Raw genomic sequence first — 144,179 nt, forward strand, 5'->3', positions numbered from 1 at the left:
GACAAAATGGAAACTAGGAACATTGGAATCAAATTAGGTCAAAGACTGAACAGACATCTAAAACATTCCACCCAGTCATCAAATAATATACCTTCTCACCAGCATATGGATCCATCTCTAAAATAGATAACATATTAGGACATCTCAAAAAAAATGTAGGAAAATTAATGTCCTGCATTCTGTCTGACCATAGGGGGTAAAGTTATAAAACAACAGCAAGAGAAACTAAAATATTACAAACTCATGGAGATTTAAACAACATACTATTAAATGGTGAATAGGTCATTGAAAGAATTAAATAAAAGCCCTAGAATTGAATGAAAAAGAGAACACAGTGTATGAAAATCTGTGGGATATAATGAAGGCAATACCAGGGGACGTTTATACCTTAAACTTTATACATTAAGAAAAAACAATCGCCAGGTAGTGGTGGTGCACACCTTTAATCCCAGCACTCGGGAGGCAGAGGCAGGCGGATCTCTGTGAGTTTGAGGCCAGCCTGGTCTACAGAGTGAGATCTAGGACAGGCACCAAAATTACACAGAGAAACCTTGTCTCAAAAAACAAAAAACAAAACAAACAAAAAAACAGAAAAGAAAAAGAATCTTGCCAGGTGATAGTAACATGCACCTTTAATCCCAGTACTTAGGAGGCAGAGGCAGGCATCTTTGTGTTCAAGGACAGCCTGGTCTAGAGCATGAGTTCCAGGACAGCCAGGGCTACACAGAGAGGTTGTCTCAAAAAATAAAAACAAACTCCCCTGATGATGCACCTTAAAGCCCTGGAAAAGCAAGAGCCTATTCCCAGAGCAGTAGAGGTGGAGAAAATGAAGATGAAAAATCAATGAAATAGGCATGAGAACACTGCAGTGACTCCACTGAGCAAATAATTGGTTCTCAGATAAACAAGATTGGCAAGTTAACCATAAAGAAGACACAATTAATAAAATCAGAGGTGAACAGAGAGACATTAAGGAATCTCAGAGACTTGTAGGGACATACCTTAAAGCTTTGTTTTTTTGGTTTTTGTTGTTGTTGTTGTTTTGTTTTTTGTTTTTGTTTTTGGTTTTTGGTTTTTTGAGACAGGGTTTCTCTGTGTAGCTTTGCGCCTTTCCTGGATCTCGCTCTGTAGACCAGGCTGGCCTCGAACTCACAAAGATCCACCTGTCTCTGCCTCCCGAGTGCTGGGATTAAAGGCATGCACCACCTGGCTTCCTTAAAGTTTTATATTCCACCAACCAAAATAGAAAATAAAAAACAAATTTCTAGATGACTATGATCTACCAAAGCTAATAGAGATAATGCACATCATTAAAACATCTGTAACAAGCAGTAAAGTAGAAAGAGTAAAATATCCCCCAAATAAAATGCCTAGTTCTTGACCTAATGGGTGCCATAAGAAAATGAAAAGACACACAGAAAAGCTGGGGTGGGGTGTATGCTGTGCTCACTCAGGGCACTGACTGCAGTGGCAATCCAGGAACACAGCACTTACTTTATCCATCTGAATCAAGGAGGTGGGTTATGGTAAACAGCTGAGGGAGGAGGAGGTGGGTTATGGTAAACAGCTGAGGGAGGAGGAGGTGGGTTATGGTAAACAGCTGAGGGAGGAGGAGCAGTCTTAGGCTGCAGTCATCCTGGTGGAGGAAGCTGTGACTGACAGTTTGTACACACACTTGTCAACATTTGCTCTTGGACCAGAGGAAGGCTTTGCTATGCCTGTGAGCCTCATCTGGGGAAGGCTTTGCCATTACCGTATGTCAGAGTCTTTGGTGTCCTTGATATGGTCATGCCTATGTCAATGATACACAATCGCTCAGGGCTTCCTCCCCCAGTCCACACAGGTCATCTGAGAGCTGAGTGCAAAATTCTACCAGACTTTTAAAAAGACTACACTGTTTCTCAGGTTTTTCTGTAAATAGAAAGGAAACACTTCCAAATTCTCCTTATGAAGCCTGTATTGCCTTGCTACCCAGGCAAATAAAGAGAATTATAGGCTGATCTCCCCATATGGATTCTCAATAAAATATTTGCAAATATAATTCAAGAACACATCAAAAAGATCGTGATGGTTTCATTCCAAACATACAGGGATGTTCACAGCGTAACTAAATCGGTAAATGTAATTCATCACATAAATGGTCTTGTGTGGTCAGCTTGACTGTATCGGAATCAACTAAAACCCAAGCTTCTGGACACACTTGTGGGGATTTTTCTTGATTAGATCATTTGTGGTGGGAAGAGCCATCCTAAGTCTGGGCCATACCTCCTGGTGGCAGGCTGCATAAAAGGGCATGAAAGACGGAAGCTTTTGCTTTTTGCCAGCTTCCCCTCATTCTTCCTACAAATTCATCTGTCCTGTTGCCTAGGAATTCCTTTGCTGATATTAGAGCCTACTTCTTTGGGATTTCAACATAGATCAAAAACCAGCTGAGACATCCAGACCCATGGATTGAACAGCTACCAGATACTTGGCCTTTCTGCCAGGAGACAGCCATCATTAGACTAGCCAGACCACAGCCTGTAAGCCACTCTAATAAATCTTTTTTTTTTTTTTTGAGCTGAGGATTGAACCCAGGGCCTTGCGCTTGCTAGGCAAGTGCTCTACCACTGAGCTAAATCCCCAACCCCCTAATAAATCTTATTTTGCAAACCTATCACTGAAGGACCACCTATAGGTGTGACCAACATTGGCAAATGACCTGTAAAGGATGGCCCACTGTTGAGACAAATGTATGTGACCCGACCTTACAAAGGACCACGCAAGACTGTAACCAGCATCTGAGAGCTGAAGAAGGAATACCAAGAGAGTCAAGATTGAAACCAGGAAGCAGGCCAGAACACAGGCATGTTCTATACCCCCAAGTAGCTCCTTCCCATCGTATTTATTCTTTGTTTATTTGCTACTTAGTGCCAACTTTGCAGGCCAGCTTTATCCTGCTCTGCTTGGAAGCTCGCATAGCCCCTTGTGGTACTATGAAAGCTAGTACCCAGGGAAGATGCTTTCAGGGCAGATCCAGCTGGTTTTCTCCAAACCCTGTGTGTGAATGCACGATCCTTCAGCAATAGGGACTCACCTTCAACTTCTGGGGGGCAACCAATAGCAATAGCAGTGGCCTCTGTTGTTTGGAGACTCCCTTGGTCAATAACTCAAATGGAGGTTTTTCATCGCATGGTATGGGATTATTGTTAGGTAGTTTATGGCTCTTGGAGGGAATATCATTACCCCAAATTGCATAACTTCATTTAAGATATATATATATATACACACTCAAACATTTATATGTATTATATATAATTTTAAGTAAATATAACATAATATGAATCCTATGGCTTTTTAAAAAAAATCTTTAGAATTCCTTAAACCATCTCTCTCCTTCTGTATTGATCTTCCCCCTCAATTACATCCACCCCTTTCTCATTTCTCCCTTCACAGGAGAGGGATTGTAGAGAGAAGAGGTAGATGGGAAAATGATGTAATTATATTTTAATTTAAAAATTGCAAATAAGACCGGGCAGTGGTGGCACATGCCTTTAATCCCAGCACTCGGGAGGCAGAGCCAGGCGGATCTCTGTGAGTTCAAGGCCAGCCTGGTCTACAAACTGAGTTCCAGGAAAGGTACAAAGCTACACAGAGAAACCCTGTCTTGAGAAAGAAAAAATTGCAAATAAAATGATAAATAAAATTACAATTAAATGAATTATGTAGAATTTCCCTGAATTGATTTTTAGGTTCAATGCCAACCCAGTGACAATTCTTTTTTTTCAGAGCTGAGGACCAAACCCAGGGCCTTGTGCTTGCTAGGCAAGTGCTCTACCACTGAGCTAAATCCCCAACCCCTGCAGTGACAGTTCTATAGATACATGTAGGCCATGTGTATATGGTAAGTTGAACAAGTCACAGAACAATTGACTTTTTTTTTGGTTTTTCAAGACAGGGTTTCTCTGTAGTTTTGGAGCCTGTCCTGGACTAGCTCTGTAGACCAGGCTGGCCTCGAACTCATGGAGATCCATGATAAGAGTTTCTGGGATGAACAAGATTAGCATTCTTGGCAGCAAGTGCATTTACCTACTGAGCTATCTAGCTGGCTATGATTGTATTTTATTTTGTTTTTTACTCTTATTTTTTTGAGACAGGTCTCATTGTATAGTCCTGGTTGCCCTGGAGCCTGCTATGTAGACCAGGCTGGCCTTGAATTCACAAAGATCCACCTGCTTCTGTCTCCAAAATTCTAGAATTAAATGTGTAGCATAATTCTCAGCGTTCCCGGTTTTATTTTTAATGAATGTTATTTTTACAAACCTCTTTGAACAGCTGTAATTAGAATTGTGTGCTGGTTACTTTTTGTGAACGTGAGTGACACAAACCTAGACATATCTGGGAAGAGGGAGGGAGGCTCAGCTGAGGAATTACCTCCACCAGATTGACCCACCATGGGCTGGGCCCTCCTCATCAATCACTAATTAAGAAACTGTCCTACAGGCTTGCCTACAGCCTGATCTTACAGAGATATTCTCTCAGATGACTTGAACTTGTGTCAATCTGACTGTATAGCACACATCCCTTTTCCTGTGGGATACACTTAAAGACCTCCAGTAGATGCCTGCAACCTTGGATGTTGCCAAACCCTAAGTATACTGTGTTTTCCCCTATGCACACATAACTACGTTAAAGATTCATTTAAAAATTAGGAACAATAGTAAATTAGCAACGGTAACTGGCCATAGACTTCAGCAATCCCAACACAGGGTTTTAGGGGTGTTTGTTGTTTTCAGTTTTTGAGACAGGGTTTCTCTTAATAGCCCCAATTGTTTCAGAACTAGTTCCGTAGAGCAGGCTGTCCTCGAACTCACAAAGATCTGCCTCCTGAGTGCTGGGATTAAGGGCGTGTGCCACCTCAGCCCCGCTGCGTCGTTGCTCTTATTGAACACTTGTTGCCTAAAGGAAGCCCTTTGTATTTCTCTTTGGAAGCTCTGAGTCTCCAGGCATCACCAGCCCTGTACTTTGGAGCCGTTATTAAGTGCAATGAGTCACCTGATGTAGACAGTGTGTGTGCTCAGCCAGCCTGATCACCAACATGGCTTACAAGACACTGTGGGGCTGGCTGTGTGTGCACAGTATAGATTTGCTAGACAAAGGTGTGAGTCATGGCCACCTTGATGGAGCCAAAAGTGGGGGCTCATCACACCACGGAGATTGCTACAAAATAACTCTTTATTTCTGGAATTTTCCATTTAATGTTTTTTTTTTTTTTTTGATAGCAGTTGATCACAAAACTGAGTGCAAATGGGGTTCATAACTGTCTCTGATTTCAGATATCCTCTGAGGATTTCAGAATGTAGCCCAAGGATGGGGAAGTGACTGCAATGGAGATTATGGATTCTATTCTATGGTGACACAGGAGAGATGCAAAGCCTAGACTAGATGCCATGAAGAGCTTCATTTAGTTTGGGTTCTTTACCAGACTCCTCTTTAGGTCCAGAAGCACAAAGAAACTGATGTTGCAAGCATCTAGGTAGAGTTTGTTTTGGCTCCATTTCCTGACTAATGGATACTCACTCAGCACCTGATTGTAAGCAGAAATATGGTGTTAATCTCCACCCGACACAATGCTTTCAGCCCTGTTCCTGGAGAAGCCAAACTTCCTGCTCCAGCTCCAGTGCTCACACGCCCCGTGGCTTCCAGCCCATCTATTATTTTCCATCCAGTCTTGTTTCTGGTCTCGGGATGTTTATCAGTTTTTTGAACTGACTTTATGTTAGGGGACTCCTCACTTATAATTCTACCTGTGGTTGTGATGTATCGGGAGCAGGACAGTGTGCTGAAGTATGCCTTCTTGTAGGGTGCCTTAGAGTGTCTTCCTTGCCAGCCACACACCTGGAGAATTTGCATCTACAAAGTCCATGGAACAGTGTACACGGGGTGTGTGTGTGACCAGAATGGATCTGAGCATTTTTGTTGCCAGAGCTGATGGAGAGTCTGCTCCATGTTTGGTTCCCAAGATGAATTCCTGGGTTTTCTATCCACTTTCTATCGACTTGTCACAGTCTAGAAAAGAATACTGATAGACAATTACATGTTTACACGGACTCTGGCCTTACGTGGTTGCGTAAAGCCATGTAATCTACGCCCATGCGTGGAGTACACACAGGAGTCCCTGTACGCATGCGCGGCCCAACCTTTAAAAAGCTGGCGCCACCTTGCACGACTCTCTCAGGCTCTCAGTCTCTCTCCTTCTCCTCCCCCCCCTTCTCTCCTCACCCACGTGTGTTTCACTCAGGCCTGTCACCTCTATCCACTTTAATAAAACTCTCCCGTGGTCTTGTCGTGTTTGGGACGTGTTCCTAGCGCTGCTTAAATACTAACATTGGTGCCGTGACTCCCTGATCTCGGAAGCTAAGCAGGGTCGGGTCTGGTTAGTACTTGGATGGGAGACCGCCTGGGAATACCGGGTGCTGTAGGCTTTTTAAAGGTTGGGGCCACGCATGCGTACAGGGACTCCTGAGGGCACTCCACGCATGAACGTAGATTACATGGCTGCGCGCGCACTTTACGAAACCACGTAAGGCCAGAGTCCGTGTAAACATGTAATTGTCTATCAAATACACATGGCATCTCTTGGCCCATCCATATCTTTCTTGGGGTAACTGGAAACTTGACTGACAGTTTTCTTTTTGTTTTGTTTTGTTTTTGCCCAGAGCTGAGGACCGAACCCAGGGCCTTACGCTTGCTAGGCAAGCACTCTACCACTGAACTAAATCCCCAACCCCGACAGTTTTCTTAAGACTATGTACAAGGACTGGTGGAAGGAAGGACCCACCCAAAGCTGGTTGTGGTTTCAAAGAAGAAAGGGAAGTGGGTGTGGTCAGAACAAACTATAGGTGGCCATCCTCTGTTGCCGGAGGCAGTAGCAAGGCAATGGCAATACCCAGTGCTTACCCAGTGCTTTCAAGTTCTTACTGTGTGTCCGCTTGGTTTGGGGCCCTTCTACCTTGCATGGCCTCTCAACCTCACCTTCTTAGGAGACACACCTTACTTGTATGCTTTCCTGTAGTCACACCCAAGGTCACCGCCGAGCATCATGGCCTCTGGGTGGGGGTACTCAAGGCTGTTATGAGAACAGAGAGAGAGGTGGACCAGAGAAACTCTCAGCCTGTGCTGCTCAGGGCCCAGTCATGTTGATCAGTGTGGGTCCAGCTGGGGCTCATTCGCTTGTCTCCTTATTCAGGGAGTGGAAGAATATAGTGAGCTGTTTCCTTTTGAACAAGCAACTTCCCAATGGGATCAGAGGAATTTCTCAGAATTTAGAGGTAGGAGCGGAACTATGTTACAAACGATCCACCTCCACAGGCCGTTTGCACCTCTGTCTAGCTAAAGTACAAAATGAAAATCCCCTGCAGTTTTTTCCTTCTCAGAATGTCAGACCCAGACAGAGAGGGCTGCAGAGGACAGAGGCAGGGCTTCAGTGCTGATCCTGAACAGAAGGTGTGTGGACAAACACAAGGAAGAGACAGCGGAACAGTCCTCCATCTCTACTGACCGCTTCACTCGTGATTTGAATCACACAGTCTAGGCTCCTTTAAAAAAAATGGGGGACAGGTGTGGTGGTGCAAGCCTTTAATCCCAGCACTCAAGAGGCAGAGGCAGGAGGATTTCTATGTGTTTGAGGCCAGTGTAAGGAGTTCTATGAGTTCATGGTCTGTGTAGGGAGCTCTAGGATAGCCAGGGCTACATAGTTTAAACAGACAGACAGACAGACAGACAGACAGATAGACAGATAAATCTGTGATGATAAGGATGGAACCCAAAGAGGGCTGTGTTGCACTGCCCCATTTTATAGGTCAGAAAACTGAGGTATAAGAGGCTGAATAGTTTTTCAGTCATATAGAGAGGTGGCATTCTGAATCTCTACCTGGAGCTGCACAGATTGGGTGAACAAAAATCAAGGTAGCAAGCTTCTCTTTTTTCTGGTTCACCATCCATCCCATCATAGTACATACATGCTTCTACATGAGCAACCACTGAAATGATTCCCAGACACACGTGTGCCCAAATTGTCTTGTGCCGTAAGGGATTTCAGGACTATGTGTAGCCTGTTGACATGTGTGTTTTGACAAGATGGTGGCCATCCATGCTGGGTGGGGTGAGGACTCATCTACGTTTTAGACACAATGTCCAGAGAACAGCAACAATCATTTTGACAAACTGAACTGCATATTGGGAAAGGGTAGTATTTTCCCAAACATGCCACAGTGACAAAGCGTTTTCTCAGGAAAAACTCTGCAGCGCACCTTTGTGCCTTTGCCCTAACATGCTCCAACACCTCCACATCAAATGGAGAGAGTCCAAGTGCTTTCAGTCACCCCACTTGTGGTCTCCCTCATTCATCAGCACCCTGCTCACCCAAGCCATCTTCTAATTCCATCTGGGTCACACAGATCTGAGTTGGAGGCTGACTCTGCCTCTACAGGCTTTGTGGGTGTGTGTGAGAAGTTTCATTCTCTGAAATACCTTTTGTAGCATAATTTAGCATATCCAGAAAACTGAATTCTGAATGTTGTCATCTCAAAGAAACAAGTACATGTCCTGAGTTGACCAATAAGCAATGTATAAATGTAGTGCAACATTTTTACAGTACCCCAGATAGCTGCATGATTGTTATCTATTAACCAACAGCATCTGGACAGCAAGGCTTGTTAGCATGCAAATCCTTGGGAGCTCCTGAGCACATGTGAAGAGCCTGGTATTGCTTCCTCACTCAAAGATTTGACAGGTTGAAGTCTCCTGAACTGTAGCCTATGTTTGCCTGGAATAGAGACCAGGGGGAGGTTGGCTGCCCAAGGAGTAAACAGTGAGTGTTTGCTTCTGAAGAAGGAGGTGGCAGAACCCGTGGAAAATAGAAGAATGAAGGAAGAGCTGGGCTGGCTGGATAAGACAGGCGAGAGCCTGGGGTGGGGTGGGATAGTTATCTTCCTAAACTTGAGGAAGCTATTTCTTACTGTTTTAAAACTTTATTCTGTGGGGTTGGGGATTTAGCTCAGTGGTAGAGCGCTTGCCTAGCAAGTGCAAGGCCCTGGGTTCGATCCTCAACTCAAAAACAGCAACAACAACTTTATTCCTAATTGGTATGTGATTATTGACCCTCTTGTGAGGCATATGCTGTTGTTTGTTTTTTCTACTCTTTTGTGGGGAAATGCCACCCAGCTCCCAAATCAATCACACTTGGCTTATTCTTACTTATAAATGTCTGGCCTTAGCTTGGCTTATTTCTTATAAGGTTATCTTAAATCAGCACATCTATCTTTTGCCTCTGGCCTTTTCCCTTTTCTTACTTCTGTGTATATTACTTTAACTCTCACTCCATGGCTTGCTGTGTAGCTGAGTGGCTGTCCCCTGGAGTCCTCCTCTTTTCTTCTTTCTCTCTCAAATTTCTCCTTTTTATTCTCTCTGCCTACCAGCTCCACCTGTATCTCTCTCCTGCCTCACTATTGGCTGTTCAATTCTTTATTAGACCATCAGGTGTTTTAGACAGGCAAAGTAACACAGTTTCAGAGAATTAAACAAATGCAACATAAACAAAAGTAACATACCTTAAAATAATATTCTACAACAGCATGGTATGATGTTTCAGTATATGTATACATTGTGTAACAATCAAGTCAGGCTAATTAGTAAAAGAATCTGATGCCCTCTTCTGGCATCTGTGGGCACTGCATGCACACAATATACATACATGTAGACAAAACATTGATGCACAGAATAAAAATAAATCTTTAAAACATTTGCTGTGGATATAGCATAGGAGCCCTGTCTTTTCTTCTTAGGGAATCAAAAATTCTGCTTGGTGCATAGGGGGTCTCTGGGAGGATGGGCAGATTGGAAGATGTCCCAAGTAGAAGAGCATCAATAGCTAGTTCCTACAGGAGTGTGAGTGATTCAAGTCCCAAGACTTGAGTGGAACATGCTAGGAGCTGTAGGAAGCTGCCTTGTTCCCGTGTGAGAGGCATCCTGGCCTTCCAGCTACTCAGCATCTTACTGTGTTATGTTTGGAGGTGGTTCTAGGGAAAATTATTTTGGTTCCAAGTGATAGGATCTAATTAATCAAGCTGGCCGAAGAAAATCTGTGTCTTGGGAGATGACCGGGCATGAGTCAGTAACAACAACAGGATGGCATGGAGATTAAGGGAAGGAGAGGTGGATTCTTAAAACAACAGGACTATTGCTTTGGAGAGGTCAAAGAGAAACAGCCAGTGTCCACCACTGTTGCTGGAGCATCTTGAGCGTCAAGCCTTCCTGACTCACAGTCAGCTCTGCCAGACACCGGGACCCAAGGGAAATAGTTTCCCCAAGGAGTCAACTGCTCCCTAAAAGGAGATGCCAAGTAGCTGTCAGAAACAATTTGTACTATGCACTTCTGGGACGTTTAGACATTCCCAAACATGCTTTATCCCATGAAGCAAGCATGCCGCACAGCACCTTGGGGTATGAATGGGACCTGCTCAGTCTTAGCAGGTTGCAGTGTATGGTTACTTTTGTACTAGTTACCTGTCATTGTGACTATTTGTTTCTGTTTTTGTCACAGTGACCAGATACCTGACAATGAGCAACTTAAGGGAAGATCCTTTTGGCTCTTGGCAAGGGCAACAGTGGAGACAGTGGATCATGGCAGCAAAGGCGTGAGCTTTAGAGTGTGAGTAGTTAGTTACATTGTGTCTACAGTCAGAAAGTCAAGGAAGATGAGTGCTGGTACTCAGCTCACAGTTTGCTTCCCCCTTCCCCCTTGTGATGGTGCTACCTACTTCCAGGGTGGATCTGCCCTCTCTGGTGAACCACCGCTGGAACCTCCCTCACAGTGATGCCCAGAGATGTGTCTTCTACATGACGATAAATCCAGTCAAGCTGACATTGAAAATAGACCATCATACTTTCTGCTGTTCTCCATACGACTGTGGAGATTTGATGAGGTGATACCTACGTGTTGGAGGCACAAAGATAGAAAAGATGACAAGGCTGCTGCTGTTATGTGCTCTTGACCCTGTCTAGAGACAGACACAGCTACAATGTGTCAGATATTTTCTCAGAGACTGTGGAGCATGCTAGCTGTGTGAGATAAGGGGAGCCGATATCTTTCCTCCAATATCCTTGAGTTACACACTCTAGAGTCAAGGTGTGGGGCAGAAAATGACCAAGCATGAGCTATTTGCTCATGTCGCCCAATATCCATGATAATGCAGGTCCCCTAAAATAATATTAGGACAGGAAGGGAATACAACCACAGGAAGGGAATGAGTGATTGTTTCTGTTTTTGTCACAGTGACCAGATACTTGACAATGAGCAACTTAAGGGAAGATCCTTTTGGCTCCTGGCAAGGGCAACAGTGGAGACAGTGGATCATGGCAGCAAAGGCGTGAGCTTTAGATTGTGAGTAGTTCCTGTAGAGGAACTCTTGGTAGTTGTGTGGAGAGTGGTTTGCAAGTGGGGATCCTGGGGACTGATTCATGAGACGGAATCCAGGTTAACAGCTCAGGAGGGGAATGTCCAATCACTTAAAGCAAAATGATAGTGCTGTTGAGTACCACAGCCTGGATCTTAGCTGTTCCCACAGAGCCCTGTGTTAAAGGTGTGGTAACCAGAACTGTGGGAAGGCGGATTCCAGTAGATGCTCTTCCTGTCACATGGGGGAGGCAGACCCTCACAGGCAAGAGGGGGCCTCTGACCCTTTTTCCTTTGCTTTGCTCTCCAGACACAGTGGGAGCAATTGCTCTGTGGCTGGCGTGGGTCTCTTCACTCCGGGACTGGAAACAACGGGGCAGATTGCCCAGGAGACAGGAAACTCCAGAGCTGTGGGCCCAAGCAAGCATGTTCTCTTTCTAAATTGATGATCTTAGCTGTTTGTTATGGTGCTGGGGAGATGGGTAGCACACTGTAGGAAAGGCAAATTGGTGATATTTCAGAAAAATGTATGGCAAGGGAGTAATCATGACAGTCCCCAACTTTCCAAAGTAAGCCACTGATAACTGGAGTCAACATGGGGATAGATGCAGTTTGGTCTAGTGATGAGGAGCAGGTGGGGTGCTGGCCGTGTGGCTGGGAATATGTAGTTGCAGATGTCCACGGTATGTTGAATAATGCTCTTCTTGGTTACTCTAGTCTTCCCTACTTGGGAAACAGTCACTGTTTTCCTTTTGGAAACTCACCCCTTTCCCCTACCAGGTCTGTTATTCTAATAGGATGAAATTTTCCACCTCTCTACCCTAGAAGTGTGTGTGATATGGCCAACCCAGGTCACAGATCAATCTGAAATGAGTATGCGACCCAATCAGGGGACATCAGAGTTAGGATACAGAACTTGACTGGAATTGATTGGGAAGGAAAAACTTCCTTTCCATTAGGGCTTCCCAGCCAGGGAATTACACCCAGCCTGGAGCTGCTGGTGGCCATCTTGTCACTGTTTTGGGAAAGTATAGCCAACCAGTGGCGGGAGAGGCCAGATGTCATCTCTGGGGCATTCATGACCAGCTATGATTGAAGCTAACTTTCTCTGCTACACAAACCAACATACATCTATTTCCTTAAGTCAGTTGTAGTTGACTTAAAACCACTTATCTCAGCCACTGGAATTTGGAATCTGGTCCTAGCAAGGGAAATAGGGCTTGAGGAAGACATTGGGGTGTCGGAGTGGAGATGGGACCTCAGAGTTGCAGGGGAGAAGATAGGTGTGGACAGAACCATGAGATGAGCCATGATTTGGGAGCTTGTGTAGAGATGTGCTCAGAAACACTTCTAATTCCAAAGCACTAACAATTCACTGTTCGTATAAGGCACTGATGTTTGTAACAGATTGAGAAAACACTTTAAGACTGTTAGAAATACATGAAGGGGCCTGGGGAGATGGCTCAGTTAGTAAAATGCTTGCCTTGTAAGCATGAGGACCTGAGTTCAGACCCCCAGCATCTGTGTAAAAGCAAGTATGGGAGAGTGCACGCACCTGTAATGCCAGCATTGGGGAGGCAGACAGTGGAGGATCCCCAGGGCTGTTGGCCAGCTAGTCTAGCTGAATTGGCAAGTTCCTAGGTCAGTGAGAAACATGGCTTGAAAAACTAGTAAGGTGATGAGCAATAGGAGAAGATAAATAATGGCTAATGTCAACCTCTGGCCTCCACATGCACCTTCACCTCCATATGTGCACACACACACACACACACACACACACACACACACACACACACACACTACAATCAGCCCACCATGTTTTGTTTTGTTTGTTTGTTTGTTTGTTTGTTTCTATAAGGAAGATACAACTGACATTTGGGAAGTATTTTTAGAAAGGGGAAAACAGAAGTTCCTCTGAAGACTGTCTAGAGTTCCTACCTTTCATATGTCATTGTACTTCTCTGGGGGTCTGCAGAAAGTGCATCAAATAACAAGCATGTTGGATATTTCTCTGCTAGGACTCGAGGTGCTCAATTCATTTTCCCAGTGCTGCCGAGTCACCAGGGCATAGTTAAATGACATACATTTAAGGACAAGGATCAGTCAGGTCCTGGCGCCTGAGCTGCTGCTCCAAATCCCCTGGATGCTATTTAGGCTCTTTGCCTAAGCTTTGGTGATATTGAAGTTTGTTGTATGAGGCTGGTTTATCTCACATGGGTGTTGAGGTGGATTGTGCTTGTCATTCTTTTGTCACTAAAGGGTCAATTGGGGGACAATTACAAAAATAGTTTGAGGCCAGTTTCAGTAACAGGAGAGAATAGAGTGGGATCAATTGAGCTTGGCGGTCTCACAGCACTTGGTTCTGCCTACAGGCTTGGCTGCCTCTTACCTGAGTAGCTCAGCCTGGTTGAGCCCCTTAACTCCGCTGAGACTCAGTTTCCCCATCTATTAAATAGAATATTGTACAGGGATCTGTGTGAGGATTCAGTGACACTGACCACATCAGGACACCAGATGAGCATGTACACATAGCCAGGGCTCAATACTCACTGATCCTCAGTAAAGGAGCTTAACTTTTATTATTATTTTAAAATAATATGTGTGTGTAGGGGGGTGTGCACACGTGCCTCTGGAGTTACAGGCAGTTGTGTGAGCTACCTAAAATGAGTGCTGAGAACCCATCTCAGGTCCTCTACAAGAGCAGTACACCCTCTTCACAGCTGAGCCATTTCTTCAGCTCCTAAGGAGCTCAGTTTTTGCCTTTTTACTATGTCTTAACTGTATACAGACAAATCTGCATGTGCTCATAGTGCGGTGTTCATCCAGGCAGTACAGACTGGCATAGAGTAAAAGGGGCGTGTCCTTTGGTTCTCTCTGTTCATCTTGCTCCTGGGGTCTCCAGGAAAGAATATTCTTTCAGATGTCCTTTTACCTGTGTGAACTGGTGCACCTACAACACACACACACCTACTTCCACATGTGCACACATCCTTTCATACATATCACACACACCAGGCCATTGTTCACATATTTATGACATTGGCATCTTTGCAAAGCTAATACATATAGATAAGTATAATAAGCAAGTTCATTTTTAAGTTGTTCAAATAGTTTAAAGAGTGGACATAACTGCTCTTTTTTTTTTTTTTTTGCTAACAGCTTTGTTAAGATATATATAATTCACAGATCATGCAATTCGCCCATTTTTAAGTGCACAATTCTATGGTATAAGCATCACCACAATTATGGGACTTTTTTTTTTTTTTTTTTTTTTTTAGGTTTTTTGAGACAAGGTTTCTCTGTGTAGCTTTGCGCCTTTTCTGGAGCTCACTTGGTAGTCCAGGCTGGCCTCGAACTCATGGAGATCCACCTGGCTCTGCCTCCCGAGTACTGGGATTAAAGGCGTGCGCCACCACCGCCCAGCTGGACATTTTTTATTATGTAAAACATAAGCCCCTTGCCAGGTATGGTGGCACACATTTTTAATGCCAGCACTCGGGAGACAAATGCGGGTGGATCTCTGTGTATTTGAGTGAGTTTAGGACAGCCAGAGTTACACAGAGAAACTCTGTCTTGAAAAGCCAAAACCAACCAACCAACCAACAAGTCCCTTAGCCAGCACCTTTTCACTCCCTGTGTCAGCCTCATACAACCACTAATCTACATTTTGTCCCTGTATATTCATTTGGTTTGACTTTTTTTTCCATATGTTTAAGAAAGATTTACTTGTATTTTATGCATATATTTGCCTGCCTGTCTGTATGTGTACCATGTGTGTACCTGCTGCTCTCAGCAATCCGAAGAGAGTGTTGATCTGCTGGAGCTGGAGCTATGGACAGTTGTGGGTGCTGGGATCCGGCCCAGTGGTTCTGCAAGTACAAGAACTCTTGACCACTGAGCCATCTCTCCAGCACCACTAACCATGTTTTAATGAGTTTCTTTGTTCCTATAAACATTGGTTTGTGGCTACTGTTAGGATAAATTCCTGAAAGGGACTAGGACTGAACTGAAGGATATATGCCCAAATTTTTTGACAAATAATGCCAAGTTGTTATGCAAACATCTCACCAACATGCTGTTTCTGTCCAGGAGTCAGTGCTTCTGCATCTGCCTCAAAGACAGTGCCCTCTCCTCTGATTTACTGTCCAGCTTTAATTCACAATGATCTTGTTATGAGTGAGGTTAAAGCATCTTTTCCTGTGTTGAAGGGCCATTTATATGTCCTTTTCTGTGGTGTTCTCTCCATTTCCTTTGCCTTTCTTCTGTGCTAGCTGTTAGGATTTTTTTTTTTTATTATTGATTTTTGGGAGTCTCGTATTGATTAAAAAATGAGTTGAAAAGGCCCTTTTCCACGTGTATTTTTACTTCTCATGTGATTTACTATTTTGTAAAAAAAACTGTGAAATTTTATTTCTCATGGGATTGAAGTTATCCATTTATTCTTTTGTGTTTGGGGGTATTAAGTCACACTTTTAAAGGCCTTCTTTATGGGGCCATTGAGGTGGTCCAGTGGTTAAAGGTGTTTGCTTTGCGAGCCCAATGACCTGAGTTCAATCCCCGGTGGAAGGAGAGAACTAGCTCGCTACCCCTCCCTCTGACTTCCACGTGTTTGCTGTGACATGCGTTGCCCCTCTCCACAGAAAGCAAATAAATATAAATTTTTAAAAAGGAAAAACTTTAAGAAGTCAGATTTGTGGTTTTGTTACATTTAAATCCCTAGCATTTATTCCAGTCTAGGTTTGAATCCGGCCTTCTTCCAGGCTGCTGTCAAACTTCTCTAGCAGTTTTAGAATCAACACGTCTCTCCAGTGGTTTGAAAAGGCACTTACTGTATGCTGCGTTCTTTGCTGGGTCAAATTTCAGTTCTGCTCCACACTGAGGGTCACTTTGCTTGATAATATTTCAATATAAACATTGTAATTAGTTTGTCTTGTTTTCAAACAGCCCAGCTGGCATTTTTATTGGTGTAACATCTGATTCATAGGAGAGCTGGTACCGTGTGATGAATCTGCCTCAAGTACTTGGCAGGGTGAACAGTGAGAGGGCCATGTGGAAATATCCCCGGGCCTGAAAAACACTTTGTTCATCACAGTTCATCACTGGCCCCAAACGATGACCAGTTTCCCTCTGGTTCACATGCAGGGGACATCCTGTGAGCACGTGGGATGTTGGTGACCAGATTCCAAGGAGCTTGGAAGAGCTTAGGGTATTCCTGTACAGTGAGAGTAGTTGCTCTCCTTACTGAGACCTCGGTTCATGGCTAGGCTGGAAAGATTCTGGAGGCTGGCACTCACTGAACATGACCAGTTATCCCCAGGCCTCTGGCCAGTGCTTGCTAACAGCGGCAGTAATGCTGGAGCCTCATGAGATGTGGGCAGGCCTGCAAGGTCTGTCTGCTCTTGGGGTGGAAATAAGGGCCAGTGTGTGGAGGGAACTATTTCCAACCAGAATAGGGGCAGCAGCTGTGCACAGAGCCCGCAGAGCCTGCTGGAGGTGAGTCAGGCAGTAAGCAGGTCTCTATGGGAGACCATTGGCTCAACACTCCTCAACACTCCTGTCCAGAGACAATCTGGCTTGGAGGCGTGGCCTTGTTCTTCTACCATGCAGGAGGACACTTCTGAGCAAACCCGCAACCCAGGAAGAACCCCCGAGGAACTGGGTGGTATGCTTGAAAATTGCTCACCTTTCTACAATATCTGTGCATTAAAAGTCACAGTTTTTCATTTAGAAGTCTTTTGCTTTGAATAAAAAGCAGTAGAGGCCTGCATTCCAGTGGGAGGTGGCTGGGGAGCTGTGATCTTAGAGGAGTGGGCCTGAGACCTTCTCCTAGATACATTCGTTTATAACTCTTTCATCTGGAGTCCCAGTGGAGACTAGTATTGTACCAAGTTAGGGAATGAGCAGCTTGTTGAGCCCCTAGTACTGATGTGACCATGTGATGAATGAAGAAAAGCTAAGTTGAGAACCAGTTTCAATTTTTGTGGTGTGTTTTTCTCTCTGTGGGCTTTGCATTAGACTTCCAAATTGCTCTAACTATTGCACTGCAAACTATGTCTTGAATGTATTATGGTTTTTCATGACATAGAAGTCCTACCACTGGCCTGCCTTTTATCCTATATACACACCATCTTAGTTACTTTTCTGTGGCCACAACAGAACAGCATGACCAAAGAAACTTATAAAAGAAAACATTTAATTTGGGAGATCATGGTTCCAGAGTGTCCATGACCATCATGGCAGGGAGTATGGAAGCAGGCAGGCAGGCAGGCATGGTGCTGGAGCAGTAGCTGAGAGCTCATATCTGATCCACAAGCACAAGGCAGAGAAAGAGAAAGGCAGAAAGGGAGTCACCTGGAATGGCATGGGCTTTTGAAAACCTCAAATCCCATTCCCAGTGGCACACCCCCTCCAACAAGGCCATACCTCCTAATCCTTCCCAAGTAGTCCCACTAACTGGGGACTAAGCATTCAAACATATGAGCCTATGGGGCCATTATCATTCAAACCACCACACATATTATCAGGATACCCATTTTCTTAGGTGAGCTTGGCACTGTCAACCTGCTGTTGTCCAGCCTCCATAGCTCCAGAATGTAAGCTTACCTGGAGAAGGTTCCTTATCTGCTTCCCGTGACTCAGAACACTAGCTCACAGCCAAGCTCAGAGCACTTGGCTGCACTACCATCTCGTGCTCTTTTCCCTTTAAATGTTCAAGGAAAACTATCTCTTTGCTGGCACTATCTTGTCTTTCACCTGGATCTGGCTAGCTAGTGTGTTTTTCTTGGAAACTTGGCACCCAGAGGGAGCATGCATTGTTATCACCTGACATGTGCTTTTCCTGTAACATTGAATCACCCACAAAGGCACCAGCTGGAAGTCAGCGTCTGCAGGAGAAAGATCTGGGTGTCATGTCCCAGGACTACTTTGTCTGGGAGATGTGTCCAAGAGAGTATCTAGCCCCAGAGGGTACAAGGGTCTTTTCCAGGTCTTCTCTCTGTCACACTACTGAAATGTCCCTTAGGAGCTGAGGTTCTCCTATATATGGCTAGGTCATACAATTGTTGGCCACAGATTTTAAGGGTAAAATGAACAAGAGAAAGCAGGTGTAGTCAGCAAGCCTTACAGCAGCAGCAGTCCTAGAAGTCCCCCACCCCCAAATCTATTCATTAAAAATTTTTTAAATGATGAAAAAGGCTTAGAGACTCCAAATTTCATTTCTTAAACTGTTGAGACAGAACCATGACTTTAATTTTACTCTAAAAAAGACACTTTATGTGTTCCACTAACAGTGGCATTGATTTGTCATTTTATAAATCTTGAAATGTGATTTAATTAAGTAGTGTTTTAGGAGCATTAGAAGGCACCCAGATGTCTAGCTTGTGGAGTCACAGAGCACTTTTGTCTTGACAGGGAACAAGCAGGTTCCTGGTTCTCTACAGGGAAGTGTCTTCAAGGAGATGGAAGACAGAGGAAGGCAGGGAAGGCAGAATGACAGGGACATGTCCTCAGACGTTTCCAAAGAGATGCCATGTGGATAGATGGCTCCTCTGCCAAAGTCTTAAGTGCATCTGTTTAGTTTTTTTTTTTTTTTTTTTTTTTTTTTTTGTGTGTGTGTGTGTGTGTGTCTGTGTGTAAGAGGACAGTTGAGAGAGTTGGTTCTCTCCTCTTACCGTGTGAGCTCTGGGGACTGAACTCAAATCCTTAGACTTGGTAACAAGCACCTTCATCCACCGAGCCACCTTGCTGCTCCTTAAGTTTATTTTCAATGTTTACTTGAAAGTACTTTTTCTAGGTTTGGAATAGGTTTTTCCTGTAAGGTTTATGTGCTGGAAGTTTGGTCTCCAGTACAATGGTGGGATCTCTGAGAGGTGGAACCTCACAGGTAGCAGATGAGTCATGAGTGCTTTTTTTTTTTGAGCTGAGGCTTGAACCCCGGGCCTTGTGTTTGCTAGGCAAGAGCTCTACCACTGAGCTAAATCCCCAACCCCAACATGAGTGCTTTTTGTGGAAGAGATTAGTGATGGCATCATGAATGGTGTCATGAACAGTATCATAATGGTATCATGAATGGCATCATGAATGGTATCATGAATCAGGTCTCACGGGTCTCAAGAGTAAGTTCTTATAAAAGATTAGGACCTCTCTTGTCTCTCTGGCTTCATCTCTCACATGGGATGGCATTCACTACGTACTGACATATCACCAGACACCAGCACCATGCTGCTCAGACTTTCTACCAAACAGAATTATGAGCCAAATAAACCTTTTTTCTTCGTGCATTACCTCAGGCCAGATGCTGAGTTACAGTAATGCAAAATGGACTTAAGGCAGCTCCTTACACACTTCCAAGGAGAAGAGCTTCCCTGACTCAGACACAATGCTCAGACAGTAAGTAAATGCTCAGCCACATGGGAACAACTCAATACAAAACACTCAGTTAAAAGAAGAAATTACAGTGTGATCTTGACCAGGCGGTCAAGTTCTGTGGATGTTCGTTTCTGTGAATATCTAGACCTAACTAGAAGAAATTCAAACATGAGCCGGGCGGTGGCGGTGCACACCTTTAATCCCAGCACTTGGGAGGCAGAGGCAGGCAGATCTCTGTGAGTTCAAGGTCAGCCTGGACTAGAGAGTGAGTTCCAGGAAAGGTGCAAAGCTACACAGAGAAACCCTGCCTCAACCCCGCCCCCCAAAAAAGAACTTCCAACATGAAATACATCAAAACTATGTTGAATTTCTACTCTATCATTACTTTGTATTCTCCATAGTTCTTTAGTGAAAATATATTCCTCTAAATTTTTATATTGAAATAAATATGGAATGCTACATCTATTGTAACTGAAGTTGGCCTCTAACAAAAGGGACTAAGGAACTTTGAAAACCAGTACCAGACACTGGGAGGGAACTATACTGGAGCCTGAGTTTCTTACTAAGGGGATGATTAAATATTTCTGAAGAGGTGTGAGCAATTTGTAATCTGGATCGACTCTGACAAATGAAGGCTGTAATTCAGCACATGGACTCTCTGTTGGCCTTTATAATTTGTGGATGTGGGGAAACCTGAGGCTTCCCAGGCTGGTGGGAAGGACAGCTTCCCAGATGGTGTAGGTCCCTGCAGGGTATGAAAGCACCTTTCTTTCTGCATAGACTCTTGACTTCTGTTGGGGTTTTCTAAAATATGAGAGGTCTGCTGCAAACAAGCTCATGTATAGCACCACACAGTAGTTTCTGTTTCCCTCCTGACTCTGTGCCTTTATAGTTAAGAATATACATATAAATTCACACACACATACACACACACACACACACACACACACACACACACACACACACACACACAGAGCATAGTACTTGGAAAGCAAACACACCATCATTTCAGCATAACTGATTCTTTGTTTTACAGTGCCTGTCACTAAAGTCCCTCTCTGTGAGGCTGTGTTCTCCACCAGAGAGCCTGAGAGTCAGTCTTATTGCCCTGGTCTGTTTCCTGCCTCCTTCAGAGCATCCGGTTAAACTGGCTCACACAAAAGAAGGCAGATGCTATTCTTGTTTGCAATAGGCACAAGTGAAGATTTGATCTCACCTAATTTTATACTAGCAATTAAAAATGTACTCCAGTAGGAGCAAGAAATAAATCTGTAGAGACAGCCAGGTTTCCGAATTCTTCATTGACACTGGCTTGGTGCAGGTTTTCAAAGGCCTCATTCCCACCCCCTGTCCAGGCAGCTTTAATTTTACCCATTCCTAGTTCTTGGCTTGCTTCGGAATAGAATGTCTAATGCTCCTGGCAATGGTGCTTTATTAGGGGATGGCACTCTGTTATTAGATTGCATTTTATTATTTCCTTTAGATCCACATGCATCTGATATTGGAGGGCTTTCCCTATGGGTTGAGACAGAGAGAAGCTGCCAGTGAGGTGGTTTTTATTATTTTTGTGAGTGTCTATGCAGCCAGAAGAGAAACCCAAAATGCACAGACTAGAGGACGGGTGCCATTGCCATGTTCTGACTGGTAGAGCCCAATAAGCCCCTTCTGCTGGTATTGTAGACTGGAGGGCAGAGTTGGCTTTTTTCTGTCTGCTCCATGAGATCAGAAGGCATTTAGCACAGCGATCCTGGCCTCTTCACACAGTGGGTCTAGTTTGCCATCACCCCCTAGGGAAATAGATAACACTCACCTTCAGCCAGCTTTATGTACAGTTTGATGTAGTATTAAATATACCTTGGGCTTCCACCGGAAGCATATTTTCCAAGGCTACAGGCATGCAAAACATTAAGTAGCCTCTAGCAGAGTCTTAGTGGATTTCTGAAGCTTGTACTCTTAGACACAGGGAGGTAAACATGGTGTCACCCCAGGGCCAGAAGCCCTCCAGAGCAAAAAAATGTGCAGAATATAGCTGATGATGCCATACACTGTGGGTATACTCTAATTGTCTCAGAAGTCTACATGAAATAGACAAATGGAACAAAAAATCACTTTGAAGAAAATAATAAAACACATTATTAAAGTTAAAAAAAAGAAACTAACCACAAAACCTATTTTCTTCTAGTTCCATCACATATGAAAGGTGGGCTCAGCTTTGGTTTCTTTCCTCTCCTGTATCCAGTATTGGGGAAGAAGCTGGGTACCACAGCACTTCCATGTGAGTGTATGTGTGTGGTGTGTATGTGTGTGTGTGTGTGTGTGTGTGTGTGTGTGTGTGTGTGTGGAGTGTGTATATGGGTATGAGTGTGTGTGTGAGTATGTGTGTGGAGTGTGTGTGTGTGCCATGTTATGTTCATGTCAGTGTGTGCCATGCTGTGTGTATGTATGTGTGTGTAAGTGTGGTGTATGTGTATTATGTGTGTGAGTGTAGTGTATGTGTGTAAGTGTGTGTGTATGTGTGTGAGTGTATATGTGTGGTGTGTGTATGCCATGCTATGTGTGTGTATATGTATGTGTGAGTATATTATGTAAGTGTGTGTATGTGTGTGAATGTAGTATATGTGTGTAAGTGTGTATGCATGGTATGTATATATATATGTATGTATATATATGTATATATATATATGGTATGTGTGCCATGGTGTGTGTGTGTGTGTGTGTGTGTGTGTGTGTGTGTGTGGTATGTGCTATGGTGTGTGTGTGAGAGAGTATTGTGTGTGTCTGAGTGTGTGTGTGTGTGTGTGTGTGTGTGTGTGTGTTATTTAGTCAGATTTTTCTTTGGTCTGCCAGCTCACAAATAATGACATGGAAACTTATTATTAATTATGAGAGCTTGGCCTTTCACTTAGGCTTGTCTCAACTGGCTCCTATAACTTAAATTAACCCATTTATATTAATCTACATTCTGCCCTGTGGTGTTACCTCATCTCTGTACCGCCCATCTTGCTTTCTCCGAGTCTGGCTGGTGACTCCACCTTTCTTCTTTCCAGAGTTCTCTCTCTGCCCAGAAGTCCCACCTACACCTCCTGAGTAGCTGTTGACCATTCAGCTTTTTATTACACAAATCACAGTAATACATCTTCACACAGTGTACAAATATCCCACAACATTTTCCCTTTTTTGTCTAAATAAAAAGGAAAGGTTTTAACTCTAATACAGTAAAGTTATATACAATAAGAACAAATTATTAAGTAAGAATTGCATTCACAATGTCAAGTCCATTTTTATTTGGCAAATTTGGAGAAATTATTATCTATCCTATCCTGATGAGTCCAAAGTTGTTTTTTTTTTTAAGATTTATTTATTTATTATGTATACAGCATGTATGACTGCAGGCCAGAAGAGGGCACCAGATCTCATTAAAGGTGGTTGTGAGCTACCATGTGGGTGCTGGGAATTGAACTCAGGACCTCTGGAAGAACAACAGCCAGTGTTCTTAACCTCTGAGCCATCTCTGCAGCCCAAGTCCAAAGTTTTATAGCTAAACCATTTTCTATCATAACTTGTATGATCATCCTAAAAATATCCTTTTAGACCTTAGAACATTTTTTTAGATAGATAAATTAAGCTTTTATGTCTCTCAACCTTAAACACTTTATACCTCTTTTGTAAGTTTTCTTCTGAATTTGATAACAAGGAAAACTCTAACTCTAACTATCTAGTCTTCAACCCCATCAAAGACCTGAGAAGGATATACTATTACCTACGTAAACAGTAAGCACAGAGCAAACAACTTCTAAAACTATAAAAATGACAAAGACATCTGGCTGCCTGTATAGTCACCCTAAGGTTCCTCTGCAACACTGGATCATCCATCTTTGACCTACAGAACTAGAATATCTTACAGATTTTTCTGTGAAGCAGGAATTTTGAAGGACTGTCCTACCTTGTCTTGGCAAAGTTTGGCAGTTGCTTTTTTGTGTGTCCTGTTTGTCCAATTAGGACAACATAATGTTAGCAGTTGAAGCAAGGACAGTTTCTTGCCTAGTGGCTAACTTTGCCACAATGAAAGCAAACTCCATATGGTGGTTCTTTGATGCCCATCATCCTTTTTTTTTTTTTTTTTTTTTAAAGTAAATTGGTACAGCCGGGAGCAGACATGCCTCACTGTCATGAAAACACTTATGTTGTTAAAGCATCTTAAATGCCATATTCTATAGGCCTCTGAAGTGTTTGAAGACCACCTATCTATCTAAAATATATCTCTGTTTAACCTTGAAAACATACCTACGTGAATGTAAATTTGATTGTTATAGATGACTAACTACCAACCTACATTTCTTAATTATCCTAAACAGTTTCTGATAGTAGCCTTTAAGGACTAAAACTTTAAACTACATTTTAAAATGACCTGCATAGGTACAATACCTTAAATAAGAGTAGAAACATATATACAGTATAACAAAAATAACCTTAAATTTGTATCAATATAAAAAAATCCATACCAATGTAAAATATTTAAGACTAGTAGTTGCTTTTTTTAGTTTAAAAGTAGATTCAATAATCTACTATCTTATTATTCCTATAGTGGTGTGTCTGTACCATGGTGTGTGTGTGTGTGTGTGTGTGTGTGTGTGTGTGTGTGTGTGTGTGTGTGTATGAATATGTGGTGTATGTGTGTGTGTCTGTGTGTGCTGTCTTTCATGTGCCTCAGGAAACAGGGCTCTTGATCTGAGTTTGAGGTGTAGGAAAAACCCCAATTTGGTTCTAGGCATGACTCCTGAGTTTTTCAACTAGAAACTGAGGGACTTCCCTCAGAGGAGGCTGAGTGCTGGGCAGAGGACTCCTATGGCCTTACCAAACTCCAGGTCTTGGATATCACACCGGAAAACTATTTCTTCATTTACCACGAGCTCCACTAGATTCCAGTCTTCTATCTGCTCCAGGATGACCTCGTGACCATCTTTGGTCAACACAGCTGGAAAACAGGGAGGGATGTGGGTGACATGGGGACAGACTCCAGGTTAGCCTATGTCTATGTTCTCATGGATGGCAGCAACTTGTCTTGTTCCTAGCTGCTCATGGTCATAAGCACCTGCTGGGCACCTAGATGGTCCTTGATCTCCATGTGTCCTTATGGTCTCAGGGAAGAAAAGATGAATACCCAAGTGGCAATCTCTTGTTTGTGAATTACCCCAGATTTAGAGGATCTGTTAGGAAGTGGCCCATCTTTGGAAGTGGCAATTGAGCTTTCCACAGCTTAGTCTCATAGAGACAGTGCTCAGGGGACCCAGGATCCAGCAACTTCTTTCCCTGCTGATGGAAATATAATTTGGTTGCCGTTCTAGAGGGCAATCCATGGCATAGGCCAACCTTCAAAAACATGTTTTGAGAACATCATACTTAAAAGAAATCCTGTAAGAAAAAAGTCAGAAATACAGGCAGATTTTTTTCTACAAGATATACTTTTTATAATATAATACCAAAATTCAGTGAACAATTTATAAATCTGATAATAAAAGGATGAGTAAATAGTGCTATGTGTTCATAATGAGATTTTAATTGGGAAATTTATAGTTACAGGATGGTGAGATGGTGTATTGGTGAAGGGTGCTTGTTGCCAAGACTTAGAACCTGAAGTGGAAGGAGAGGATCAACTCTTCAGTCATTCTTTGATGTCCACATGTGTGCCACAATGTGGTGGTGTGAATAGGGATGGCTCATAGACTCATGTGTTTGAATACTTGGCTAATATGGAGTGACACTGTTGGAAGGTGTGGCTTTGTTGGAGGAAGTGTGTCACTGTGGAGGCAGGCTTTGAGGTCTCTCATATGCTCAAGCCATGCCCAGTGTGACAGTTCACTTCCTGTTGCCTGTGGATCAAAATATAGAACTCTCAGCCCCTTTTTCAGCACCATGTCTGCCTGCATGTCGCCATGATTCTTGCTAGGACAATAACGGACTAAATCTCTAAAACTGTAAACCAGCCCCAATTAAATATTTTCCTTTATGAGAGTTGCCATGGTCATGATGTCTCTTCACAGCAATAGAAACCCTAATTAAAACACATGATGTACACAGAAACACACACACAATATATATAAATACACATAAAAAATTAAATAGGAGCTTAGCTGGGTGGTGGTGGCGGTCTCTCAGGATATTTGAGGAATGGTAGGCTGTTCAGGCTGGTAGAGGATGGTGTATAGCAAGAGAGTTGGGTCTGTTTTACCTCTGACATCAAGGAGTTGGCAAAGGTGCCTAGGTGAAGAACCATGAGTTAGTTGGGCAGTGGTATCGTACATCTTTAATCCCAGCACTTGGGAGGCAGAGGCAGGCAGACCTCTGAGTTTGAGGCCAGCCTGGTATACAGAGAGAGTTCTAGGACAGCCAGGGCAACACAGTTCCCTTGATGTGCCTGTTGTCCCATCCATCTTAGAGTTGGTGTGCTGTTTGCCTTCCGTGTTCTGTGTGCACTGCTGAGTATTTGGGTTAGAAGGAACAAGGCATCAGATGGGGTCATTTTGTTTTTTAAGCTTTAGCATCCCAATCAGTTTTAGGATGGGAAAAGGAGACATTTCTGTGAGTTAATTGCATTTAATTACAGAGACAATCGCTGTCTCAAAATGTTGTCCTGTCCACTTCTTCATCTTTCAATCAGTTCAAGAACATCCAGCCCCAGCTGTGAGCATTATAATTGCATAATTTTGATTTCACTTTTGGAAAGAAACTTGAGAAAGACTCAGTGAGGGTCTCCATTAACACAATCACGCTCCTCAGGTGCCCAGTGGTGGCCCTAATTGACCTGCCTCAGCTAATGCCTCTCTCCAAAGAACGCCCGCATCGTTTCGTTGGCATATTTATGCTATTGTATCCTGTTCAAGTGTCTTGATCTTAAACATCTTTGAAGAGGGCACTCAGCTTGAACCAGTGACTTGTTTAAATGGAAGTGGTCCAGCTGGTTTGGAAGGGCAGTTCATCGTGTAGGGAGACATGACGTCAGTCTGTGGTAGGGGTTTCTGGCCTCACCTTCCCCTGCCCATAGCACCCCTCTCCCCAGTAGGAAATAGCTATATACTGGAAAGTGCACTGTGGCCTCTAGGACCTTAGGCTTTGCATGGTCTGTAGACCTTCCTGGGGACTGGGCTAGAATGTGACAGGGACAACTCAGGAGCCTAGCTGTCTTTCACTCTGCTACAAACTCCTAAGGCCAGTTTTCCAAGGCCCAAGGGGCTCTGAGAGACTGAGACTAGAAGGACTAGGCAGGTGGTCCCACAAGAGACCTCAGGAGGTAAGCACCTCCCAGCTGCCCCTGACGTCCCCTGAAAGGCCCATCAGATTGAGCTCAGATCACACGTGGGTTTGGAGTATTGTATAGAGATGAAATTACTTGTACAAGACAAGGTGTGGCTGAGAAAAATGGATTTGATCTACAAAACAAGTCAAGAAAGGGTCCTCTCTCCTTTGAAGGGCTGCCAAGCACCTGAGCTCGGAAGGGCAGGTCTCTTGACCTTCTTCTGGGAACCTGGGGTCAACACTGGCTCCCCAAAGTAGCAAACGCAGAATGATGCTGAGTACCGCCAACTTCCCTTGTGGCTATTGGTTACCTGCCTGGTTTGTACTGGGCAGAGGCCTCCTCCAGCCTTACTGAACTCCCAGCAGTGACAACAGCTGCACAGTCTGTCACATGGTCAGCCTCAGGACATCGTCCCCTGCTTGTCAGAGGAGTGACATGTGACAGCGTGGCTGACTGTAACACGGCCGGTGCGGGCTTAAGGGATGAGAGAAGAAGACACGTTGGAATCCCTGCAGCTCACCCAAATGCCACCACTCGGCATGGAGGGGGCCACGGTTTCCTGAGTTGCTACTGAGTTGTCTATTCAAAGAAAGGTCAGATAAATATGTTCCCTGAAACAAAGTCTGCGCACAGGCAGTGGCTGAACTCCAGCATAAATCAGCCAGAAGTGGTAAGCCACCCACAGAACACCCACCTCTTTGAAGTGGCACCTCATTCCTCACAGGAGATCTGGATAAAGTGAAGGGACAGGGGAAGGGCTCTGTCCTCACTGAGTGGGCAGAGCTGTGTAGCATCTGCAGATGGTGTAAATGCTTCTGAGTAGGAAGTCGAGGTACACGGGCGGATCGCTTTCCTTCCTTTACTCTGAGCAGACATGATGCCAGTGGCCATTAATGAGTTCAGCTAATGCATCACTGGGGAGGCAGGGTAGCATTTGGGTGCCTCGACTAAATAAAGATTGATTCTATTTTTAATGGTCAGTTTCAGTGCCTTCCAATCCCTTTGAGGGGCTCGTTTGGCAGGCTCAACTATACAGTAGGCAAGGAGCAACTGTGGCCAGGGCAATTACTTAGCACTCTTTTAAGCAACTGGTTTAGTGAAGACATTTTTTTTTTTTTTTTTTTTTGCTATGCCATTATGATTCATGGATAATAAATAAAGAACAAAAGTGTTCAGATTGCTTAGGGCATGGTACGTTCAGAAAAGATCAGGCATCCTTCCAAAGACAGCGGGGCTTCGGGAAACGATAAAGGGCTATGATTTTTTAAAAGTCATATGCAGAATTCATATGCAGATTTTACAGAGGAGGGGCTGCAAGTAGACCTGCTTGCCTCAATGTTAACACCAGGTCTCAAGTGGGGATGTGGGGGGAGGGAGCAAATGTCCCCTGCTTTGTTGCTATTAACACCTTGGCCCTTGTCACCAGGTCCTCTGTAAATGTTGGCAGCTGTTATTAGATGTGTTATCAAGCATGGGTGTACACAAATTACTCTACAAATCAGCCACCTGCAGATACCTTACAAACCTTGTAAACCATCAAAAACTCTCCCTGTGATCTTCTCAAAATACCCTTCCCTCCCCAAAAGGGTGCAGTAGCCTGTGCCCATGGCCTCAGCTCAGAGCCCTGGCTCCACTGATTCCTTTCTCTCTGCACTGCCTGCTTCTCTGAGGTCAGAGAAACACACGCTCAGTAATTTACCAACCTCTGCATCCCTCTCCGATCCATGTCTGCTTTCTCTACTATGCTCCATTTCCCTCTCTTTCCTTCCGTTATCCTTTCTTTTCCCCACCCCTCTTTCTTACTTTATTTGGGGGTGGTGGTGGCAGGGTCTTGGTGCATAGTCCAGGCTGGCCTTGAACTCATGATCCTCCTGCCTCACCCCCTGAATGCTGGATTACAGGTGTGTTCTCCCCTGACTGGTTCTCCATCTTCCTCTTTTGTTCTCCCTTCTTCAGAGTCTCATGTAGCCCAGGCTGGCTTGAACTTCTAATCCTCCCTCTGTGCCATGCTTACAGATGTGCACTGGTCCTATGTTTCTTTCCCAGTGCCATGCTTACAGATGTGCACTGGTCCTATGTTTCTTTCCCAGTGCCATGCTTACAGATGTGCACTGGTCCTATGTTTCTTTCCCAGTGCCATGCTTACAGATGTGCACTGGTCCTATGTTTCTTTCCCAGTGCCATGCTTACAGATGTGCACTGGTCCTATGTTTCTTTCCCAGTGCCATGCTTACAGATGTGCACTGGTCCTATGTTTCTTTCCAAGTGCCATGCTTACAGGTGTGCACTGCTTTTGTGTTTCTTTCTTTCTTTAGTACATTTTTGCTGGAAAAAAAGTACATCTAAAATATTACCAGCTTATCAATGTAAAGCAGAATCTTGATTCTGTAAAAACCTTAGAAATTATAGAAAAGAACAAAATTTTCAAAACCATCCTGACTCTACCCTGTGTGCCTCTTCTGTTATCTGCCTGTTTGAACGAAGAGAAATCACAGCATGCAGGGGACTCAGGACAGGCTCTCTCCCTAGTACTGCACTTACCCAGCCCAGCCTTCCACCACCCCATGTCACATGATGGATGTGCTGCGATTTACCGAGCCATTGCAGTTTCTGGTTGTTTCTATTTTTTTCTTTTACCAAGAAGGTTGCAGAAAACATTGGTAGTATGTCACCTGGGTATGGGTGGTCTTTCTCAGTTAAGAAGGCACTGGAAATGAAGCAGTTGGTTTCTGTTGTGTGGGCTACATTTTATAGACACTTCCAAGTTGTCTTCCAAGGTCACTGTCCCATTTGTGAACAACCGGAAACATAGGAGAATATTCATTTTCTAATCCTTCCACAACTGACAACCATGACAACATCTCTCTCTCTGGAGATAATTTGAGCTCAACAGTTTAGGATCTGTTTCTTTTGGGATCCCACCTCACATGTCTTCTGGTACATCCACATCATCTCCCACTTGTGCACTGCCCATCCCTGGCCCCTAGCACTTTGTCCTTGGGCAACACCTCTGCCAGCTTCCAGGTTCCGTCTCTCCCTCCAGCATGTGGCTCTATCTTTTTCATGAGTAGTCATGTCCTTAAAACATTCCCTCCTGGAATATTTCGAAAGCACATTATCAGGAGACCCCACTTTGAAGGTCATATAAGCAGTGAAGCACAGCTGCGGAGAGCATACTCTTCAGCGGGGTCAGTTGAGCAGGGGCCTGCAGGGATGCAGCTTTTGTGACTCATCACCCTGCCAGAGTGGGCTTTCCTTTGAGTCACTCTCATACTTCTGCAAGCAGGCAATCCCAATAAGCTCAGTGGCTGCTACATTAGACTTGTGTGGAACTGTTTCTCTGGTCTTTGTTAGCACCCCATCTGGGGTGAATATTTGTTCACCCTCTGTGGGATGACTCATCTCTTACAGGCTTGAGGGCTAGCTGGCCCAACCGAGTAAAAAAACCTGGTCTGCCTAAGGGCCTTAGCAACAGCAGCTGAAACATGATCTGGAGATGATCTGGACCAATGAGAGGCAGCCATGTCACACCAGCACATGCATATTCATCAGACCTCCCCCAAGGGTGGGGTGGAGTGTATATAAGGCTAGCCTCTTCCTGAATAAATTGAACTTGTTGTTTCGACATTCTCCCAGAATCTGTGTCCTTGACTCTGTGCCTACTTGGCCCCCTCCCCCAAAGGGAACAACAGCACAGGACATGGATACAACTCCCCTCCAAGAAAAGTCATGGAACACTTTCCATACACCAGTACAGCCCTAGGAACTGGGACCCCATGTTCCATGTATCCATGGGGAGCAGGATAGATTGGAGTCTCTGAAGATTACATCCAAGTGTATGTGAAGTGAGGCAGTAGATCAGTGCTGTGGCAGATACCTATAAACACGAAGAAGGACAGAGGAGGAGGAAAGGACTAGCGAAGGAAGAGCTGCTGAGATGGCTCAGTGGGTGAAGGCATTTGCTATCAGGTCTGCCAACCTCAGTTTGATACCCAGTACCCACGTGGTGGAAGGAGAGAACAGACTCCTGCAACTTACACACACACACACACACACACACACACACACACACACACACACACTTCAGGATGTCTTGTCCATGAGGGTGACTTGAAGGCTGATGACTTGAAGGCTGAGGGAGAAAAGAGAAGATCACATGGAAAAAGGCATCACAGGTGCAGTGCCTGCTGTGCATGGGTGTCAGCTCCTGGGATCTGGAGAGTTCCTTGGTCAGTGAGCATGTGGCTATGACCGGAGGGGATATGTAAGGAGGTCAAGGAGGTTAGGAGAAGCCGGAAAGCCTTGGAAGGTCTTTGGCATCTATGAGCCACCAGAGTCATCCAGGAATGAAGCCATGTTCTGACCTGGCTCTGGTTATAAGAACAGACTACAAGGGGACTGCTGTGGTCACAGAGAGCTCTGGCCAAAAGCCATGACACAACTCAGCAGGGGATGATGGGGACTGGACAGAAATGGAGGAGGAGGGAGGTTGACAGGGCTAAGAAGGATTGACTTATGGACACGTGCTGAGGACAAGGACCATGGGATGGATTGACAGGCCTAGTAGGTACAGTGGAGGGAGGCCTGAGACATGAGTGACAGCAGAACTAGAGCAGGCAGGACCTGGGACAGGGATGCTGATGCCATCAGTATCTAGATCTCGTCTACAGTTAGAGGGGCTCCTGCCTTCTTCCTTCTAAATCCTAGAACATGATTTCTACCCACTGGTTTGGTGTCTCTTATTAATCCAACATCCTCCACTTCTCTTCTCCAATTTCCTCCTTTCAGAATCAAACATTAAAGTACAAATTAATGGTGGTTTTTTGTTGTTGTTGTTTGGTTTTTTGTTTTTTGTTTTGTTTGTTTCTGAGACAGCATTTCTCTGTGTAGCCTTGGCTGTCCTGGAACTCTCTCTGTAGACCAGGCTGGCCTCAACCTCAGAGATCACCTGTCTCTGCCTCCCAAGTGTTGGGATTAAAGGTGTGCACCACCACGCCTAGCTAACTCATGGTTCTTCACCTAGGCACCTTTGCCGACTGCTTGATGTCAAGGGCAAAACAGACCCAACTCTCTTGCTATACACCATCTTCTACCAGCCCAAACTGCTTACCAGTCCCCAAATGCTGTGAGAGACCACCCCCCCACTTTCCTAATGACTATCTCCAGAGTAAGTCCTTGCCACGTGTGCTTTTCCATGCTTTTCTTGTCAGACTCACACCAATGCGCGGGGCGGGGCGGGGGTGGGGTGGGGTTCACATTCTCCTTTACCAACGAGGAAAATGAGACTCATAAAGAGAAAACTACTTGATTTTGACATTGTCTATAAGTCTATGAGGAGTAGAGACCATGTCAAATCTAGGTTAGCTCAACTTCCAAGCCCCTTGTGCTTTGCCTCTGCTAATGCCATCTCCCTGGCAGTAGAAAAGGCCTATGAGCAGATTCTACACATATTAAATATCTAAACTAGGAAGATTCACAGGTGGTGTGGAGTATTTCGCTATGTAAAGATGTGTTACATTTGTTTATGCTGTAGAATATTACTTTAATTGTGTAAAGGTGTGCGACATTTGTTTATGATGCATTTGTTTAATGATGTAAGGATGTGTGTTTAACTAGGTAAAGATGTGATACATTTGTTTCACCTGGTCTGCCTAAGGCACCTGATTGATCTAATAAAAAGCTGAATGGCCAATAGTTAGGCAGAAAAAGGATAGGTGGGGCTGGTGGGCAGAGAGAACAAATAGGAGGAGAAATCTAGGCTTGGGAGAGAAGAGAGAAGGAGATGATGATGATGAGGAGGAGGAGGAGGAGGAGAGAACAAGGGAAATACCCAGGGTCAGAAGCCACGCAGTTACCACCAGCCAGACACAATAAGCAGTGAAAGTAAGAAATACAGATGGAAAGAAAAGTAAAAAGCCCTGAGGCAAAAGGTAGATAAACAGAAACAGGTTAATTTAAGTTGAAAGAGCTAGCCAGAGATGAGTCTAAGCTAGGCCGAGCATTCATAACTAATAAGTCTCCATGTCGTGATTTGGGAGCTGGTTGGTGGCCCAAAAGAGAGAGAAAGCCTGGTACATACAGGGATGTAGAGAGGATTAGAGAGTGTCAGGTCTAGTGTGGGAGGTGGAGTTGCTGCTTACTAAGTTATTGTTCAGGATAAAACTCTGGCAATAGACAATGATGGGTCTATGATATTGAGATCTGTAATGAATGTCACCACATGCTGCTGCTATGGATTGAATTGTTCTTTCCCTATTTTGTATGTTGAAAGTCCTAACTCCCTCTGACCATGCTTGGAGACAGGGCCTTTAGGACATAACTAAAGTGAAATGAAGTCACTGTGGGGGTGGAAGCTGGTTTGACAGAATTAGCATTTCTTATTCTTTGTACATTGACCTAGGTAGCTAAAAGCACATGAAGTTTAATGTGCCCACAATGGGATGTGATCATCCAGACTGTGGCCCCCTGGTTGGTACTTCCCAGTTTGGTAGACAGCATTGCCATCCATCAGCTCTGCTGCTAGGCAGACGTGGATAAATGCTGGTGGCAAACTCTCTCCCCTTGCCTACCCAGTCTACTGTCCTAGGGAGGTCACTGCTGTTACTGAAGTTACTGCATAACTTCCCTTTATGGCTGTCTTGACCCAAGATGCTCTCATTACAACCTCGGACCACCATCAAAGCCCTTCTCTCTCTCTCTTCCACTCCTGACCCTTCAGCTTGTGTTCAGAGCAGCCGAGGTTTCATGTCCCCGCTTGAAGCTCTCAGGTTGTGCAGAGAGAGGCTCTCTCTCTAACCTCCATCAGTTCAACATCTCAACACTTATTCCTACCTCCGGTTTCTGAAAGTGTCAGGTCTTCTGCCTGGAATGCCCTGGCCTCTCTTTACCTGGCCAATCTCTATTCATTCATTAAAACTCAAATGTACCCTCAATCCCCTCCAATTTACCAGTGCTCTAACAGGCACTTAGGAAAGAAATGCTTTTGCTAAAAAGAACCAGTTTATCTCTTGGTTGTACAAGATAACTCAGAGTGGGGTAAAAGTCTGCCATCTCTGCATTCACTTTGTGTCTGTCTCATCTATTCTGGGTCACTCGATTGCTTAACATGGCTGTTGCTCAAGGAGTCTTCCTGAACACTGGTGATGCTCAATCAATCAGGACGGCTGGAGTATATGAGCATCTCACCTCCTGCACCAATTCTACTTCAATTGTTTTTGTTGTTCGTTTTTTGAGACAGGGTTTCTCTGTGTAGCCCTGACTGTCCTGGAACTCACTCTATAGAGCAGGCTGGCTTGAAACTCAGATCTACCTGCCTCTGCCTCCTAAGTGCTGGGATTAAAGGTGTGCGCCATCACTGGGCCCTTTCTCTACTTAATCCTAAAATTTAGGCAGCACCCCAAGGATAAATTTGGGCTCATTGTGCCCTTTTCCCTTCCTCCTTCCAGTGTGCAACATTAATTACACTTCTCTGCTTCTCTAGGCCTATCTATCTAAGTATCGTATTGGTGTGATGGTTATTCTCGGTTGTCAACTGGAATGAAATGGAGGGCACATTTGTGATCCAGATCTTCTTGAGGCAGGAAGGGAACATGCCTTTGATCTGGATCTTGAGGCGGGATGACACACCTTTAATCTGGGCCACACCTTCTGCTGGAAGCCTATATAAGGACACTAGAAGAAGGAAGGGGTTGTTTATTCTTCGCCTGCTTGTCCTTGTCAGCACATCCATTGAGCTTTCTTTGGGATTCCAGCTGAGACACCCAGCCTCGGGGGACTGAGCAACTACTGGATTCTTGGACTTTCCATTCACAACTAGCTATTGTTGGGCTGCAGCCTGTAAGTCATTCCAACAAATACATATTTTATAAGTTCTGTGACTCGAGAGAACAACAAATATATATTCTATTAGTTCTGTGACTAATACAGGTGGTGGCTGAGTTTGGTCTCTTGGGACTTTTGCCCTAAGATTCTGGTCGCCTGCTGTCGGCAGGTTCCCATGCAGCCTCTAGTCTGTCAGGATTTAGGCATGACTCTCAGCAATCAGTGCTCTCCTGCATACATCCTGTTCAACAGTGAGCCCATCTGCCTGAGTCCATGCACACAGATGTTTAACACAGTCTTTGCCGCATATGAACAAGCAGGGGATAGAATCTCAGCCCTGTCACTTTGCAGCCATTTGACTTGCAAAGGACACTTAGTATGTCAGACCCTAATTTTCCCAGATTGTAATGTGGGATGAAGTGCTTTGTGTGTGTGTGTGTGTGTGTGTGTGTGTGTGTGTGTGTGTGTGTGTATTTTGCCTGGTAATACTCAAGGTGCCCACAGATCGTGTAGTGGGAACCAGAGGGAGGTGCTAAGTCATCCTATGAAGGCTTCCTGGGGAAGGCAGCACTTGCCTGGGGTCTGAAGAGGGAAGGCCTAAGTAGAGGACTCAGTGTGGAGACTGAGGCTCAAAATGAGGCACTCAGCGGTGTGTCCCACCTTGCAGACCCTCCAGTCGGTAGGTGCGGTGCTCCACGGACAGGCCCACGGCGCTGTAGGGCCCATAGCGCAAGGTCACTAAGGCGTTCCTGGGCATAGTGCTTCTTCCTGGCTGCTGGAGGCTGTCAAGGACTTCAAACAACACCCGCTGCTAGGCAACTGCCCTTCGGGCCCTCAGAGGGGTGGGCGTGGCCATGCGCTGGGCGGGGCTAAGGCTTCCTTGTCCCAAGTTCCCAAGCCTAGGACAGTTGCTATACAGCCTCATAAACTAACTCAGTTTCCACCTGCTGTGGTAAGTGCTGTGTGGTAAGTGTGTGGTACATGCTGTGCTAAGTGCTAGCGGTGAATGGGTGAATGACTAACGCTGACTAGCTATGGAAAGCACGTGTCTGGCTGCGTTTTCCAAAGTTTCCTCCTTTTACCAGTAACCATTGCTCAAGGTGAGGTGCAGCCTGCGGTTTTGTATTTACTCAGCTGAGGCTCAGGAGCCTTGCCAGGTGGCGCAGGAAAGAAGAGTGGATGGGAAACTGCGTTTTTTCTACTCTCTGTTCTGTGTTTGATTGATTGATTATACATACATACAAATAGACATATCTTTGTTTTGTTGAAACCTCCCAAATGCTGGGATTACAGGCATGTGCCACCACACGTGTTAATAAGTTTTCAATTAGTCCATTTCCTCTCTGTTTGGAAGTAGTTTCCATTCCTTGCTAGTTAATCTGTTTGGCTGAGACGGACCTAGATTCACCAAACTCTCATCCTGGGGTTGGGATAAGGACTCAAAGGGGTCTCTGTCTATCTGTCTGTCTGTCTCTGTCTCCCTCTCTCCCTCTTGCCCTCTTTGTAACACACACACACACACACACACACACACACACACACACACACACACACACACAACCCAGGGAGAACCTGGAGGTCCCATGATCGAGAGACCCCATTACAAGGAGGAAGCTGGATTCCTGGACATAGCCTCAGCGGCCTGCTTTATTCTGGGGGAGGAAAAAGGAAGCATTTCTTCTACAGTCCTGAGATTCAGGGGTGGATTGTTTTTTTTTTTTTCCTTCTTTTTTTTTTTTTTTTTTCTTTTTCACATCAGTTAGCCAGTCCTAACAATTACCTTCTTGTGAGTGCAACACCAATTTATAAAAATCAACATGGTTGATATTTTTATACTCATTATGAAAAGTGCAAGGATTAAAAACTTCCATTAATTCTTCTCCCAACATATGCTACTGTTGTGTATTAATATTAATTCTCTCCACGTGTACAGTCTGTTCTTCTGTGACACATACTGGTTGATCCATATTGCCAGTAGAATTATGACTTTTGGAGGGCACAAAGAATTTCCCCTAGTGCACTGCTTCACATTGTCTGTGCAAGACATAACTTTCACCTTCATAGGAAAAGTTGATTCTGAGCCAAACACCTGTAACCATGGCCCAGAGGCACGAATTCAGATTATCCCAAATATAACATGTTTTGACATAGAAGTCATTTTATGAGCTTTTTATAGTCACAAAACAAAACAAGGTCATAATTCAAAGCATTTACCAAATACATTGGTGGGCACAGTGGGTATACAAGTTGCAGCAACAGGCTGCAGACATTATCTCATGATATTTTAGCTGTGGGGTTGTGGAAGCTAATGGTCTGTTAATATACTCCAAAGGTTGTACAAAATAGCTGAAAAGATGTTAGGTCAGACAGGGAAGTTAGCAATGGATGACTATCAAGAGGACTAACAATAACCCAAGATAATTTGGGCTCTGGAGCTGAACATTACAAGCATGAAATTCAAATCAACCAATCAGCCATGCAGAATCTTTCATATGGGTGTGGCCTTTTCTGGGAACTTCAGTTTACAGCACCACTGAATAGCAGAAAGGGTCCCATCACAGAGGAGCACAGCCAACTGCAGAGAGAGAAAGGCAGCACCCTGCTTGACCTCAGTGCTCCTCATCCTAATCAGTATGGCCTCATGCCTTTCAGAAGGACCTAATTGTGCTGGCTAGTTTTATTTCAACTTGACACAAGCTGTAGTTATCCGAGAAAGGGTGGGGGGACCTCAATTGAGGAAATGCCTAGAGAAAATCTGGTTGTAAGCAGACAAGCCTGTAGGGCATTTCCTTAATTAGTGGTTGATGGGGAAGGGCCCAGCCCATTGTGTGTGATGTCATCCCTGGGCTGGTGGTCCTGAGTTCCTTCAATGATGACTAGGGATGTGGAAGCATAAGCCACATAAACCCTTTCCCCCCCAAGGTGTTTTTGGTCATGGTGTTTCATCACAGCAATAGTGACCCTAACTAAGACACTAATGTTTGGTTTTCTCTGAACTTTGTGCACTGAAGTACTACTGATTGGGTTATTATTAACTTCATTAAAAGCATTTGTAAGTACTTTCTTCTTGGTTTTGCTACTAATCTGTTTTTATATTTCACCTCCTTGTTGCTGTGCTTGCCTAATTGTATGTGTGTGTGTGTGTGTGTGTGTGTGTGTGTGTGTGTATGTGTGTGTGTGTGCGCGCGCGCGCGCGCGCGCTGTGGCATGCGTGTGGAGGTCAGAGGATAACTTGTCTCTCTCTATGTGGGTTCCAGGGCTTGAACTAAGGTTATCAGCCTTGGTGCCCAGAGCCTGGATTCACCAAGTCTGCTTATCAGCCCACTATAGTGAGTTTCTTGTTGTTTTTGTTTTTTTGAGATGAAGTCTTTCTATATAACCCTGGCTGTCCTGGAACTTGCTAGAGATTAGGCTGGCCTCAAACTCACCTCTACCATCTGAGTGCTGGCATTAGAAGTGTGTGCCATCATGCCTGGCACTACCTTGCATCTAGATACAGAGTCTCTCACTGAACCTAGAGTTTACTGATTTGGCTAGACTGGTGTCTTAGTTAGGGGTTTCTATTACTGTGAAGAGACACCATGACCACAGCAACTCTTATAAAGGAAAACATTTAACTGGGACTCGCTTACAGTTCAGAGATTTAGCCCATTATCATCATGGAGGGAAGCATGTTGACATGCAGGTAGACATGATGCTGGAGAAGGAGCTGAGAGTTCTACATCTGAATCTGCAGGCATCAGGAAGAGAGAGTGGCACTGGACCTGGCTTGAGCATTTGAAACCCCAAAGCCCACCCCCAGTGACACATTTCCCCCAACAAGGCCACACCTACTCCAACAAGGCCACACCTCCTAATGCTACTCTTTAAGTGGTCACATATATGAGCCTATGGGGGCCAATATTATTCAAACCACCACAACTGGCTTGTTGGACATGCTTCTAGAAACCTTTTGTCTCTGCACCCCACCCAACCCCCAAGTGCCCAGGGTTGAGGTTATAGATGTGAGCATCCACATTTAGCTTTCACACGGGCACTGGAGATATAACTCAGGTTCTCACGCTTGTGCAGCAAGCACTTTGCCCACTGAACCATGTTCCCAGCCCCTAACCCATGTGTTTTCAATGCTGATTTTATTCTGGAATATAAAATTTTACTTTTGTATATTGATCTTATGTAAGCTACCTTGATCTTATTTGCTGTTTTTGATAATGTATTTGTAGGTCCTTTTGGGTCATCTGTGTAAACAGTAACATAGCTTGCAAACAGTTACAGCTGTATTTCCTTCATTGAACCTTTCCTTTTTTCTTCTTTTTATCGTATGTCACTGGCTAGAAACTCTACCACAAAGATGAAAGAAAGTTATTATATATATTTTCTCTTTATTCTGAACTTGAGATGTTATCCTCTAATCTTAATTTTTCCTCTTTGATTCCATAGCTGTAGCCTTACATGGGACAGTTCTGTTTCCAGGGAGGACCGGCTTTTATATGTAAATTACTGTAACTCTTGTTTGTGGATAACAACTTGATTTGTCCTATTACCCAAGTATTATCCACATTCCAGTTTGTGGAAATAAATGGAAAGTCACACTTCTGAAGATAATAAGGCTATACTACTTAAAAAATTTTTTAACAAAGTTATATTTTCCACAGGTTCAAAATATTATCAGTAATAGAGATAGAAATAAAAGACCAAGTATGTGAGAAAACAGGACTCCATAGATTTTGTTTGCATGACCAAATCTCATTCTTTATTTTATATCAAAAAAAGAAATGCAACCCAACCCCTCTCAGCTTTCTGGAGGTGGAGTTAGGAGGATCAGATCAATTCCTCCTCAACCTAGATAACAGGTTCAAGGCTGGCCTGGGCTACTAGAGGCCCTGTGGTCACAAAAACAAACAAAAGAAAAAAAAGAGAGAGAGAAAAGGAAGAGGAAAGGGAACTGTGACTCCAATGGAGTTGTTTTGTATCATTGTTCATTTGCTTTTCATTGGAGAAATGCAATATTGTTTAGTATTTTTTTTTCTAATCCAAACTAATGCGTGATGGGGCACCTTGAAGACTCAGTCAGGAAGTATGGGTTCTTAAACTCTGGTCTCCTAGGTTACAAATTTTCTCTGTTCCGAAATAACAATTTTCATGTCCCATTTTTGAACATTAATTCTTTTTAAAGTGTATCTTTTAAAATTCATAGGCCAGTGCCTATACTCCCAGAGAAGTTTCTTGATTCTAGCATTTGGCCAATTTTTATTAAAAACAAACTGACAACAAAAACATCATCATGAATGTTTTGCCATTGGATACTGTTTGTACATAATTTAAATACAAAGTGTCAACCTAAATCTTGGGTAGCCCTGACAAGGGTCAAAGTTACTCTAAGTAGGCATAAGTTTAAGTTACACTATGGAGCTGTCTAGAGGCTTTAATCTGTTCTATCTTAATATTTTTAGTGTCAGTAGCAACATAGGAAACCAATAGGTCAGACCCAATTAATGTTCTTTCTTTTAGGGGCACTGGGGAAATATAGCTCTGTTGGGAAAGTACTTGGAATGTAAGTCTGAGGACCAGTGTGCACTTACAATTCCAGCACAGGGAAGATAGAGACAGGAGGGTCTGTCCAGAGTCTAGAGACTAAGAGGGTCGCCAGCCATCTTAGTCTAATGAGTGAGATTCAGGTCCCTCCAGTGAGAAACATGCATATATACACATACAAATATATATTAAGAGCTTCTTTTGTTCTTATCTGTAAGAACTTAGATCTCAAATAAAGATATGATCTACAGCCATCCCAGACTAAACCCACCCAATCTCATCTGAGAGAAAGGTACCCCAAAATATGAAGCTCTTTTTAGAAGATTTTCACTAGGCCTCTATGGGACTGGAACAATGTCTTAGCAGTTAAGAGTGAGTACTGCCCTTACAGAAGACCCAAGTTTAGTTCCCAGCATCCACATGGGACAGCGTGATCCCAGCCTTTGTGAGCACCTGAAACTCATATGCATATACACCTATACAAACATATCGCTCTGTGTAAATAAAGTTCTGATTGGCCAGTGGCCAGGCAGGAAGTATAGGCGGGACAAGAGAGAAGAAAGAGAATTCTGGGATGGAGAAGGCTGGGGAGAGACACCGCCAGCCGCCACCATGAGAAGCAACATGTAGAGACACTGGTAAGCCACACGCCATGTGGCAAAGTATAGATTAACAGAAATGGGTTAATTTAAGATAGTAGATAACAAGCAGCCTGCCACGGTCATACAGTTTATAAGCAATATAAGTTTCTGTGTGCTTACTTGGTTGGGTCTGAGCGACTGTGGGACTGGCGGGTAAGAGAGATTTGTCCTGACTGGGCCAGGCAGAAAAACTCTAACTACACATGTACACACATAATTAAAAACAAATCTAAAAACGAAAAGCGTCTGTCCAATTTTTTTTTTTTTTTTAATTTTTTTTTGATTTTTGAGACAGGGTTTCTCTGTGTAGTTTCGGTTTCTATCCTAGATCTCACTCTGTAGACCAGGCTGTCCTCGAACTCATAGAGATCCGCCTGGCTCTGCCTCCCAAGTGCTGGGATTAAAGGTGTGTGCCACTACCAGCTGGCTTCCTCTGTCCTATTTTTATGTCTAAAATTATATTTTCTCCAAATAAGATACTTATTTTATGAAGGGAGTGAAATTTTTAAATTTTTTTAAGACTAGAAACTTGATTCAAATAAAGTAGACAGTTTGGGTAAGCTAAGAGTCATAACAAATAATGTGATTAATGTGAGGATGTAATATCACCCTCATTTGTACTTTTATTAAAACCCAAATCGTCAGGAGGTGGTGGTGCACACCTTTAATCCCAGCACTCACGAGGCAGAGGCAGGTGGATCTCTGTGAGTTCGAGGCCAGCCTGGTCTACAGAGCTAGTCCAGGACAGGCTCCAAAGCTACAGAGAAACCCTGTCTCGAAAAACCAAAAAACCAAACAAAACCAAAACCAAAACAAACAAACAAACAAAAAAACCAAACCATCACTATCTCTCTCATTTAGAAAAAAATAGACTAAAGAATGATTTTTTCTTCAAATAGTTGAAATATGAGAGGATTTAGGAAACATGCTATAAGAGAGAAGTTAGTAGAGATGTGAGAGGAGCATTGGGTCCCATTGTGCCCAGCTGAGGTCCTCCGCTACAGATCCGAAGTAGTGGAGATAAGCCTCACTGAGGCTCCCTGAGGTTCACGTGGGTATGCCCACAGGACAAGCTGGCGCAAGTCTGAGAAACACAAGCCTAAGCTTTGTCTCTTGGAGTTTTGCAACACAAGAGGGGGTGGAAGTGGCTGTTGTGTCTCTTTTTACTGTGGCTGAACAGAATCTTCAATCTGGTATCTTTTTCAAAGTCCCTGTAACCAATTCTGGACTTTTAGCTATCATTTGAAAAATTCCTTACAATGCCTCATGCAGTCATTCCGTTTTGATAGGATGCCCAGCAATATTTTATAAGGAGATAAATTGATGTTTTCTGCATGACATAAATCTTCTTAGACTGAAGAGCCAAAGGCAGCCTCATTGGCTAAGGAAGCTGAGGCTGTGGTTGATTTTGACAATTTCTTTCCATGTCACTTGTTTAACAACTTATCCAGAGGACTGGTGATCGTAGGCACAATGAAAATTCTGCATAGTTGGTCAACTTTTAGATTGAAGTGTTTGTCCATAAATATAAGTTCCATGATTGTTTAACAAGAATGCTTCCAAAAGGAATAATTTTTTTCTAACATATTTTTCCTTCCTACTGACAAGGTGGTGGCTTTCTGAGAAGAAAAGACTTTATCCCAATAGGAAACTAAACTATTCCAAACTAGTTTTACCATACTTGTGTATTTTGTTAATCTTTTCAAATAGCCTAATTTTTCTTTCTCTTTCCTTCTCTGTTTTGTTTTCTGTTTCTTTGGTAACTGACTTTGTCTTTAATCTTTTCTCTTCTTCTTTGGGGTCACTGGTTGACTCCTTCTAACTGACTCTAAAACCCTTTACTTTTTATTGTTTTTTCTTTTTAAGACAGGGTCTCATGGTGGTGCTTTGCCTGAACTCACTGTGTAGCCTAGCCTGGCCTTCAACTCCTGATCCTCTTGTCTCAGATTCCTAAGTGCTGGGACTATAGGCACAGGCCACCAGGTCCAGCTTTCCCCTTTTTGTTTCAAAGTTATATTTAGCTCACCAATTCTTTTATCATATCCTTTTCTGGTGTATTTTGAAGTATTATTTGCCTGTGAACATTTTTTGCCATATCCTAAAGGTTTCGACATTAGGTACCTTTGGATGAATTTCGTTCACTTTTTTACAACTTCATACACATATTTCACATGCTTTGATCATATCCCGCACAGCCTCTTCTCCCCCTGAACCCTTTTCCTCCTTTCCAAGGAGTGTACCTCCATCGTTCTTGTTTTTTTGTTTGTTATTGTTTTTACCTCCTGTATTTAATTACAGTTGCCTTCATGAGCATGTATGGGAGATTATTTGCTTGATCAAGAGAAATCTACCAGTGGCTCTACCACGGGGGAATATGACTCCTTCAGCCCCATTAGTCATTAAATTCCTATAGCTCCATGGATCCCCCTCAATTTGTGAAGGAATGTTGATAGGCCCAGTCTTATGAAGGTCTTACGCAGGTAGCCACTGCTGCTGCTATGAATTCATGGGTGCAATAGTTGGCAGCATCTTCCCTGGTTGGCTAGCTTTCACAGTGCCATGTTTAGAAAACAGTATGGCTCTTACATTCTTCCCAAATCCTCTTCCACAATATTCCTTGGAGGAAGTGATACAGTTGTACCATTTACGGCCAAGCACTCAACAGTTACTTCTCTGCATCAACTCCAAACAGAAGCTTCTCTGACCATTTCAGGGAGTGGCACTAACCTATAGGTATAAACACTGGAAGGCAGCCTGGCACCATATCCATTCAGCAAAACAATAGTAGTAGGTTCCCATCTTAGGGTCTATGACCTTCCTAGACATGGTTTGTGACCAGGTTTCTGGTACCAGACATGAATTCCTCCTGTGGAGAGAGCCTCAAATCCAGTAGTAGAGTGATTGGACACTCCCACACCAGCCATGCCACTACTACGTCCATGAGCATGTTTGTCTGAGACAGTTACTGCCTTTTCTCCCCTGCATACTGTAAGTGCACTCCAGCAGTAGGAAAGCTAGGCAGCAGGGAGCACACTTCCCGCTCATTTTCAGCTTGATTTATTGGTCTCCTGAGACCAAATCAAGGGGTGTCTTCAACAACAGAGTCTTATCATCTAGTTTTGGTTGGTAACCAAGAACAATGGCAATGGCCTGTATTTTTTGGGGTGTGTGTGTCTCATAATAAGGTATCCTACACTTGGCCCCAGACATTCTGAAAACAGCATTGCTATGTGGTATCTTTAGCATTGTTTAAGTCTTTTAAAGTTTGTGTTACCTTCTTTTCCTTGACCCAGGAGTTTTAGAATTGTTTATTAGATTCTGGAATAGTCTCAGTCATTTCTCATTGACTAGTGCTTTCCCACATTCTGTCTAACATGTCCCTGTGCTGGTTCTGGTTTTGCCAACTCCACAGAAGCTAGAGTCATTGGGAAGAGGGAGCCTCAGCTGAGGAGTTGCCTCCATCAGATTGGCCTGTGGACAAACAAGTTCATGGGGACATTTTCTGGATTAATAATTCATATAGGAGGGTCTCACCCACTGTGGGTGGTATGACCCCTGGACAGATGGTCCTGAATTGTATAAAAATGCAAACTGAGTAAGCCATGAGAGCAATCCAGTAAGTAGCATCCCTCCCTGATCTGTGCTTCAGTTCCTGCCTCCAGGTTCCTTCCTTGAGTCCCTGCCCTTAACTTCTTTTGGTGATGGACTGTGATGGAGAGGTGTAAGCCAAAGAAATCCTTTCCTTCCTAAGTTGCCTTTGGCCTTGATCTTCATCCCAGCAACAGGAAACAAACTGAGATGCTTTCCCTGTGACTCTTACATGTAAGTCTGAGTTCTGTATTTTGTCTTCCTTCAACAGTGTCTTTAGCAATATTAGACACATCTGTTTATTGGTTTCTCTGAAGTGTCTATTATCTGAAGCTGCTGTGGTACTGGCTCCTCTTCATTTCTCTGCCACTCTCCTGTGGTGCACATCATTTCCTAGCTTTGTATTTCTGACTGTGAGCTCATCTGCAATAGATTGTTTCCCACTGTGGGTGTTTGATGTGTCTAAGGTGGAAAGTGGTTTTATATTGTCTCAGGCCTTATTGTATCAGGCCAATTTGGCCTTTTAAAATGATCATGTAAATTCAGATTTCTCATCTTCACATGGCAAAGTTTGTGGTTTTGATTTCTCATTCATTTCTTCCCTCTACATCTACTACCTTGAGTAGATGACAGGCTTTCTTGGCCTTGTCTGGGGCGGGGAGGGAGCCGATGGGAAGAGTTTTTCTAGTCCTTTTCACAGGATGAAGATGCCTCTGGAAATTGATTTTGTGCTGGACATTAAGTGGTTCTTCCATTCTCCATGGGCTTGTGCATTCTGTCAACCCCAAGGGATGGTGTGCTGGATGGGCCAATGGGGTCTTGGGCTGCCTAGTTTTAAATATCAACTTGTCACCACCTAGAATCACCTGGGAAGGGAGTCTCAGTTGAGGGATTATGTAGATCAGGTCAGCCTGTTGGCTTGTCCTCGGAGTTGCCTTGTCCTCGGAGTTGCCTTGTCCTTGGAGTTGTCTTGACTGTTGGTGAGAAGACTCACCCTGAATGTGAGCAGCACCATTTCATGGACTGCACCCTGAACTGTGTAAGAGTGAAGAAAGCCAGGTGAGCATCAATGGTGCTCAGCAGGGGTCCACGTGCATCTTCTCTGTCTGCTCCTGGCTGTGGATATGGTGCTTAAAGTTCCTGCCTCCTGACTTCTCAGCCATACTGGACTGCAGCCTGGAACTGTAAGCCAAATAAACCCTCCCCTCCTAAAGGGTTGCTCTGGGACAGGGTAATTTCACCACAGCAACAGAAGTGAAGCTAGGACAGACCTGTCATGTGTAAATTTGTAGTTCCTGCTAATTATGGGTGCCCTTCCTTCTGGAATGCACTTATTTCATTTCGTTTCCTTTCTTTCTTTCTTTCTTTCTTTCTTTCTTTCTTTCTTTCTTTCTTTCTTTCTTCCTTCCTTCCTTCCTTCCTTCCTTCCTTTCTTTTTGGGTTTTTCGAGACAGGGTTTCTCTGTGTAGCTTTGTGCCTTTTCCTGGAACTCACTTGGTAGCCCAGGCTCTTTCTTTTTTGAGACAGGCTCTCTTTACATAACTCTGGCTGTCTTGGAACTTGCTTTGTAGACCAGGGTGGCCTAGAACTCACAAAGATCTCCCTGCCTCTGCTTCCCAAGTGCTGGAATTTTTTTTTTTTAATCTTCTGAATGCCAGTACATAGCTTAAATATTTTCCCTTAAGTATGTTTTCATAGTTGCAGGAGCCCCTCTGCATCAACTCAGCCTGCTGTACCACTACTTCTTCAGTAGACACAGAGAGCAGAGACAGAACACTGGGGCCTATGACATAAGGGACAGAGGCAGGAACAGAAATCCCTTCAAGAGATGGAAGGAACTGAGAGAGAGTTGGTTTAGAAAGGTCTGTGTGTCTGATGTGAGGCCAGCTCTTCCCTGGAGGAGCACTGTGCTTACTCTATATATGTAAAGGGATTTTTGAAAGGGAAACTTGGGGAAATAAACACACACACACACACACACACACACACACACACACACACACACAGTGACTAGGATGAACTGACAAGAGAATGGTCACTGATATTTCCCTCTAAGGAGACTGCTGCTCCAGAATAATTTGGAAACTGCTCGTTGCTGTTGTGCCATTCAGAGGGATTCTCCCCGCCACCTTCTCTGGATATTAACATCCACCCAATGGAAAGGAGGCATAATTTTATATTGTCTTTACTTCCTGTTCTCTGTGTTAAATGTATTTTCACATCTGGTTGTTTGAAGGCCATCTGCCATATGTATGATAGATAAGAACAAATCACATTACTTTTATCCTCTTCTTCATGCTGGAATATTCTAAGCCATTATCTCTTTGAAAAGTGGCTTTCCCACATCCTGACTTGTTAACCAGCACACACCAGTGTTCTGTGTCAAAAGCCCTGGGGTTCCCATTTGGAAGAATCTCCATTCTGGCACTATGGATTGCTCACTTGTGGAGAGGTCTTGCAGCCTGGACCAGTGTGACCATGTATTTGTGAGCCTGTAACAAGAATGCTAGATCTTTACATTTTTTTCCTTCTATTTTCAAACTATGGCCATCTCATATCATCTTGTCCCAAACCTCAGAGATAAGTAGTGTTGATCTCAATATTCCCACATTATAGGTAAGGATTCTATGGCCTCGAAAGGCAATAAGGCTCCCCAGGAACCATAACAACTTTAGAGTACCACTGGCTTTGTTAGCCAGGCATCCGGCTTCTGAGCCTGGCAGTTTTATCTCTACTTTATGCTGCCTACACATGTTAGGACAGGCTTACAGGAAGCACCCATCTCTATACTGAGTTCCTGTCAATCAATCAAAATGTCACATGAAACCTATGCCTCTCCTCAATCACAATATGGTCTGCCATATACACTAGCAGAGCTTAGTTTCCTCATTCTTTTCTTTCATGGCCAGTATCTTTTATTTTGGATGCAGAATCTCCTTATGTTGCCCAGGTTGGCTTTAAACTCCTGACTTCATATGATGTTCCAGTGTCACCCTCATATCCTGGTGCTGTCATAGATACAGGCCATTGAGCTGTGAATTTATATCATCTGTCAGCAGGAACAATGACATCATCATCTTTCTTGGCATTACATTTTATTGAATACAGTCTTACAGTCCTTAAATATCTTGAATAGAATACTTTCAATATACTGCTCTTTATTCATACATGTATTTCTTTAAAGCACAGAACTATAAATTAAAATGTACATATTGCCATAAATCTAGAGCTATATTATAAAAATAGAACCCAAACATCAACTTCATATATAATTTGGCAATTTAGCAGTACGATAAGGTGGCCATACTTACGATGCATCATTGCTTCAAACAACTGTCTCATTTTCCATCTCTTTAGGGACACATGGAACAGTCTCTTTTCCCAGGGTCCCCACAGAGCAGCCTGTGGCCATGGCTCAGTGTTGCCTTTGCATAAAGATGAGTACGCTTTGTTCTTGGAGGGGGAAGGCCAGCTTCCAGTCTCTTCCTAAGGGAGGTGGTGTTCCCTCCAGGCAAGGGTCTGCCACTCATGAGTCTTAACACCCTCACAGTGCATGGTTTGATATACCCAATAAATACACTGAATTCCTTTTCTGATAAAGGATTGGTTCTTCCAGATCAGTGTAAATAGTTTACGAGAAAATCACTCAATGCCAGTGGGGTATTATCATCCCAAGCGGGCACCACTGCTCAGCTACCATACAGCCCTTCACCCACAACCCAACCTTTAATCTTCACAGCCCAGAAACTTAATTCCCTCCATTATCAAATGAAGAAACTTGTTTTTTTCTTTCTGAATATCTGGATGAGATTATCTGGACTCAAGGAAGCCTTCTGCAGAAGATGAAAGCAATGTCTTTGAGGGTGTGGGCCACTGCATTTTAATGGAACTTGGGCTATATGTGTGTATGTGAGTGTGTGGAGGGACAGTGGCAGGTAATGATCCAGAGCTAGCCTCTGCCTTCATGACTTATTTGGGTCCATATCATGTGATGAGATGACTCATCCTTTCATTAGGCTGAACTACTATGTGCACCACTGGGTGCTGCTGAGAAAGAAGCATAAATATTAAGTTTTTGAAGATCCTAGAACATGATCCCAGCTCGCCCAGGCTGCTTGCAAGCTAGGCTAGTCTCATTTCTAGTTGTAAAGGCCAGAGGCCACCTTGATAAATAAAGAGGGACTCTTTCTCCTAACATGCCAGCTTTGTGTGATGCCTCCCCACAGAGTCTGTGAGTTGGGCCCATAAGGGATTGGGGAACAACAAAAAGCTGGGGTGGGGGATGGGAGCAGAGCTTGGCAGGGTTTGGCTCCTGCAGGAGATCAGGCTAGCGGCAGGAGTCAAGATTGTTTGCCTTGGTTGGGCCTCTAGCATTTTCCTTTGTTGCTGGTGGCTTGCCCTCAGCAGGCTGCCATGCACCGCAGAGGTCTCTCATGTCAACAAGGCTTGCTCCCACAGCTTCTGCAAACTCCACAGAAGAGGTCTCTTTGCAGCTGTGAAAGCTGGAGATGCAGAAGATGATGGCCTCAGGCTGGGGGTTGTAGCAGGCTCCATATCCATTGGGGACCACAGGGCCATAACAGCAGAACATCTCCATGGTTGTGGGCACCTGGAGAAGAGCATAGGTCAGAAGCAACCTATTCTGACATTCAATCTGGAACATGCTAGACTGCGGTGGGTGAGTCCCTGTGTCCTAAGACCTTCATGGCATTTGTTTCCCTGTCTATCCCTGTCTATCTGGATTTGACCAGATTGGATTGTGTTGGCATGAATGAAAGGGCATGGGTTGAGTAATAAAGACGAGCCCATCAAGGTGCGTGGTGTCGAGAGACCCCAGCCCACTCTCCATTGTGCAATTGGTTCTGCTTGTGGAGCTGGAAGCTCCCAGGGCAACCTGCTGCTCTGGCTTGAGCCAAGACTTTCCTTCACCCAGGGGCCATTTGAGGCACTGTGGCAATCAGGCTAATTTACTAAACGGCACCCTGGTGGCACCCAACCATTAGATGGCTTCCCACAGGGAGTAATTTATGAACTGGAGGAAATCTGGCCCATCTTCTCTGTTGATTTCCCCCAGATCCTTAATTACTGTCAGTACTGCCTGGCTGGGCTGATTTCCTCCCCAAGGCCCACCCATGCACCATTACTCAGCACCGGGCCCCTCCAAGCCCGCTGTCACCTGGAATCTTCGTCAATCGTCCAAGATGTTTTGAATTTAGAGGGCTGCGGCTTTGCAGTCCAGATCACAAACCGAGACAGTGTGTCACTGAAAGCTCACGCAGCAAATGCCACTTTCCAGCGGGAAAGAACTTAACAGCTCACACCGCAAACTCATTTTATCAGCTGGTTTTAGGGATAAGTAGAAAGGATTGTTGGGCCAGTGTAATGTGGGACAGGGTCTGTTTTTAGTCCATAGGTTTCTGGTGCTGTGTTCTTGGGCCTTCTGAAATGACACTGGCCATTTTAATGGGGCAGAACAAGCCATTAGTCTTGCTAATAGACTCACTGCATTGTCAGAGAAATTTGCCGTGCAATGGCTGGAGGCCATAAAGCCATTCCAGAGCACTCTGTGCCCACGGATGGTTTCCTGAAGAATTTATGTTGTAGTATTCTGGTCTCATTTATTCATGTCTGCGAGCTCACTGCCGTAATGACAAAATTAAATTACTGAGTGGGCTTTTATCCTCAAACATAGCTTTGTCAGCCCCCTTCGCGGCCCATGTCCAGCGGTTTGCAGAGAAGGTAACTTCCAGGAGGCTGGTGTGTTTAGGTGTGTTCTCCCCTCCCCTGCAGCTTCCCACTAATGAATGCCATTTCTCTGCGGTTGTGGTCTTTTAACACAGTCGGCGTATGTATGGCACCAGGTCGGAAGTGTGGGGCTGACAATTGATCTTCTGCCATCGGTGGCCTGGCCATTTATTAACATAATCCCCGTGACCTAATTTGGGGAACCTCCAGCCAGGCTTGTCTGGCTTTGGATCCTAGGGTCCTCTACAGTGGAATACAAGTCCCGTGCAGCAGATGGCAAGGCAGCACCGCATGATACTTAGAACCCCCAGATGGATGTGTTCACAGCCTGTCTACCTTGGCTAAGGGAGCCTGTGGTCATTCCTACTTAGAAGACAGGGGACAATCAATTCCTTAAGAACAGAGCCTGGGGTTGGAGAGATGGCTCAGTGGTTCAAAGAGCTTGTAGCTCTTCCAGAGGTCTCAAGTTGAAGTCCCAGCACCCATATCAGGCATCTAGCTCACAAATGCTTGTAACTCTAGCTCCAAGGCATCCAACACCCTCTTGTGGCCTCAGAGGGCACCAGCAGACACAGAGCATACACTCACATAGGCACATACACATATACACACATAGAAACACACAGAAGTAAAGATAAAACTTGTTAAAAGAGAAAAAGAAGAGCCAGGTGGTGGGGTTGAGAGTGAAGAGGATATTGTTTGATGGCACCATAGGAAGGATACGGTTGACAACAATAACTTAAATATTTCAAAGTCACTAGTAGAAAGGATTTTGAATGTTCTCTCAATGACTAAGTTGGTAGATATACCAATTAGGCTGATCTGACTGCTACCCATTACATGCAGATAGTTCAGCATATACTGTACACTGTGAGTATGTATGATTATTTTTGCATAATTAACATATATTAAATATATGCAAATACATTCATATGAGAGAGAAAATTAAAAAAAATTTTTAAAAGACAAAGACAGATTCCAAGTCATTAATGTCTTCAGAAACTCCCTGATTGTACTATGAGGCCCTGGCCACACACACAGAGGCAGTACCTGGCTGGTGGAGAGGACAAACCGGTTGCTCATCAGGTATGTTTCATCCATGAACATCTCAGGTGGCTCCCTGCACAGGTCCCGGGCCAGCTCTCTCAGTGCCAGCAGGTGGTTGTCAATGGCCATGCCAGTTATGGCCTGGGAGTCAGGAACAAGAAATCAATGAGACTTTCACTCATCTGTACCTTCTCTCCTATCTTGTCTCCTTAAGACCAGTGATAACTCCAGCAGTCACGGCTCTTGCTTAAACCACTCTGGATGGACAGCCTGTGTAAACCCAGGATGACTGCTTTACTATGCAGCCTCTGCTCCTGGAGTCTTGCATACTGCTATACACACAGGCTGTGCCCAGAGAAGGATGGGCCCTACCTTACCAATGTCTGGATAAAAGGTAGGTGAGCCCATCACCCACTACACAGTTGCACCAGCATGCTATTCTAACAGAAGAATGGGTGAGCCTGCCTATCCCAACATCAACCTGCTCTGGACAGGCAAAGAATATTCAGGAGAAGGCTGGCTCATATGTTGGGTCCAGTCATAGGGGAGGGGTGTCAAAACTGTCAGGCCTAGAATCACACCATAAATAATTTTTCACCCTCCAGCACAAAGCTGGGACAGGGTTTGTCACCTAGTCAGGGCAATGTGTGGACTCACTTAAATTTGACTCATCATCTCAGAAATTAAGTCAGGAACTAGAGTGCTGAGCAGAGCTCTGCTGATGCTAAGGTGAAAGACTTGTCGAATGATGTGGCTCTCTCTTTCTGTCTCTGTCTCTCTGTCTCTGTCTCTGTCTCTGTCTCTGTCTCTCTCTCTCTCACTTTTGAGACAGGGTTTCTCTGTGTAGCCCTGGCTGTCCTAGAACTCACTCTATAGACCAGGCTGGCTTCAAACTCAGAGATCCCCCTGCCCCTGCCTCCAAGTGCTGGGATTAAAGGTGTGCGTCACCACTGCCTGGCTCTCTCCCCCCCCCCCCCCCCCCCCCCCGAGATCGTTAAACTCTCCTCATAGATGAGGTGGAGGGGAGGACTCGGGGGCCAGACACTGTTTAGGTCTCCCCACCTTCAGGCAGCATGGTACCATCTACACTCTGTTTGCTTTGGTTTGTGATCATTTGTTTATTTAGGGCAATTGAGGAAGTGGGGAGACTTGGAGGACCTGCTCCTAACAGTAGCAATAACCCGGTTAGCACCAGAGTAATTAAACTTTTGGGGTCGCCCTTATGTATGGTGGCCATTTAGCTGTTTGAGGCCCTCGTGGGAGGAAACTGCCCTTTGCCAGTGAACTTGGCTTGGGCTTACAAGGCACGTATTCGCATGTGACAGCTGCTCTCCTTCCATTAAGAACAAATGCATAAGGATGATGCAGAGGCTCTGGTCTCTCTGCAGGCATCTAATTACAGTCTGAAAAGATGTTATAAAACTTCTGCTAACTTTATTCCTGATTAATTTACTTATGTCAGGCGGTGCTGTAGATGGAATCAGAGGCCTCATGCATGCTAACAAGTGCTCTACCTTGGGGCTCTGTTGGGACAAAGTACTCCCCAATAGTGGGCACTCTTGTTTCTCGGGGGACCTCTCTTTATTCCCTTTGAGAAGGTCCGCACAGGGAGACGTTCTGTAAAGCAGCCTGCCCATTCTGCTCATGTCAGTTAAATGCGTCCAGAGGAGTGAAGTGAACAGTTGTTATTTAGAGTGCTGAGCAGCAGTGAGGGCAAGGACTCCTAGGAAGGTCCTCCATCTAGGCCTTTGAGGAGCTACCATACGTCTAATGCTGCTGTCGTGGAAAGCAGAGGGGCAGAGGCGGCCTGTGTTCACGCTGTAGTGGGGTAGGGCGTCACCATCATGTGACCTGCACGTAACTGTCAACTGCAATGAAGGCTGGGAAGGAGGAATGTGGAGAGATAGGAGGGGAGTGAGGGGCTGGACCATGCCTCCCCACCCAGTTTCCTTTCCTTTCTATCTCAAATACCCTTGTGCTGTGGGAGGCTGCCTTTTCCTGTGTCTTTCCCCTGTTTTCAGGGCCAACTGGGTACCAGTGCCACCTACCAGCTGCCCCCTACCTCTCTCTCCTCTCTCTGCTGCCCACTCCTGAGTCAGTTGCTTTTGTCTGATCCCACTCCACAGGGGCAAGGTCTTCTAGCCGCTCTTTCTGATAATATGTTCATTGTTCGGAATCCATGCTTGAGAGTATGGTGACTGTACCTTTACAGACTTACTTAAAACTTCATGTTATAAGAAAGAAAACAGCCGGGCAGTGGTGGCACACACACCTTTAATCCCAGCTCTTGGGAGGCAGAAGTAGGCGGATCTCTGTGGGTTCGATGCCAGCCTGGTCTATAGAGTGAGTTCCAGGAAAGCCAGGGCTACACAGAGAAACCCTGTCTCAAAAAACCAAAAACAAATAAATAAATAAAAATAAATAAAAATAAAATAAATAAAAATTACTTCCTGCTTCCTCTACTTACTTCTCAGTCTTTCCAGTAGAGTCATATTTCAACTCCTGGCCGTTTGAGCAACAGCCAATGCTTAGATGATGCCACTGTGTAAACATTCACAGCTGGGTCTTGTAGTATATTATGATTAGATTAGAACCCAGCACCTATCACCTAAGGCAAGTGCTCTACCAACTTAGCTGTGCTCCCAGACATAGATTTCCTATCTTATTAAACATTTTGTTCTTCCTTTAAATTGAGTAGATTAAATTGGATATTTTTAACGTATCTACTTCTAATTAGTTCTCAAATGCAGCCATCATTTCATCCCTCCTCTCACTGATCCCTCCTTTATGCACCAATAGCTCTCCAGATCTACTGAGTAGCTGCTGACTTTTTGTTTCCTTTGGCCATCATCCTGGGGAGTCCTTCTGCTTCATTTCCGTTTGTGTGTGTTGAATCTTCTGGTTTTATGTCTCATTTTCTCACTTTGGAGACATGCGGCCTTTAGCTGTTTTATGAGAAAAAGTATTTAGTAAGTAAAAAACATAAATTTCTTCTGTCCGAAATGTCTGTATTCTATCTTCACAGCTGATGACAGTTTAGCTAGGTATGAAAAGTGTGTTGAAGATAGTTTTCCCTTAGAGTCTGAAGGCTTTGCTCCACTGTCATCTACCTTCTGATGTGCTGTTGAGAAACCAATTAAATTTTTTTTTTCTTTTGAGACAGGGTTTCTCTGTGTAGCTTTGCGCCTTTCCTGGAACTCACTTGGTAGCCCAGGTTAACCTCCAACTCACAGAGATCCACTGGCTCTGCCTCCCAAGTGCTGGGATTAAAGGTGTGCGCCACCATTGCTTGGCCCAGTTAAATTTTTATTTATGACCTTTTTTCTCTTTTCCTCTGAGAAACTTAGGATCTTCTCTTTGTCTGTAGTGTAATGAAAGTTCTTTAATATAGGAATTTTCTATTGTGTAAGATACTTGGTGAATTTCCTCAGTATAGAAACATTTTTTGCAGTTCTAAAGAAATTTTACTTTGTTAGTGCTGGGGATAGTATCCAGGGCTTTATGCCTCCTAGGCAAGCTCTCTGCCACTGAATTTTCCTTTGACATTTCTTTGAATTACTTTGTTGGTGATCCCTCTATTCTCTACTTTCTTTTTCTGAACAACTTTTATTTGGCATACTGCTCACCCAAACTAAGCTACCCCATTTTTCTTATATTTCAGCCATTTTTTGTTTGTGTTTAAAGTAGGTTGCCTTGGACTGTCTCCCAATATTTCCATTGAAAATTTCTACTACATTCTACTTTAGAACTATCTTTATTTCTTGATAATATTTTTTAGAGTTTCCCATTCTTATTTATTTATTTTGGTTTTTCGAGACAGGGTTTCTCTGTGTAGCTTTGTGCCTGTTCCTGGAACTCACTCTGTAGCCCAGGCTGGCCTCGAACTCACAGAGACCAACCTGCCTCTGCCTCCCAAGTGCTGGGATTAAAGGCATGTGCCATCACTGCCCAGCCCCCATTCTTATTTATAGAATAAGAAAATTTGAAATTTCACATCTTGAAAGTTACTAATCAATGAACTACATTAAGAGGCCATGCTTTTAATAGGTGATTAGGTCATTAGGGTTCTTTCCCTGTTAAGGTTCCTATAAGAGAGACTTCACACAGCTTTCAGCCTTCTTGTCTTCCACCACATGAACATAACACATCCTTCCACTCTGGAGGATGCAGCAGCAGGCATCATCTTGGAAGCAGGGGCCAACAGCCTCCCCTGCTGACCCTTTGATCTCAGACCCTGATTCCAAAGGTGTGGGAAATCTGTTCTTGATAAACTATCCAGTTCAAGGGATTCTGTTTTAGCAGGCCAAACAGAAAAACCCATCAACCAACCCCTTCTTTTCACACACTCCACTTCCGGTGCATCCCTGGTGCCTGAGCTACCCAAAGGTGCTATGATGCAGTTTGGTGGGTTTTCCAGCCTCTTTGCCTGTGCCCTAAGCTGGCCGTCATCTGCTCTGCTTTCTCTAAATCTTTGCTGTCACCTCTTCTCCAATTCTCTTTCCTATGTGTATAGCTTAAAATACCTGCATGTTGTCCTGGAGAATTCCAGAGTGGGGGATATTCAACTCTTATGTTCAACATGCCCCGTTGAATCAGAAATCCACACATTCCTCTTCATCCCTTTGACCCTGCCCAGCCACAGTCTGTACACCAGCTCTCCCCAGTATCATACAGCTTCTGCTTAGCCAGCCACTCCCACAATGCAACTTGCCTGTGGCTCCCCCCCACCCCCTGCTTTCAGGGTCCTCTAGGCTTTACCCAGTAGGTCCGCATAGAGAGGATGATTAGGACCACGGGCATGAGTGCAGGTGTCTGAAATGGTCTGCACTTGTCTGTGCTGGGGGGTCTTTTGCTCCACCCCTTGGCGTCTCTATAAATACTCTGAGGCAGAGACAGTCAGGGTTCGTTGGAATAGGTTTCAGACCCTCTTGAGGCTATCCTGTATTTTCTGTTTATCTCCACACTCTAAATCCTTCTATCAATATTTCCTGCTGCCCACACTCAAGAAAACTCTGTGGAGCTGTGGGGTTGGTGGGTAATGCCCTGCACTTGCCCTTCTTTTTGTAACAGACAATCAGCTCTTCTGCCCCTCAGTCCTTTGCAAGCTGCACACACTGAGCTGTTCTTCTCATCAGATGTATTCACAAGATGCCTGCCTTTACAACACGCTGCTCTCTTCTTGGCCTTCTTTCCCTTTCTTCTTCATTTTATTTTTTTTCCTGGTTTTTCGAGACAGGGTTTCTCTGTGTAGTCTTAGTCCTGGCTGTCCTGGAACTCACTCTGTAGATCAGCCTGGCCTTGAACTCACAGAGATTGGCCTGCCTCAGCCTCCTGAGTGCTGGCATTAAAGGCATGCACCACCAACTCAGGTTTCCTTCTCTGTCTTAATCCTTCCCACTTCACGTTACGGATTGCTTCCTCAGGGAATTCATCTCAGCTTTTCAAAGGAGAGGAGAGAGCCTGCTCCTCCATGTTCTCTGAAACTTCTCAGACTCTCTTCATGTGGCTTTGACATAACTTTGAAACACCTCTCCCCCAGCTCCATGTTAATCTCCCTACTGACAGTGCTTAGGATTTGTTTCCTGTATGTAGCACTTTGCCAAGCAGGAAGCAGGAAAAAGAGTAATTCATGAAATATAGAGAGGACAGTTGCAGGAGCTTGGATCTGACATGTTTCCAAAGGCTCATGCATTGAAGACTGAGCACCATTGGGAAGCAGTGGAAACTCTAAGAGATGGAGCCCAGTGGAAGGTCTTCCTGTAATTTTGGGTATGCCCTTGAGGGGGATTGTGGGACCCTAGCTCCTCCCTTTCTTCTTTACTTGATGGTTTTGTTTCATCGTGGGCTCCCTACCATGATGTACTGCCTTTCCACAGACCTGAAATCCCTGGACTGACACCTCTGAAGCTGTGAGCCGATACCCTGTCCCTTCTCTGGATGATTGATTGTCTTGACTATTTTGCTTGAGTAATAGAAAGTGACCTTTTCAGACAAGAATCTCACTCGTATACCAGGCTCGCCTTGAACTTGTGATCCTCTGCTTTGGGCTCCTGAGTACTTGGAGCACAGGCTAATATAGGGCTTAAACAGAACAAATATAGATATTAAGATGAATTAGGGACTGAGTTAGAGGAAAGTCTACACTGGTGAGTTCTAAAACCCAGAAATATGTTGTATTTGCTTTCAAGTACATAGAGAAAAATTTCATCAATCCTTCTCACAGATTTTTGTCATCCTCCTGGTTGATTTTGAGTGATCTGTAATTAACATATTGATCACTAGCTCAAATTCACCATTGTTTGTATGCAAATTATGGCTTTGCAATATTAAAAAATAAATTATTCCCTCAAACTAGAGAAATAGTCCCCATACAATTTTGATGTCACTATTAATTTTGAGCAAAGACTTTGAGTTCACAGGCAGCATACATGAACATAGAGCAATCAAGAGGGAAAAGCAGCCTGGGTATTAGTGAATTCTAACTCCTTTCCAGTGTGCCAGGGACCAAGCTACCAGTATTCATCACGCTGCCTGCCCCCACCTCAATTTGGTGGCTCTTGTAAACTGGAAAGCACCACACATATTGTGGACTATTATTAGCATTATGGCTATGTCAACAGATTTCAAACACCACTTACTGTTGTCTGGTGGAACCTGGGGAAGGCAGGAAGGGTAGGCTGCCCATGATGTAGAAAGAAGAAAAAGACCCATCCAGTGGCAGAAGCCTGTAATCAATCCCAGCCACTTGAATGACTGAAGTGAGAGGATCTCACATTAAAGGCCAACCTGGGCTAATAGTGAATTCAAGGCCAACCTGGGCAACATAATGAGACTCTTGTTTAAAAATGAAAAGTAAAAAAAAAAAAAAAAAAAAAGAACGTAGCATATACAGCTTAGTGCTATAGCACTTGTCTTGTATGTGTAAGACCTCAAATTCAATCCCCAGTGTCACAAAAATAGAATGAGAATGAGGGTCGGTAGCCTGGCTGAGTCACCAAGCAGTTGGTGTTAGGGAAGCACCACCACTCACCATGACTGTGTACTCAGTCTGGGCCTGGATGGCTGACTTCAGCAGCTGCAGTTTCTCAAAAGCCTGTGGACAAAGGAGAAGGTGTCAGAATGCTGGAGCCAGAGAATCCTGTCCTGGAACAAAGTGCATGGGCAGCCACAGCAGCCTCACGGGCCTCCTTGTGGTTCCTTAAGGCAGAGCGGGGTTTACCAGCATGGTAGCTTTGTGGTCAGTCATGGCTTGCACGAAAGCCAGAGCCTCTGGAGTGGCCGACCTGATGTTGTCCACCCGACCTTCCTGGAACCGGCGAATGGATGCACTCTCATAGGTGGGCACCAGTCTCTGATAAAGCCTGAACAAGATAAAAGATGGATGGCAAACAGTAATTTGTTCTCAGGGAGTCATAAATACTGAAAGAAATATAGCCCCGGCAGGCTTTATTTTCATAGCTCTGACATGACATGGCATAGTATTTCATTTTAATGTTAATAGAATTCTAGAGGAGAATTCCAAAGATGAATGCTGGCAAGTTTTTGATGTGAAGAACCATGTACACTTTTATCCACTGGGGACTCCCTTGATATAAAACGAAGAGGCGACTGGTTGCTTTTGAAAAACAAAACACCACCACCAGTCTGTAGGGAAACCTGGAATTTTCTGTGAAACCTAATGAGTGTTGATTAATATTATCACAGCATCAGATGAAAGTGCAGTGCATCATGCACACCTTTAAGGGAAGCCTGTTTTATTTTAAATGGTTCACCATGACCTCTAATCAAAGCAGGCGAGCATGGTGAGTGTAAACAGATGCCCAGGCCCACAAGCGTGTCAAGGTGTATCTCACGGGGGAAACTGTGGCTGATGTCCCCACACATTGTTTCAGTCTCCTGGCCATTCTAGCAGAGCTCATGCTGCTGGCTTGAAAGCCTTTCCTCCTGTGCATGGAAACCAGGTGGACACCCTAGGCTTGCCTCCCTGACCAGCAGACACCCACTTCCCATCAGCCCATGACATCCATGGAGTCGAGGAAAAGGAAGAAGAAAAAACAGCAGAGTTCAGACCAATGGAAGCCCAGTGTTACATAACGAGCTGTAGCCTTGTCTTACTACCTTTATAGGGGCGAGCTCCTGGAGGGACAATGTGATAGAATAGAAAGCTGGGTGACAACAGAGCCCAAGGTGGTGGCTTCTGGTAAGAGAAGGTCTGCAGACAGTCCTCTGAAAGGTGACAGGTGAGAGAGAGGATTCATGGCCAAGGCAAAGATCTGGAGGCCAAAGAGTTTACAGGAGGGTCCCAAAGCACAAGGGGGCCCTGGAGTACCAGACAGCAAGTGTTGGTCTTATTTGGGTGTGTCCAAGGCCACTCTTCGTGAATACAGGACTGTAGGGGACACAAATGGAAGCAGTGATCTGTGGAGCCTGTGCTCCAGCTGGCCAAGCAAAGGCTGTTGGTAGTTTTGAAGGGGCTGATGGTGGTGATAGGGGAGGGCAGACAGGAGGCTTGAGAGACATCTGGAGAACTGACATGGGGGTCCACGGATGCAATAAAGGGACAAATAAATAAGGATCCCCAAGTCTTTGATTAGACTAACTTGGAAGGTGGGGAGGGTGTCATCGCTTCCATGCCCCCTTGGAAGAGCAGGGAGGGAGGGGTCACACCACCAGGACTCAGATGGGTGGAGGAAATTAGATGAGGAACAGTCTCGGCAATTTCTTGGTCTTCCTAACCCACGTGATTCTCTTTAGCCCCACCTGGTAGCCCCTTTTAGCCCCAGCTCAGGCAGTCCCTCAGTTATGATACTTTTCTTCTTCTCTTGGAGTTTGATTCTGACCTGAAACCTAGTTCAGAGGGCAATGTCTCTGTGCAGCTTTGGCTGTCTATCCCCCAGGGCTCCGCCCTGACCCTGAAAGCCACACTTCGCTTTGGGATGCTTCTAGACTCTAAAGCATCTGTTTCGCCGACAATTGGCCTGGGCAATGGCTCATCTTGCCTTCACCCACCTGTAGAAGGCCAGCTGGAGGGCTACCTGGATGAAGGCATCAGGGCTGCATTTCTGCTTCTTAATAAATGTTTTTCCGTAGTTGTCGAACTTATAAACAATGAAATCCAGATTCTTTACTATTCTGTGGAAGAGGAAGAAGATATTCTGCATGCAAGATAGGCTACCTCTACCACAGAGCCCACCCAAGCTTTCTGATCCTGGTCCATGTCCTAGTGGTCCAGAAGGTGAGTGCACAGCCCTTCTCCAGAAATACCCTAGGATATCAGAGACCTACCTTCACTCATGTCAAGTGGCAGAAGGCACACTTGTGCCTTTCTAGAAGAGCTCAGCCCAGAGGGGCCCTTCTAGGGAGAGGTGGGAGGAGCATGGAAATGAGACATTTGCATGGGCAGGGTGAGCCTCACCCGCAGACTCCTACCTGCTGGCTGCCTACAAAGCAAGCCTGAAAGAGACCATTTATATGTCTGTGGAGGAGCAGGGGTCCAATGTCACTGTGGATTCTCAGCTGTCCTAACAGTTAATTTCTCAGCTGGTGGTCACCCATACTCACGCCTGCTTGCCATGGGCAGAAGGACTTGGGATCTGACTGATTGTCATGGTAGGCCTCGCTGGGACTTTATTCGTCTGTTGCTTTACTTGTAACAGAAGTCCCATGTTACCAGTGACTGCTGATAGGTCTCCCAGGACATGCTTATCATTCTCAGAGTGTCAGGAAGCTTCCCTTTGTCTACACAGAAATGCCTGGGCCACCCCCATATTGACCAGCATCATCCTTTATAATGAGTTAGGGGTCTAGTCTGACTGTCATGGGGGCATTGCCAGCAAGGTGTATGCCATTGTCTCAGGTCCTACAGGAGTAACCTGCCCTGACTCATACCGTCCCTGGGATTGGATGCTACATCTACTGGCCCCTGGCCCACCTTAAATCAGTCCTCCTGCCTCACATGAGCTGAGCTCCCGGGAGTCGTGCAGCTGCTTGGGACAGGAGAGACCCTACCTTTTGAAACATTGCTTGGGCAAATTCTCTTTCACCACAGCCACTCAGAAACCCCCATCCCACACGCTGCTCACCTAGGTCCACCACTTCCCACAGACTGTTCGGATCCAGGTGACTCCTCATGCCCTGTTAGGAGGAAGCTGAGGGAGTTCTCCCTAAGACACAGGGCCAGCTCAGGTCCCTTAGAATGATCAGATCCTTCAGCTATTTTTCTATCTCCCTCTTCTGGCAACCCACCCACCTTGGACCCCCAAAATAAAAGTTGAGATGTCAACATCATTCCATGGAAACCTGGAGCCCCCTTCCTTCCACATTCAGTAAAGCTAGGCAGCCTCCACAGCAGCTCCAAGTGAGGAATGTTTCCATCCCAGGTTTCCCAGCTTGGCCACACTGTGCCCTGCTCACCTGTGCCACTCCCACAGACTCCCCCACAACTTCTACTGAGGAGCAGCTCCTCATCACAGGCAAGGCAGGCTCTTCATAGCATGACCCAGCTTCTCTTTTATGTCCCAATTCCAGCCATCTTCTTGTTTACCGTCTCCATACCAGCCTGGATCTTTACGAACCTACAGTGGCTTATACAAGCCACTGTCTTGCCTCTTCCCTGCCTGCTAGCCCCTCAAACTGCTACTCATCCTCACTGTCCAGGCAGAGTTCAACCCTGTGTCTATCTTCAGGTTCAGGTCTGCAGGCCTCTCTCTGTTTTGGGCACTTCATGCCTCATGTATTATTTGATCTGGGGGTCTGCTTCTTCTACTAGAGTGTGGAGGATAAGCCCAGGACACACTCCTTTCTGAGTTCCCAGTACTTGACCACAGAGCTGACACACACTAGAACTCCACAAGTTTGATGTGTGAATGAATGGGTGTTCTCACACTCATTTACACAGGGACTGATAAGGACAGTTCAGATCCAGCCCTTCTGTGTCCCTTAAGGCCCAAAGCGGCCCCTCCCCAGGGAAAAAGGGTCCCTTATCTGGTTGCAGTGTAAAGTCAAATTGAAATAGCTCGGATTCAAATGACCTATTCAAAGCAGTTGTTTATTACTCCCTCAAAGCAGGGAATCATTTCCCAGCCTTGACTCTGCTTAGTCAGGTGAAACCTGCAGGAAAAAAATAGCTTCAGGTTTGCATTTTATGAAAATGGTAGATATTCGAGCAAGGTTATTTCCTGAGAGCCATGACACCTCCTTAGCTTGACTGATTTTCCATGAGGGCTGAGAGTGGGTGGAGCCTGGAGGGGAACAGAGTCTCAAGGGCCTTTGGAATCACCCAGGGTGCTTCAGCAGCTGTTGAGGGGGGCAGAGTGGGCCTTGGGGTTCCCCTCACCTTTGAAGTTTCTCTGCGGAGGAGGCAAGGTGGCCTTGAGTTTCTGGGGAACATTTCCACCTCAGCCTCCTAGGGGCAGGGAGCTCACTCACTGAGTCAGCTCGCACCAGCTTCCTGTTACTCTTCATCCTGCAGACACAGAGAGACAACCTCCTGAGGCCCTGCAACCTGGGGCTGTGGGCAACGTTGCTTTCCTGCGCACCCATCTTAGCTGCTGGTGTGCACAGCTCCTGAACTTTAGGGGGTCTGAGCTGCTGGAAGCATGGAGCAGATAAAGCAAATTCAGTGACAGAGCCAGGATCCCACCCACTTGCACCTGACGCCAAAGTGCATCATTTCCTTCTATATCTCCTAGTTTAAAACCGTGTTCGGGCTGTACTTATGGGAGACTTGGAAATGAGGTAGCAAGCTGAGTGTGTGACTCAGTCACTCCAAAGACTTTTGTGGAAGAGACTGAGAACCTACATGCCAGGAGATACTACAAGAGAGTGAGCAAAACCGTGAAAGCTAGAAGGAACTCAGCCTGGTTAAGGAACAGGAAAGCAGGGCTTCACCCTAGCCTGCATGAAGGCTGGGGACCTGGCCTGGGATGGAAGAGACCTCCCTCTGTGCCTGTTGCAGGTCTCAGGACCAACAAAGATTGATCTGCGCTTCCCTGGATCAAAGCGTGGATCCCGCTTCTCTCTGTCTGCCCTGAGTTTCCTGCCTGCTCTGTCCTCCCATCTGCGGCTCACAGAGCTCATTTTGCAGTTCTCGAGCTCCTTTCCAAATTCATCTTTGGCTCAGCCATTTTCTGGCCCGATACCCCAGTTTCTGCCGGCTTTTCATGGCAGCCCTCTGAGGTCTTCCTCTGCTCTGCCTCAGACTCACATATGTTTCAGCAGGTGCTCCGTGCACTGTACCAGGACGATGCCATCAAATGGGGAGTGCTCACACACCACACCACAGGTGCCATCTTGGCCCACCACAAACTGCAACAAAAAAGAGGCAGGTGAGCTGACCCTGGAGTCAGCATTTCAAACTAGGCTCTGGGCCTGGCTTAGGACCACCTGACCTAGTGGAGCATTTCCCCTCCAAGGATACCAAGGATCACTGATTCCTGAAAAGGATGCTGCAGGTGGCTGCAGGCACAGAGGGTGTGGAAATCTCAAGGAAGCTCCCACCGGACTCCAGGCAGTGAAGGGGCAGCCCAAGTTCCCCACGGAAGCAGTCCAGGGTGAGCTCATAATGTCTGGTGCATGGTCTATAGGGCTGAGTGGGTGCTCAGTCCTTTTTGTCCTTAATTGCATGCACAGCAGACACCATTCTCCACTGCTTTTTGTAACCAATTGCCTAATGGACTGACTCTGCTTCTCTTGGCAACCGTTGATTTTATTCCCAGGATCTAGACCAGTGTCCATCCCAGAGCAGCTGCCGGGTAATTGAGTTGCATGAATGAATAAAAAAATAACACTGTGATTTGGTGTAAGAGGATTTGTAGGGAGAAATAGCAGGTTCCTTGGCAGGAAAGGTGTGGGGAGAATGTTCTGTTAAATAGTCACCAGATCTAAGTCTGCTGTCATGTCTGGTTATGGAGGAAACATCTGCCGGACTCTTCAAACCCCTGGACTTGGCTCGTTTAAACCAGCCCAGTGGAGCAGTTCACAAGACTGAGATGGAAATTAGAGAGACAGGCTCTGGGGGATCCACAGACACCAGAAAGATTCCGTGGGCCTGTTTTACAAAGACTATATTGAGTTGACTTTGGAAATGAACATTCTCAGAGCTCAAAAGTATTATGAGAAAGACAAGGCTTGACTCTTGGGGTGTACCCCATGTGAAGTGGGCCTGTCTGGAGTTCCTCACACTCAGACTGACCTGGGTAATGAACAAACAAGGAAGCAAAGGAACGAGCTCTTATGGTGTTTCCTGAAGGCACCTTCCAGGACCACGGCACACATAGTTTGAGCTTCCTCTTCTCATACCTTCCCCCAGTCTTGGTTATCTTTGCCAGACACTGGATTCTCAATGTATTCTAATAATCTAACCAACAATCACACACCCACAGAGCATCTTTTGTATGCATCTTTCTCTCTTTTCCTTCGCTAGCAATCTCTTTCTTTCCATGTGGAGACTCATTCTCTATTCAGGTCCACGACACCTCAGTAGCACTCCAAGCTCACCTATTTTCTGTCCTGTCTACACAATGGGGACCATGTGCCCTCTCCCTATGAACATATTTCTGTCCCTGTCACTTAAAAGGATGAAAATAGATCTTGAAAAAACTGTATCCAGGGGCTGGAGAGATGGCTTAGCGGTTAAGAACACTGACTGCTCTTCCAGAGGTCCTGAGTTCAATTCCCAGCACCCACATGGTGGCTCACAACCATTTGTAATGAGATCTGGCACCCTCTTCTGTATACATAATAAATAAATAAATAAATCTTTAAAAAAAAAACTGTACCCAATGCTTACTCTACTCTATGTCCTGTACATCCATTACATCATTTTGTTCCCACCATTGCTCTGTGAATGATTGTAAACCACTAACACCACTGTGGATGCTAAACAGCCAGCACAGTGGGGATAGAACTCATCAGAAATAACAGAAACACTATGCAAACCAGTAACGAAAATAACCACCAAATGCAGGGATGGGGAGAGGAGAAAACTAGATACTTCCGGGAAATGCTTATGGAGGTGGGCTGTCCCAACCCAGAGAGATGGTTAACTTGCTTTTATATGGTCACTGTGAGAGTGTGGAGGTATTGTAAATAAACAAGATTGCATTAGATTTTGGCATGTTGTGGGGTATGCCGGGCATGATGGGGTTTGGAGGGTAGATGTCTGAAATGAATGGCCAACCTAGAGTATAACCCATTTGTGTGGTTGTTTGCCTCTAAATCAATGTAAGATATTGTCCCGACGCATGTAGGTGAAAAGCTATGGATTATTTGGTTGTACCTTAGAATGTAGTTAGGGAGTGCCGAGTTGCCCTGCTTCTCAGAGTGGGTTGAAATAGTCAAGCCAGGGGGTGGACATTCAGAGAAGCTGGCATCCCCAGTCTGACCTGTTTAACTAACTGTTGAGGACTTACTGGGTGAGTTCATGGTACTCTCCCACCCCAAAGTGTGATGGAGGTGGGGAACAAGCCCAGGTGTGACCAAGCTCTTCCAACACAATAGCAGGACAGTCAGGGAGTCTCAGTTGGGTTCTACTACTTGGCTTCTGAGAAGAACTCTGGCTAGTCTAGAGGTGATGTCACTAGTACAGGCTGAGTGACAGAGACAGCAAGACCATGTACTGGCAGCCAGCTCCAGAAGAGATTATACAGTTGCAAGGCCACAGACAAGCCACTTACCTGCAGGGACTTGTCGTACCAGCGATTTGCGCCATTGAAGCTGCAGCCTCCGCCATGGAGGAGCTGGAGCGCCCGGTGAGTGTCACTGAGCTCTCCAGTGCCCGGAACATCCAGGCATACCAGGCAGATGCAGCGCTCAATCATGTCCAGGGAGTCCCGGTTGGTGGAGTCTGCAGGACAGGTGAGTGTGGCCTCAGGTCTGGGGCACCTGCAGAGTCCCACGTGCTGCATGCAGCCTGCCTACCTTGACAGGACCCTGCAGCCAGATGTACAGTCCCAAGCCTCTGCTCGAGCCCAGTGGTCTCTGGAAGACTGTTGAAACCTAGCAGTGCCCAATGCTCCACCCAGTGTGAGGTGGCTGGTTCTGCATGCCCAAATGAAGTGGGTGCTCCAGTCCTCAGCCCTGTCCAGGATCCCACTCCCCTGCCCAACAGCACCCTCACTCTGGCACTGATATCACTATATCTGTGCATATTGGTCATTGACTCTGATTTTTTCCGAGTATTTGTTCCTGAAGGGTTTTTTTTTTGTTTGTTTGTTTGTTTTTGTTTTTTGTTTTTTGTTTTTTGTTTTTTGTTTTTTGTTTTTTGTTTTTGTGGAGCTGAGGATTGAACCCAGGGCCTTGCATTTGCTAGGCAAGCACTCTACCACTGAGCTAAATCCTCAACCCCATGAAGTTTTTACATTAGGCAATTTCACATGAAAAACTGAAGGAAAGGTGCTGCTTGCCTTCTGTCCCCGCCAGGCTGTTGATTCAGAGTCTGAGTTGCAGGGGGATGGACAAGGCTACAGCAGATGCTGAACCTTAATGCACTGGCTGGGGCTAGTTAAGAACTCACTTATCAGGTCAAATAGGCTAGAAGCCTCTAGATGTGCAGGACAGATGTCACCTGGGAGCCCAACCTGGCAGGTGGCACCAATCATGGGCACCTGCTGTTGCCACTGCCATGTTTTTCCTTCTTCCAAACACGGGGCCCTCTTGAGGAGGTGACTTTCTCCACCCCGTGCTGGATATGGGCATAATAACCCATCTTTTGCTTTGAAGTTAATAAAAAATTTAAGTCTATCATAAGCCAAAACTTCATAGCTTTGATCTAAAATTCCAAGGAGCTACTTCAAGACCCGAAGGAGAGGGCTGGCTGAGCATGGCCTGGGGACTCTGAACTTGGAGCTGGATGCAGTGACAGAATGGAGGCAGGTACCTGTAGCCTCTGGGCAGGGGTGAGAGTGCTCTACGCACAGAAGATTTGGGATGTGGCATTAGGAACCTCCGTGAACTATTGGCAGTTGTTGCTGCCTGCATCCTACAGCTTCCTTGCTCTTTACTCAGAGGACCCTGTGTTTAGCCTGGCACATGGACTGATGGTTAAAGTGACAATTTCCAGTCTCCTCTCAGCTAGAAGCAAGCAAAGGTCTAAGTTCTTCCAATAAAATCTAGAGGCAAGAAAGCCAAGTGCCTGTTCTCCTCACTGTGCCCCTTGTCTCTCTGGCAGGAAGATGGCCATGGTGCTTAGTTTTGGACTGCATGCTCTATGGCAGCTGGGGGTCAGGGTGGGCTTTGGGTTCCCAGGCTAGCCAGCACCTTCAGAGCACAGAGAGGGTATGCTGGGTCAGATCCTTCCCTTCACTCCCAGGAAGCCACATTATAGAGAAGCAGCAGGTACTCTGCACTCTTTCCACCTTCCTCCACACTATGCAACTCCTGAGCACCGGGCTATGCCACCCTTCCCTGTCTGCCTTCCTAGGTCCCCAAGGCTCTGGCTGTCATGCACCCTTCCAGGGGCTCTGGGTACTTTTTCATGTCTGTGGACTCATTGAAGGTGAGACCTCCATTTAATGTGGGCAAAGAGATGTATCCATGGTTAGTAACAGATTTCAGGGCACTTTACTGATCCTGGGCCAGACAAGAGATGATAATAGCTCAGCAGCCTTATAGGATAGCTCAGAGCCCCACTAAGGACCAGCATCCATACCCATCTGGCATAAGCCTAGTGGAAAGGCAAGAGTAAGGGTGTTCTGGGAACAGGATAGGTTCCCTTCCACTATAGGGTTCTCCACACTCTGCCCCTCTTTTCTCCAGCATGCATGCCTGAAGATGGCCCTGGAGCTAATCCTTATATGGTGTGCTGTGCTGGGGTCTCTTTAGACTCCTAGTATAGGCAATGCCTTTAGAGCATGGCAAGGTATGCCTGGCTAGACCCATGTCAGATCCAGATAGTCAGGGGAAAGGAGAAACATATAGGAAAGAGATAATAGCCAGGATGTGTGGTGGTATTGTGTTCCACAAAATATTGTGCATGCTAATACACTTATCTGGTGTCAGAGAACAGAACAGCCACAATATTAAACATAGAGGTTAGGCAGTGGTAGCACGCGCCTTTGATCCTAGCATTCCAGAGGCAGAGATCTACCTGGATCTCTATGTGTTCAAGGCTACAGCCAAGCATGGTGACTCACGCCTTTAATCCCAGGGAGTGATGGCAGAAAGCAGAAAGGCGTGAGGACCGGAAACTAGAAGCTTTTAGCTGGTTAAGCTTTCAGGCTTTTGAGCAACAGTTCAGCTGAGACCCATTTGGATGAGGACTCAGAGGCTTCCAGTCTGAGGAAACAGGATCAGCTGAGGAACTGAAAAAGTGAGCTAGCTGTGGCTTGTTCTGCTTCTCTGATCTTCCAGCATTCACCACAATATCTGGCTCCAGGTTTGATTTTATTAATAAGACCCTCTAAGATTGGTGCTACAAGAATGGTAGGAGGGCTGGAAGCAGACCCCAGCCTCATGGGAAAACTGATTGGGTCCAGCTAAAGTGCAAAGTTTATAGGATTTAGATGAGGCCAGATGACCACAATGCTGTGAGGTTATGATCCAGCCTTTGCTGAGCACCTGCTATGTGCCAGGTGCCAACTTAGGCATGCATACTATAATAGGAGACTGGCAACATTATCATGTCCTATTTGCAGGTGAAGGGAAAAGGAAATAAATAACCTGACTGTAAGCCATTTCCAAGATCTTACTTAAATATGAGGTTTGATAATAATTGCCCAGTAACTGGAGAAGGTTGGGTTTGTTCCAATCATGTAAGCCCCAAGCTCAAGTTGGGAGCAGAGCATCAAGAAAGTCAGACCTGGGAATGAGGAGCCCTCCCGAGAGTCACAGAAGTTTCCTGGGCCCAGTTTATGTGGTTATAGTAGAGCCAAGGAAACATGGGAAGAATAAGATCTTGTTGGCTAGTGAGGAGCCATGGACAGCTCAAATGCTATATATCATTTCCCTGTTGTCCATTTCTTGGTGAGCACTGGAAGTCTGGCTTTGTATCTCCCTATCCAGGGTTTCTTAGAAACAAGCCCAAACCAGTGTGTGACAGATAGGCTGCAGCCCAGCCAGGATGCTGCAGCAAGCCTGATCCAACCTCTGGATGGAAGAGTGAAAGCTTGGCATGCTCCTCCCACCTGTCCAGCACAGGCTTGCAGCAAAAAAGGGCTGTTCCTCTCCATGCTAGTAGCTTGACCTCCTTCAGACAGATGAGGCGGATCCCTGAGGATGGGCTGAGGTCGTGCTACCAAATGCTGGCCATGTCCGGCCCAGAAGTTCAGCACCACTCACCAGGAACTCACCCTGGCTCATTAGGCAAGATGAAATGGGAGCAGAACAGCAGTGTTGGGAAGCCAGGTGGCCTTGCAAATGAACTCCCTGAACGCAAGCCCTGATCCGTCAAATACTGACAAGTTTATTGTGTAGAGCAGGAAATGAAGCACACCCAAATTCATCTACCACGACTGTGGCCCAAGTGGAGTAGAAATACTGGGTAGTGGGATGGACACTCGTGGCAGGAGCTGTTTGTCTTGTGACCGCCTCGTGGAGCATGTCAGGGCTTGCTTAATGTAGTGAATCAATCTTCCTCAAGAAGCCCCTACTTGCTAATAGGAAGTGGGAATTAAGTAATAGGGAGTTTCTCCTGAGCCTTACAGCTTCAGTGATGTGGAAATTCCAGAGGTCTGGATGTTAGAAGCTTCCAGACTCACTCTGGTGTGCAAAGATACAACACAGTCCTTCATTCCTTGCTTTGGAAGGCTGGGACTCTCAGATCCTACTTCCTAACAAGCATGCACACCTGTACACAAACACATACACACACCCAGCCCTCTCCAAGACTTCTGCCTTCTCTGATCTCTACCAGAAAAAGTACAAATCCCATTTTCTTCCAGGAGGTGAGGTCCCTTAGAGACACAGAACTCCTCATCTTTTGTCATGTCCATCATAATGACTGTCCTTTCTAGGACAAGGGATTACATCTTTTGGGAGATACATTTTCCATCACACATTTGGTATTTTCCTCTAATCTACGGACTTGGGGAGGTAATCTGTATCATCCCAGTTCCCAGTGGCTGAGATGTCAACAAAAGTATGTCTTTGTCAATGAGACCTGTTTCTTATGAATCAGAACCAATTTGAATTGAGTTATAAAATCTCCTTTAAATTTTTCAAAAGGCAGAGTCTTGTCTTGCAGGAAAATGGACTAGGTTTTCCCCCATCCCTCCCATTGGAAGTCCTGAGTAAACATATAAAAAAAAAATCTAAGAAGTATCCAGAAGATAGAAAGAGGAAAGTACACCAGACAGGGGCCTCAGGCCCTAAAAAAGCAGCATGGTAGCAGGTCCTTTGAGTGTATTGGACTGAATTGTACTCCATGCAAATCATGTATTAAAGCTCCATTATGACTGAATTTGAGAAAGAACCATTAAAGCAGTAACTGAGGTTAAATGAAGTCGTGAGCAGAGCCTGTAATCCGCACATAGGACTGGTTCATATAAGGAGAGGCCCCAGTAATATGGACACCGTGAGAAGGCCTTTTAAAGACACAGTGGGAAGGTGGTGCTCTGCAAAGCAAGGAGTGAGGCTGCAGGGGAGGCTGTCCTTGCTGCCATGCTGCTCTTGGACCCCAGCTTCTGTAAGTTAGAAGGACACTTTTGAGTCACCCAGTCTGTGCTGTTTTTCTTATGGCATCTTAAGTAAACCAACACAGAGAGAGTCCCCTTTCTTCTCATCTAAACCAGTTCATTTCTGGATGAGAAGAGACCGGAAACATGAAAATACAAATGAGGATACACACATACAAAGACAATGACCCTACGCAGACCTCTCTATCCACAGCACAGTAGAAAACTCGTGGATAAGCAGGGTCTGCTGGTGCTTTCAAGTCCAGCACTTGGCAGGCAGATCAGGTGGATGTCTGTGACTTTGAAGCCAGCCTGGTCTACATAGTTCCAGGACAGCCAGGGCTACATAACAGAGAAACCAGACCTTGTAAAAAAAAAAATAAAATAAAAATAAAAAATAAAAAAAAAAAAAAAAAAAAAAAGAAAGAAAGAAAAAACAAAACAAAATGAAACAAAAAACCAAACAATCCCTCCAAAAGAAAGACAACTCTTAGATAATATAGCCTTTATGCTCGGCGGTGGTGGTATACACCTTTAATCTCAGCAGAGGCAGGTGGATCTTTGTGAGTTTGAGGCCAGCCTGGTCTACAGAGCGAGATCCAGGAAAGGCGCAAAGCTACACAGAGAAACCCTGTCTCGGAAAAAAAAAAAAAAAAAAAGATAATAGCCTTTATATTTCAGTCAAATATCACCAGGAAAACTGAACAAGTCCCCAACTCTAAACACACCTGTAGCCTAGCTGTTCCACCCCCTGCTGCCAGCTCAAGGCCAATGGAGAACCTAATCTGCCATCGATGATTCATGCTTAGGCACCTCCACCTCTGTGGATGTCAGAGACGCCATGATTTCTTACAGAAGCTGGACTTTCCATCTCCACTGAGTGGTGACGGGCCCACCCCACCATATTTCACACAGCACCCTCAGAAAGCAGGTCAAGACCTTGGATTCTCACTGAGCAGTAATAAGGGCTACCTCTCCTACTGGAGTATCAACAGATTGAAGAACATTGATTTCTGTCTCCACCTGGGTGTGATGAGGTTACATCTCCCCCATCACTGGCTGCAGTAGTAGGAGAATGAGACAATTCAATCCATGGGTTTATATAACACCCAGGGCCTTATAACATAAGTCACTCAAGTTCTAGTAGAAACCACATCAACAACTGGGGACATTTTGACTTTAACAGAGTGAAAGAAGTGTTCAAATTATGTGACATAGGTTTTTACATCCAGTACTTGTGAAATGTACAACAAGCAATTTTGAGCATGTTTGAAAGACAGGTTTTTTGGGGGTTTTTTTTGTTTGTTTTTGTTTTTTTTTAAAGGCAGAATGTACTGGCAGATAAATAGAAACTCTCAAAAAAGAAGATGTGAAGAACCAAACAGACAAGTTAGAAATAAAAAATAGTAAATATAAATACATAAAAGTAGATGGATCGAGAGCCAAGCATAGGGGGCAGAGAAGAGACAAGCAAACTTGAAGATGGAATAACAGCAGAAAGAGAAGAGACTGGAGGGGAGTGCAGAGCAGCTAAGGAACCTGCAGCACAGGACATGCGACTTCCATGTCATCACATTCCCACCAGAAGGACACAGAGAGGGCGGAAGAGAAAGCACTCAGAGAAACAATGGCTAGAACTCCCAGAATTAGGAAAAGTCCTCAGTCTAAAGACTGAAGAGACTAGCAACCCAAACAGAGTAAGTCAGAAGAAATCTGCACCAACACACATCATGCTGAATGTATGAAAACCAACAGCAGAGGAAGTATTGACAGAAATGTCATGATCTATGGGAAAAAGCAAGAGTGACGGCAGACTTCTTACTCGACCCCGTGGGGCTGGAAGAAAGTAGAGGTAGAAACGAAAGATGTTGTCAACACAGGATTCTACATCCAAACAAAAGCCCTTTAAAAAGAAGGAAATCAAAGCACGAAAGTGAGGGATGGGGTGTAACTCATTGGTAGGATGCTTGCCTTTGATCCTGAGGGTAGGGAGAGAATGCATCTCTAGCCTATCTACCATAAAACAATGACTAAAGAGTGTCGAAAAACAATAGGGGACATGATTAATGGAATACCAGTACACCACCAAGGAGGAAAAGACATTGGGAAGAGTAAAAGCCCGAGTGAAAAGTTCATTTTCCTTTGTGTTTTTGTGTTTTGGTATGAAGCTAACTATAACAGTGCTCGACATGGTTCTAAATGTACATGAAGACAAGATGGGTGTACCATAAATAAAGGGAACGTGGTAAGCTTTGTGCACACTGGAGATGATTTCTTCAACACAACAGATTGATGAGTTGTATATACTCAAGGCAATACTTAATGTGAACATCTAGAAAAGGTTATACAAACAGATAACGTTAAAACACTAGAATTATTTGTAAAAAGACCATGTAATCTATAGGAAGGCAAGAAAGAGAAAAAAGGAATTGGAATCCAGGAAAAAAATAATTTAAAAACAGAGAAAACAAAAATATAAAACAGCAGAGTTAGGCCAAAACATGCCAATAACTATTTTATGTGTAAATAATCCAGATACATCAGTTAGAAATAGTGGTAGGAGCCAGGCAGTGGTGGCACACACCTTTAACACCAGCAGTCAGGAGGTAGCAGATCTGTGAGTTTGAGGCCAGCCTGTCTGCAGTATGAGTTCTAGGACAGAAAAACCCTGTCAAAAACAAATAAACAAACGAATAAATAAATAAATGGTGGTAGGTAGTGGCAGAATATAATAGAATGTTACCCAGCTACATGCTGCCTACAGAAAGCTCACATCAAATATAATATAAATTTGCTGTAAGCAAAAAGAAGGAAAGTGCTATTTCATATAGCATTAATCAAAAGAAATCATGAATCTGAATTAGTATGCTATACACTTCAAAACAAAACAGAACTAGAGACTTAGGAGCAAATTACATAAATAAAGGGTAAATCTGCAAGAGGACAGGGCAATGCATTATAGGTAACAAACACTTTGCAAGTATGTGAATCAAAACTAACAGAACTGAAGGAAAAACCCACGAATGCATTGCTAAGGTGAGACATCAGCATTTCTCTGTCAGCAATAGACAGAACAACTATGTATCAATCCAGCAAGGACACAGAACCCAATGCCACCACCCAACGGGATGTGTTTGACCTTTACAGAACATTTCATCCACGAATACCAGCATGAACATTCCTTCCAAGCACCCGCTAAACATACGCCAAGACAGACTACATCTAGGGCTGTGGGACAGCCCTCAGAATGGAAAAGAATGAAATAATACTTTTTTTTTTTGTTCTCTGACTGTGATGGAAATAAAGTATAAATAAATAACATAAAATTATACATCACATTTGTGTCATTTATTCCATAAAATACAAGGAGAACACTCCCACTGGATTACCCCACTGCCAGCTCAACTTAAATACTACAAGAAAACAAGGCAACTCCAGACCAGTGTTCCTCATGTACAAACAGCAAAACCCGCCAAACTACATAGTAAAGGATAGAAGTAAGCAGCAGACTTCTATAAGAAAGAAATCACATTTTCAGAAAAATTGATACAGAAAAAAAAAAAAAACTATTTGGCCAAATCCAACGTTGGTTCATGATAAAGTTTCTTCAAAAACTAAGACAAGGGCCAGTGAGATGGCTCAGTGGGCAGAGGTGCTTGAGGCTAAGCTAGACAATCTGAGTCTGATCCCTGAGATGTGGTGGAAGGAGAGAACTGACTTCTGCAAGTTGTCCTCTGACTTTTACATGTGTGCCATGGCACCTGTATGTGTGCACATGTACGCATACACACACACACACACACACACACACACACACACACACACACACACGATAGATAGATAGATAGATAGATAGATAGATAGATAGATAGATAGATAGATAGATAAAAAATTTTAAAACTCAAAAACTAGAAGGGAACATCAACTTAGTAAATAAAATCTATAAAACCTCTATAGCTCACAGATTTATAGGTTAAAAAATTGAATCTTTTTTTAATTTAATAGAGTATAAAGAGGGTTTATTCTTGAGCCACATATGAATGGGCACGGCCCAGGAATGTGGATTCAGGCTGCCCCAAATATGCTTCAAGCTGTTTATGAAGTTTTATAGTTACAGAATGAAAGAAAGTCCTAAGGTAGGCTTTCAAACACACAGGAGGACTCTGTAGGTGGGTTACAGAGGGACTGTATGTCTTAGATGTTCTGATGACAGTCTTAGCTTTGGGGTTGGGGAAAGGTAGCGGTCTGATAGTATAGTCCCAAAGGTTACCGGATAGAAACAAGGGTGTTAACTTAGATACAGAGGTGGGTGATGATTGGTTGCCAACAAGACTAAAGATAGTCCAAGATAATTTGGTTCTGGGCCAAATATCCCAACAATCACAAAGTTCTAGCCAGACTGAATACTTTCTAAGATCAGGAACAAGATAAAACACCCACTCTCTCCATACAACAATTGAGCATAGTGACAGCAGCCTAGCCAATGTAATAAGGAAAGAAAAAGCTTTAGAAGAGAAAGAATATTGTCACCATTCTCACACAACACACCTGGTTATACTTAGTGATTCGTAGGATGCCCTATGTAATCTATTGAGGACTCTCAGAGGGCTGGCAAGATGGCTGAATCAGCGAAGGTGCTTGCTGCCAAGCCTGGCAACCTGAGCTTGATCTCCAGAACCCACAGAGTGGAAGGAGAGGCCCAATTCCAGCAAGTAGTTTTCTGATCTCTACAGAACAAGTATGTGTTCACACATGCACACACACACTAAATAGATGTTTAAAAAAAACAAAACTCTCATAGAATTAATAAAGGGATCCATCAATATTATAAGATACACAACCAATGCACTAAAAGTCACTAGTTTTTTTCACTATAGTTTTGTATCCCATTGACAAACATTTAGAAAAATAAAAAATAAAACCCCAATTATAATAATTAAATAAAAATTAAATACTTCACCAGGTGGTGGTGGCCCATGCCTTTAATCCCAAGCACTCGGGAGGCAGAGACAGGCAGGTCTCTGTGAGTTCAAGGTTGGCCTGGGCTACAGAGTGAGTTCTAGGAAAGGCTCCAAAGCTACACAGAGAAACCCTGTCTCAAAAAAAAAAAATTAAATACTTCAGTGTAAATCTAACAAAAATATATGGGTCACTTTTATGCTGAAAATACAAATCATAAAAGAAAAAAAGCAAGCTCAAAGTAAGAGGAGGGCTGTTCCATGCACACTCTTTGGAAGACCCAACATCGTGACGCTCTCAGATTTTTCTGCATGGCTACATGGGTTTTCCCATCAAGCGCCAAGCAGATTTTTTTTTTTTTTTTTTTTTTTTTTGCAGATAGAGATGAGATTATTCTAAAGTCTGTATGAAAAGGCAATGGAAGAAAAACAGGTCCAGCAACTTCAAAAAGAATAAAGTTAGAGGAATCAGTATATTCAATTTCAAGACCATTATACAGCCACATAAACAAGACTATACCATATTGGCAGAGGGATAAAGACACACATCAGTGCAATAATATATAGCACTCCTTGAAATAGACTCTCCAAATATGCGCCACTGATTCCGAGGAAGGTGCAAAGACCATGCAATGGAGGAAGGTGAGCCATTTCTTCAGCAAAGGTTCTCAACGTGATGGAGCCCCCAGAGGGAAAGGAAAAGAAAACCTGGGCTTGAATTTATACAGAAACTGACTGAAGATGGATTCCTGACTTCATAGCATATGCTGTAATGCTGCAAAACTGCCAGGAAAAAGTAGAGCAGAAAAGCTTTGGCATCTAGGCCTAAGCAAAGAATTCTTAGTCTTGACACCAAAACCACAATTATAGTTGATAAATTAAAGCACGATGAAATAAAAACGTATTGCCCATTAGGATATTCCATTAAGATAAGCTATAGACTAGTGGGAAATATTTGGAAGCCATGTATCTGACAACTTGCATCTAGAATATACCGGCAACTCTCAAAACTTAGAGTGAAAAAAGGAATCCAGTTAGCAAATAGACAAGGACGTGAAACAATGTGTCATTGGAGGATACACACACCGAAAACTAATGCCCAAAGATACTCAGTGTCATTAGATACGCATGAAGGCAAAAATGCCCACATACATAAAATAAAAATAAATAAATAAAACCAAAGCTTAGCAGGCGACTATATTACGTCCTATTGGTTTTATGCCTGAACATTTCTCCAGAAATGGCAACACATTCCTGTAAAAACCCATATGCTATACTGGGCGGTGGGGACACACACCTTTGATCCCACCACTCAGGAGGCAGAGGCAGGCAGATCTCTGAGTTCGAGACGAGCCTGTTCTATAGAGCAAGTGTCAGGACAGCCAGAGTAACCTTGTGACAAAACAAAAACACCAACTTTTTAAAGAAAGAAATCTCTGGAGAATTATGCTGAGTAAAAACCAAAAAATTCTGACAACCACATATTCTCTAAGATTTAATTTATATAACATCCTCAAAGCAACAGCATTATAAAAATGGAGAGATTTGTGGTTGCCAGGGGCTAAAGAGGAGTTGAGGTGGAGAAGGCAAGTGTGGCTCAAAAGTCTACTTTGGGGAGTCCCTGAGGTGATAGAGATGTCCTACAATCGACTGTCAGAACCCTGAGTGTGGCACTGTACCATAGTTTCACAACATGCAGACTCTTGGGTAAACAGAGACACGTGGCCTCTCTCCGTGTTATTTCGAACAACTTTAGGACCACCCATGCTTATGCCAAAATAAGTTTAACTTTATTGGAAAAATAAAGAACTCTTTCCCATTCTGCTTCTAATCCTCCACCACAATCTGGGAGTCTCGTGCCCAGCCTGTTACAGGCTGCTTGTAGATCACTCCATATCTCCATTTCCTGGGGACGCTGCCTAAACTTGGTGTGCACTCAGCTTTCCTCATTCTTGTGGACCCTCTCTTCCAGCCCATTCCCATTCCTTCGTGTTAGCCTCTGATACCTGGAAATACTTTCTACCTGGGGCCCCCAGTGGCCACATGGGACAAGGACTCAGCTCAGTGTCTGACTCAGCCATCGCCCGAGAAACTTCCTCTTGATGGGAACGCATCCACAGACCCATGACTGGACAAGGTGCAGAGAGTGAGATACCTTAGAGCATTCAGTCCTAGATGGGATGTCTTCATCAACCCTCCCTGCCCTCCACTTAGACTCAGGGAGCTATGAGGAAGAGGAAGCAGAAAGAGTGTGGGAGTCAGAGGGGCTGGATGACTTCAAGGAAGCAACAGGACTATGCACATATGAATTCACAGAGGGAGCATGCACAGGGTTTGCACAGGCTCAAGCCAGACCCGGCTCTGAGAAGGGACATGGACATGAGCCCCCATCCCTAATCCAGAAGCTATCTCCAATTGAAAACAACTTGCAAAGGAAAATTAGTTCTCTGCAATGGAGTCTCACTGGGTATAGTAACCACACTTAAGGGCATGCCCCAAGCCCACAGAGATGGCTCATAAAATGAACTCAATGGTATTTTTGTAAAAATTTTTCTGCCTCATATTGTTTGGGCATTGTTTATCTTACTGGTCTCTTGCTTGCATATTATAGTTTCTGACTTTGTGTTTTTTATGGATTTTGGGGTTTTTTTTGTGTGTATCTGCATGTGTGTGTATGTATATCTGTGTGTGTATGTATGTGTATCTGCATGTGTGTTTATCTGTATGTGTGTTTCTCTGTGTATGTATCTGTATGTGTGTGTGTGTTATGTATATCTGTATGTATGTATGTATGTGTATCTGTATGTGTGTCTGTATGTGTGTATATGTATATCTGTGTGTGTATATGTATGTGTTATCTGTATGTATGTGGGGGTATGTGTGTTTCTTGTGCTTTCTCTTTGTTGCTGTTGTTTTTATTCTAATTTGTTCACTTTTTATGTTTGCCTATTTGTTTGAGAGAGAGAGAGAGAGAGAGAGAGAGAGAGAGAGAGAGAGAGAGAGAGAGAGAAGGAGTGCATAGAGATGGATGGGAACGTGGATCTGGGGAGAGATGAGGGGAAAGGAAATTGTGATCAGAATATCTTGCAGGAAAAATTATTTTCTTTATTTGGAGTTTGTGTTTTGTTTGTTTGTTTGAGAAAGGGTCTCTCTATGTAGCCCTGGCTGTCCTGGAACTTGGTATGTAGACCAGGCTGACCTTGAACTCACAGAGATATGTCTGTTTCCTGAGTGCTGGGATTAAAGGTATGTGTTACCATGCCCAGCCATCAAAATTTATTTAAAGAAGGAGGAGGAGGAGGAGGAGGAGGAGGAGGGGGAAGGGGAAGGGAAGGAGGAGGAGGAGGAGAAGAAAAACTCAAGAATCAAGCCAAACAAGTCCCTTTGCTCTAGAACCAGGGTCAAGGGTGGCAGTGGGGTAGCAGAGGCAGATAAGCAAAAACCCACTTCCCAGGTGCTTTATACTTCCTAAAGTGGGAGACAAAGGCTGGAGAAGTGCAGGTCAGGGACTTTTTTTTTTTTTTTGCCAGAGCTGAGGACCGAACCCAGGGCCTTGCACTTGCTAGGCAAGTGCTCTACCACTGAGCTAAATCCCCAACCCCCAGAGACATTTTTAAAAAGAAAGGTTTTGTGTGTATGCATAATATGATATGTAGAAGGCACAGGACACAAAATGCCCCCAAGGTAAAAAGCTTCTAAGTTAGAATGGTATGTAAGGAAGAACGCCGTGTGGCCTACAAGTCTGCAGGCCATTGTCTCGGACTACATGGGCAGTGCCCATGTGGGCCTTGGGCAAAGTGACTCAGATTTTCCCTCTATCTAATAAGAGCTCTCATTTAGTGAACACCATTGGTGTACCAGGTACCAGGCCATGTGCCCCCACTATATCCAAGGAGCAGGCTGTGGTCTCCACCATGGAATGGGAATCCCAGGCTGTAACTGATAAGAAGGATGGGTCAATACCAGACCTTTTGCTCTGGACCTCTCACTCCCCTGCTGGATGTGCTCATCACAACGGTATCTACTTCTACTGCAGAGGGCGGGGGGCCTAGCCCCAGATCCTCCTTCCCTAGAGAAAGAAAATTGTATTCCAATTCGAAAGCTCAGGAGGTATTTCTGGGCCAATTAAATCAGAGAGGCTGTTATTGCTAATGTATAATTGGTTTTAAAGCCAACAGACTTGCTGAGCTCTGGATGACAATATTTAAGCAGCATTTTGCCCCCTTCCTGAGTGGTTCTTGTAAACCATGACCATGGCCTTATGCAGCTGCAGCCACCTTCTGTTAGCTCCCTCCTTGGAAGCAGTGCCTTGGCTCTAATTGGCTGCTGGGGATAAATATTTACGGGGCTGTGTAAACGAGAGCATCTGCCTGTGAGGTCTGTTCCCAGGATCACCACACAGCGCCCAGGAAGGCTGGAGGGCCCCGGCAACCTCTCCAAGCTGGCCATACTTCTCCTACAAATTGACAAGCGCTGTAGTCTTCCAGACTCAGGGCTGAATGTCTAATTAAATTTCCAGACGACGATAATGGTGTTAGCTCCTCCTGGGTTCAGGAGGCCACAGTTTCACAGTTTGATGGGGAGGAAGGTCCTCTAAGGATGTGCAGGCCCTTCTGAGGCCCTAAGTTCATTTTCAGACTCCACCCTCTCCCCCTGTAGCATGGATCTCAGGCTGGGTACCTAGGTACCTAGTGCCCCCAGCCATTACCTCTAAGGCTAGGACACTGTACAAACCATGCAGATGAAATCTCTCCTTCATAGGCAAAATGAAAACTCTGACAATGGACAGAAATGCCCAGGTTGAGGCCACGGAAACAAAAAGAGGAGCTTGGAGTGTGGCTGAGGCTGATATCTGAGTAAGTGAGTTCCAACCATGGCTTCACCTGAAGGCAAGAGTGTGCTTTTAAAATGGAATCCTAATCCACTCCAACCCCACTGGAAAACCCCTGGGGCTTGGGAATCTTTGTTTGTTTGTTTCAGAGGATTCACATGTCATCAGCCAACCTCATTGTATGGCTTGCTGGGCCTCAGGTTCCACTGCCTCCTAAACTACGACAGGTATGAAGTATGTGGCTCCACATTGCTTTAAGCTGCTGTCCGAAATGCTTCCCTGGTTGTAGCCTGTATGCCCTAGCCCCAAGGCCTCCTAGAGGACTCTTAGCATCGGCCCATAGATGCTGGGGATGCAAATGGTACTGCCCAGGGTGTGGTGTCTGAGCAAGCTTGGAAGGGGAAACAACGTGGGTGTAGGGAAGGGAGGGACTTTGCAGCAGGTAGTCTGCTCCCAGAGTGGGCTATGCCTCCTGGTGCTCCCTGGACCCTCAGGAGCCCCACTGCATGTCAGGGCAGGGAGCTGGACTCACAGAAGGGACGGTCCTAGCTGAGGGCTGTGTAGAGGATCAGGGACAGGGTCTAGAAGGAGAAGGGTTGGCAATGTGAAGGGCTGAAGTGTCCAAGCCCCTGCCCCACTGGCTCTCAGCTGCCTGGAGAAGGACTCATTTTGACCAGAGAGCACATTTCCTGTGAGTGGTGTCCATGGTCAGCCCCTCTACCAGGGAGAGAAGGCGAGTGTCCCAGTCCGTCTGCTGGACAGCACCTCTCTGGTCCTGTGCCAGCACCCGAGAGGGGGGTGGGGCTCTTGGGTTTCAGCTGAGAGTTGCCATCTGGAGACAGCTCAAGAACAACACTGAGTTACTTCGGCCAGTGACTGCCAGCTGGCAGTTAGCAGCTCCCGGACATTACAGGCTCCTGACCATGGCTGCCTATGGCGATTCCTCTTCCCATTCCCCATTTCACGTATCCCCTAAGAGCACGTGGTCAGTCTCCTGCCCTCCATAACTCACTGAGCAATTCGTACTGCTCCTTGTGATGGGCCGGTTCTCCACATGGCTACTCCCTCTACAAACCCTCATCCACAAAGAGTCTGATGCTCCCAAAGGTTCCCACCCCCCAAGCCCTGTGATAGGACACTACTGTTTTCCTTCCCTCCCATATATACTGGGCCAAGTTGGGTAGGTACCTTCTCAGCAATCCCTGTCCCTCATCCCCTTACATTTTTCTTACTTTTTTTTTTTTTTTTAAGCTGAGGATCGAACTCAGGGCCTACCACTGAGCTAAATCCCCAACCCCATCCCCTTGCATTTGGGTCTAGAGCCTATAATTACTTTTGCGCCTCCTGCCACCCTCCAGGCATTGTCTCCTTGTGACTATACTGTGACAATCTCTTCCCAGCCTCCTATCGCGAGTGTCTGGGCTCTTGTAGCACCTTCTCCCCCTCCCATCCTTATTACTCTCATCCTCATTCTGTACAACTTGGAACATCCATACAGATGAACCAGTCCTTGTTCAATTCTCCTCTCAGTTCCTGGACTCACTTGTCTCTCACAGAGTAACCACAGCACCCACTGGAGAACTTCTATTAGAAGCACCTTGCCTCGAAAGAACTAGTTAAGTTAAATGAGGTCTTATTATCGTGGACCCTAATCCAACAGTACTAGAACCTTTATGAGAAGGGGGGAGTGACTAGGACACAGACCGACACAGAAGAATGACCATGTGGAGGCTCAGGCTGAAGTGGTCACTTGCAAGGCTCCAAGTGAGGCTTCAGGAGAAAACAGCCCTGTGGGTCCCCTGATGGTGGACTTCCAGCCTCCCAAAGTGTGAAGCAATCCACTCTATTCTTAACCACAGCCTGTGGCACTTTGCCATGGCAGCCTGAGCATGCCACTATAGCAACTCACTCAATTCAGAGCCCAGCGTCACAGCCACTGCTTGTCCTACCTATCTCCCGGCGACATTCACCACCCTGCCAAATCCAGGCACCCACCATGAATCTGGAAAGCTGAACAGTGTGTGTGTGTGTGTGTGTGTGTGTGTGGAGAGAGAGAGAGAGAGAGAGAGAGAGAGAGAGAGAGGACTCCTATAACATTGTTAAATAGCTTTTCCTAAGATTAATGATTCCTGAAACCCAGAGGCCTCCACTCCCCATTTCCAAAGAGGCTTTTTACAGATTTCTTCATCTTCAGAATCCCGCTCTCACTTTGAACTGACATTATGATTCTGCCCATTCCTGACCTGGATCTGTTCCTGGGAGCCTCCTTCCACTCCACTATGCCAGCTGTAGACCCATGGGGGTGGGTCTCAAATCTAACAAAGGTCTCATCTCCTGCTTCGATCTGCTTTCTCCTTGCAAATGTCCCATGTCCTTCCCCGCCTCTCTCCTCTTCAGCATCTCCCTTTACTCCATCCCTTCGTGGCACTTGCCTGCCCACAACTATGCACTTGTCTCTCCTCCTAAAAACACTTCCCTGGCCCTTATCCTCTTCCAGAAATGTCCTATTATTCTGCTTTCTTTCAATCCCCAAGTTTCTGAACAGTCACCCACACATACTGGGTCTGGTCATTGACCAGCTGCTGCCTACCCACCTATGCACTGGTAATTCCTCCCCTCTCATCATGGACTTGCCAGCTCATGGACAATGTCAAGGTTGAAAAGCTCAGCGGCTCCTTTCTTAAGCTCTCTTCCATGTGGCCAAATGCTCTCTCCTCTTCCCCCTTTCAGTCTTTGCTTCATTCAGCTCTTGGTTTTCCTGTACTTGCCAGGCTGTTCTCGCTCCTTTTGCTTTCTCTGCTTGACCCCTGAGACCCTGTTCTATTTCTAGATGATCTCATCCAGGCCCATAACTTTAAATATTACTTAGGTTCTGACGCCTCTTAAATTTATAACTCTCTCTCTCTCTCTCTCCAAACACATTCATCTAACATGACACCTCCACTTAGATGACTCAGGGTGCCTCAAATCAAGTGTGCTTGGACCAGATCTCTCCATTTTTCAACCCGCTCCCCATCTCAATAAATGATCCCAGTGTCCACTCAGTGGCTCAAATAAGAAACATATGGCTCTCCCTCCTTTCCCGTGCCTTCCTGATGATGTCTCTGCTTTGGGACTGTCTAGACTCACCCGAATCTCTTCATCCCCACTCTCACCCCTCACCCACGCTGCGTCAGTAGTTCACTTGGAAACAGAAATAATTTCTGAACCGGCTTCCCTGTTTCCCTTCCGTGGTGGTCCAGGGAAGAGGGTGCCGTTCTGGGAGGAATTGGTTTCCTGCTGGGCGGAGAAAGCTGCTAGCAGTGCTAATTGGATTAATTGATTTGCCCAAGGGGAGGTGTGTGTGATCCCTTTCTGCAGAACTTCCTTTAAAACCAGCACTTCCATTCAGAAAGCCAGATCAAGTGCCATTAACAAATTAATTCTGATTAGTGCCGCCCAAGCACTCAGACCTTAAGGCAACTCCATTCAGTCATCTTGGGCCTGGCCACCTAATAAAGTGGAAACTATCTGGACTGCAGAGGTGATTATTTTGATGCCTGTCTCCATCCCCAGAGGGCAAAGGAGTGGGATGTGATTTCACCACAGTCTCCTGAGGGAATTAACTACTTTCAAATTCTAAGTTATTAATTCCCCAACATGGCATCATGTCCGTGAAAATGGATTTAGGGTACACATTTCTGCAGCCCTCTATTTAGGACCAAGCATGCAGCAGGTGCACAATATTTGGATGAGTATTTGGTAAATATGTCCCGGCCCAGTATCCTTGGTAACTCTTTGTCATTTTATTCCACATTGCACTGCTTCTGTGGTTGGCCTGGTAGATTTAGAAGTTAACCCAAACAGGTCCCTGTTCTACCAGACCTGACGCGTGGTGGGAGGGAGTCAGAGCACTGATCAGAAAAGAGCAGACCTTCCTCCAGCATAGCAAGTCATTCAAGAGGAGAAAATGGGTCCAGGGGACTGGAGGGATGGCTCAGGGGTTAAGGGCACTTACTGTTCTTTCAGAGGACCTGAGTTTGGCCCAGCACCCACCTAATGTATGCTGAGTCATAACCGCCTGTAACTCCAGCTCCAGGAATCCAGTACCTCCTCCCATCTCTACGCTCATATGCCTATAGTCCCCTACACACCCAGGGGTGGGGAGAGAGATTAAAACAAACCTTTAAGAAGTGGATCAAGGTGACAGCAAGGAAGGGAGCTTAGGGAGGGCCCGAGGCCCTGACACCAGAGTTGAGCTTGGCATGGTACAAGGGGAGGGACTGGAACATGCAAACACTTATCATCTGGGAGCCAGGCCCCTGGACATCTGACCAGCACAGACATCCTTGCTTACAGGTTGCGCTTCTTGTGATTCCTAGAACAGGCCAACTTTGTCCACACTGATCTATCTGCCCAGGTGTCATCCTCCAGCCTACCTGCTTCTCTCACTCAGACTTTCCCAACAAGACCTTTCAAATCCTATTTGGATGTGTTCCTTCTGTTCTCTGGAGCCCTGAGGCATCATGAGACACCTGCTCTCCCTGTCCCATGTGGGTAAAGATGGCGTCCTGGGTACTTGGGCCTCCTCTCTAGGCCTCTGTCACTGGGTTGCGTGGGGTCTTGGTCCTATCTGACTCTCACACCCCAGATGTTACACACACACAGTCTGAATTATTGTCTGGCCCTTTGCAATCACTAGCAGTGGGTAAAGACTCCCAGAAGTCTGGCTTCTCAGTACATGACATGCCACAAAGTGAAGAAAGGAAGTCATTCCTTCAGTGAATGCTGGCTTTGGTTTCAAAAGTAGTTTCTTAGAAGATGATTAAAAACTTAAAATTGGGGCTGGAGAGATGGTTGAATTTATAAAAATTCTTGCTTCACAAGCACACGGACCAGTTTTATTCCACTGAACTCATGTAAAGTTAAATAAAAACAAAAACAAAAAACAAAACACCACATGGGGCATAGTATAACACACTTGTAATCTCAGCGTGGGGAGAGGCAGAGGTAGGTGGATCTCTGGGGCTTTCTGGCCAGCCAGGCTTGCTTACTTTCTGAATTGCAGAACAGAGAGATCTTGTCTCAGAAAGTGTATGGGGGTGCGGTGGGGTGCGGTGGGGTGGGGTGGGGTGCAGTGGGGTGGGGTGGGGTGGGGTGGGGGGCGGGATTGGGGGAAGAAGACACCTGATGAGTGATAGCTGAAGTTGTCCTCTGACAACCTGTATGCACATGAACATGAATACACACACAGATACATAACACACACATACACACATGTACACACACATAAACACACACACATACATACACACACATACACACACACATACATACACACACAGATACATAACACACACATACACACACATAAACACATACATACATACATGCACACATACATACACACACAAATACACATACACACATACATGCACACATACACACATACATACATACACACAAATACACATACACACATATACACACACACATGCATACACAGATACATAACACACACATATACACACACATACACACATGTACACACACATACACATACATACACACACAAATACACATACACACATGTACACACACATAACACACACACACGCAGGCAGGGTGGTAACTAGGTGTCTAATGGGGATGTTTAGAAGCTTCATAAGAACAGCCAGAGGAACATGTGTCAGGCTGTAGGTGAAAAGTCCTAGGACCAAGAAGCCAGGTAAAGAAGGAGGCCGGCTGTACTCCCAGAGGGGCCCTGCACCAGATTCCCATCTGCCTTCTCTTCCAGGGACTCCAGTCTCCAAATGAACATGACACAGCCCACCAGTAAAACACAGCTGTTGGCTGTCATCAGCACTCGGCGTTCCCAGATGACCCACACTCGGGGCTCCTTTCTCTCTCCGGAAAGCCAGAGTATCACCGCGTAGAATGCAAAGGCGCAACAGGTCCCTCTGCTTCCAGGGACCTCCCCACTGTCCCACCCTGAGCTGGAGGCTCCTGAGGCTATGGCTGATGGAGAGTATGTGCTTAACGCTGGAGGAGGAAAAGCCGATGGGCATGAGGATGAGATGGAGATGGGCTGGGTGCTGCAGCTAACCTTTTAGGAGGACGGTCCTGGCCTTGGCCCACTCGCTCCTCCCGTCTGACGTCAGCAGGCCGATGGGAGGCAAGCGTTCATCCTCGTTGGACGCCATTTTGACTATCTTTCTCAACTGAGTGAACAGATCACCCTCACTGAGACGGCGGAAATTAATGACAACATCCAAGACAAAGAACTGTGGGGGAAACAGGTCAAACATATCACTTGTGGCAGCCAGCCCAAGGCTCCCAAGGCTTCACGGAGCCTTCGGGAAGCTCAGGCCCGAGGTTCCCAGGGTGTTTAATGTTTCTGAGTTGTCTTATATTTTGGAGAGCATCCAAAGCTGTTGACTGTACTTGACTCCAAGCTCTCCCTAGCACAGGCCTGATTAAACCTAGCTACAAGAAAGCTTTTTCCTTCCTTCCTTCCTTCCTTCCTTCCTTCCTTCCTTCCTTCCTTCCTTCCTTCCTTCCTTCCTGGATGTGGTTTATTTTGTTTTCTTGGTCTTGGAGGGTTTTATTGTTTTATTGGGGTTTTGTTTCTTTTGTGGAAAGAACTTCAAGTTGCATGTGTGTGTGGTTTCTAGTGCATGCAAAATTCTCAGGTTTGCAGAGAGTCAAGTATAAACTGTACAACCACTGTTGGAAGGCTGTGTCAATCAAAACTAAAAATGCTTGTCTGACTCAGCAGCTGCACTTGTATATGCACAGTTTAGCCTGGGGCTTAGGGAAGCACATTCATGTGTACCAGAAGAATATGAGTGTGTAAGTCAGACTTCTTGTATTAGCAAAACAATAGAAAGAGCCCGGGTGTTCTTTTGGAGTAGACTGGATAAGTAAAATGCAGTGCACCCATGCATTGCCCTATGAACTAGAACAAACAGCTACGGACAGAGCTGTGGGTATAGATCTAAACAACAACAACAACAACAACAACAACAACAAACCAACAGTCATGACAAATATTAAAATAGAAAACCAACACACAAAACACTAGGTATATCTGTGCACATTCATCTATGCATGCACAAGCTAGGCATGTATGCCTTGTGATACTGGGGTTCTATGGCTCAGAAAGCCAGGGTCTTGGACTTGGTAAAGGGTATCAATCTTGACACATTCTACTGCATCCTTTTCAGCGTATGGACATGAGCAATTGCCCCATCCATCACCCTAAGCAAAGTCCATGAAATCTGGTCTATGGTTGCTTCCAGAAGGCTTGAATAAAGTGCCATTTGGAGGCTGAGAAATGTTTGATTTTACTTTCTTTGAATGAAAATGAAGAGAGGTTTTCACTTTGTGGCTGGCTGGTCAGGGGGTCAGGTAGCTGGGAAGCATCCTGCAAACTTTAAAGCCCCAAAACAGTGACCACAGCCGCCCTCAGATAATAGACTTCCCCCAAGCTCACAATTTCCTGAAATGAGCCCAGGAAGAAAACAGATAATAAGTAGAGAGTGTGGGTAGGGAGGCAGGGATGGTTTCAAACTTAGGCTTTCAATATAAAAAGGCAGGATGACTCCCAAACCCCCACTTTTTGTCACAAGAAATATGTTATGAGGCATCAGCATACAAGATACATAGTGCAGTGGGCACTGGGAAGGGGTCAGTAGCCTTCACGGTCACCCTGTTCCCTTGCCATGGGGACCCTGACTGGCCCTGTAGAACTGTCTGAAAACCTGAACTTTAGGGTATAGATCCTGCCCTTGGGCAGGTGGTAGGACTTGGAATCCTTCTTCCTCTTCCAAACACCATTAGCTTCCCTAAGCCTCACCTTCTCACCTGTCACTGAAGACTCAAAGGCCTCCTCTACAGAGTCATTGTGAATAATTAAATGAAATTAATAAATGTAAGTTCTGGACCCACAGTCTTAGACATGGGAGGTCTTTCCTGCTAGTTCTTACTCTGTCCATCCATCTAGTCTCCAGGAAGGACATTTACTATATGAGAATGAATAGCTGTGAAGATGAAGGTTCATTAGATGGGTCTTCAGCCTGACTTGGTTTCTCAGGGATGTGCATTCCCTAACTGAATATTCTACTCATCTTAAATTACAGCTGCCAGAGAGAAATGGATTGACTGAGTAGGGAATTCTATTTGGGAGGCACCATGCCCCAACCTCACTATCTGCTCAGGGACATAAGTGCGTGCACACTTGTGAAGAAGCTGGAATGGATGGGCACTATATGCTACATATATATGCCACTTTACGCTCCAGACCCCCTCCAAGTCTGAGAGCCTATGACAATGGGCCACTTACCTGGTTGCAGCAGGCAACGATGACGTGCTCAGGCTCAGGCATGATGCTGCTCTTCTGGGCCACCAGTGTGTCCTGAGTCTGGCCAGGAAGCCGGTAAGAGGAGAAGAGCCTGTAGTACTGCTTCATGCACAGGGGCTGCCCAGAGAGCTGGCCCTTGGCCCAGTCCACGGGGAGGGAGTGGCTGGAAGGGGAGAGCATAGAGAGGCAGGCAGGCAGGTGAGAGGATGGAGGAGGAGAGAGGCACTGGGGTAGCTTCTATGGTAACCTTATTTTTTCTTTTTGAAGGTTTGCATCAAACCCAGGGCATGCTAAACAAATGCTCTACCACTGGGCTACTACCCCATACTTTCTTGTGATTAGGCTAAAGCTACACTGAACTTACAACTGCACTATGGCAGAGCTCATCTTCGTTTTGTGAAGTAATGGAATGTTCCATTTCTGTGGCCCATGGAGCACCTCAGAATTTCCCCAAAGCTCTACAACTCCATCCTCATCACAGTCTCCGGCAATGCACATGTAATTTTTGCCTTTTAGACCCCCTGTGCATTACATCAATCTTTTCTTGGCACACCTTTTCCTCTACCCTGGTACTCCATTGTCCTTTAGAAAACTCCTCCTTCAAGAGCCAATTCTGTTTTATATCTTCTGGAAACCTTCTCGAAGTTCAAAGTAATAAGTTCTTTTAGTCATGTGGTTTCTGAATGATATGTCTGTTATTCCATCCATCCATCCATCCATCCATCCATCCATCCATCCATCCAACCATCCATCCATTCACCCGCCCATCCATCTTTATGCATGCTAAGTCATCCTTCTACTCATTCGCCCATTTTATCCACCAAATCTATCAATTCATCCATTTATCCATCTCTCCAAATATTCATCCATTTATCTACCATCTGTTCACTACCACCATGTGTTGTAGAATATTATTTTAAGGTGTGTGACCTTTGTTTATGTTGCATTTGTTTAACTCTGTGAAGCTGTGTTACTGTGTCTGTCTAAAACACCTGATGGTCTAGTAAAAAGCTGAATGGCCAATAGCAAAGCAGGAGAAAGGATAGGCAGGGCTGGCAGGCAGAGAGAATATATAGACGGAGAAATCTGGGAGAAGAGAGCAAGGAACGAGAGAGGAGGAGGAGGACATCAGGGCCAGCCACCCAGCTACACAACCAGCAACGGAGTAAGAAAGAAAAGTATACAAAAATAGAGAAAGCTAAAAGCCCAGAGGCAAAAGCTAGATGGGATAATTTTAAGTTAAGTAAAGCTGGCTAGCAATGAGCCAAGCTAAGGCCAGACATAGCTAAGAATAAGCCTTTGTGTGTGACTTGTTTGGGAGCTGGGTGGTGGGGCCCCCCAAAAAGAGTAAAACAAACAACAACAACAATGTATCCTCCCATCCACTTATCCATTCATCCACCCATCCATCCATCCATCCATCCATCCATCCATCCATCCATCCAACTATCCATCCATCCATCCATCCAACCATCCATCCATCCACCCAGATATCATGCATCTATCTATCTGTCATTCAACCACCCACATATCCACCATGCATCTATCTATCTATATATACATCTACCATCCAACCACAATTGTCATCCATTCATCCATACACCCATCTGTTGTGGAATATTATTTTAACTAGGCAAAGATATGTTACATTTGTTTATGCTGCAGAATATTACTTTAACTGTGTAAAGGTGTGTTACTTTTGTTTACACTGCATTTGTTTAATTATGTAAAGATGTGTTGCATTTGTTTCACCTTGCCTGCCTAAAGCACCTGATTGGTCTAAAAACGAGCAGAATGGCCAACAGTTAGGCAGGAAAGAGATAGGCAGGGCTGCCAGGCAGAAAGAATAAATAGGAGGAGAAACCCAGGCTTGAGGAAAGAATGAGAGAAGGAGGAGGAGAGAATGAGGGAGACACCTGGGACCAGGAGTCAAGCAGTCTCCAGTCAGCAGATATGAGAAGCAGTAAAAGTAAGCTATACAGAAGGAAAGAAATAAAAAGCCCTGAGGCAAAATGGAGATAAAGAGAAACAGGTTAATTTAAGTTAAAAGAGCTAACTAGAAATGAGCCTAAGCTAGACCAAGCATTCAGAACTAGTAATAAGCTGGACAGCAGTGGTGCATGCCTTTAATCCCAGCACTCAGGAGGCAGAGCCAGGTGATCTCTGTGAGTTCGAAGCCAGCCTAGACTACAGAGCAAGATCAAGGACAGGCACCAAAACTACACAGAGGAATCCTATCTTGAAAAACTGAAACAAACAAACAATAAGTCTCCATGTCACGATTTTGGAACTGGTTGGTGACCAATAAGAAAAAACCTGGTATATCCATCTACCTATCATCTAATCCATAATATGTCTATCCATTCACTATCTAGTCATCCATTCAGCTACTATCAACGCATTCATTCATATACCACTATCATGCATTAACTCAGTGGTTCTCAACATGTAGGTCACAACCCATTTGGGGAGTCAAACAACCCTTTTATAGGGGTCATCTAAGACCATCTGAAAACACAGATATTTACATTATGATTCATAACAATATCAAAATTACAGTTATGAAGTAGTAATGAAAATAATTTTATGGTTGGGGTGAACACAACATAAGGAACTACATTAAAGGGTTGCAACATCAGTTAGGTTTAGAACCACTGCATCAACCCATCCATACATCTATCAATTCACTATCCATCCATCCATTAACATGCATGTATACATCCATCTATTAAATATCCATCCATCCATCCATCCATCCATCCATCCATCCACTAAGTCACCATATATCTGTCTTCTGTGGGTTGAATGAGAAATGCTCCACCATAGGTTCATGTATTTGAACATTTGACCTCCAGTTGATGTCACTGTTTGGGGGAGATTATAGAACCCTTAGGAGGTACAGACTTGGTGGAAGAAGTATATTTGGGGGGGGTGTGTGCTTTAAGAGTTTATAGCTTCCCCCTGCTTTCCTGAGATCCCCCTCCACTCATCTCTGTCTCTGTGTCTGTCTGTCTGTTTCTCTCTCCTTTATACATGCTGTTCAAATGTGTTCAGGCAGGCAGTTTTCTTTTCAGGGTATGGATCCTGGGATGTGTTGCTAGGGTGCATGTCGCAAATGAGCAATCAGGAGAATTTCAGGCATACTGAGTGGCTGGCAGGGGCAGGAGTCCAGGACTAAGGGGAAGGAAGACCTGCTTGACTGAGCTGAGCCCAAAGGGTAGAAAGCTTCCAGGTGGGGGGGGGCGGGCTAGGTGGAGTACCCACAGTGCTGCCACGCAAAGTGAGACTATTGCATGGCAATTTCATGACTGACCTGTGGTGAGATGAGCAACAGAGTCCCAAAGCACCTGTAGCAATGGTGGGGGGCGGGGATCTTATGCTAATTGAATTCCATACTAAAACATGCTATCCTGTATTTCATAAACTTGGTCTAGTGACTACTTTTTTGTTGTATTTCACAAAATTTGAGATAGTTTGAGACTTACCCGTGCACTAGTGGAAGGCAGGAAGTAAGCCAGCAGGGTCACAACTGAGTGAAATACAAAGAAAAGGCTACAAACCCGGGCAGGGACAAGCCTCTGGGCTGTGGTGGCAGGGCAGAAGTTGGCAGCCTATGCTCAGTGCATTAAAAAGCCCCTGGAGCTTTGACATGCAGGAGCATGATTTGAATTACACTGGCTTTTTCCTTTTGGAGCTAAGGGTTGAACTTAGGGCCTCGCCCATGCTAAGCATACATACCTTCACAGAAACACAGCACTCCCAGCTCTGGCTTGTGTGTGTGTGTGTGTGTGTGTGTGTGTGTGGTTTGGTTTGGTTTTTGTTAGTACTAAGGACTGAACCCAGGGCCTTACCCATGTAAGGCAAGTGCTCTACAACTGAGCTATATTCCCAGCATGTCCTATCCTGTTTTGTTTTTTAATGGCCTAGCTTCTGTAGGGAGAGGATCAAAGTCTGTCCCAGAAAGCACCAGGAAGAAGGCTGTAGGCAAGGTGTGAAAAGAATGTGGGCCAGCTAGGAAGGAAGATGTTTGGGAAGCAGCTGGGGTAGGTGGTAGCCACTTCTAAGCACCATGGATGTCATGGAGGGAGAAAGAGTGACCGCAAGAGACTTGTGGGTCTGCCAATCCACGTGTACTACTGCCTGTACTGAGAAGGCAGGATGGCTGAGGGATGAGTACATATGGAAGAAACATACAAAGCTGGACCCCTTTGTAGTGACCAGGAGATGCCCCAGTGGGGACGCCTGGGGTTCGGGGAAGGAATGGGGTTTTATTTTGTATCTACTTGTGAACCTTTTGGGAGCAGGTAAGAGGCCTAATTTCTTGTCCTCTTCCCACATCAACACACTGGAAAGTGAATGATTACTGGAGTGTCCTAGCCAGACACTCTTTCAAATGTTGCAGCCTTGTGATATTTGCAAGTACAGGACACAGGAAACTTTGTGTGGGCTTGCATGGAAATAGGTGTGTGTGTGTGTGTGTGTGTGTGTGTGTGTGTGTGTGTGTGTGTGATGTGCTCACACATACACATGTATCTGCATACTCATGTGAGAATTGGGGGTCAAGCCTGCTAGTAATGCCTGGCTCCATGCTCCCTGCACTCTGCTGTGGGGAGGAGTGGGGTAAGAATCATCCCTCCTCTACTCTGCAGCAAGGGTGCTGAAAGGCACAAGCTCTCTGAAGACAGAGATGCTATGTGAACGGAGGAGTGAGTTCCAGAAGGAGCCCTGGAAACCTGGTAGGAAAGGGCAGCCCACAGCCTGGCAGCCCAGTGTGGAAAGAGAGCTATCAGACTGGCCCCAACCAACACTCCCACCACCGTCTTAAACAATTCAGACTCAAGCATGCTGACCCCAGAGCCAGAGCCTCGCCTCTCTCCCCTCTTCCCCAGAGAGAATGTATGTCTTAGCTTCTGTCCCAAGGTTGGGTACACACTGGCTTGGATCCACATAGACCAGAGAGGGACGGCTACCCTGTGCCCTCCTTGCCCTTCCACATCTCGGCCGTGTGGCCATGGATAAGTTACTAAACTTCTCAGAGCTTCACTTCCCTATCTCTGCCTAGGACATTGACCCCTCCTTTCCAGTACCTGTGGCTCTTCGCTCTCCCCAGAGTCCCCAGTGCCCTGGGGTTGGCTAGGAGGCGGACCTTCCTCCTAGAAGGGAGAACTCACTGCAGGAGCAGCCCCCAGCCCCTGTAGGAATAGCCCATGTTCGCTCAGCTAGGGTGGGCCTGTGGACACGAAGTCTCCAAATGGGGAGTCTGTCATCCTGCCGGCACCGTTTCCAAGGTTCAACACCACCTCCCTAACACCGCTTCTTCCTTCTCCACCCTTCCCGGGATCTCCAGACCCAAACTGTCTAGTTCATACCACAGGAGGAAAGAGGAGGCTGGGAGGGAGGCGCACTTTCAAAGGTCAGAGAAAGTGCTCATTCAAGGAAAAGGGATGCTGAATGGCCAGAAGAGCCGGCCTGAAGGCCATCCTGATGCTGGGCAGTGGGCAAGGGACACCACACAGCTGGATAAAAGACCAGCTCCCTGCTCTCCCCAGCACCCGGTAATAACACCTCAGCAGGGAGGCAGATGTGGGAGGAGACTGCCAAGCAGGGCCCTACCCCGCCCAGGCTGGGCGTCAGGCCTACCTGTCCAGCTGAGCCTTGTAGCTGAGCACGCCAGAGATGAGGCTGGCTGCAAACCTGCAGGGACGTGGAGAGAAAGGAGGAGTCTTGTGAGCCAGCTCTCCCTCCCCCCAACTCTCTCACTTTTCCTTTTTCCTCCCCAACTTCCTCCTCCCTTCCTTTCTCCACCAGCCTGCGCTCCCTGCCTCCCCCCCCCCCCCCGCCCGCTTCAGACGCACCCATCTATCGCCTGCCTGCCGTGTGCCAGGCCCCATGTGCACTCAAGGGATGTGGGTCGTGCTGCCCCTCCCCCATGCTGTCATTCCACCACAGCCTTGGATTACAAATGGCCCTTTGGTGAGGACCGAGAATGGCTTAGCTCTGCGGGTGGGGAGAGGAGGCCAGAATCACCTTGAGGAGGAAGAGGTGTCTGAAGGACTGGTAAAGTGAGTGGCAGGGGAGGGAAGGTGAGGGGTGGGGTGCCCCTGGGCAAGGCCAGTCCCTTGGCTGGATCTTCTGGGAAATGCAGTCTCCTGTGAAGCCTGCAATGTGGATCCTTTTAGTGGCTAATGAAAAGGAAAGTGAGTCCTGGGAGGAAAGCCTCAGGGACCAGTGCCAGGGGACAGTGCTATCTTAACTGTCCATGGATGATGAGGCCTGACTTAATTGCCTAGGGGGGAGTGCCCCTCAGATGCAATTTGGAGAACTGTCTTCAGAACCCATCCATCCTCATTCTTCCTTCTAGGGGAGAGGGGGGCAAGTGGGAGCCAGGCCTGGGCTGTGCCTATGTTCACCCTGTTGAGATATTAAGAGGATGAAATTCTGACAGACTCCAAAAGGGAGGCCCTTCTTCCCTGCCCCTACCCACCACTGCCACCATTCTCAATGCACCTCGAGGCCCTTCCAGCGGCTCACTGAGCTCTGAAATTGCAGCAGATGGCAGCTGTGCTGGCAGGGAGGGACGCCCCTCCTCCAGGAGTCTGTTTGGAGCAGGGCTCCCGGGGGCACAGAGACACTCTCAGGCACCTGGAGCAGCATGTCCCAGCTGGGGCTACTTTTAAATGACAGCTCACAGATCCAGCCGGGTCAAAACTACTGTGTGGGTCCCTGGGGTCCATGGCCCCCATTAGTGCCGTCAAAAAAAAAAAAAAAAAAAAAAAAAAGAATGTGTTTGGGACAAGACTATGTGTTCATTACTGCGTACTACCATGCCTAACCTCCCTCCTGGCCTGATGGTGCTGGGAGTTAATGTCCTGAGTCCCCAAAAGCTCAGCCAATGCACAAGCTCTGGCCTCTCCTTCCTGGCATGAGGTCAGGCCCCACATCCTGGGTGGGTTCCTCTGCTGCACACCCAGTGGCACCATGGCCTTACCTTAGCTGGTCATTGGTGTCTTGGAAGTGCTGCCGAGCAAAGATTACAGCTGGGCTAGAGTTGACTGGCAAAGCCAAGCGGTTATTGAGATACATGTCATTCAGCCAGTATTCAGATACCTGCCAGGGAGCACAGGGGAGGAGCACATTACATCCGGCTCCCTAGACACCCCTCTTAAACAGAAACCGAGCTAGCCGAAGTCATCAGTCCCACTGTGACTACCCTGGGTCAGCACCTCCCCTGCTCCGTGGGTCCTTCCTTCATTCCACAAATGCACTAAGCTCCAGCTATGTGCTGAACCTGCATCTTCCCAGTCTTCCAAGCCTGCCCTTCATCTCCACCCCACATTGTTTCCTTTATTCCTTCCTCTGTTCCCATCTTCAATGACTCAGTCCTACCTGTCAACCCACTCTGCCTTTTCAGCTCATCTCTATCCCGTCTTTCCATGTCCCTGTCCCTATCTCTGGGCCCCATCTCTCCCAGTCTCCCATCTCTCTGTCTTCACCTTTCACATTCTACATCCTTCTCTTTCCCCGTTATCTTCCATCCTGCCTGCCTCTCCCCTTTGCTATGCTACCCAAGCTATGCTAACGGTCTGTTCCCTTCTATTTTCCAATCCCAATCTCCCCCCAATCCCACCGACCTATCAGCCTCACCCACACCCTCTCCTCTTCCTCCGCCCCCCCCCCCAGGGATCTCTTGTCAGCTTCCGTCCAGCAACCCTTACCCAGTTGACGGTCTTCTCCTGCCTCTCCAAGAGCTTTTTCTGCAGGGTCTCACCCAGGCCCCCAGGGGCCCCAAACTGCTTCACAATGGCCTGACTTTTCCTGAACTGCTCCTCAGGTACCAGGTGCTGCATGCACTGCAGGTAAGTGGCCAATGTCTGCTGCAGTGGGGGCACTGGCAATTTGGGTAGGTCCTGGAAAAGAGAGTTCATGGCATTCCCCTAACATTGTCCATACCTATCCTTGAGTTGAGGCCAGGACATGTCCCATTCTATCCCATCCACATTCCCCATTCTGGAACCTGTTTACTGGGCTTAGTTCAGCAGACCTGTAAATCAAAGGTCCTCCTGTTTTCTGTCCCTGCCCTTGTACTGCTTCTGGGTCTCAGGAAGGCACAGAACGCAGATGACAGGCCTGAGTTCACACCCTGACCTTGCTGCTGGTCAGTTGTATGTCCTTGGGAAAGTCTCTCTCTCTGCAAGGGCCCAGCTCTTCATATGAAAAATGATCCTCTCACAAGACAGAAGGGATGACAGATGTGAGCGTGCTTACAGCCCATAAAGGATGGGTCTGGGATGAAAGATCATTGGTGAGATTGCTAACTGCTGGTCACTCTTCTTGTAGGAACTCTTCCCAGCTGGTGCTCCAGGGTCTGTGTGCTCTCTTACAGAGAGAGCCCCATGGATTAAGACAGCTTTTGGTGGAGACATGGCTTCCTGGGGCTAGGGGCTATCTCTGCCCTGTGCTTCATGCCTCCAGTTATGAAACCCAGGAAGAGGACTGGTTCCATGTGGGAGCTGGAGTCGCATAAGGAACAGTGGTGGTCTTTCCCTCCCAGATCTCTCCAAGCCTCGGGTCATATCACCCACAGGACACAAACAACAAATCTTCCTACCTCATGGACCCCAAGGAAACGAAAGAGAAAAATAATTGGCTCCCATAAACGTATGTCAGGTTTGGTTAACTGGCCTTATCCATCCAAAAGGAGTCGTGAGAAGAAGCCTGTGGTCTCTGGGCTCCAGGTGAGGGTCAGAAAGGATCCCCCACTGGACTCCTCCCACACAGCAGTGCCTGTTCCAGTTAATCAGCCATGGTGGGCTAGGGGTCTGTGTGCTGTGTCTTCATGTGTCACATAGCCGGGGTGGGGGGTTGGGGGGGGTGGGGGGGTGGGGGGGGGTGTCAGTACACATGAGGAAACGAACCCACAGTGTGCAGAGACTAATCCTAGGTCACATAGTAAATTTTAGTCAATGTATTTTCTCCCCTCCTCTCCCTCCTCCCCTTGCTCCCGACTCCTCCCCCTCCCCTGCCTTCCCCCCTCCTCATCCCTCCCCTCCCCTCTCTCAGGGCCTTGCACATGTTAGTGTTAGGCAAGCAGTGCTGTCGAGCTACACCCCCAGTTCACCTCTTCCCCTTTCCCTGGGGTTTTCCTCTCTCACCACCTTTCTGCTCTTCCTTCCTGTTTCCCGCTCCCAACCCTTGATAACAGAGAAGCTCCGATCTTCAACGCCCGCTGTTGCTTAAACTGTTGGCACACAGCAGGGTGCCTTCCTCAGGTTTCTTGTCTGTGAGGTGGTGAGTCAAGTTTCTATAGGGTAGTCAAGGGCTCACCTACTCTGGTGGGCCGCTGAAAGCCCCTGTCTTCTCCTGAGGCAGCTCTGGGTGTTGGCAGAAGAACACTGATGGATGAATACGGCCCACCTGTCTGATCCTGTCTCTGCAGCTCACTACTCTGGCTGGAGGTGGAGTGTCAGCACCAGCTTCTGGTGCCGCTGTCCCAGGGAGCGAGACAAATACAAGAGTGGGTCTGGCCAGTGCCCCAGGTTGTTTAGCCTGCTGCAAGCAAGCCAGGTTGACCTTCCCTCGGCCACTCTTGTTCCTCCTCTTATGTTTATGGGGATCTGTGTGGATGGGGCAGGCAAATATCTCCAGAAAGCAGAGAGCAGGTGGTGGCCTGGCCAAGAGTGGTGGTAGCTTTGACCACACTGTGCTGTGGTCCAGCCTCGGTGGAAAGGAAACAGTGATGGGTAAGATGAACAAATCTGAGTTTAGGCATTTCAGCTCCATGCATGGTTCCTCCCCAGACTGTTGCTGACCTCAGGCCAGGTGAAGACTCAGAATCCTGGAGTCTGCATATTTCCTGGGTGGCTCCTATGAACCGGGCTCTGCACTGGTCTTAGAGATAGTGGAGAAACAGAGCCTACCCTCCAGGAAGCTACATCCCAATGCAGGGGAAGAAGAGGTACATGCCATGGGCTGTAGCAGCAGAAGCATGGGTCAGCTATAGAAGTTTGGGTAATGTAAGGAGCAAATTCAAGGACAGAAGACAGAAAGTTCTGATAGGACCAGGCAGAGGGGCGAGAAGGCTGTGTGGTAGAGGGACCAGCACATGCAGGAACTTGGGATGCGCTGCTCTATCTCTGCAAGGTTAGATGTAGCAGGAGGGAGGGTGCCTTCTCAGGGAGGCTGCCCAGGGAAGGCAGTGTTGTTTCAAAGCAGTGGAAAAGATGATGCTTAATGCTCCTGGGATGAACCAGTGGCAGCAATTGGAGCTGGGATGTGCCAGGGCTTGGGAAGGGGATTCAGCATTGCCTAGGCAAGCACATTGGACTCAAAGCCATTTGAAGTAAAACTTGGGGTACAGTGAGGCTGGGAAAAGGTGAGGGAGATGGTGCCTGACTGGTGCCAGGGGCTCCCCTTGGACTTGAGATTAAGAGGTGTGGTCATCTGCGTTCCCCAGCAGCCTGAAGCTATGGCTGGCATGTAAAAGCCGCTTTTGCCTCCAAAGCCTTGACTCCTCACGTGGCCCACAAGGAATGAAAAATGAGATGAAAGCCTGGCCCCTCTGCTTTCGTTTTGCTCCACTTTGGGTCAGGCTCCTGCCTGATTCTGCACGTTGGCGTGATAACCACTCAAGGAATATCTGTCTTTAAAAACAAAAAACAACAGAGACCACAGCAGCAATGCCTGACCTAACTCACGCCTCTACATGGCTGAAAGGACAGAGATAAGAGGAATTTAATGTAGCCAGGTGGTGGAGGTGCACACCTTTAATCTCAGCACTCGGGAGGCAGAGGCAGGTGGATCTCTGAGTGCAAGGCCAGCCTGGGCTACAGAGCAAGTTCCAGGACAGCCAAAGCTACCCAGAGAAATCCTATCTCAAAATAAACAGAACAAAACAAAGAGAAACTTAACCATCTCTCACAGATTTTCCAATGCTTCAGACCCTCCAAAGGTATCCAAACCTCTACAGCCGTTGTTCTAAAAACCAGTTACCTTGCCCTTCCACAAACAGCACCATCTAAAGCCTTACAGAACAGACAATCCTTCAAATCAGGGTAATTATTCATAATAAAGAAGCTTCCTTCTGGACCAGGAAAACATGGGAAACCAAACTGCTTCCCCTGAATGGTCATAGAAATAACTTCTTCTGGCCACCTTGCAGAATCATAGCTGAGATAATGGCCAGCCAGACCCCATCTTAAGTCTGGATCATGACTGTTTAATTGTCCATGTTTCTGCTCCTATACCAACTCTTCCTCTAAAAACTCCAGTTTATGGCCAGGCCTTGAAGATAGATTTAGAATCCCTGGACCTCGTTAGCTGTTCATCTTCCCAATGTGTCAATTGATTAAGTCTCTTTCCTCTACCTTTTTACCATATTGCCAGCTTAATTGATATATTGAGGACAGATGACTCAGTCTAGCCTGTCGGAAACAGTCTAGAACCAGAGCTGGGGCTTTTGCCTTAAAACTCTTCAGGCCCAGTCAGTCTCTTCTGAAGAACAGGACAGGGCTTCAGTCTGGCCTTCTGCCTAGGAGAACACAGAGCTGGGGGACAATCGAGGGGCCAGTGCCACTCAAGACTGTTCTGGGAATAAGAGTGTGTGAGACGAGAGATCGGGGATAAGACACATGGATCAGAAAGTTACTTACCAGCTCCTCCTCACTGCTAGAAGTTTTGGCAGCCATCTTTTGGGGGACCTTTTCCAGGATGGGCATCTTGGTGATTCTTGCTCCAGAGTAGCAGAGCTATGGACCTTGGAACAAAAGAAGTGGTATCATAGGAAGCCACTTAGGCCAGAATGAATCCCTCACCTCCCATAGCCTTACCTCCATACTAGAAAGAGGCCAGAGCCCGACTCTAGTGTGTAGGGAGCACAGTGCTATGCTGACTGCCATCTCAGACCTGTTTTGTGCCCCTCACCACAGTGACTTCTCTGAATCCAGAGGCGGGGGCGGGGGGGGGGGGGGATAAGTCCTGCCTAGAGCCACTAGCTGGAACCTGCTTCTGTGAAGCTGCTGTGACTCAAGGCTAGATGACCACCCCCAAGTGACATGGGGAGGATCTGGGCTGGGCTTGCCCACTCCCAACCTACAGGGTCAGAGCACTAGCTTTGGTTTGCCTGGAACTCACTGGATACACACTGTGCTGGTCTCAATTTTTACCTCAAACTGTAGCTCCTCAAGGGAAAAACCATACCAACTGTGTTCAGATTTTCCTCTAGGATGCCTGGCCTGGATCAGGTATGGAGTAGAGGGGATATGAGTTCAGAAAGCTCCCCCCTTGCCTGTGTGTGTTTGAGTGTGTGTGTGTGTGCTTGAGTGCCCTTCAGTCTTCTGAGGCCCTGTATTCTGTGTGACATTCTGGGCTGCTTGAGGACTCTGGGGTCTGCTAGCAGAGTGGTGACTTGGGTAGTCCCTGGTACAACGGGAATATGGAAGGACACGATACTGAAAAATAGGTAGTCAAGACCTCTAGGGTCTCTGACCTGGGAAAGGTGTATTCATTTGGAAGGTGCGATAGAAATAAACTAGGCTAAGAATGACATGGGCCAGTTTTTTAGAGCTGTGGGGTAATCCTCCATCCCACTAAACCAAAACCTGCACAGATGCACAGTCAAGATTTCTACCAACCTACTCTTTATTTCCCTCCAAGAGACTAAAGCTGCTGGTAAGCTTGTTGGACCACCGCCACCGCTGCCGCCGCCACCACCACCACCACCACCACCACCACCACCACCACCACCACCACCACCACCACCGAAACCAGCCTCTCTCAGAGTCAAGCACAGCCAGGTGCTGGCATAAGGCTCAGCTCATCCTGGGGAGAGGCCAGTCAGAAAGGTGGAAGAACCAGACTCAATGATAGAAAAGTCTGGGAATGCCTGGCCCCACTGAACAGAGAACGTAAAGGCTTTGGAGGTTTGTACAGTGCACTCCCAATACAATAGTCCTTGAGCCCAGCAGTGCCCAGAAATTGCGGATGAAGATGTGCATGTTCTGTTGATTACTTTGAGGGGTCAACCAAGCCAAGGTCAAGTTGATAAAGGCTCTACAGATTATTCAGCCAATGTTTCCTCTTGTGCCATTTCAGGAGTGGGAAGGGGAAAACACTAGCCAGGCCTCGGCTTGGAGAGGAGAATGGACCCCTGCCAGCTGCCATGCTGATGTGTGTCCCCTTCTCTCCCCCAGCCCCCAGCTTCTTCCTCCTTACCTCCTTTGCCCAGGCTTAAAGAGTTTGTATGTGTCTATCTTCCCCGGGTTTGGTACCATCCCATTTCTGCTTCTGCTGGCTTGGCATGTGGGGGCTACTGGGAGAGGTCTCTGCTCTGCCATGAAAGTCCACCACCAGTCTGATCTGGCTGCCCAGGCTCCCTGTGCTTCCCCTACTGCACTACTGCCCCTGTGGCACTCCCTACCTTCCCAAGGATGGTTGGAGAAAACTGGGGCCCAGGGATGACAGCAACAACGGCCCCTGGTATTGAACACCAAAACCACAGACCTGGGGCTTGCTAGATGGCAGGTGAAGTAAAAATAACATAGGTGGGCGGGTAAAGATCAGGGGAGTTCTGAGCCCTGATTACCAAGCCCTCCCAGCCCAGGCATCCGGGAAGCGGAATCCCGCAGTCTCCTAAATGTACCCCGACGACCACTGGTGCCTGGGGCGCTGAGGACTCCGAGAGTCTCCTGGGAGCTGGCCCTCGGTGGACAGCTCCTCCGCAGGGACAGTGCCTGCCTGGATCTGAGGCGCTCCGCGGCTCAGCTCTTTGCGCCAGCAGCCAGCGCACGGATGCCCAGCCCTCCTCACCTGCTCTCCTGGGCTGTTCTGCGCCGAACCGGTGCTGCTCCACACCAAGCAGGGCTGTAGGCAGCTGTGTGAGCCAGAAGGCCCAGGGCGGGGGGTGGCAGCAGCGTCAGAGGTTGGGGCCGCTGCCTAGGTCTGTAGTAGAGCCTCCGACGACGTAGCTGGGTCCCAGCAGCCGCCCTACTGACAGCAATCAAAGCAGTCCCACCTCTCTCAACTCCCTCCCCTTCCTCCTCCCTCTCCTTCTCTTTTTTCCCTCCCCGTCCCTCCCTCCCTCGTCCTCCTCACGGTCCTCTGCTTCCCCCACCCCACGCCCCGCCCTGCGATTCCCTTCTTCTGTCCTCAAAACCTGTCTCGGACAGCTTCCCAGATGAGTTTGTGCGCTGGCATCGCATTTAGGCCCTGGAAAGGGGCACAGAATATTGTCCTACTAATGCCCATCGCTCCAGCCGAGGCTTCCCCAGTACCCATTTGTATCCCCAATCTCCATGGTCTCCTGTGTAGCTGCTTATGGAGAACCCTGCAGAGTGTTTGGGTCAAAAGAAATTTTGCCCCTCCTAACAAGCTAGACTAGACTGGGACCCTACTGCACCCCTTTAAAATATTATAATTAATGACTGTGTTGACCATTCTGGGACCTCCTTTCCTTTCTTTTACCATCGCACTCCTTCAGGCTCTTTAGGGAGGGAGGAGGAGACAAGGGAACACGGACTTGGTCCACTCAGATGGCAGGCAGGGATTGTTTAGGGACTCAACCATAGGCCCAGAGACACTTCTCCCAGGCAAAGTGCCCCCTTGTTTATATATATACATATACATATACATATACATATACATATACATATACATATACATACAACATATATATATATATATATATATATATATATATATATATATATCTCACAAGCAGACCCACAGACAAGGACAGACGGACACGGACGGACACACACACACACACACACACCAGTACACACATACAGCTTACCCTAACCCAACTGCCTCTCCACTCTGAAATCTGAGGGCTCCATGGACAGACAGCAGGATCCAGGAATGGGTGTACTGCCTATAACCCAGGCCTCCACCATGGGAAATGAAGGATGGGAAACTTCCCTGACATCCCTGAATGGCCACTTTTATCAGAACAGGGAGGGCTAGGGATTGGCACCAGCTCTCACATCCACATTCCTTCCCTTTTCCATTCAAACTGGCATGACCGAGAAAAGTCAGACCCACAGGCAACTGGTCTCCCATTCCTCAGACAAGAGCGTAGCTCCTTAAGGAACACTGTCCCCAGGCTGGAACTCTAAAAGCTGAGGACTGCCTCCCCCTTCCCTGAAGAAAACAGCTCCCTCCTGCTCCCAGTGTGTAGGAAAAGCCAGTTCAGGCATCAAGAGCTCCTGGTCCCAACTGTCCTCCAAGGCCAGGCATATCCTCAGGCTCCCTCGGGTGGAACCTCCAGGTGCTGCACTGAGCTTGGAAAGGGGGACTATGGTGTGTGTGTGTGTGTGTGTGTGTGTGTGTGTGTGTGTGTGTGTAGGTATCCATAGGGAGAGCCCTATTTGAATTTTTTTTTTTTTTCAAGGCAGCAAAGGAGCCTATGGGCTCTCATTCCTCCTCGGGCCTGGATTGAACCTGTGAAACCCAGACCAGCCATCTCTCCACTCAGGTTTTGTGTGACACCACCCACCCATCAGTAAAGAGACGGCCTCTTCAGACAGATATGGTTTATTAATTCAGGCCGGAAGCACCGGGGTGCAGCAGATCAAGTTTGGCACTGGAAAGATCCGCAGGAAGGACAAACAGTTGCATGACTATTTTGGGGCGCTCGGTCATTGATTGGAGATCACCCCGCACACCTCTTCACCTCTGCCAGGAGCCCAATAGCTTCTCATGCTTCCCTGCTCCATTCCCTCAACAGATAAGAGAGTGTGTATGGGAAGGGGGTTAGATTGAGATGGGTCACGGAGAAGGGATTCCAACAAGGGAATTCAAGACTGGAGAGGGAATAAGGGTACTCGCTGGAGGAGGTGGGCCCCAAGCCATACTTGGCCAGTGCTCTCGCAGAATGCCCACCTTGACCTAAACGGGGAGAGTAGGTGGCCTGGAGGAGAAGCGGGTCTGCTAGCTGCGAGTGTAGTAGCTGTAGTCCTCGCACCCATCAAAAGGGCCAGGCGGACTGCAAGGTTCGCCGCCATCCGCGCCCTGCACCGAACGCTCACGCAGGCGCACCGCGTCGTACAGACCCTGCGGTGGTTCATCAAGCAGCACATCGCGCTCAGAACGCGAGCGTGTAAGGAGGCCCACGTTACGCAAGAGCAATAGGACCGGTGCATAGAGCAGGTTGGCCAGGCCCATGCCAAGGCTGAGCTGCTCAAAGCCAAGCGAGTGGACTATATGGCCTGCCACTATGGGCCCGAGAGCATAGGCCACAGAATAGGAGATGTCAGCTATGGCATAGACGCTGCCATAGACTGATACGTGGCGCACGTCCACCAGGAAGGCGAGCGTGGGTAGCAGCGCCGTGTCCACTAAAGCGATGCCGAAGCAGAGGCCGCAGAGCGAGACGACTAGCGGCGCGAAGGAGCGGCAGGCAGGCACGATGCACGAGCTCACTCCAATCACCGCCAGCCCGAGAGCGCCATACAGCCACTGCAGGTGTGGATAGCGCGCCGCTAGGCGCACTGTGAGATAGACGCCTAACACGTGCGGCACAAAAGCCGGCAGCCAAGCCATGCCCATCTCCCACTCGGATGCCGCCATTGTGTGCTTCATCCATGTGGCTATGGTGGGCTCGAGGAACGCAAGGGGAATGTTACAGGTCGTGAGCGCGCCGGCTACCACAGCGATGTAAGGGTCCAGCATGAGGCGATGGATAGGTGTGCCCACAGGCAGGTTGGCCCGCGCCCGAGCCGCAGCCGAGAAGGGCTTAGCCACCGCCAGCAGCAGCAGCGCGTCGAAGAGCGACACGGCAGCGAGCACTAGAAAGGGCACACGTTTGCCGGCGAACTCGTAGAGGATACCCCCAAAGGGTGGCGCCACCAGACTTCCAAAGCTGATGAAGGCCAGCGCCACGCCCAGGGCTCGACTGCGCTCGGGCTCCTCCGGATACTTGTCGGCGATCATGGCAATGCCAGACGTGTCCGCGAAGGCTGAGCCCAGGCCTTGTAGACTGCGCGCAGCGAAGAGCGTGGCATAGTCCTCTGCAAAGGCAAACATGACTGTAGAGGCGAACATGACGCCCAGGCCGATAAGCAGTGGCACGTCGTAGCTCATGCGATCAATGAAAGGCCCGCTCAAGGGGTTCACCAGAAGCTGCAGGATGGCCTTGGAGGCAAACAACACCCCTATCTTCACATCTTCACTTTCTGTAGGGTAGCGAGGCCGCAGAATTGATCGGGCAGACCCAGCAGCCGTCGGGGACGCCGAGGTGTTGCCCAAGTAGGCACTGGCGTTAGCCAGAGTGGGCGGCGGCAGGGTGGGTTCCCACACCTCAGAGACCAGGGTAGGACTCTCGCTGCCCCCTCGCATGTGGGCGATATAGTCGGGAACAATGGGCACGATGACCATGTACAACATGTTGTCCAGTAACAGTGCAACGCACACGATGACCAGCACCAGGCGTCGCTGCCTCTGGGGCTCTTGTAGCGCGGCTCCTACCGCTTCTGACAGCTTGGTGGCCGCCGCCCGGGCCTGACCCGTTGGCGAGGTGGGTTCCATGCCCCCACCCGCTGCTCTTCCGAAGACGCCTCTGCCGGAGTCGGGTGCCGGCGTCCCGCAGTGCAGAGGCTAGGGTACGGGACTTCGGGGGGCGCGGTCCTAGCCGCGTAGCGCCCCCTGTGCTTCAAGTGGCTGTGGGGCTCATATCCCTGAGCTCAGAGAAAAGCAAGGACTGTCCCGCGCGGCGCCGCTGCTCTTAGCTGCTCCAGGGACCAGTTGCCGATGTTTCAGATGCAACCGCGGAGGCGGGCAAGCAGAGGGGCTGAGGCGGGAGACTGGACGCGCGGTGCCCAGAGAGCGCAGGAGCAGCCCCTGCCAAGCAGAGAGGCAGTGTGCGCCCGCCCAGGGGCATGCTGCCACCACCCGCCGTCTCTCCAGCCCCGCCGCCGCGCTCCCCACCCCGCGCGTCCGTTCTTGCCTCTTCCTCCGCCGCCGCCGCCGCCTTTTTTTTTTTTTTTTTCTCCTTCCACTTGGGGCTATGACGCGGTGAGTCTCGGCCCCCGAGTGATGCCCCGGCCACTGGCGTAGCTCATGCTAATGCGACGTCGTCGGGGCGGGGGCCAGGGGCGGGGCGCGTCCGGGCAGGGGTCCGCTTCCCAGATGCGCCCAGGCTGGAAGCCAGGGGAAGGGGTCTTGGAGAGCAAGAGTCCTAGACAAGCCCCTGGGGATGGGTGCGCCGTGGGAGGAACCGGCTCCCCCCCCAATTCTGGGACCTGTAGGGGTGAGGCCCCGTTCTTCCCTACTTGGCAGGAGGGGTGCGGCAGCTGGTTCCCCGCAGCCTGATGGGAGACGGGACAGCCGGGGGCTCTAGACCTCCTCCTCAGCCTGGACCTCGGCGCGCAGCGGGCACAGAGCCCCCGAGGTGAGCCGTGCTGCCTCCATCTGTTCTCACAGCTGGAACGCGCAGCCGGGATCCTGGGGCACAGCGCGAGCAACCCCCCTCCTCAACCCCGCCCCCAGCCCCTCTCGTCCCCCTCCTCCAGGAAGGGAGGGGAAGGTACATAGACTTCAGGGTCTGATTCCGACCCACCTGCCCTTGGGCAGAATGTCTTGGCAGCGAATCCCCGACTGTGCGCGTGTGAGGACTGAGGGGAGGAGTCGTTCCCTGTACCCAGGGTCCTGGACGTCAGCCCTAACCCTTTTTGACCTCCCCGTGCCTGGATTCTCCCTTTCCGCTTTCCCGGGCTCGGGTCCCCCGCCCATTCCCCTGCTCCCCGCCTCTTCTCTCTTTCTCCTCTCTTTCTCCTCTTTCTAACGCCTCCCAGGTCCTCTTCTCTCCAGACCAAGCCCTCCCTCGGCTCTGACGAGCCTCCGCCCACTTTTCTGCATAACCCCCTCCCCCCAGCCGCCTCCAAGCCTTGAGTGGGCTCACAAGTGGTGTGGCACTGCTAAGAAGCCCTGCATGGACGCTTCTGGGTCTCACGTGGCAGGGCCTCCGCAGCTTTGCTGTCCATAGAGGCTTGAGAAGGCTCACCTTCCTACCGGGAGGGCTGCACAGGCTGAGATTCAATGGTTTGCAGCCGACAAGCTAAGCAGATCAGGTTATGCGCTGGACCCGGGGTGTCCTCAGACGAACTTTGACCCTAGATGGCACGTGAGGCCCGTGTTCCAGTCCATAGACTGGCGGAAGAGGGGGTACTAGTCAGCTGAGATGGGGGGGGGGGGGGGAGAGGCGGGAGCTGATGTTGAGATTGCACTTTCTCTGTCTTCCGGAGTCAGAGGAGCCTTCAGATGCTTCTAGTCTTCAGATCCCAAGCTAGCATGGAATTCAGCTTCCTCCACTGTGCTTTGGCTCCCAGCTCTGCCACTTACTTGATAAAAGTACCAAGGGAGCTGTCGTTTCCTCCTTCTGCCCCTCTGCCCCTTTATTTATCAGTAAAACGGAACAGGGGTACCTACAGCTTAAAGTGTGGTACACACATAATGAGAAATATCAGTATTTGCCATTATTGTAAGAGCATGTGCTGCCTTCTGTTCATGTCGTGGTGCAGGGTCTTATGAAGAGCAGATAGATGCCAGGAGCATCCTGACTCCCTGGCTTATCCCTCAGATCTGGTAGGCATTGTGAGCCTGGGCTCTGTATGGGCTAGTGGAGGATCCAGAAAGAACTGGAACGCTGGCTTCTATTCTTTGGCTACAAGATGAGGTGACAGAGATCAGAACGTCAGGGTAAGAGGCAGCAATCTTGTGCTCAGCCTCTCAACCCACACACAGGTACCCATGAGAGGAAGAGAAACTCGTCCATTTAGGGTGCTGCCATCACATGCCCTGTGATGGCCCAGCTGCCCTTTAAACGAGGGAAGGAGCCTGAAGATGAGGACAACCACGGGCATCGGGCAAATCACAGCCCCTCTCTGGTCCACTTGGCCTCTGTTCGTTAAGAGGTTACCAAAATAGACATTGCAGAAAGTATAGGAAAACTGAACATTATCCCTCCCCTTCGTCCATTGCACACTCTCCAGCGACTAGTTTTTCCTCAGCTTGCTTCATGAACTGTTGTCACCTCCCTGGCCCTCCAGACACTCGAGTTGAAGAACTCGGAGCTCCTCTGACTTCTCTACAAAAGCCTCATGGCTTTTAAAGAGATATTCCCCGACCTACGTGGTAGCGATTGTTTATTCATATATTGTCGCTCTGTCTGAATAAAATCAGGATGTAGGACGAGACTGGAGGAAGAATTTTGGTTTTTTTAGTGGTCAATGGACAGTGGAATCTTCCAGAAAAGAAACTTCCCGGTGCTAGCAAGCAGCAGACTTGGTCTCCCAGCTCTCCAGCCCACATAATAATCCATAGCTGTTTCCATGAACGAAGCCAATTCATTTCAGGTCTCACACCGACTCTCTGCTCCTCCATTCCTCTATGGTAGAATGCAGACTCACTTGCTCTGTGTCAAGACCACGTGTATGCTCTTCCTTCATTGTCCCTCAGTTCTGCTACAGTGGAGATGCTACCGTCTCCCCTACATAGGAAACCAGGCATGGAGAAAGAAGCTGGTCACTTGTCCGAGATTTCTGGCTGTTGAGACCTGCTTCATGGTCTTTGTGCTGCCTCTCTACGCCTTGTGTTTCATTATGCCCATGTCACTCCATCTGCAATGTGGCACACCTTGGCAGGGTAAGGGCAAGAGGCAGATAAAGATGGGAAAGCGGAAGGTAGTGGGCTGGCTCCTTCAGGATCCTTAAATGTCATTCTTTGCTTCTATGTAAAAAGGCAACAGCCTTTCCATCTGGACTGGTTACAGGTAGGGGAGGGTCCTCTTCAACAAAAAGTTCTCTCTCCTGGATGTGTCAGAGTCTGAGAACAACGTCCTTTCCAGGCCGGGCCAAAAAAAGAAAAAAAAAAACAAACACGGAGCTGTCCATGGTGCTGGCCCGCTTGCTGTCAGGCAGCGGCCTCCGAGGGCTCCATCCCCGCTGTGTTTATTGCCTGAGGCTTTTTCCTCACCCCAGTGTTTGGCAAACTCCTTTCCTGAGACTCCTGTATTTGAGCATAACTTATAGACTAGAGTAAATGTCCTATTCAATCCTGGAGGTAAAAATAGAAGCATTCCCCTCCCCTCCCCTCTTTTCTCAAACTGTTACTATAGGATACACACATTGTAAGTTGACTGAGTGAAGGAAGGAATTCATTTATTAAACCTGTAAAAGGAGCTAGCACTGTGCCAAGCAGTGTACTAAGCATGAACTAAGTCATTTAGTCACCTCACTAACATTCATATTATCTTTCTATAGTCAGGGATACTGCAGTGAAGTAATCCATTCTGGTCACATCTAGCTCCCATGTTCATCTTCTAGTCATGGTGCTATCTGACTGCAGCAGGATAGACAGCATGAGGGACTGGCCACATGGTCTCAGGGATCAATGCTTGATCCTCAGTGGGGGCTTCATTATTACCTGGAACGGCTTCAGACAGCTTGGGGGGCTCTAGAGGACAACTCTTCTCACTTTATTCAACGGACACAGCTGTGGCTTTAGTCTGATAGAACAAAATCTGTTCCACTCTGGATCAATGCCAAGACTTGTATGGGTGAGTCTGCAGAGGGTGGAAATAGAGTCATACTGCACCAGTGCCTTCTTGAGGTCATGGGTCTGTAGGTGCTTCTGGGGAGAGAGGGACTAGCCTGTCCCAGCTTCATTTCCAAGGTGGTCAAAGGGGCCACATCAATTCCAGAGCTTTGCTATTTGTTGCTTTTTGGAGAAATTCATCCCAGAGAGGAGAACTGCCTGAGTGTCTGTGGAGAAGCAGGTTGATGTGGTGGCTGGCAGTGTGTGGGCGGGGTGCTTACTCCTGATTTATTATTTCTTTGTCTCTGTGAGCACTTAAGTGCAGGCTTGGTTCCAATGACACTCATGAGCCTCTGGATTCCAGCACTGGAGGTGGGGGTAGGGCAGAATGTTCTTAGGCCTCACAAAGCCCCCTCTCCCCTGTGTGCTGCCTTGGAGGGCCTCAGGGCTTCAGCATTACTTAATTAATTTAGGCCCCCACAGCCACATATTCTCAGATTCAAAAGAACAGAGTGGCCTGTGTCAGCCTTTCCCGGAAACCTGTGAGTCTGGTGGCTGGAAGCCAGAGGACTATGTGTCTGCCTGGCTGCCCTTGGCCAACCCATCCTAGGGCCCAGACTTGGACAATATAGTGGGCACAGTCGAGCAAAGGACAAAGTCTCCTACACTGTAAGTAAACCCTGATCTACTCTTTACAGCACCCAGAGAAAGGACCTGGCCAATTCATGGCCCTTTGACTTGTAGATACCTTACGTGCATTCTGATAGGAAGCCTGCCCTTAAAATGCTTTGGTTTAACTCTTACGTTTACTTTTCGTTTCAATTCGATGAGTCCCTCAGGTTCATTTTCCTTTTCTAAAACTTGCCCTAAACCAGCAGTTCTCAACTTGTGAGTCACAACCCCTTTGGAGGTCAAATGACCCTGTCACAGGGGTCACTTAAGATCATTGGAAAACACAGATATTTAAATTAGGATTCATAACAGTAGCAAAATTACAGTTATGAAGTGGCAACAAAAATAACTTTATGGTTGGGGGTCACCACAATATGAGGCACTGTATTAAAGGGTCGCAGCCTTAGGAAGGTTGAGAACCACTGTTCCAGACACTCCATCTTCCCCCAAGACTGGGGCATTCAACAGCGCTCAGCTGGGCCCCTTCCCTCTTCCCTTGCTTGGCCAATGCATACTTGCACAACAAAAAATTTATTTACTCTGTCAAACTTTGGGCAAGTTCCCAGCTTGTCACCGGAGCCTCCACAGCACCTGCTACCTGGGCCTAACTTTTTCTCCTGGCATACTGGTCTCCTAGCCTTCCAGTTCTTGGACCTTCCCTAATCAGCCCCAGCAGCTCATACCTGACCTCTGGTAAGCTCCAAGTTGGTGGTTGTTGTTATTGTTGCCATCCTGGGACTCTCAAAACTATCCTGCCTCAGCTTCCCAAGTCCTGGCATTTGGGAGTTTGCCATGACATCGCTGGAGCCACCCTCCACACCAGCCTGAGAACTCTTCAGAGATGGGCTCTGTTTGTTAGGGATTCTGTACAGCGTTGGCCACAGCACTTTGCATGGGAGCTGGCGTGTGAGTGGGTTTCAGATTCACCTCTACATTTATTGAAATGAAAATAAACCACACAAATAGTTCAGGAATACGTTCTGCTAATGGAAATTGTAGTGTTATAGATGTTGATACCCCCGGTGCCACTACTGTTTTATGTGTATTTCCAAGCCCCTTCTAAACTTTTCTATGCATAGATATGAGCTCATATAAAATTTAACAAACAACATTGTGCTTAGTTAATTGTATTTTAATGTGTGTTGTTATATATGTGTTATTCTGGGGCTCTCTCATTTTCTATTTAACATTAAATCCACTTTAGTTTATACAAAGGAGGTTCTGTTTTCTCCCTTCCTTTAAAGGTTTATTTATTTTTTATGTATATGAGTGTTTTGCCTACATGTTTGTCTGTGCAACACATGCATGACTTGAGCTCATGGAAGTCAAGAGAGGGTACCAGGCTCCTTGGAACTGGAGTTACAGATGGTTGTGAATTGCCTTGTGGGTGCTGGAACTGAACCCTGGTCCTCTGCAGGAATAGTAAGTGCTTGAAAGCTGTCCAGCCATCTCTCCAGTCCTGAGTTCAATTTTCTTAGCTGCTATTATACTGTGGGAATTTTTTTGTTGTAAAAAATATTAATTTCCCACTGACCTCCTACCTATGGATGCCCCTGGGTTTTTCCTGATTTGCTGGTGTTACAATGTTGCAATGAATGTCTTCCTCTGCTTATGGAGATGTTTCATCCATTGAAAAACAAATAACTGCGAATGTCATACCTAACTCAGCGATCTATGCACATTTATTTTATTTCTTAAGACAGGTCTCTCATGTAGGTTGGGCTGGCTTGGAACTCATTCTGCAGTCCAAGCTGGCCTTGAACTCAGGGAGGATATTCCTGCCTAGATCTCTTGAATGCTGCCTCACACCAAGCACATTTTATACTTTAAGAGAAATTTCCAAATTGCCTTCCAAATTGTTGCATAAACCTTCACCCCCAAGCCCACGTCAGTACCAGCGCTTGCTCTTAGCTGTCTTTTCCTTCTGTCAGACTGATGAGAGACAATACTCACTGTCATTTCAATCATTAAATGCTTAATTGGCTGAGAACCTTTTCATATGTTTGTAGCCCATTTGCATTACTCCTCCCCCCCCCCTTTCTCTCTCGGGGTGTGTGTGTGTGTGTGTGTGTGTGTGTGTGTGTGTGTGTGTGTGAACTGCCTGTTGTTTCACTTCCTTATTTTTCTTTTAGATTGTTCTTTTCTTCCCAAATCATAAGTATTTTTAAATGTGCTGTCTTTGCCCATTGTAGATGACAATTATTGCTAAACCTTTGCTCTAGATTTGGCAGTTTATACTCTTTGAACAGGGTGCGTTAGAGTGGATGTGAGGCTGCTTGCATCAGTGGGAGCCCTAAGAGCCTCTTTGACAGGAGACAATTCAAGTTCCTTAGCTTGATGTAAAAGGTCCTCTATCTGATCCACCCTCTGCCCCCGCTCTAATGCAATGCCCAGATTCAATTACTGATTCTATCACCTTCTATCTCTCTGGAAAAACTTGCTCAAATGCTCTGGGTTTAGCAGCTGTCATTTTAAAGCCCTTACAGAGTTGTTCCTCCTTTCTATAAGTTGTTCCTTCCTTGTCTGCCTTTGCATAACGTGCTCAAGCTCACCAAACCTTACGTACTGTTTATGCAGTGCGTGCATTGATGATGCTGTAGATAGACTGAGCTCACAGATTGTGTCCATCACTCCTGCTTTCCTAGATGGCTTAAACTCAACTTTTATGGTTAAGTCAACCTCTGAGTAAAACTGAACTTCTTTTGTGCTGTGAGCATGTGCCTATGCCTGTGTGGATCATGTTTACATTACGTCAATGCACGCTGTTTGCTCTAATAGAGTGTTACTGTTATAGCGGGATCTAAGGTAGCTTAGCCTGGCTCCTTGGCTGGTGCAGAGCATGCTGGACAGATGACTGTGGAATTTGCCTATTTCAAAAAGAATTAGGGATTTCTCATTTTTTCCCAAAGTGCTGTGGAGCCTGGAATAGACAATTAGGGAGAAGAGAACATATCCCTGAAAAAAAAAATGCCCCAGATACACGTTGGGAAGAAACAGGAAACATCTTTATAGATGGACTGTTTTGGGGAAGCTAAGACAGGACACTGCCTTTTACAGTCTAGAGTTGCCTTTGTTGAGAAAACAGAAGATAAATAGAGGCTGTTAGCCATCTCCCCTAGATGCCGAGGCTTGCTGTGATTGGGAAAGAGGTCTGATTAGTTACCATCACTTTCATTTTTAGTCTTGAAAAGTGTGGATTTGGGGCAGGGCCTCTGGAGACCAGGGCCATGGGCCCCTTCTCATCCTAGAAGGAAGTATCAACAGTGTGTAAACATCACCAAGCACAGTGCGGCACAGTGGGGGTTGGAGGCTCCTTGAATATCTAAAGAAAGGGCTGGTGTGGAACTAATACCTCTGAACAGATAGGTAATGGCCATCTACCAGATATGTTCTGTTAATGCTGGCATAGTGCAGGATTGTCTGGAAGCCTGTGAAATCGGGCTCCTTAGTGTGAATCAGTCAGTGGAGACATAAGGAGAAAGCCCCCTCTAGTGGTAAGATAGTGCTTTGCACAGCCTGCACCTCATGCCCATCAACCTCACTGCAGTCTCTGAACTGGGAACAATCCAGAGAAGGCATTTTTTTTCAATGGGTCTTTTGTTTTGTTTTGTTTTTTTGTTTTGATTTTTTTATAATTTTTCTGTGTGTCCTTCCAAAAGTTTCCGGCTGGTGCCTTGTCCAGGTAGGTCCACTGAGAAAGAGACCAGCAGCGGAAAAGACCCCAGCCATGCCCAGGGCCAGCCTAGTAGAAGACTTTCCCCCTTATTAGCTTTTTGACTAATCACCCTCTGGGAGGTTAGTCCCCCACAGCCCATTTGACCAAGTTCAAATGAACGGCACAGATGTGGAGTGACGCACCAAAGCCACAGACCGTCTGACTTGCTCTCTGTTGCTCAGCTGCTTGGTCCTGCATCTTCAGTGCCTTAGGATTTCATGGGATTCCTCTGTGGGCTTCCCTGGTCCTCCATAGGCAGTGTTATGAAAGTTACAGCCAGCAAAGAATCAACCATGCAACCAAAGATACCAGAGAACTTTATTTAATTTGTACACAGGCTGGGAGCCAAGCTCAGGCTTTGAAGAAGTCCAGCAGCCTCCCTTAGTTTCTTGCAGCATCCAGAAGTCAGGCAACAGTTGGCCTCCTGAGAGTGGTCTCTGCATCCCATGTCTATCGAAAGAAATTTCTGTCGTAGTTAGATATGTTTGCAGAAACAGCAAAAGCAGGAGCCAGTGTTTTCAGGTAGATGTTTTATAGGTAGCAATAAAAACCATGCAAACATCTGTGGGTAACAGTTAAAATAATTGCTTCCTTAGCCACCAGGATTGACCCCTTCTTTTTGCTCTGCTTTCTCTCAGTTGCTTGACCATACCTCTTGCTCCGGATCTGCTTGCACAGTAACACTATCCCTCATTTAAAAGTGCAGAGTCCTTCTCGGTGGTCAGCAATCTGGGGGACTACTTCTGCAAGAGAGGCTACCTGGTCTCTTATTGTCCCTAGCAATGGGGCTACCTGTTCCGTGTCTTCCATCACTTTTGTGACCAGTTGCTTATACGGGATCCCAGCGGATGCTCTTCCTTCAGGACCAGTCCCTACTCCCAGTGCCATTCCCAAATCCAGCAACCAAGGGACAACTTGGACAACTCTTCCAATGCTTCCACGTGCTTCTCCTGGTATGGCAATTGGCTGGGGCATCCCAAGAGGCAGGAAAAGGCAGGAAAAGTACTAGGCTAGGATTTGACAAGCCTAGGAGCTGAAAAGTGGCATCTAGAAGCCCTATATGACTGTCTATCGTATTGCTAGGGCTTGGGAGTACAAATGTCCTGTGTATATATGAGCAACACTTGGATGTCAGGCAGTGAGGGCATTCTACAACAGGGCAACATATGCCTTCTGACTGTTGGCTAGAATATAACGTTTTCCTCTGGCAATAGAGATTCTCAGAAAGGATAATGTCATATGAATATTTAATGTAGTGGGTCTGCAAGTAACAACCATGTCAATGGGATTGTGACCCTGCCATATAAGACCTGAACAAGCCCTGCAGAGTTTAGGACTCTGACTGGCCCAAGAGTTTTAGAAATCTGTTTTACTGTGGATGTAAGACTGGCAGTTACAATGTGGGTATGAGAAGTCCTCAAAGGCCTGATACCTGGATATATAACAAGACATCAACAGTTAGAGAAAGCAAGTCATTCCTCTTAGCAAACTTGCTTAATCCTGTAGAAAGCACGGCTAGACTCATTCTCTGTGCCAGGCTCCAGTTTCAGGGAGCCACCATGGTGACCAGTCCTATAGAAAGCAAAGGGGATAATATCGCCATAACTTCCAGTGAAGCAAGGTCATGTCACAAGCCCCATTACCGAACCATCACGTCAAGTTCCTGAGGCTGCTGCTGTGCACAGACCTGTTAGCCTGCAGGTCCGTCAGAGGAGCAGAACTGAGCTTGCAAGCTGGCCAGCTTCCAGTTGTGACTATGGCAGGTGGTTCCTCATTGCTTTAGGAGGGTGACTCGGAGAGGCTGGTCTGAGTTGGGCCTTTGCAGTCCACGTCTCCTTTTCCTCTGGTAGTAGTATCCATTTAACCCATGAATGGCAGATCCATGGAGTACCACCTGCAACTTTAACAGCAGGGGGGCAACCAAAATTCCCACTGAGGGCCTGGCTTTCTTGGCTGCAGATCAACACTACTGTGTTGAATTGAGCCAAGGTCATGATGTCCCATAGCCTGGCAGAAATTTTCTTATCAAGAAGAAAATTATTAGTGAGAACTAAGTTTTTACATAATCTTACATGGTTAAGTATAATATCCAATTAAGGGACCATATCTAGCATTCAATCTCTGGTTATACTTTCCTGTTGGGGGTCTAAAACAATGTAGGTGCCCAAAAGTAACCACTTATTTTTGTTGTCAGGGCCAGTTGATAATATGGCCTTCAGGGGGTCACTTGGTCTTGGGAAGAGCCTCTGGTTTCTATGACCAGCTAGCTGTTCTAGTTATGTGAGAGTATGTCAAACGCCTTGCTGGACCATGGCTTCCCCTGGAAATATTGAGGAGATTATTCCTCCGTGTTGACCCTCCTCTTTGTAGACCGGACACTGGTTAGAGTTCACCAGGCAGGGGACCTCCTGCCCAGAAGAACAGATTAGTCCTCACAGTTACAGAACTTGTCAAGAGCTGCACCATAATCTCCTGGGACCTACCTGACCTTGGAAGGCAAGGGGAAAACATTCTCCTTTTTAGTCCCTCCATGGGCAAGAGAGGCTTTTTGCTATATATAACACAGAATTTCTCAAAGATAAAACTTTATTACCTCAAGACTTGAAATGGCACACTGGGATAAAAACCGTACTTGTTTCAAGCCACCAGAAATCATATTAATTTTAATCTTGTAAGTTACTGGGATCCAGGTGCCTCCATAGCAGCTGCTCTGTCCTCTGGGCCCTTCGGGGCTCTTGCAGGCCATTCTGGTGGTGCTCCCGCAGTGGCAGGCTTCTCAGACAGAGAGGCAGGGTGGAGGGCCCATGGAAAAACTTCAGGGGCTGAGAACCTAATGGAGGACTAGGAAAGCAGGAAGTAAGAGGTAGCAAGTGACCCAGAGCTTCCTCCTCATTCTGGGCAAGACCTAGGGTTCCCAGGATCCCTAGAAGGAAAGAGACCCCAAATTGGTCCTTTTGTGTCAAAGAAAAAGAGATCTACTGGCCAGCAGCTCAGCCCTGGAGTGCAGAGAGGGCACGCTTCAGGCTAACAGTGAACCCCCAGACCTGACCAGATGGGAGGCTGATTGCCTCAAAGGAAAATTTCCCAAGGGCTGAGGGCTGAGAGGTCTCTGTAGATTCTGCCTTATAAATTTCTTGGTGTTCCTTTCCTGTGTTGATGATGTGAGACAGACAGACACGGATGAAGAGTCTCCTCCAAGGAGAAAACCATCCAGTTACTCATCTGTCCATGTCCCTTTATGGAGCATTGGTGACACTTGGATATAGCAGACCCGTTTTTCATGATGTGCAACTAGACTTTAATCTAGGGCCACCCTCAGACCATATGCATTTGCCATGGTATTCCAGCCAAGCCCTCATGAAATCCATATCCATGAAGCTATAAACTTGAACCTGAAGTACAAGTCAATAAGCCACACTCATTCAGAGGTGATCATGCTCCCTTGCCCCTTTGGGAGACTCCTGATCTGATGACCTTTTGTCGGCAGCTTTAGGATGTGATCAGGGTGCCTCTTCTACCCTAAGAGTGGGCCTGACTAGAACTCTGGACTTCTGTGCCTTGCCTTACCCTACAAATTCTTCCTGTCAAAGTTGTCCTTCCAGTGAGTCTTCTAGTCAGGGAGGTTGACTGTCTAGAGAAGTCAAGTACTGAGTAAGAGTACTGTCCCAAGGAATGTCAGGTAATGCTTAGCATCTTCCCTTTGAAATCCATCACTCTGGTCTGGTTGAGCTGTTGTTTCCTCAGTGCAAAGGACTGGTGTAACCAGACTCTTGCTGGGGCCTCCAAATTATGTTATGGGAAGTTCAACCAGCAAAGAAAACCATGCAACCAGAGAGACAGAACTCTATTTACACGCAGGCTGGGACACAAGCTAATGCTTTGGAGAGGTTCAGCAACATCTCATAATTTCCTACAGTTTTTAGAGGTCAGATAACAGTATGGCCTCCTGAGGATGATCTCTGAGTCCTGTGCTCACAAAAAAGAATTTGACATGTTTATAGAAACAGCAAAAGCAGGAACAAACATTTGCAGGTAGATGCTTTGTAGGTAGCAACAATAACAACACCCCCTCCATATACACAAACATTTGTAGGCAGTAATTCAAACAATTTCTTTCTTAACAAATAAGATCTACAGTATAACTATGGGGATAGATAGCTATGGGAATCACTCCTTAACAAAGTTTATTTAGAGTTTTTGACTTCCCAAGATAATGGGTAGGGAATTTTACAAGTGGGCAGAAATCAGAACTCAAGTAAAACCTTAATTCATTCTATTTCTAAAAAATCCTATAGTTTCTAGGTAAAGATTTTAATTAGGCTAACATAACATAGAGTAGTAATTTGATTTTGTTAGGTGCGTGCATAGGAGTATAAAATAGATATTCATATCCTCTTAGTACAGAATCCACATTGCCGTCACCACTGGTTGTTGGGGATTATCTCACCATAGGCACAAAAGGGCAGTCTCAGCTTCAGAGAGGGCCATTGCTCAGGTCAAGTTCATCAGCTCTGCAAAAGGTGTTCGAGGCCCCTTTGGTGTGTGTGGTCTGTTCTTCCCCTGTCACCTCTTCCCCGCACATGGCCACCACAGGCTTGCCTGCCCAGGGCATCTGGGTCTTGCTAGCCTACTGTGTTCTCTTCCCCACTTTTCCAGAAGGAGAGGTGACTCCAAACAAGGGGCACACTGGCCCAGCATCATTAGGAAGGCTTCTTGGCCATGCTAAATTCACCTGGCATCTCTCAGGCCAACCATGGGCCCCAGACTAAAAGATATCTGGAATGCTTGGAATATACACATATAGACATGTGAATAGTCATCCAAAGTGAGGTGTTACAACTCACTAATTTGTTTTGGGTTTGTGTGTGATGGTGAAGGTGTTTGTGTGTCTGTGTGTTTAAGTGTGCACATGTGCACACGCACATATGGGGAGGTCAGAAGCCAACTTCAGGTGTCCTGTCCTATTACTTTCCACTTTATTTTTACTATTTTTGAATTTATTTTTGTGACAGGGTCTCATTATATAGCCCTGGCTGCTCTGAAACTCACTATGTAGACTAAGCTGGCCCCAAACTCATAGAAATCTGGCTGCCTCTGCCTTCCAAGTGCTGAGATTAAAGGCATGTAACCACTCTGCCTGATACTCATCTTATTATTCTGAGGCTGGTTCTTTCACTAACCCCAGAGCTGCTATTGTATAATCTGGTCAGCCAGTGAGCCTTCCACAAACACTCCTACATCGGCCTGTCTCTACCCATCAGCACTTGGATTACAGGCTTGTGCTACCACACCTGGCTTTCTGATTTTGTTTGAAAACAGATAAATGGCTGTTGACCAACTCCTCCTCACAGCACCTCCATCAGGTTGAAGCTATTCTCCTTCATCTTATTGGATGTGTAAAGAGAGGAAGTAATTCACTCCAGATTATACCATCATGGAGCATCGTTCAGAACGGGAACTCAGGCTTGTGCTCTAGAGCCTGTACTTCATCCCTCACACACAGCAGTGATGATGGATGGTGGTTCATGAAGCTGGACAACTCAGAGGTCAGGAGGTCACGCTGAGCCTGCCAGGTGCTGGTGACACCATGGTGATGGATCTGAGGGAGCAACGGATCACATACCTGAAGCATTGACTATTGCTGCTGTGCGGTTTGGGGTAGCGATGTCAGTATCGTGGTCCAGATGAGTGCTGTTCAATGCCTGATACTGTTCCACTGTGACTCTAGCAGCTGCTACCATTCCTGGCACATGTTGAGGCTCTCACAGGGAGGAAAATGTCCAGAACTCTGATTCTTTCTTGTTGAGGGTCTAAGTCATTAAGCTCATCTGAAGAATCTTAGTGTTACACTGTGCCCACGTGTCAAGAGGTCTCTGCAAGGAAAAAGTGGTCTGGGCTGATGAACTGATAGTATAGGGAATCTATATTCTAAACTCTTACTGGCATTAGACATGTGAAATGCCTGTATCTAAGTGGGAATAAGAGTGTGGTGAATAACGATCCTGACGGACCTTGACTATCCAGACTGGACACAAGTGCCAAGTTCCACTGCTAGACTTGACCCATGGTGGCTCGTCAGAGGAAAGGAATTCTTTGGAATTGTGCTAGAGCTTGGAGTGGTGCTGTGGCAGGGACTCAGATTTTGTACTTGAAGACAGGAATGCAGGCATAGCCTTCTTCCCACAGGTATGTGGGGACCAGGCAGCACAGAGAGGCTGCTTCAGGGAAGACCACTGAGGCACCCTGATTCATATGAAAACATCATGTGCTTGGAGTGTCAAGAATAGTAACCAGAACAATTGTTCCCTGGGTAATTATGGTGCGATTGATTAAGCTTCATCTAAAGTTAGTGTCAAGCTAATCATGGCATATCTATCCACTCATCCTTCCATCCATCCCAAAGGAGAGTGCCTATTTTTCTAGCACCCGAGCATATGGTCCAATGAGATGTGTTTGACCAGACCCTGCCAGGCACCTCTTAGAGTGGATGTGCAAATGACAGGTGCCATTTCCTCATTTGAACTCCTCAGATGCCATCTGGTAGCAGAGCTCATGACCTGTGGAACATTTTCATTGACCCCAGACATTGAGCCAGTTCCAGACTCCCTTGTGGAGCATTCAGACTGCATGGTGGTTGATTGGTTCAGACAGTCTCTGAGTGACTGGACAGAGAACACAAGGGTCATGCCTCTTTGGAATTGGCCTTTTTAAGTCAACATCAGAGAAGGGCAGGATTACTGAGAGTGCCCAGAGCTCAAGAGGGACCCAGGCTGTACCCTACGTGGAAGGTTCTCAGGAAAGGCCCCTCTGGTCATGCTAGGAAAGACTGGCCCAGCTGCCCTCCCTCTCTGTGAGACCCCTGTAGGAGAGATACAGAGAATCCCTGGCCCTGAACTGAGGGTATTTATGCAAAGAGAGTTGAGGAAGAAAACCCTTTCCTTAGGGTCAGAGGGATTCCAGTTCTCATTTTAGATTGTTTATGGTCTCAACAGAGTGGCTCTTTGATACTGTTCCCTTGGCTCCTGTACCCTGGGGGCCTAGAGCCACGGCCCTCTTGGGTAAGGCCTGGCCTCAGGGGAGCTGGAAGCTGCCAGTGTGTGAGCTCTTTGAACAAGTCAGAATCAGGAGCTTATCTTCAAGAGTGCTACTCAGGCAACCAGCCATAGCTTTCTGGAAGGGAGCTGTTGGGCCTGGCGTCCTTTTCTAGATTTGTCCTTTACTCCAACAGCCAAATGGGTCTCCAAATGGTGTATTCAGGAGGCCTGGAGACTCCAGAAGTCAGGAGCTCCTGCAAAGCTTCTGCCCCAGCATCCAGAAGAAGCCCACAGTAGGGCTTACCCCTGAGGGTAAAGGGCCAACAGGGCTGCTCCCTTCAGTGTCAAGAACAGTGTGTGGAATACAAGTGCCTAGACAAGTAAGCTTGCCTTGTTCCTGAGTGCGGGAAGGAGGAGAGAGGAGGACAGGGCAGCTGGGGACAGCTGGGGACTGACATGAAATGAAGGACATCATTTGAGGATGTGCCAGGGCAAGGGAGCACTAGACCAGCCAACAAGACAGTTTTAGGAACCGATAATCCCACGGGGACTGTGCATGACTAGTGATGCCCAGAAGATGCTTTGAAGATCTTGGAGGAAAACATGCTTTGGAGTCATGGGGAGCCAGGGCAGGGCCATGCCAGCAACACCAGCAATACCAGAGGCACCAGCAGCACCAGAGGTACCACACCACCACCACCACCACCACCACCACCACCACCACCACCACCACCTGCTGTGGATACGGCCCTGTATGCTGTGAATGTGTTGCTCTGATTGACTGATAAATAAAACACTGATTGGCCAGTAGCCAGGCAGGAAGTATAGTATAGGCGGGATAGAGAGAATTCTGTGGAGGGAAGGCCGAGTCAGGAGACGCTGCCAGTGGCCGCCACCATGAGAAGTAAGATGTAAAGTACCAGTAAGCCACAAGTCATGTGGCAACTTATAGATGAATAGAAATGGGTTAATTTAAGATATAAGAACTAGATAACAGGAAGCCTGCCACGGCTGTACAGTTTATAACTAATGTAAGTCTCTCTGTGTGTACTTGAATCTGAGTGGCTGTGGGCCCTGGTGGGACTAGAGAAATCTCCAGCTACAAGCACCAACAGCACCAGCAGCACCAGCACCAGCATCAGCACCAGCACCAGCAACAGCACCGAGCCTCATGCCTCTACTGGAAGGAGCAGAGCTCAGCCTCATGAGTGATCCTGACCACCCTGTGTGGGAGCCTCAAAGATCTACAAATCCCTCTCAGAGACTCTGGGCCTTCATTGACTTTGGAATGGACATCTTAAATATTTTGGGGAAATAAGATGATGCATGTACAATGTATAGTATGCCTTTTATAATTCCTCCACAAGATTTGGGATAATTTACCTATAATCAAATGTTTGACATTTGTGCAGAAAACTGGACAAATATCCCTATTTTGGAAGATCAATAGAGCATAAATAGACTCACATCATTTCAGGTCAGTTTTTCACCAAATGACCTAAGTCCAGACAGTGTTAGGAGCCATATGAGTCACAAGAAGTCTTCTGGCTTTCAGTGCCTCTTAGAGTTGACATTGCAGCTAAAGGATTGCTGGTCTGTCCTGTCCCCACACCGAGGATCTGAGACTGGAATGGAGAATGGCTGAACAAAGGATGCAGAGCTGGGACATGATGGAACTGTCCTCAGAGATCTCTTCCTCCATGTTATGGAGATAGATGGCAATCAAGTCTACTTTACGTATCTTCTAAGAGGGCTTTGAGACTCCAGGCTGAGTCTGTCCTGCTGACCATCAGTGATAAAATTACCTGATAAAGACTGTGTTCTTGGAGGCCAGCCAAGTTAACTTTATCCCTTTACTGGAGCAGAAAGGTGGGCTGCACACCTGGGACCTGTGGCTTCCTACACGGGGAGAGGCAGAGGTCCTGCAGGCTGAATGGAGTACCGGGAAGGCTGATGTGAACAGAGCTTTAGGAGAAGAGCTGGATTAGGAAGCCAGTTGGGTTCCTGCCCTTCAAAACTGCAGTTATGATCCATACAAAATACTGCCTGTGAGGCTTCACCTAGGCCTCTACATCTGAGTTGGCAGTGAACACGCTTCTCTGAGCCTTGGTGACTCCTAACTCAAGTCCTCACAGCACAACTGGGCTATCCACTTCTCAGTCACAATTCCAAACAGCCCTCAATGACCATGTATTAGAGAACAAGATTTCTCAGCACGACATCCTCAGAGATTTACAGATAGATATCGGCCACAGAGTGCTCCCCAGCACCACACAGCCTGAAGGCCTTTTGTAGAGATACAGAGCTGGCCTCTTCTGACTGGGAGTCGGGGGGTGGGCAGCCTGGGAAGCTGGAGAGGAGATAGACCCTGGCTTTGTGTCTGTGTTTCTAACATTCACTAGTTAGAGGCTTCCAGGCTATCTCTCAAATATGATGGTGTCAGTAAGTTCCAACTGTTCATGACCCTGACTAAGCATGGATCCCATCTGCCAGAGTCCTCAAGAGCAGGCCATAGCCTGAGCTTCATACCAACACATACGTTTATAGTTTACCCCCAATTTCTATCCATCCAGCGGAACCATTAGTGGCTTCCCTGAAAACAGGCGCTTATAAGCTGCTTTGTGAAAACAAACAAACAAAACCACCAAAGGGGTCTCCGAGGTAACCAAGAGCAAGATGAAAGCCTGGTTTCTCCTCCTGCCCCCTTTGTGACTGTCCCCTTTCCCTGCAGTCAGACTCTAGCTGGGCCCACAGGCATGCGATTCCTCAAGGAGTGTCTGTGTGAAAACCGCTAACACTTCGGCTCTTTCATCCCTTCAAGGAGGAAGGCACAAAAACATTAATGGAGGCATCTTACCAGCTTTCACTGTGTCCTGCTCCTGGAGGCATCTTACCGGCTTTCACTGTGTCCTGCTCCAGAGCCCCCAAAGCCACCTGCAGGTTTTCAGTAATTGTCCTAGACCTTGAATGTCAGGATCAGCAGAGCCCAGCAGAAGAACCTCTTTTTAAGCAGAAGCAATCATCTTACAGGAAGAGGCATGTCTTCCCAACCAACAAGGAAGTCTTAGCACCACTTTGCACAACTGAAGCTTAATATTTGACCAAACTACAGCTCTTGACCAAGATTCTGCATACTGCTGCTCCTGGCCCCAATAATTCCTCTACTGAAGCCAAAGCACATGTCATTACCCCAAAGATGACTTGGGACATCTGAACTCCTTATTCCTGTTGTGACCACAATGACTGAGGCTCCGTTTTACACACTACTCTTCTGTTTGGCTGGTGGATTGCGACAGGCTGCCAAGCTTAGTCATTAGGGACTCCGAAAACTTAGGTTCTTATCCTAAAGCCCAAGTAATACTTCATTTAGAAGGCAGGCAACTTTCTGTGTCCCACAGGTCCAGCCCACCTGTGTGCTGGTTTTTGTGGATGTCCTACACCCTGCAGACACTCACGCTTGTCATCTCTGTTTCACAAGGTCTGACAAAAAGGACATCTCAGTCCCTCGACTGCCAGGCATGGGAACTCCCTACTTCCCGAGAGAAGGGGAGACTTCTCAGGGACCTACAAATGATGCCAGGTCAACTAGTGAGAAGCAGGAACACAGCTTTGCCTCCGTTTTATAGCTGAGTTTGGTGATTTGTGCAAATCCTGCCCAAAGACTGGGGTTCGTCTGCCTTCTCAGAGCAATGTTCTGTTCACTTCTGGTGATGCTATCATCCACTTCCCAGCCAGCATGGGTAGACAGTCCACACTGGGCAAGTGGCAGGGTATAGGGTGGGGTGGGGGTGGGTGGGAACCACCAGACATTAGGAGGAGGAACCAAGGAAGACATGGTTGTATATGAGGGCCAGGTTTGGATTTGTGCTCTAATTTACTAGTTAGGATTCTGTAGAAAGAGAGAACTCCATTGGGGGTAACCTCTGAAGGAGACAAGACACAAAAATTCAGAGCCATATTCCTTCCCAAGATAGAGTGAAAATTTTACCATCTGGTAATCAGGGGTCAAGGCAAAAAGGGGTGTAAGCTGGAGGAGAGTGGCCACATCATCCAGGTAGGAAGACTCAGGGCTCCATCCTTACTGCAGATGAGGTTTCAGTGTGGCAGGCAGATTCTCAGATGGAGTTGACTGCATTGTTTTTCTTTCAAAACTAATCAGTCTTGTGGCTAGACAGAGGCTAGTGATAAGAAAATAAATTCTGAAGGTAGTGTCCTGTGACTCTGGGGGAAACCAGTGGTGCTTGGAAGAGTCTGGGAGTACCCGGATTTGGGACTTGCATTTCTGAGTTCCAGTGCGATTGCTTGGAGAGCTGTACCTTTGTGTGTGTGTGTGTGTGTGTGTGTGTGTGTGTGTGTGTGTGTGTGTGTGTGCCTGGGACTGCACCACTGCTAGTCTTTATTGCCACCGTGTGGTCACAATGAAGTATAACAGTCTTTCCTTTGATTAATAAGCAAGCGTCTGCTCATCCAGTTTCATTTTAATCTGTATTTTGTAACAAGTAAATTCTCTTCCTTGTACATTTCCCAGTGAATATTTGATTTATCCATAGGCTTTTATATTGCTGTAAATCTTCAGCCTGTGATTTTTCTTTATGGAATTATTAATTTATCCAATTTAGGCAATTCAAGTTGCATCTATACTTTAAAAATTAGCATTCAAAATAATGGGTTTTAGTATCATGTTTTTGTATGTTCTTTGCTCATATCTATCCCTCATTATTATCTCTTGTCCCCTCTCCCTCCTTTCTATGTTATCATGTTCATTGTACTGGGTGCTAATTATTTCTAACATCTCTTCTTTCTCCTCCAGGCAATTTGGTCAAAATCAGAATCTAAGAATTGTCAGCCCTGTATTTGATTTCAGGATCTTCCACTTGCTGTATGACCTCCAGTGAATTCCTGGTTTTCTTGAAAAGGAAATTAGTTTCCATCTGCTTAACCCCTGGTCATAGAAGTTTGGGGCCTCCAGAGACCTGGGCTGTGCCTCCCTTCTGGACCAGTCTGTGCTATGTTTTCACTGAAGCATAGCTGCAGAGCTTGAATACCATTGGAAGGCTTGATTTGTGCTGGTAAGTGCAGGACCCTGCAACATCCTGGTGCAGTCAGCAAGCGCAGGTAGAGCACAGGAGAGCCGTATGGCTCTGGTCCGTGCACTGTGGGAAATGAGGGAGTCTGGCCTGCTGCCCTTCCTGGACAATTAATTGGACCAAGCTTTATTAATACTTGGGGAATGTTCCAACCTTTGCCCTAGGGCAACATTGCGGGTCTATAGTGACAGCCATGAAGCATGTCCTTAGCCCTACCTCTGCTTGTTCCCCTGTCCCATATTGTTTGTGAAGATGTAGAACGAAAGAACAAGCAAGCAGAAGCTCAAAATTGGAGTCTCTACGTCTTTATAGAACTCATTCTAAGTGTCCCAAGTGCAGAGCACAGATTGTAGGAATGAGATTTCACAGAACATGTATATCCTCCATCCCAGCAGGTTTGCAAACTATCTTTGAGAAGAGTCCCAGGTCTCGATGTGCTTCAAGGAAGGACAGGGGGTTGGGGAAAGGCTTATCAGGAATCTGTCTACAGTAGTCATCTCCCAGATAAACTTAGCAGCACTCTATCAGCATCTATTTGCGCTGCTATACAAAATGCCCAAGACTAGGTCGTTTTTATTAAAAAAAAAAATGTACACTTATTTCTCAGAAACTGATTTAATAGTAGAAGCTGGAATGTTCCATGGTAGATTTGGTGTCTGTCAAAGGCCCAGTCTCTGCTTCCAGAATTTGCCGTTGTAGGTGTCTTCACACGTTGGAAGGCATGTAAAAGAGGGTTGACCAGCTCGTTTTAATAAAAGACAGCGAATTGCATTAGCAAGGGCAGAACTCATCATCCCTTACAGGTACCACTTCTTAATATTGTTGCATTGAGGATCAAGTTTCAAAGCCACAGCCAAGGCATTTTCCCTGGAGCTCTTAGCACAAGCATCCTTGGGCCCTTTGGGGAAGTGCCGGCACTGAGCGCCAAGCTACAAAGAGCAATGGAAGTTCCACGTTGGGTTCTTTACCTTTGGCCTTCCAAGGCCTTCAGTTTCCAGCAATGGGTGCTTACTTTCTATCTATCTCAGACGCTGACAAAGCCTGAGATGAGGGACAGGGACCTGGGCCACACTGAGCAGACAGGAAGGCTTGCTCCACAGTTGTGCTGTATTTTTACCTTAGAACATTCCTGAAGTTTCGTCCATTCTTTCCAAACTTATTGAAACCTTCAGCACTTTTATTCTTTTAAGGGAGTGAATGTCTGAGAAGCACTAGGTTTGTCTTTTAGAACACGGGTTGAGGATGATGTAGACTGCACGCTGACATGTCTTTTAGATGATTGGCCTTGGTACCTGTCTGTGTTCTAAGACTTCTTGAAGGAGGCTTTATCTTTTTCCCTTTGACCCACAACCTTTTATAGGTCATCTTCAGCCCAAACATGGGGACAGTAAGAAAAGTCTGACCCTATGAGAAGTCTAGAAAGTCATCCCCAGGGGACAAATGTGCTTGATGACCGTATTGTCGAGGGATCTTCTTTGGGTACAACCCTGCCCAGGTGAGTGTGTTGGGTCATTTTGCTTCTGACACCTCCATGTCCTCTTCCCTCTTTCCTTGTGTGTGTATGAACATACACTATGTGCTACAAACCTTGTCACTTATTTTGTTTTGTTTTGGGGTAAAGATTCCGTTTCAACCTTTTGGATCTAGATTTCCAACTGAGTATATCATCAGGTATCGACAGCACAAGCAATGGCTGACTTTAGGATTTGACAGTGGGAATTAAGGTCGGCAGGACTTTGTTGTTGTTGTTTTGATCTTTGGATGAATGTGAAGACACTTTTGCTGCTGTGCCACAGAGCTGAGATGCCATGGAGGGCTGAATTATTCTCTAGTGTGAGAGAGGTTCTTCTGTGAAATTCAAAGTCATTCCAAACTGCAGGGAGGAGGGAGGAAGAGAGCTTTAGTCTCCAATCCCTCTGACATCTGCTGCCTTTTCAACAAAGTTCTTCCACTGTGAAGCTGGACACGACAGGTATCTGTGCCCGGGCCAGGAGGATCCTCTGGAGCCTTCTTCCTGACCTGTGAAGTCTTTTCCCTCCATCCTGTACTTTTCTAATGCATCTTCACAGCCTTTCTAATGCTGTAACTACCCAAGTTCTGCTTCCTACATTAGGAACTTTGATCAAAAGTTTAAACTGAAGATGCTCTCTGTAGACTTACCACCAATGGGCGCCCAGCCATTGTGATACATCCTCCAGTGTTCTCTAAGGAGAGGATGCCAGTCATGGCAGCTTCAGCATCGCCTGAGTTTTGACCCTCTTTGCTGATCTTAAGTTCCTGGATTCTGCTCTTTGGGCCCCTCTTACCCTTTTCTGTAGGTGCTGCGATGAGAAATAACTGGTTTTGTCCCCACTTGCACACCATGTGTGCGTTTCAACTTTTATTATTGCAATTGAGAGTTTTTCTTTTCTTTTCTTTTTTTTCAATGTGGAGCTGAGGATCGAACCCAGGGCCTTGCACTTGCTGGGCAAGCGCTCTACCACTGAGCTAAATCCCCAGCCACTCTTTTTTTTTATTTTTAAGATTTATTTATTTATTATGGTACAGCATATATGACTGCAGGCCGGAGGAGGGCACCAGATCTCATTACAGATGGTTGTGAGCCACCATGTGGTTGCTGGGACTTGAACTCAGGACCTCTGGAAGAGCAGTCAGTGCTCTTATCCTCTGAGCTATCTCTCCAGCTCCTAGAGTGTTTTTCTTTTTTCCTTTTTTTTCTTTTTCATTTTTTCTTTCTGGTCTGGCTTTCCTTAACAATTAAAACAATTCCATTCAAAACAAAACTCTCCAAATCCAACCAGACTGGATGCATATTATTGGAAGGCAAACAGTCTTCATGCCAGGCACACATCTTTAATCCCAGCACTTGGGAGCAGAGGCAGGTGGATCTCTGTGAGTTTGAGGCCAGCCTGGGCTACAGAATGAGTCCAAGGATAGCCAGGACTGTTTCACAGAGAAACTGTCTCAAAAAACAAAACAAAGAACAAACAAACAAGAGGCAGGCGGATCTCTGAGTTCAAGGCCAGCCTGGACTACAGAGTGAGTTCCAAGAAAAGATGCAAAGCAAAAAAAAAGTTTAAAGACTTACAAAGTGTCGATCCTAACTGCACTGACACTGGATAAAACTGGAAACAAGAGAAGGAGAAAACCGTGAAGGCCATAAATAACGTGTGAATGAAAAAGCATACACTTAGGCAAGAGATGCCTAAGTCACAGAGAAACTAGAAAATATCCACAGATGAAAGAAAGCAGAAACACAGTCGACCAAAACTGACAGGGTGCAGCTGAAACAGCTCTCGGAGACAGACGCCACCGTGAATATACACATTAAACAAGAATGTGGTTGGGGGAGGGCTCAGCTGATAAAGTGCTTGCTGCGGAAGTGTGAGGACCAGAGTCCAGAATCCAGCTCCCATGTAGGTGCAAGGCAAGTGTGAGATGGCCCGTCCACCATTCTAGCACTCAAAAGGCAGAGGCTACGGCCCAGTGAGCAAGCTAGCTAGCTGCACTAGTTGAACTGGTGAGTTCTGGGTTCAAGTGAGAGACCCTGCCCCAATATATAACGTCGAGAGTGAAAAGGGGAAGACAAGGCCCAGCCTCGTGGGCGAGGCGGGAGCAGGCTGCACTGGCTGGTGTCCAGACAGAGCGACAGTGGGTGCTAAACCAAGGAGGCAGAGAGCTGGGATGGACGTGAGGCTGAGTCAAGCGGCTCCGCGGTGTCACCGCAGAAACAACCCAAGGGAAACGGGGCTATGTCATTGTCAGGGCCCAGTGCAACCAACGTTCTGGGTTGATTCTGAAGTCTCGAGACCTGCCACTCAGGCACCGTGTGGGCTCTTAACTGCGGCCTTGGGCTGTCAGAGCACTCAGACACTAGACCAACTTCGGAGTTTCTGAGAATTCAAAGCCATGTTCTGCTTTCTCTGACTTTGGAAAATAAAACACCGACTCTTGTTTAGTCAGGCAGAGTTCTGTTTATATGTCAAGCTTTAAATGGCAACAGTACTTTGAGAAAGAAGCTGGTGGGAGGGGAGAGATCTACGATGATACTATGTCTCAGAGAATCTGATTTTTAAAAGCTTAATTTATCACCTGATTTAATTATCTGTTTCTAGCTCTACTGTGCATATGTGCTCTCTCTCTGTCTCTCTCTCTCTGTCTCTCTCTGTCTCTCTCTCTCTCTCTCTCTCTCTCTCACACACACACACACACACACACACACACACACACAGCAGAGTTAAGTATTTAAAGTTCATGGTTACAAGTGTGTGTGTGTGTGTGTGTGTGTGTGTATGTGTGTTTTAATTATTGTGATTTGTTAAAAAAAAAAAACCCGAGATGTGGTAGAGATCCTTGGAAGCAACAGAGCTGTTTTTTGTTTTTTTGTTTTTGTTTTTTTTTTTTTAGACGGAAGCCCTCATGAATGGCTGTAGATTTATTTTAGAAAGCAAGTTTTGGGTTATACCTTGGATGAAGCCTATTCTCTTATAATAATATTCTTTTTTTTTAAAGTATTTATTTATTTATTATGTATACAGTGTTCTGTCTGCATGTATGCTTACAGGTCAGAAGAGGGCACCTATCTCATTACAGATGTTGTGAGCCACCATGTGGTTGCTGGGAACTGAACTCAGAACCTCTGGAAGAGCAGACAGTGCTCTTAACCGCTGAGCCATCTCTCCAGCCCCTGAGCTGTTTTAAAATAATATTGTCATCCTGTTTCCTCTTTTATAAATGACCAGTGGCTGAAACATTGCTCAGAAGTCTGCGCTGAGCTATACTATGTAGCAACCATTGTGCCCTAGATAAAGCATGCTCCTGGTATCCTAATGAGCTTTTTTTTTTTTTTTTTTTTTTTTTTTTTTTTCCCAAGACAGGGTTTTTCTGTGTAGCTTTGCGCCTTTCCTGGATCTCACTCTGTAGACCAGGCTGGTCTCAAACTCAAAAAGTTCCGCCTGCCTCTGCCTCCCGGGTGCTGGGATTAAAGGTGTGTACCACCAACGCCCGATAAGCTTGTTTGTTTGTTTGTTTTTCCAGACAGGGTTTCTCGGTGTAGCTTTGCACCTTTTTCCTGGAACTCACTTGGTAGCCCAGGCTGGCCTCGAACTCACAGAGATTCGCCTGCCTCTGCCTCCCGAGTGCTGGGATTAAAGGCGTGCACCACCACCGCCCTAATGAGTTTTTGATCCACTCTTCCTTTGACAAAACTTGCTCTCTGCATCCTTGGGGAAAATTCTGGCTAAGAGAAGGACATTTACCAGTTGTCCACTCCCTTTCAGTTTCCTCTCTTATTTGGTCCGTCCTGGCCTGCTCTACTGGCTGCTTCCTATTGCCCAGTGCCCACCAGTGCTCCCATTGGGCTTTATGAAGGATCTGGTGCTTTGCCCTCTGCAAAGTCCTTGGCTATTTGGGAGTGGCTCACAGTGCCTCCAGGTAGCCTCAAAAACATCTGGCTTCAATTCCACCTGCTCCCCACCACCCACTTATCCCATGGCAGTCAGACACGGGGCTGAAGTTCCAAACCAAAATCTAATATCCCACTTACCAAAACCATCCAGTGCTTTTCTATTAAGTCTAGAAGGAAATTCAAACAAGGACTCTGTAGTTGTGTTTGTTAGGTTTATGTCAACTTGACACAAGTTTTGTCACCTGAGAGGAGGGGACCTCAAATGAGAAAATGCCTCCATAAAATTGGGCTGTAGACAAGCCTGTTGGGAATTTTCTTAATTATTGATTGATGGGAGAAAGGCCCAGCCCATTGTGAGTGGGGCTACCCCTGGGCTGCTGGTCCTGGGTTCTAAAAGAAAGCAGGTTGAACAAGCCATGAGAAGCAAGCCAGTAAGCAGCACCCCTCCATGGCCTCTGCGTTAGCTCCTGCCTCCAGGATCCTGCCCTGCTTGAGTTTCTGTCCTGACTTCCTTCAATGATGAACAGTGATATGGAAGTGTGAGCCCAATAATCCCTCCCTCACCATGGTCATGGTGTTTCATCACAGCAATAGTGAACTTGACCAGGACAAGCTCCAAGACTATGTGACCCGGTCGCACCCATGTCTCCCATTCATTGTTCTCATCCCCCTCCTGACCCCACTGCTTCCCTCTGCTTATTGAATTCAGTGTCCTCCTAATCCAGGGTTTCACTTCTGCAATTTATTACTCACTATCAGTCATGCTCTAAAACTATTAAGTAGAAGATTCCAGAAATAAACAATTTGTAATTCTTAGGTTGCATGCCATTCTGAATAGCATAATGAAATCTTACATCATACTACTCTGCCCCATTCAGACAGAAGGCATCTTTTTGTGCAGTGTATCTGAACTGTATACACTACCCACTCATTAGTCATTTAATAGTCATCTTGGTGATCAGATCAATTGTCGTGGTTGGTATAGCCCCAAAACTCAAGAACACTGATGTTCATAATTCAAATATATCGAAGAAAAGCCATGAAGTGAGGAAAAAGACAGAAGTTCTCAATTTAGTAAGGAAAGAAAAAGAAATCACATGCTGGCATTGTTAAGATGTGCAATCTATTAAGATAGTTAGAGAGGGAGAGAGATAGTATACCCATTTAACTTACACTATATCACTCTCGGTCTATTTTATCATTGTTACATTGTGATTAAATTCTGAATTAAACTATCATAGGTATGTTTACCAGGATGTAGAATGTTTCAGGCATCCACTAGGGAGTTGGAACACATTCCTCAGATTAGGGGGAGACATTAGATTCACCCTGACCTCTGCTCCCCTCTGCCCACACCTCACTAGACCTTCCCGAACTGACCTCTTGTTGGTGATCAAGCCTCACTTCAGACTTACCCGTCAGTGGTTTTCTTTGTGCTACCCAGGTCTCCTCTCATCCACCCGACTAGCCACGGTCCCCTCTGTCATCACGACATTTGTCGCTATCCAGCCTGATTGCATTTATTTGCTTACTTGTTTCTCTATAAAAATATAATCTGTCAGAGCAGAGGCCGTGTTGTCGTTGTTTGCTGTTGTGTCCTCGGTGCCCAGAACCGTGCAGGTGCACAACAGACAGTCACAGGACAGCGCAGGAAGTGAGGAAACGATGGCTTGGAGCTGTTAGCTCACTGGTAGGCTGCACCTTAGCACCTGACCTAGGACACCAACCTGAGTGCATTGCCACATTGCTTCCAAACCTCCTGCTCTTTTGACTACCCAATGGCCACCACTGAGGAAGAGTTCCAGAAGACCTTTGGTTCCGTTTGTATATAGATGAGCTGAGAAAGAAAACACAATGGAGCTTCTTGTTAATAATGACTGTCACATGCTAACACACTGAATGTTGCCATTGGGAGTAAGCTGGACTGCTAGTTGGATTATGGACAGGGGCATATTGGACCAGGCTCAGGCAGTGGGCTCTGTAGGGGTGATACTACACCACAGAATCTGTGCAAGGGACATGGGGACCTGGCCTCTAACCATGGAGGACTGGTTTAGGGCTTTGTGGTGGCTTGAAAGAAAGTGGCCCCCCCAAAGGGAGTGGCACTATTAGGAGGTGTGGCCATGTTGTAGGAAGTGTGTCACTTGGGGTGGGCTTTGAGGTCTCTTTTGCTCAAGCTTCTCTTAGTGTGACTATCAGATGACTTCCTGTTGCTACAAGATGTAGGACTCTCAGCTCCAGCACCACATCTGCCTGCATGCCGCCATGCTCCCCTTCATGATGATAATGGACTGAACCTGTGGTGATATTTTAGTTGTACTCCAATAAATAAAGCTTACCTGGAGATCAGAGGAAAAAGCCAGCCACTATATTAAACATGGAAGTTGGGCAATGGTAGCACACACCTTTAATCCTACCATTCAGGAGGCAGAGATTCATCCGGATCTCTGTGAGTTCAAGGCCACACTGGGAACAGAGCCAGGTGTGGTGGCACACGTCTTTAATCCCAGCACTAGTTAACCATAGAGGTCTGGAGGTCTGTACAGACAGACAGGAAGTGATAGAGTTGTGTAGAAAGGGGAAGTGATGTAGCTGGGTGGAGAGAGGAAGTGAGATGGTAGGGCACAGAAAGGATATAGGTGTGAGTATACAGGAAGTAGCTCTCTCTTTGGCTGAGGATTTCTAGTGGTAAGAATGTGGCTGGCTTCTTTCTGCCTCCCTGATCTCTCAGCTTTTACCCCAATATCTGGCTCTGGGATTTTTTTTTAAAATTAATAAGACCGTTTAGCAATTCGTCTTACAGAACCTCTACAATGGTAATCAAGCCACCTCAATTTAATGTTTTCCTTATAAGAGTTGCCATGGTCATGGTGTCTCTTCATAGCTATAAAAACCCTAACTATGACAGGGCCATACTGTTAATATGGTCACTAGAGAGAGGGTCAGTGGCAGCATGCCAAGTGTTTAAAGGAAGTTTCAAAAACTAAGAAACGACTGGGGATGTATGGTTCAGAAAGCTGTGGTCCCATTTGCTCTGGAATCTTAGGGTCCTAGAGTTGGAGATTTTCTTGTTTCTCCCCACTTGCTTTTTCTGACTAGTAAGTACTCTCTTTTTCTCTCTGTGTGTATATATTTCCCACACTAGCTCAAGCTTGTGAGCTTTCTGCCTCAGTGTCCCGAGTGCTGAGGGCTGGGATTACAGGTGTGTAATACCATCCCTGGTTTTGAGACTTGCACTTGCTCATAGAAACACTGTCCCCCAGAGCTCCTCTGAAATACAGGACTTCCTCATCTTGCTTCAGTATCCACCCACCTCTCTTCCCACAGTGGCCAATAGCACCCAGGAGATGATCATTTTGTATCACCTCTTCTGTGTGAGACAGTGTGCTCAGTAGCTTCCCACACCCACGCACATGGGTGGCTCCCGCTTTGTGTCTTCTGAGAGTACACTCCTCACCAGGCTACAGCCCTGTATTTTTCTAGCTTTGTGATGTCAGAGATAACTCATTAGGTAGATGCTAGCTTTACTGATTAATCTTACTTATGTATGTCGTATTTCTCCCTGAAGGCTTGCTGGGAGCATTCATTTCTGCTACACTAGGAACAAAATCACAGTCAGGTCCCTGGAGTGTTGCATACTGCCGACTCCATCTCTTTGGTCCTCTACATTAATTTACTTCAAATGACACCAAGGGGCCGATATGTTGCACACACACCTTTACTTTGATGAAATTCTTTTTTGCTTTCATTTCTAATCATTTGTATAAAAAGCTCTACTTTCAGTTTGTTTAGACCTTTTGGGCAGGGAATTGAACTCTTCCAAATCACTTCCAAATTGCTCCCACTCTAAAAACTTGCTGAGGCCAGCATTTTCTCTGCTTGACCAAAAAAAGCTTCAGTTTCTTTATCAGTCAGAAAAGACCACACACCACACAGGCTGTGATTCCCAATTCTCACCCCACCCCCACCTAAGGCTTTAAATCAGTGGTTCTCCATCTCCCTTTAATACAGTTCCTCATGTTATGGCGACCCAACCATAAAATTATTTCATTGCTTCTTCATAACTGTAATTTTTCTACTGTTATGAATTGTAATGTAAATATCTTATGTGCAGGATATCTGATATGTGACCCTAAAGAGGCTGTGACCCACGGGTTGAGAACCACTGCTTTAACTAAACTAAAGTTAAAGCAGTGGTTCCTGGTGTTTGAGAGGACTGTGTCCTTTCCTCCAATATTGCTGATGCAGTTGGAGCTCCCCCTGGAATATCTGCTGGTTTCTGCACCCTAGCTCCTGCTTCTGACCCTCGACACTGCCCTATTGACTCATGGGCTAGAACGGCTAGTCACAAATATAAATGTTATATTTCTCCAGCGAGAAATGTCAGAGAATGACTTGAAAAAACTACCATGTCTGACCAATAACTATTCTGAAGAGTAGGACAGGCCAAGAAAGCAGTAGAGAAAGGTCAGAAGTGCAGAGAATGTATGGAAACATTGGACAAACCAGGGAAGACATGGTGTGGACGAGCAAAGAAAAGGTCCTAGAAGAAAGAGGCAGGTACTATGCCACCTGGGCTGGATTCCAGGGGCCTCCTCTCTCCAGAGAACTGGGGAGCAAGGCCTTTACCTTGCCAACCCTGGGGATTCTAGTGGCCTGAGAAGACCTGGGATTATGTGTTTGATGGTAGCAGTATAATGACGAATATTTTATGACAACTTTATACCAGTCATCATCCTAAGAATTCATATGGAGGTGGTCCCTGACTTGATGATTTTCAGCGTTAGAGTTGAGCAGGCAATAACTTACACTTCAGGTTTTGAACGTTGATCTTTTCTGGAGCTAATAATGCACAGTACCGCTCTACTGTGCTCTCTGGGAGCTGTGGCCGCCAGTCAGCCACATCGTCGAGGGCTGCTTCTGTACAGCATTCTGTACTATGTGCTAAGCTAGGCTGCCCATTCAGAATATTAGCCGTACTAAGCACGTGATGTCTTCCATTTGTGATAGTTTTTCCGATGCAGCTCCATCAGGAGTTAGGATTTGTGGTCGCTGGTGGCCTTTTGTTCACAGTGATGTGTCTTCAGAAGTAAGCTCTTGGGAGTTCAAATGTCTGCTTCTCTGATCTGTTGCAATGGTGATGACCAAAATGACTGTGATGTAAGATGGTCCTTTAAAAAACAAGAAGTTTTTCTCTACTTTCCATTTCTAAAGACCTTGCCGCATGCTGGCTCACATCGCCTTCCTGTTCCTGCCTGGATAAAGAACACAATGCATTGCACTGATTTTAAAGTCAAAGGGCAGAGGTGAACTGCCCAGTGCCCGCCATCAGGAAATTCGTAATCCTGTGAATCCTCTGCTGTGACATGAAAGTACTTCTATTTTCCAAATTCTGTACTCTAAAGCATATCTTTCAAATGATGCACAGTATGATAGGCACGTCCATCCCAGAGAAAGTAATAGATGCTAGCTGTAAAAATTATTCTGCGATCAAGTAAATTTAGAAACACTGGAACTGTGTTACAGAGGCCGCATTATGGCAGGATCTGAAGACATCTCTCATGTGCAGATAGTCATGGGAAATCCCAAAAGGGCTTTATGGAATGGAAATCCCAGTGACCATGTCTTACTCCAACATTTCTTTTTAAAAATTCTTTTAAATTGATAAGACATAAAATAAAATTTTAACCCTGTTTAGTATCTTTTTCCTGAATTTTTATTTTAAAATATTTTTGATTAGCATATGTTCATTGTACAGGGTACTGGGTTTCAAAGGGACATTTTGTGCAGATATAGAATAGTATAGCAGGTACTTTGAGCATTTCTTCCCTCTCCCTTTCCCCCCTGCCACCGGTCCCTTTTGCTCCCCAAGAAAGTTTTGCTTCTACTTTGATATCAAATGTAGACTGTATATAATTTGCAAATAAGAAAAAATATATTTGCCTTTCTGAAACTGACTTAATTAATTTAAAATTATTTGAACCCAGTTGAATCCATTTTTCTTCAAGCTGCATACCCTTCATAACTGAAAAAGAATCACACTGTGTATACAAACCACATTTTCCTTTCTTTCAAAAGATCTTTTAAAAAGATTTATTATTTGTATGTGCGTGCATATGTGTGCACCTGTGTGTGTGCACGTGCAGATGTGTGTGTACATGTGTGTGTGCCTGTGTGTATGCCTGTGTGTGTGTGCCTGTGCATGTGTGCCTGTGTGCCTGTGTGTGTGTGTGTGTGCTGTTGCTAAGCAGTCTCTCCAACTCCTACTTGATATGATTTTAAGTTTCTAATTTTTTTTTCAGAAGGACCGAACTCAGGGCCTTGCGCTTGCTAGGCAAGCACTCTACTGCTGAGCTAAATCCCCAACCCCAGTTTCTAATTTTTGTAGGATTTTACTTATAATTGCAGAGCGAATATACCCTCTTCAGATTTTAAGCACTGAGTTGGAGATGTGGCACAGTGGGTGAGTGAGTAGTCAGCTTGTGTGAAAGCCTGGGTTTGTTTTGTTTTATCTACATGGGCCCAGAGCTAGCCTGAAATCTCAGCATGCTCCAGCTGTGCACACCAAACCTTTGCAGGATTAAGCTGTGTCAGTCAGCTGCATTGTGCTTAATTTTTCTTGTACTGATAGATAAGACAGGCGTTCTGGGTAGTGCGTTTCCAAGAGTCTTTGTTTCCATGTAGATCACAGGTAGATCCCAAAAGGAAACGAAGCCATTGTCTTCTTTATCAGTTCTTTTTTTTTTTGTTTTTTTTTTTGGTTTTTCAAGACAGGGTTTCTCTGTGTAGCTTTTTGCGCCTTTCCTGAGACTCACTTGGTAGCCCAGGCTGGCCTCGAACTCACAGAGATCCACCTGGCTCTGCCTTCCAAGTGCTGGGATTAAAGGCGTGTGCCACTACCTCCTGGCCTTTTTTTTTCTTCCTTCCTTCCTTCCTTCCTTCCTTTCTTTCTTTCTTTCTTTCTTTCTTTCTTTCTTTCTTTCTTTCTTTCTTTTTTTGCCAGAGCTGAGGATGGAACCCAGGGCCTTGTGTTTGCTAGGCAAGCGCTCTACCACTGAGCTAAATCCCCAACCCAATAAAAGGTTTTAAAAGAACTGATAGGGTTGGGGATTTAGCTCAGTGGTAGAGCGCTTGCCTAGCAAATGCAAGACCCTGGGTTCCATCCTCAGCTCTGGCAAAAAAAAAAAAAAAAAAAAAAAAAAAACCCAAAAACTTTTATTATTTTGTGTGTTTTATCTGCATGGGCCCAGAGCTAGCTAGCCTGAAATCTCAGCATGCTCCAGCTGTGCACACCAGTTGTTTGTTTCACGTCATCATGACAGCAGCTCGGAAACTCGGAGGAAGAAACTTAGGTGAAGGATTTATTTTGGTTCCTGGTTTCTGGGAAGGGAGTCCATCATGGCAGGAAAGATACATCAAAGAAGCTTGTTGTGTGATAGGATTAGTTGGACCTTTCCCCATATCTTGCCCAACCAGGAAGTAGAGACAGGACCAGGCAGTAGGGTCAGGGTTGTATCCTTAAGAGCCCACCTTTAGCAACCTTCCTCTATCCAAATGTTCCATAACCTCTCAAAACAGTGCCACCACCTGAGAACCAAGGGTTTCAATATGTGAGCCTGTGGGGGGCATTTCACTATTATGATCAATCCATGTGAGTCTATTAAATGGGTAACAGAATTTATTAAGATATAAATTGAGGAAATACACTCACAATTACAGAATGGAGTAGACAGCAGAAGTCATCCTCTGATCTGACCAGGAGCAAAACCACCTCACAGGCAGGAGCAAGGAGAAAGGGCATGTGACCCTTCTCGAGCCTTTCCTTATAAGAGGTCACTACAATGGCAGGAAGCACCACCTCCTTTGGGCCATATAGCCCAAGGTCATGGGTGGAGCAAATACCACTACATTTCACATCCAAACAACAACACTCTCTCACCCTCAAATGGCTTACACACCAAAAGAATTCCAAGACTTTGGTAGTGTATATCATCAGAGGCCTGGAAAAGGTTCAAGTGGCTCCAAAAGGATGTCAGATAAAAGATGGGGACACGGCTAGATCAACTCTAATCCATGGATGCAGGTGCATAGCAACGGGAGTGATACTTACCAGAGTCTTTCTCACGGTTTTTCCTTTGGTTGACTGAAATGTGCATATAATACTACCCTACATTTAATGAAGACAGAACTCTACAGCTTCTCTATCATGATATAAAGATGGGAATGCAAAAGCCGGGGAGATAAGATTTATCATGTCCAAACTGTAACATCTGCCCCAACTAATGCTGCCAGGGAAGGCCCCAGAAGACGCGTGCTCCACAAAGGCATGGACAAATGCATTAGTGAACAGGACACCTGCCCTGCAGAGCAGCTGTGTGCTTATTCTCTTTGTAGGTCAGCCACATCCATAGGGGATGCTAACATTGCAATGAGAGTCCAGGACAACAGCAGGCAGGAGACCTCTGCTGTAAGGGCGGCAGGAATACATGCGGTCAGAATTCCCTGCTCCCAAGAGATCTGTGGCAGTGGCCAACTCGCCACGGTATTCCAGAAATTAAATAGGCAGACATGCTACTATAGTACTATTTAATGATATAAACTATTCTAAGTCCAGTATCTAAGAGTAAATCTTATGCCAGGCCATGGCCTTCTCCAAAAGGTCCCATTTATTAGAGTGGCAGCCTTTGGGAAGAGGACATTTCTAGGACTTTCAAAGATTACTAGGCATTAACCCTGAGTTGACTCTGATTCCTGGGGCCCCAAGAGACCATGTGACCCACCAGTCAGAGAGACAGTTGATGGTAATTGGGAGGTGAAATCTGAGCCTAAGTCTGACTCACAGTGGGCCTGGTGAGTCCACAGACCCCAACTCTAATACCCCCATTTCTTGCATGGATAATTGCAGCATATATGCAGAGCATGTGAAAATTTGTACAGAGCTCTGGCCCATGAGATGAAGATCATTATGACAGGGATTGTTGCCCTTTCTCTTCACAATTGGTGTCAGCTGGTGTACCATAATCCCAGAGGACTCTTGTAGTTAGAGTTTTCCTGCCTGGCCCAGTCAGGACAAATCTCTCTTACCTGCCAGTCCCACAGTTGCTCAGACCCAACCAAGAAAGCACACAAAAACTTATATTGCTTACAAACTGTATGGCTGTGGCAAGCTGCTTGTTATCTACCTTTTCTATCTTAAATTAACCCATTTCTGTTAGTCTATACTTTGCCACATGGCTTGTGGCTTACCAGTGTCTTTACATGTTGCTTTTCATGGCGGCGGTAGGCGGTGTCTGTCTCCAACCTTCTACTTCCCAGAATTCTCTTCTCTCTTGTCCCACCTATACTTCCTGCCTGGCCACTGGCCAATAAGAACTTTATTTACACAGAGCGATATCCACAGCACTTCCCCTTTTCTTTTTTTTAAAGGAAGGTTTTAACTTTAACATAGTACAATTACATATAACAAAACAATTATCTAGCAAGAATTACAGTTACAATATTAAAGAAGATATCCTATCTATCTTATATTTGTGAGTTTAAGGTTTTATATCTAACTTATCTTGTATCATAACTGAGGAAATTATAACTATCTAGTCTTCAACCACATCAAAGACCTCAGAAGGATATAATATTACCTGAGAACCGGGAGAAGGATGTAAACATTTTTCAGGAGTCTTGCAGGGTAGACAGAGACAGCTGGCAGCCTGGACAGTCACCTAATGTTTCTTTGTAAAGTTGGGGCACTTGTCTTCAGCCCACAGGGCTAGAGTCTCTTGGTCACTTTTCTCAGTGTCTTGTAGAATGTCTGGCAGTTTCCTCTGCGAAGCAGGAACCTGAAGGATCATTTTGTCAAACAAAGTTTAGTGGTCACCTTTCTATGGGTCCTGCATGTCCAGTTGATCAAGCAGTCCAGGCAAGAAGCGATATCCACAGCAGACTCTGAATTCTCCTACAGAGACACTTGCACATTTACGTTTACTGTTTCTCTCTGCACAATAGCAGGGCAATGAAATCGGCCAAGATGCCTACCAGCAGATGGACAGTGAAAATGTGCTGCATATACACAAGACCTTCTAGTCAGTTGTGAAGAAAGGTGGAATTCACAGGAAATGGTAAATATTATATTAAGCGAGATAACACAGACTCAGAAAAACAAATACCACTTGCTCTCTCTCATATGCGGATCTTTCTAATTGGTTTGTTTGTACATTCATGTGGGAGTCAGTGTTGTTAGAAGCTATGGAACCAGAAAGGACCCTCTAGATGTAAGGAGAGCACTAGAACATGTGTAATAAGAAAGCAGAATCCCAGCACTCGGGGGCAGAGGCAGGTGGATCTCTGTGAGTTCGAGGCCAGCCTGGGCTACAGAACTAGTCCAGGACAGGCGCAAAGCTACAGAGAAACCCTGTCTCAAAAAATAAAGTAGAAAGGAGGATATTGGGGGCAGAAGGGGACAGTGGGGACAGGGGACAAGGAGGTAGGAGAGAGGAGCTGAGGGATGGAAAGGATCAACCAGAACTACGTATAAGAATGCCGCAAGAAAACTTGTTATACTGTATGCTAAATAAAAATGAAAAGGAACAGAATGTTATGTACAGAAAAAAAGATAACAAGCTGGGAGCACTTTAGAGATTGATGACGTTATATAATACTGAAGAGAAACAGGAGTAATGGTTCTCACATTCCCATGGAGCTCTTCAGTTTGACCTAGAAAAAAGTCAAAACAAGCCAGCTGGATGTGGTGGCACATGTCCTAGAAGCATCCTAGAAGCTGAGGCAGGGTGATGGTGAGCTCTCAGGACAGCATGGGCATAGAAAGAAGCCATCTGAAGAAAAGGGAAGGAGCTGGAGTGTGGATGAGACTGTGGTGGATTATCGTAAGCTATGTATAAATTAATGCGGTTTTCCAGATACATGGCTCTACTAGACAGTAACTGCATCTGGTCGTTCTAGAGCTGTCACCTTAAACTAGGACTTTTGGCTCCATATTTGTTGCTATGCTTTGCCTACAGTCTGATTGTCTGAAAATGGCCTTGTGGGAGTTTTGTTTCCCAGAGTGCTGCTGTTGGGAGGCCCTCAGGAGGTTCCTAGTCACAGAAGTGTCATCTTGAAGGTACTGTGGGATCCTAGCTGTCCTCCTCTGTGCTTTAGTTGGAGGTGGAATCCTATGTTCTGGCATGTTCTCCTTCCACCGCTATGTGGTCCTCACAGGAAGCAGCAGATTCAGGGCCCTTCAGCCTCCGAAACTGTCTCCTTAGTTGCCACAGTTTCTGCACTGCAGTAATGTGAAATGTACAAATGTATCTACTTATTGGGATCAACAGAGATGGTTAGCTATTAAGTACCGGGGCCAACGGCATAAATACTTAGACTCTCCTCTCAAAACTGTGTCAATTCTGTTTTTCTGCCTCATTGACAAAATTATGCTAACTAGATTTGATGATGAAGAGCTATCATCTATCTATCTATCTATCTATCTACCTACCTATCATCTATCCATCCATCCATCCATCCATCCATCCATCCA

The 144,179-nt window shown here is 46.2% G+C and overlaps 3 protein-coding genes across 3 annotated transcripts; all 3 read right to left on the reverse strand.

The window, feature by feature from the left end:
- Positions 1 to 21,411: 21,411 nt before the first annotated feature.
- On the reverse strand, positions 21,412 to 35,685 carry C9H10orf53 (chromosome 9 C10orf53 homolog). Its single transcript, XM_036198669.1, has 3 exons — positions 35,577 to 35,685; positions 24,657 to 24,776; positions 21,412 to 21,588 (listed from the first exon to the last, which is right to left on the reverse strand). The coding sequence occupies exons 1-3, from the start codon at positions 35,671 to 35,673 to the stop codon at positions 21,524 to 21,526; spliced, it is 282 nt and encodes a 93-aa protein (XP_036054562.1). The 5' UTR covers positions 35,674 to 35,685; the 3' UTR covers positions 21,412 to 21,523.
- A 12,106-nt stretch (positions 35,686 to 47,791) lies between these two features.
- Chat (choline O-acetyltransferase) lies at positions 47,792 to 100,932 on the reverse strand. Its single transcript, XM_036199443.1, has 14 exons — positions 100,861 to 100,932; positions 96,928 to 97,119; positions 96,201 to 96,319; positions 94,853 to 94,906; positions 89,195 to 89,375; positions 86,957 to 87,134; positions 66,148 to 66,317; positions 63,678 to 63,778; positions 62,808 to 62,936; positions 60,482 to 60,604; positions 58,692 to 58,833; positions 58,503 to 58,565; positions 51,476 to 51,613; positions 47,792 to 49,289 (listed from the first exon to the last, which is right to left on the reverse strand). The coding sequence occupies exons 1-14, from the start codon at positions 100,924 to 100,926 to the stop codon at positions 49,008 to 49,010; spliced, it is 1,938 nt and encodes a 645-aa protein (XP_036055336.1). The 5' UTR covers positions 100,927 to 100,932; the 3' UTR covers positions 47,792 to 49,007.
- A 3,795-nt stretch (positions 100,933 to 104,727) lies between these two features.
- Slc18a3 (solute carrier family 18 member A3) lies at positions 104,728 to 107,157 on the reverse strand. Its single transcript, XM_036199827.1, has one exon. The coding sequence runs from the start codon at positions 106,730 to 106,732 to the stop codon at positions 105,137 to 105,139; it is 1,596 nt and encodes a 531-aa protein (XP_036055720.1). The 5' UTR covers positions 106,733 to 107,157; the 3' UTR covers positions 104,728 to 105,136.
- Between the last annotated feature and the right edge of the window lie 37,022 nt (positions 107,158 to 144,179).

This window comes from Onychomys torridus, chromosome 9, assembly GCF_903995425.1.
Source record: "Onychomys torridus chromosome 9, mOncTor1.1, whole genome shotgun sequence".
NCBI lineage: Eukaryota > Metazoa > Chordata > Mammalia > Rodentia > Cricetidae > Onychomys > Onychomys torridus.

Coding starts and splice junctions, on each gene's coding strand:
- Chat (XM_036199443.1), bottom strand. CDS start 100,926: ATGCCCATCCTGGAAAAGGTCCCCCAAAAGATGGCTGCCAAAACTTCT. Junction 96,320..96,927: donor AGGAGAAGACCGTCAACTGG/GTAAGGGTTGCT, acceptor GCTCCCTGGCAG/GTATCTGAATACTGGCTGAA. Junction 66,318..86,956: donor CAGGACCGTCCTCCTAAAAG/GTTAGCTGCAGC, acceptor CCTGTCCTGCAG/ACTCCACCAACCGGGACTCC.
- Slc18a3 (XM_036199827.1), bottom strand. CDS start 106,732: ATGGAACCCACCTCGCCAACGGGTCAGGCCCGGGCGGCGGCCACCAAG.
- C9H10orf53 (XM_036198669.1), bottom strand. CDS start 35,673: ATGCCCAGGAACGCCTTAGTGACCTTGCGCTATGGGCCCTACAGCGCC. Junction 24,777..35,576: donor CCGACTGGAGGGTCTGCAAG/GTGGGACACACC, acceptor CCTGTTTTCCAG/CTGTGTTGACCAAAGATGGT. Junction 21,589..24,656: donor TATCCAAGACCTGGAGTTTG/GTAAGGCCATAG, acceptor CTATTTCCCTAG/GGGGTGATGGCAAACTAGAC.